General features: G+C 41.4%; 2 protein-coding genes and 2 pseudogenes across 18 annotated transcripts; 1 reads left to right on the top strand and 3 right to left on the bottom strand.

The window, feature by feature from the left end:
- Positions 1 to 23,235: 23,235 nt before the first annotated feature.
- LOC130540896 (serine/threonine-protein phosphatase 2A catalytic subunit beta isoform-like) lies at positions 23,236 to 58,936 on the bottom strand (annotated as a pseudogene).
- On the top strand, positions 23,320 to 24,252 carry LOC100978282 (vomeronasal type-1 receptor 3). The gene has a single exon (XM_055100175.2). It carries the CDS (start codon positions 23,320 to 23,322, stop codon positions 24,250 to 24,252), a length of 933 nt encoding a protein of 310 aa, XP_054956150.1.
- Positions 58,937 to 64,280: 5,344 nt separating the features above from the next.
- Positions 64,281 to 128,742, bottom strand: KRBOX5 (KRAB box domain containing 5). Of its 17 annotated transcripts, none has more exons than XM_055100168.2 (12): positions 128,570 to 128,732; positions 126,630 to 126,776; positions 125,944 to 126,155; positions 124,921 to 125,091; positions 123,774 to 123,897; positions 123,457 to 123,577; positions 123,215 to 123,359; positions 122,795 to 122,828; positions 122,473 to 122,667; positions 122,250 to 122,358; positions 75,333 to 75,467; positions 69,345 to 74,782 (listed from the first exon to the last, which is right to left on the bottom strand). In XM_055100168.2, the coding sequence occupies exons 10-12, from the start codon at positions 122,329 to 122,331 to the stop codon at positions 73,518 to 73,520; spliced, it is 1,482 nt and encodes a 493-aa protein (XP_054956143.1). In that variant the 5' UTR covers positions 122,332 to 122,358; positions 122,473 to 122,667; positions 122,795 to 122,828; positions 123,215 to 123,359; positions 123,457 to 123,577; positions 123,774 to 123,897; positions 124,921 to 125,091; positions 125,944 to 126,155; positions 126,630 to 126,776; positions 128,570 to 128,732; the 3' UTR covers positions 69,345 to 73,517. The 17 variants fall into 17 exon arrangements, with proteins under 17 accessions (XP_063454032.1, XP_063454033.1, XP_054956149.1 ...); XM_055100169.2 differs by having other exon boundaries at positions 122,509 to 122,667; XM_055100171.2 differs by lacking the exon at positions 122,473 to 122,667 and having other exon boundaries at positions 122,748 to 122,828.
- Positions 128,743 to 129,359: 617 nt separating this feature from the next.
- Positions 129,360 to 144,179, bottom strand: part of LOC100988071 (pre-mRNA-splicing factor RBM22-like) — a 19,154-nt pseudogene continuing 4,334 nt past the window's right edge.

The raw sequence follows: 144,179 nt of genomic DNA, 5'->3' as shown, positions 1-144,179 counted from the left end.
CTCCCTCTGTCACCCAGACTGGAGTGCAGTGGTGCGATCTCTGCTCACTTGCTCACTGCAACCTCTGTCTCCGGGTTCAAGCGATTCTCGTGCCTCAGCCTCCTGAGTAGCTGGGGCTACAGGTATGAGCCACCACGCCCGGCTAATTTTTGTATTTTTAGTAGAGATGGAGTTTCACCATGTTGGCCAGGCTGGTCTCGAACTCCCAACCTCAGGTGATCCACCCACCTCAGCCCCGCAAAGTGCTGGGATTACAGGCATGAACCACCACGCCCAGTTGCTCCAGGGAAACTCTTGAGTGCTAAGTCCCTGCCGCTCCCTGAGCTAGGTAATACAAGAGCCAAACCCTCAAGTAGCAACCTCAAATGTTGGGGCACTATATGCACAAACCCTTCACTGTTCAGGAAGAAGCTGGGAGTTGGACCTTCCTTTACACTTTAAGGCTTTGTGCTCAGGAGTGGGTGGTGTGTAAGTGTGTCTCCACTTTTCCTACCTGTTTCAATGTGGACATTTTCTCAGTTGCCCATTGTGCAGGTATCTCTCAACTAGTTTCTGACTTTTTCTCAGAGAGAATTTATCCATGTCTAAATGTTTATTTGGTGCATCCACGGGAGGAGGGCTAGTCAGGAGCCTCCTATTCCACCATGTTGCTGAGGTCAATTCCATCATTTTTCTTAATGTAGAGGTTTATTTTTTATTTTTTAACTTTCTCCTTAGAACTGCTTTTGGTGCATCTCCTAAGTTTTGGTATGTTGTGTTTCCATTTTCATTTGTCTCAACATATTTTTTTGGTTTCTCCTTTGACCCTTGGTTGTTTAGGAAAGTGTTGCTTAATTTTCACATTTCTAGTTTCATACCTTTGTGGTAGGAACAGATATTTATTATAATTTCAGTCTTCTTAAATTTGCTAAGACTGGTTTTGTAGCCTAATGTATGATCTATCTTAGAGAATCTTCCACGTGCACTTCAGAAAAATGTGTATTCTGCTGCTATTGGATTTGCGCATATGTTTACTGGGTCTATTTGTCTACAGTGTTGTTCAAATCTTCAGTTTCCTTATTGATTTAATATTTAGATATTCTACTCTTTGTTGAAAACAAGGTACTAAAGTCCCCTATTATTATTGCTTTGTTATTTATTTCTCTTTTCAGTTCTATTGAGATTATTGCTATATAGAAATGCTACTGATTTTTGTACATTGATTTTGTATCCTGAAGCTTTGCTGAAGTTGTTTATCAGATCTAGGAGATGAGACTATGGGGTTATCTAGGTATACTATCCTACCATCTGTGAAGAGATATTTTGACTTCCTCTGTTCCTATTTGGATGCCTTTTATTTCTTTCTCTTGCCTGATTGCTCTGGCTAGGACTTCCAGTACTGTGTTGAATAGGAGTGGTGAGTGTGAGCTTGTCTTGTTCCAGTTCTCAGAGAATGTTTCCAGCTTTTGCCTGTTCAGTATAAAGTTTGCTGTGAGTTTGTTAGATGGTTGTTAGTATTTTGAGGTATGTCCCTTTGATGCCTAGTTTGTTGAGGGTTTTATTTTTTTTTATTTTACTATTATTATACTTTAAGTTTTAGGGTACATGTGCACAATGTGCAGGTTAGTTACATATGTATACATGTGCCATGCTGGTGTGCTGCACCCATTAACTCGTCATTTAGCATTAGGTATATCTCCTAATGCTATCCCTCCCCCCTCCCCCCACCCAACAACAGTCCCCAGAGTGTGATGTTCCCCTTCCTGTGTCCATGTGTTCTCATTGTTCGATTACCACCTATGAGTGAGAATATGCGGTGTTTGGTTTCTTGTTCTTGTGATAGTTTACAGAGAATGATGATTTCCAGTTTCATCCATGTCCCTACAAAGGACATGAACTCATCATTTTTTATGGCTGCATAGTATTCCATGGTGTATATGTGCCACATTTTCTTAATCCAGTCTATCATTGTTGGACATTTGGGTTGGTTCCAAGTCTTTGCTATTGTGAAGAGAGGCACAGTAAACATACGTGTGCATGTGTCTTTATAGCAGCATGATTTATAGTCCTTTGGGTATATACCCAGTAATGGGATGGCTGGGTCAAATGGTATTTCTAGTTCTAGATCCCCGAGGAATCGCCACACTGACTTCCACAATGGTTGAACAGTGTGGAAAAGTGTTCCTATTTCTCCACATCCTCTCCAGCACCTGTTGTTTCCTGAATTTTAATGATTGCCATTCTAACTGGTGTGAGATGGTATCTCATTGTGGTTTTGATTTGCATTTCTCTGATGGCCAGTGATGGTGAGCATTTTTTCGTGTGTTTTTTGGCTGCATAAATGTCTTCTTTTGAGAAGTGTCTGTTCATGTCCTTCGCCCACTTTTTGATGGGGTTGTTTGTTTTTTTCTTGTAAATTTGTTTGAGTTCATTGTAGATTCTGGATATTAGCCCTTTGTCACATGAGTAGGTTGCGAAAATTTTCTCCCATTTTGTAGGTTGCCTGTTCACTCTGATGGTAGTTTCTTTTGCTGTGCAGAAACTCTTTAGTTTAATTAGATCCCATTTGTCAATTTTGGCTTTTGTTGCCATTGCTTTTGGTGTTTTAGACATGAAGTCCTTGCCCATGCCTATGTCCTGAATGGTATTGCCTAGATTTTCTTCTAGGGTTTTTATGGTTTTAGTTCTAACATTTAAGTCTTTAATCCATCTTGAATTAATTTTTGTATAAGCTGTAAGGAAGGGATCCTGTTTCAGCTTTCTACATATGGCTAGCCAGTTTTCCCAGCACCATTTGTTAAATAGGGAATTCCTTCGCCATTGTTTGTTTTTCTCAGGTTTGTCAAAGATCAGATAGTTGTAGATATGTGGTGTTATTTCTGAGGGCTCTGTTCTGTTCCATTGATCTATATCTCTGTTTTGGTACCAGTACCATGCTGTTTTGGTTACTGCAGCCTTGTAGTATAGTTTGAAGTCCGGTAGCGTGATGCCTCCAGCTTTGTTCTTTTGGCTTAGGATCGACTTAGTGATGCGGGCTCTTTTTTGGTTCCATATGAACTTTAAAGTAGTTTTTCCCAATTCTGTGAAGAAAGCCATTGGTAGCTTGATGGGGATGGCATTGAATCTATAAATTACCTTGGGCAGTATGGCCATTTTCACAATACTGATTCTTCCTACCCATGAGCATGGAATGTTCTTCCATTTGTTTGTATCCTCTTTTATTTCACTGAGCAGTGGTTTGTAGTTCTCCTTGAAGAGGTCCTTCACATCCCTTGTAAGTTGGATTCCTAGGTATTTTATTCTCTTTGAGGCAATTGTGAATGGGAGTTCACTCATGATTTGGCTCTCTGTTGGTCTGTTATTCGTGTATAAGAATGCTTGTGATTTTTGTACGTTGATTTTGTCTCCTGAGACTTTGCTGAAGTTGCTTATCAGCTTAAGGAGATTTTGGGCTGAGACAATGGGGTTTTCTAGATATATAATCATGTCATGTGCAAACAGGGACAATTTGACTTCCTCTTTCCCTAATTGAATACCCTTTATTTCCTTCTCCTGCCTAATTGCCCTGGCCAGAACTTCCAACACTATGTTGAATAGGAGTGGTGAGAGAGGGCATCCCTGTCTTGTGCCAGTTTTCAAAGGGAATGCTTCCAGTTTTTGTCCATTCAGTATGATATTGGCTGTGGGTTTGTCATAGATAGCTCTTATTATTTTGAGATACACCCCATCGATACCTAATTTATTGAGAGTTTTTAGCATGAAGGGTTGTTGAATTTTGTCAAAGGCCTTTTCTGCATCTATTGAGATAATCATGTGGTTTTTGTCTTTGGTTCTGTTTATATGCTGGATTACATTTATTGATTTGCATATATTGAACCAGCCTTGCATCCCAGGGATGAAGCCCACTTGATCATGGTGGATAAGCTTTTTGATGTGTTGCTGGATTTGGTTTGCCAGTATTTTATTGAGGATTTTTGCATCAATGTTCATCAAGGATATTGGTCTAAAATTCCCTTTTTTGGTTGTGTCTCTGCCCGGCTTTGGTATCAGGATGATGCTGGCCTCATAAAATGAGTTAGGGAGGATTCCCTCTTTATCTATCAATTTGAATAGTTTCAGAAGGAATGGTACCAGTTCCTCCTTGTACCTCTGGTAGAATTCGGCTGTGAATCCATCTGATCCTGGACTCTTTTTGGTTGGTAAGCTATTGATTATTGCCACAATTTCAGATCCTGTTATTGGTCTCTTCAGAGATTCAACTTCTTCCTGGCTTAGTCTTGCCAGGGTGTATGTGTCCAGGAATTTATCCATTTCTTCTAGATTTTCTAGTTTACTTGCGTAGAGGTGTTTGTAGTATTCTCTGATGGTAGTTTGTATTTCTGTGGGATCGGTGGTGATATCCCCTTTATCATTTTTTGTTGCATCTATTTGATTCTTCTCTCTTTTCTTCTTTATTAGTCTTGCTAGCAGTCTATCAATGTTGTTGATCCTTTCAAAAAACCAGCTCCTGGATTCATTAATTTTTTGAAGGGTTCTTTGTGTCTCTATTTCCTTCAGTTCTGCTCCGATTTTACTTATTTCTTGCCTTCTGCTAGCTTCTGAATGTGTTTGCTCTTGCTTTTCTAGTTCTTTTAATTATGATGTTAGGGTGTCAATTTTGAATCTTTCCTGCTTTCTCTTGTGGGCATTTAGTGCTATAAATTTCCCTCTACACACTGCTTTGAATGTGTCTAGCTAGCAGTCTATCAATCTTATTTATTCTTTCTCAACACCAATGATTTTGTTGGTCTTTTGTATGTTTTTTTTATTATTTATTTGCACTAATTATTTTTCTTCTTTTAAAAATTTGTGTATGGGTTTTCTCATTTCCATTTCATTCAGTTTAGCTCTGATTTTGTTTTTTTTTCTTCTGTTAGCTTTGGGGTTGGTTTGTTCTTGTCTTTTGAGTTCCTCTAGTTCCTCTAGGTGTGATGTTATTGTTAATTTGAGATCATTAAGCACTATAAATTTTCCTCTTGACACTGCTTTAGCTTCATCCCAGAGATTCTGGTATGTTGTATCTTTGTTTTCATTAGTTGCAAAGAATTTCTTGATTTCTGCCTTTATTTCATTGTTTACTCAGAAGTTATTCAGGAGCAGATTGGTTAATTTCCATTTAATTTTATGGTTTTGAGAGATCTTCTTGGTATTGATTTCCATGTTTATTGTGCTGTGGTCTGACAGTGTGATTGGTATGATTTTGGTTTTTTTGAATTTGTTGAAAATTGCTTATGACCAAGTGTGGTCAATTTTAGAGTATGTGCCATGTGCAGAGGAGAAGAATGTATATTCTGTTTTTGTTGGTTAGACTGTTCTTTATATGTCTGTTAGGTCTATTTGGTCAAGTGTCAAGCTCAGGTCTTGAATATCCTTGTTAGTCTTCTGCTTCAATGATCTGTCCAATAATGTCAGTGGGGTGTTAAAGTCTCCCACTATTATTGTGTGATTATTTAAGTCTCTAAGAACTTGTTTTACGAATCTGGGTGCTCCTGTGTTGGGTGGATATATATTTAGGTTAGTTAAGTCTTCTTTGTCAAATTGAACTCTTTATTATTATTAATGCCCTTCTTTGTCCTTTTCATCATTATTAAAATTAGCTTTGTCTGAAATAAGAATAGCAAGCCCTGCTCTTTTCTGTTTTCCATCTGCTTGATAGATCTTTCTCCATATTTTTACTTTGAGCCTATGAGTGACCTTGCATGTGAGATCAGTGTCTTGAAGACAGAATACAGTTGGGTTTTGTTTCTTTATCCAACTTGCCAGTATGTATCTTTTAAGTGGGAGTGTTTAGCCCATTTATGTTCAAGGCTACTGTTAATATGTATGGATTTAACTTTGTCATCCTGTTGTTGGTTGCTATGAAGACTTGATTGTATATTTGCTTTACAGTGTCAGTAGTCTATGTACTTGAGTGTGTTTTTGTGGTGGTTGTTAACAGTCTTTTATTTCCATGTTTAACATTCCCATAAGGACCTCTTGTAAGGCAGACCTGGTGGTAATGAAGTCCCTTAGCATTTGCTTGTCTGAAAAGGATTTTATTTCTCCTTTGCTTATGAAGCTTAATTTGGCTGAATATGAAATTCTTGATTGGAATTTCTCTTTTTTGAGGATGCTAAATATAGCCCCCTCATCTCTTCTGGCTCATAGGGCTTCTGCTGAAAGGTCCACTATTAGCCTGATGACGTTCACTTTGTCAGTGACCTGCCCCTTCTCTCTAGCTGCCTTTAACATTTTTCCTTTTACATTGACCTTGGAGAATCTGATGACTATGTGTTTTGTGGATGGTCCTCTTGTATAGGATCTCACAGGGGTTCTCTGCATATCCTGAATTTGCATGTTGATCTCTCTAGCAAGGTTGGGGGAAATTTTCATGGACAATATACTCAATTATGTTTTCCAAGTTTTTTGCTCTCTCTCCCCTCTTTTAGGGACACCAGTCAGCCATAGATTTAGTCTCTTTACATAATCCCATATTTTCTGGACATTTATTCATTTTTAGAAATTCTTTTTCTTTATTTTTGTCTGACTAAATTAATTTGAAGAACCAGTCTTTGAGCTCTGAGATTCTTTCCTCAGCTTGGTCCATTCTGCTATTAATATTTCCAATTGTGTTATGAACTTATTGTAGTGAGTTTTTCAGCTCTAACAGTTCAGTTTGATGCTATGGCTTTGCACATATGCTTCATTGTTTAATAGGTAGTTTAGGCTGGGCGCAGTCGCTCATGTCTGTAATCCCAGCACTTTGGGAGGCCGAGGTGGGTGGATCACCTGAGGTCAGGAGTTCAAGACCAGCCAGGCCAACTTGGTGAAACCCTGTCTCTATTAAAAATACAAAAATTAGCCGGGCGTGGTGGTGCATGCCTGTAATCCCAGCTACTCAGGAGACTGAGGCAGGAGAATCGCTTGAACTGAGGCAGAGGTTGCAGTGAGCCCAGATTGTGCCACTGCACTCCAGCCTGGGCAACAGAATGAGACTCTGTCTCAAAAAAAAAAAAAAAGGTAGTTTAAACTTGCACAATCACACTGCATTCTAACCCACAGGAAAAAGGTGCATCTTTTCTGTTAACTTCCACATACATCATTTCCTTACATCTCCTTACACTGGCCAAAGCAGCAACACAGTCACACCTGGCTGAAGAAGAGATTAGAGAATACAGTGTTTAGCTGGGTGGCAATGTGTCTAGTTGTTAAAAATTAGGGTTCTTATTAAGAAGTTATCTTTCTGTATAGCTCTTTCCTTTCCAAATACTCTTTCCTTGAAACTCTAACCACCTTCTTCTCTCCAAACTCTTGGTTCCATCTTCTCAACTCAAGGAGTTTCCTGAGCTCTGTCTGGGTTCCACCACCCTACATTCATTCCAACTTAGATCTTTCTCTGATCAGTAAGCTGGAGCAATTGGAGAGGTCACCTTGTTTGTTTCCAATCTTGAAGGATTACTTTCCTTCACTGCCTCATATCCGGTGTCACAAAAACCTTTGCTTCATTTTCTTTTTTTCCTTCCTTCTTTCCTGCCTGCCTGTCACCTCCCTGCCTCCCTCCCTCCCTCCCTTCCTTCTTTCCTTCCTTTCATGTTTTAGGTAGGAAGTGTTAATTAGGTCCTTGTTTTGTCTTGGCTGAGAGTAGGAGCTCACTTTTTCCTACTTATTTTGTATTAATATCTCTCATCTGCATGGTGCTTTGCAAAGTATTTTGGTATCCTTCACAATTTGCCAGCATGTAAGTGAAGCTGGCATATATGTGTTACTTTCTGCCTAGCATAAAAGTGACTTTGAATAGTCACATCTGTAAGTATCCCTCCTTGCCCATGGAATTTGAGCCTGGGGAAAATGAGGATTAGTTGAAGCAGAGAATGTGTATGGGCTGCCAGGGTGTTGGCCCAGGAACACAGTAAGCAATGTCCTGAGCAAGACTGTATTGTAGAAATGACCAGAGGCCAGAGTGCATGATGAGCAGATGATCTTGAATAACACTTCTGTGCAATTTTGCCTGATCAAAATTAGCAAAAGTTTGGTATAATGTTTAGCAATTAACGCATTATAGTAACAAATGTACTGATTTTAAGTTATTGGCAGTCTGATTACCTAGATGTGGTTTGATTTGTGGAACAAATATTTTCAAGGTGGCTGGGCACGGTGGCTCACGCCTGTAATCCCAGCACTTTGAGAGGCCAAGGCAGGCAGGCAGATCACCTGAGGTTGGGAGTTTGAGACCAACCTGGCCAACATGGTGAAACCCCATCTCTACTAAAATTACAAAAAATAGCCAGGCGTGGTGGTGCACACCTGTAGTTCCAGCTACTTGGGAGGCTGAGGCAGGAAAATCGCTTGATCCCAGGAGGTGGAGGTTGCAGTGAGCAGAGATCACCCCACTGCACTCCAGCCTGGGAGACAGAGTGAGACTTCATCTCAAAAAAAAAAAAATTTTTTTTCAAGGTAAGTAATCTAGGTTCCGTAAGCCTCAGTTTCATACTTTTGTATGTGTGAGGGAAGAAACTACTTGGTCTTTCTATAGCAAATGTTATGTTTTTGTGAAAGGTTTTCTGAAGGTAGATGAACCAAATTAAAGATTCTACAGATGTCAGAGGCCCAACTGTCCATAAGCATCCCCTCTCCCAACCTTGCAAGTTACTGTATTGATTGGATTTTCCATGTAAAACTTCAATTGTAACCTCCAGAGTTTGTGGACTCATGAGAATTAATTACATTTTTCACGAATATTTTGGTTTTTTACACTTTCTTCCCTCCTACAACTTAAAGTTTTTGCAGATACCATAATCCAAACAAAACAAACAGAAGCAGAAGGAGTGCCACATAATGGAATTAGGGCCCAAAATTAAAATACAAAAGACTTTAGTATATAAATTAGGCCGGCCGCAGTGGCTCATGCCTGTAATCCTAGCACTTTGGGAAGCCGAGGCGGGTAGATCACCTGAGGTCAGGAATTTGAGACCAGCTGGCTAACATGGTGAAACCCCATCTCTATTAAAAAATAATAATAATACAAAAAATTAGCTGGGTGTGTTGGTGGCCACCTGTAATCCCAGCTACTTGGGAGGCTGAAGCAGGAGAATCGCTTGAACCCAGGAGGTGGAGGTTGCAGTGAGCTGAGACTGGGCCATTGCACTCCAGCCTAGGCAACAAGAGCAAAACTCCATCTCAAAAAAAAAAAACCCAAAACAAAGACTTTAGTGTATAAATTGAGTTGACTATAATGACTGTATATTTTTTGTTGACACATTATTCTTTACAAATGTTTTGGGAGAGATGTGCTTGAATTTTCAATCTTAAGGGCACACAAGTTTTGTAGTTATAAATTCTATTGCTGCTATATTGTTTCTAATACCTTTTACAGAAGTAAAATGTCTTCATACCACTAAATAACATTTACCTTCAAGTGAAGAGGGAATGAAAGCTCATAAAACTGCAATACAAAATTTGTCTTCAGCAATAGGATTAATTTTATTTTTGTAGATGTATGAACCTATAAAATTATTGCTGGATATTTAACATATCAAAATAACAGAACAAGGAGCTTGTATTAAGTGTATCGATGGCTGGGCGTGCTGGCTCACGCCTGTTATCCCAGCATTTTGGGAGACCAAAACGGGTGGGTCACCTGAGGTCAGGAGTTCGAGACCAGCCTGACCAACATGGTGAAACCCCATCTCTACTAAAAATACAAAAATTAGGTAAGCGTGGTGGCAGAGACTTGTAATCCCAGCAACACGGGAGGCTGAGGCAGGAGAACTGCTGGAACCCCTGAGGAAGAGGCTGCAGCAGTGAGCTAAGATTGCGCCACTACACTCCAGCCTGGGCGACCGAGCGTCACTGCACTTCAGCCTGGGCATCTCAAAAAAAAAAAAAGAAAAAGAAAAAGAAAAAGAAAAAGAAATATATCGGGAAATTTGTGATTTTCCTTTTTTTTTTTTTTTAAGTTAGACAAACTGAAGAGGCAAACAATGAGAAGTAACATGACTTCTCACTGAGCTCAGTGAACATGGGATCTACTCAGGTGCTCTGACTTCTGAGCCCCCCACTCACGACTCCTAACTGTTAAGCTATTCTAACGCCAGGGTATGCTGGAATTTAATCATCAACAAAAACTGCTGAACAGTTCTAAACGAGGAAATACCATGTTAAGAAAAAAAACAATGCTCTGGTTGCAGTAAGGAATCAGATTGTAGATGAAGATAGCATCAGGGTACCAGTAGAGAGGCTGTTGTGGTACACAAGAGGAGTATAAATAATCACATGGAATTCTCTCCTGGAGCTCCCACAGCTATCAAGTTCCACTAAAGAAGTAGACAATGTAGACCAGGCCTGGTGGCTCACACCTGTAATCCTAGCACTTTGGGAGGCTGAGGCCGGCAGACCACCTGAGGTCGGGAGTTCAAGACCAGCATGGACAACATGGTGAAACCCTGTCTCTACTAAAAATACAAAAATTAGCCGGGCGTGGTGGCAGGCGCCTGTAATCCCAGCTTCTTGGGAGGCTGAGGCAGGAGAATTGAACCTGGAAAACGGAGGTTGTAGTGAGCCAAGATCGTGCCACTGCACTCCAGCCTGGGCGACAGAGCAAGACTCTGTCAAAAAAAAAAAAAAAAAGTAGAAATATGTCACTGATCGTTTAGAGATCATCGTCCTTGAATTTACCTAAGAGAAGGCAAAACCTTCAAATGTCTGTGTAGCTATCATTGGTAGGAACAATCATACTCTAGAGCCAAAACACTGAGAGTGGGGACCTGCCCTTCTAGGCTATGTTTTACTTATAGGACTCCACAGAACGAGCAGGGAGAAGTCGTATTAATTTTTTTCCCCAACAAGGTTTAAAAGTAAGTCCTGTGTGACATCATCGAGCCATGGAAATTCTGTAATTAAAATCCGAGCCTCGCCGGGTGTGATGGCTCACGCCCGTAATCCTAGCACTTTGTGGGGCAGAGGCGTGTGGATCACTTGAGATCAGGAGTTTGAGACAAGCCTGACCAACATGGTGGAACCCTGTGTCTACTAAAAATACAAAAATTAGCTAGGCATGGTGGCATTTGCCTATAATCCCAGTTTCTCCGGAGGCTGAGGCAAAAGAATCGCTTAAGCACGGGAGGCAGAGGTTGCAGTGAGCCGAGATCGCACCAGTGCACTCCAGCCTGGGTGACAGAGCGCGACTCCATCTCAAAAAAAAAAAAAAAAAAAAAAAAACAATCTGAGCCTTAAAGTCTACAAGGAGGAGGACTTTGCTTCTCAGTATCATTTTTCTTTCTTTCTTTTTTTTTTTTTTTGAGACAGAGTCTCGCCCTTTCGCCAGGCTGGAGTGCAGTGGCGTGATCTCCGCTCACTGCAACCTCAACCTCCTGGGTTCAAGGGATTCCCCTGCCTCAGCCTCCCAAGTAGCTGGGACTACAGTCGCGCGCCACCAGGCCCACCTAATTTTTGTATGTTTAGTAGAGACGGGGTTTCACCATGTTGGCCAGGATGGTCTCAATCTCCTGGCCTCGTGATCCACCTGCCTCAGCCTCCCAAAGTGCTGGGATTATAGGCGTGAGCTACCGCGCCTGGCCCTCAGTATCATTTTTCTAAAGGGAGCCAGGAGCCAGGTGCATGACTTCCTTCCCGTGGTTGCCCACGGTCCTGAGCGGTTAGTGAGCCTGGCCAGGAGTGACTCAGGTGCGCACATCCTCTTCTAAACACGGCCAGAAGTCCATTAGGGTTGAGAATTATCATGTCATTTTCCATCACAAGATTTTTATCAAATCTATTTAAGAATATTTTTGTTTGATTAAAAAAAAAAAAACCCTTTTAAGTCCAAAAACGAGGGTTTCAAAATTGTAGTTGGTAAAATACAACGACGTCACGAGTGCAGTGGTAGGGGAAGTCCCAGGATTTGAGCGCAGGAGCCACTCACAGCGCGTTCCTGGCCTGCGGTCCTGTCCTCGGGCTGTGGCCTTTCAGGGCTCCCAAGGCTGCACAAAGGCTGTCTTCCCAAGACAAGGTGGGGGCTGCGGGGCCGCTCCTGGACGGAAGCGCGGCCTCCCTAGGCCTTGTTTTCTGTTCCTAGATGTGAGTTCAATCCCACTAGAAAGGTCGGGTTCAAAAGGTTTGCCAAAGCAAAGCTGCAAACTCTTCCACTTCAGAAGCACACCCCTAAATAAGAAAAACAAAAGTCGGGGGGTATCCTTTTGAGAGCAAAGGAGCGAAGACGTGACGTTATGTGACAATTTAGGGTGGTCTGTACAATTCACCCACCTCGATGCCGCCGAGCGCCCTTTAACTCACCTGTGGGAACTCCAGCATGTCCCGGGCGGCACCCAAGGGCGCCCCCATAGCCCATTGCCCCAAAGTCCCCCAGCCAGGACGCTGTCACCAGGGCCCGCCCCTCTCGGGAGTTCCCGCTCCGCGACTCCCTGGCCGGAGCCCAGGAGCAGCCAGGCCCAGGCTGCGTCCCCTGCGCGTCCCCGCGGTGGTCCAAGGGTCCCCAAGGCCCAGGCCCCGTCCCCGGACAGCCCCGGTGCCCCAGGACCCCCGGCCGCAGCTCACCTGGGACCAGCCGCCCGTGGAGCCACCCCTCGCTCAGCCGCCCCCAAGTTCCCGCAGGAGGAACTGGCCACAGACACGTCCGGCCGGCAGCCGCCGGGCTCCTGGGACGCGCCCCGGGGCCTCGCTGGCTGGGACCCGCCCAGAACCTGCTGCTCCACCGCCGCCCCTCGGGCCCCCGGCGCGCTGCCCTCCCTCGCTGCGTGCCCCCGGCTGCGCTTCCCCGGAGGGCCGCACACCGCCAGAGCCCAGTGCAAATTAAGGAGATTCCGATTCCGGAGCCTGAGGACGCCGCTGGGGGTCATGGGAAGGTCACGCTGTTGATTCTGGTGATGGCTTCAGGAGGTATTCAACTTCATCACATTTTGCACGTTGAATATATGCGGTTATTGGTATTCCATTTTACCTCAATAAAGCTGCTTTAAAAAAATTCTGTGCATGTTGTTTGGCAGACTTTAGGAAATACAGGACTGTACATTCCTAGCCATTAGTATATTGGGTCAGAGGACAAGTCCATGTAAAATAGTTAGGTATATTTCCAAATTATCACCTTAAGTGTTTGAGCTAATTTTTTTTCTTTCTCCAGTAAGAATTTTTTTCTTTCTCATTTTTTCCATGGACTGGCTCAAGGTTATTAACTGTTTTTTAACAAAAAATGTTTAATTAATGCTAACCTAGTTGGCAAAAAAGAAAAAAAAAGATGATCTAGTTTTTTCCATTACTTTCATGGTAAATGAGGGTGAACATCTTTCCATATCTGTGGTGTGGTTTCCCACGACTGTCATTACAAATGACCGCAAACTTGGTAGCTCAAAACATCATCAATTTATTATCTTATGGTCTGGGCGCAGTGGCTCATGCCTGTAGTCCCAGCACTTTGGGAGGCCAAAGCAGGCAGATCACCTGAGGCCAGGAGTTCAAGACCAGCCTGGCCAACATGGTGAAACACCGTCTCTGCTAAAAATACAAAAATTAGCCAGGTGTGGTGGTGGGCGCCTGTAGTCCCAGCTACTAGAGAGTTGGAGGTGGGAAAGTCGCTGGAACCTTGGAGGCAGAGGTTGCAGTGAGCCAAGATCATGCCACTGCACTCCAGCCTGGGCGACAGAGCAAGACCTTGTCTCAAAATAAATAAATAAATAAATAAGCAAACAAATTTATGATCTTATGGACTTACAGGTCAGAAATCTGAAATGAGACTCACTAGGCTAAAATTAAGTTGTCCTCTAGGCTGTGTTCCCCTTGGAGTCTCTGGAAAAGAGTTCTTTCTCTTTCCTCTTGCATTCTATAGAAGAACCCACATTCTTTCACTCCTGGTCCCTTTCCAGCTTGAAAGCCAGCAATGACCACCAGGTCCAGTCTTTCTCACATCACACCAGGCCGACTCTCTCCTGCATCCTTTCACTTCTAAGGACCCTTGTGATTTTGCTGCACCCACCAGGATAGTCAAGGATAATCTCTCCATCTCACAGTCAGCTGAATAGAACCATAATTTAACCTGTAATGACATGGACAATTAACAAGCACTTTAAGTTGTGAGAACTTTTAATTAGAGGGATATTACTCACTTGGAAACTGAGGCTCACAAAGTTGCCAAACCGCATGGCCAGTGTGTAGGTATTTATTTCTTACACTTACTGTTTCTTAAAAAATAATTCATTACCAGATGGGAAAGATCAAGATTCCAATGCCCTTTCAAAGCTCATTAAGGAAAAGTTTTATGAAGGCCTCTGGTACATGCCAGGAAACTCACAGGAGATAGTGCTGCCTCAGATGCCTTAGAAGACAATGCTGCCAAGAACACGTCTAGCATTGAAGCCACACACAGTGGCTCATGCCTGTAATTCCAGCACTTTGGAAGGCAGAGACTAGAGGATCCTTTGAGCCCAGAAGTTCAAGACCAGCCTGGGCAACATAGTGAGACCCCATCTCTTAAAAAAAGAAAAGAAAAAACATCTAATTTTGTTGATTCCTCAAAACTTCCTGGCACAATTTGAACTAATCCAACTACCTGGACTATAATGAATTTCAGGGTAACATTAGTGAGACGTAGTGAAGAACTGAAGTCTTTTCTCTCAACCCAGTGTCTTGAGAATAGCAGGGGAAACTGATTCCTGTTTAGCATGCTAGATGAGTCAATGAAGGAAGGGTTGACTGTGAGATTACAAAAACACATTTTCTAAAGAATTGTAGAAAACCAGGATCACAAACTCATTCTGTAACAGAAAAATGAAGCACTACTGATTTACAGAGGAATTCACAACTGGTGATGTCTCTTAAATTAAGAAACTTAATAGGAACTCCCTCATCGAGGCACGCTCTGCTTCAGCTGAGGAATAAATTAGCCAGAGCCAGATGGAGGAAAAGAGAACTGATGTGGTAACTGTTTGGACTTCCAGGAAGGCCAAAAGCTCTCATGTTTCTTCCACCAAGAGGACTACAATGAAGAACTCAACCATCAGTGAAAGAAGAGTCTTCTCCAGAAATCTGATTGGAAATGATGACACAAATACCACCATCAGTCAAAGTGGGACCCTGACTTGCTCATGGTGGTACCAGGTTAGAATCATGGCAAAAAGCAGGTTGTAGGTTTCACATTACATAGTTTGGCCCATGGTTTCCACTGCCAATACTTTGGGAGAGAGGTAAACTGGTTAGGTGGAAATGAGTTAGGTGCTGAACTGGTTAGGTGGAACCTTGGTCTTATTTCCTGGAGATGTGACATTTTGGGGGCCTGTTCCTGCTGTGACTGGCACAGCAATCAGGACTTGCAGCCACCAGAGGGTCCCAGGGCTGAGGAGGAGACAGGGGCCTTGCGTATCTGAAGGTCAGCGTCTCGGCAGCGTGGCTACTTGCAGGAGGGAGGAGCTTGCTCTGGATCCATTCGAGAGAGACTTGTCCCTTCCCCCTCTTCTGCCCCACCCCTGGGCCACTTTCCTGTCCCCTGACTCCCACTAGACTTTGTTTTCACTAATTGGAGCTTAGCTCAGAAAATGGAGGGGGCTGAAGTTATAGGTTATGGGAGGGGAAATTTAAGTTTGGGAAGACAGAGGCTCCCTTGATTGGCACTACCAGCCACATCTGCAGCCACATGAGGGTCTCAATGCTGGGGCAGGGGGCAGTGAGACTGGCCGGGAACCTGAGTCCCCCGGGGACTCGCAGACACCTGCCCCACACAGCCTGAGTGTGCTGAGGGAGACCCAGCCGAGATCAGCTGTGCTCCTGGGTAGGTGAGAGCAGGCCCTGCAGGGGGCCCAGTCCACCCAGGAAGGATGCCCAGAGTGGCTGAGTGTGCACCTCCCTCTTCTGCCTCTCCTTTTCCGCTGCAAGCAAGACCGGGGGTCAGGAGTTACAGCTGCCAGAGTCCAGAACGGGCCCCTCCTCCCCAGCAATGTGGGTGGGGTCAGGGGCTCAGGTCAAATTCAAGGAAAATCTTCAAGCCACATGGTATAGAGCCAAAGCTAAAGAGGCCGCCCTAATAATAGACAGCAGCAGCCCCTTACAGATATGCTCAGACTCATAGGGTCTCAGAATGCAATTCTCCACAGTAGAAAGGACATCTGCCCTGACAGAAGACTGCACTCCTTTAAGCAAATACAGGTATATCCCAGTAGATAAACTGGGGTCATCTGGCCCATAATTTAAAGGTAGACCTGTATGTTCAGATTATGTTAGTGGAATAAAATTCATGACATGAACATTTTCCTTGGAAAGAAACATCCTGTAAGTGGCTCCTGGAGCCTAAAACATCCTCTGGAACTTCCTTGAGGCCATGTAGGTCATGACTGCTAAAATTATGATGAGAACCAAGTCTTATTTTCCTACAGGAAAATGGAACAAATGGAGACAAAGCCTTGGGCAGCCCCATTGCATGTTTCAGGAGGAAAAGTAACATCAGCTAGGGATTAGACTTTCAGATATTCTTTCCTTTAAACTAATTGTCTTCAAATTCTTTGTCCCATCCCCCTAAAGAATCTTTGTGTATACTCCCACACAGGTTTTGTAGACACTTATTTTTGCATCATACACTTAAATCATAGCAAAGGATTTTAATTGTGGCGGGATTCAAGCACATTAAAACACCGCACGGCCAGGCACGGTGGCTCACGCCTGTAATCCCGGCACTTTGGGAGGCTGAGGCGGGCAGATCGTGAGGTCAGGAGATTGAGATCATCCTGGCCAACATAGTGAAACCCCGTCTCTACTGTAAAAAGTAAAGTAGAGGTTCCTCTTCAAAGACTTTCCTCCCCATCTAATTAGGAATAAATAGTAACTTCTCTTAGAAGCAAAATTTATTCAAAGACTTGTGCTAACATTCTTAAATATCTGCTAGCTGTAATAAGGAAATCAATGTACTTTATGTTCTTAGCTCCCACAATTTAGCCTAAATATTTGTCTGGCATGCTTATACTGGTCCAAGCAAGCATTAGGTCATAGCCTGTTCCTCTTCCTTATTTGAAGGTGTTTTTACCTTTCTCAGCATTCCACAAGTTACCTCCTCCTTCCTTTGTTCTCCTCTACCTTTGCCTCTTTTTAAAAGTTCTAAGTTTCTAGCCAATTGGGACAAATACAGAATGTGAGGTCCCATTCCAGCCAGTGAAAACCGGACACAGCAGTAGGGTGGATGCGTCAGGTTATAAATGACTTTGTCTCCTTTGTTCAGTGTACTCTCGTGGCAAAACTGCCGGCGAGTGTACTTTTTCTGCAATAAATAAAAATGGCCTTACTAAATAAATTAAATTTATGTTCAAGTGCTATTTCTTTACGGCACTGGGGAACAAGCATTTCAAACACTACTAAAAATACAAAAATTAGCCGGGCATGGTGACGTGTTCCTGTAATCCCACCTACTTGGGAGGCTGAGGCAGAAGAATCACTTGAACCCAGGAGGCGGAGATTGCAGTGAGCTGAGATCATGCCACTGTACTCCAGCCTGGGGACAGAGCAAGACTCCGTCTCAAAAAAAAACAAAAACAAAAAACAAAACTGCATATCACTCTTTTCAATGTGTCCAACACAATATTAATGGGGTGGTGATTTGGCCCTGACCACCATACATATATAAATATATATACATACACATATATATGTGGGTGTATATATACACATATATATGTGTGTGTGTATATATACACACACACATATATACACACATATATACACACACACACACACACACACACACATATATATATATATATATTTTTTTCTGAGGCAGAGTCTCGCTCTGTCGCCCAGGCTGGAGTGCAGTGGTGTGATCTCTGCTCACTGCAAGCTGCGCCTCCCAGGTTCACACCATTCTCCTGCCTCAGCCTCTGGAGTAGCTGGGACTACAGGCGCCCACCACCACACCTGGCTAATTTTTTTGTATTTTTAGTAGAGAAGGGGTTTCACCGTGTTAGTCAGGATGGTCTTGATCTCCTGACCTCCTGATACCCCTGCCTCAGCCTCCCAAGGTGCTGGGATTATAGGCATGAGCCACCACACCCGGCCAACCACTATATATTTTTTAAAAAACCAAACAATTGCCACAATTTCAGAGCCTGTTATTGGTCTATTCAGAGATTCAACTTCTGCCTGGTTTAGTCTTGGGAGGGTGTATGTGTCCAGGAATTTATCCATTTCTTCTAGATTTTCTAGTTTATTTGCGTAGACGTGTTTGTAGTATTCTCTGATGGTAGTTTGTATTTCTGTGGGATCAGTGGTGACATCCCCTTTATCAATTTTTATTGCGTCTGTTTGATTCTTGTCTCTTTTCTTCTTTATTAGTCTTGCTAGCGGTCTAACAATTTTGTTGATCTTTTCAAAAAACCAGCTCCTGGATTCATTAATTTTTTGAAGGGTTTTTTGTGTCTCTATTTCCTTCAGTTCTGCTCTGATTTTAGTTATTTCTTGCCTTCTGCTAGCTTTTGAATGTGTTTGCTCTTGCTTTTCTAGTTCTTTTAATTGTGATGTTAGGGTGTCAATTCTGGATCTTTCCTGCTTTCTCTTGTGGGCATTCAGTGCTATAAATTTCCCTCTACACACTGCTTTGAATGTGTCCTTACCAACCAAAAAGAGTCCAGGACCAGATGGATTCACAGCCGAATTCTACCAGAGGTACAAGGAGGAACTGGTACCATTCCTTCTGAAACTATTCCAATCAATAGAAAAAGAGGGAATCCCTCCCTAACTCATTTTATGAGGCCAGCATCATCCTGATACCTAAGCCGGGCAGAGACACAACCAAAAAAGAGAATTTTAGACCAATATCCTTGATGAACATTGATGCAAAAATCCTCAATAAAACACTGGCAAACTGAATCCAGCAGCACATCAAAAAGCTTATCCACCATGATCAAGTGGGCTTCATCCCTGGGATGCAAGGCTGGTTCAATATACGCAAATCAATAAATGTAATCCAGCATATAAACAGAACCAAAGACAAAAACCACATGATTATCTCAATAGATGCAGAAAAGGCCTTTGACAAAATTCAACAACACTTCATGCTAAAAACTCTCAATAAATTAGGTACTGATGGGGCGTATCTCAAAATAATAAGAGCTATCTATGACAAACCCACAGCCAATATCATACTGAATGGACAAAAACTGGAAGCATTCCCTTTGAAAACTGGCACAAGACAGGGATGCCCTCTCTCACCACTCCTATTCAACATAGTGTTGGAAGTTCTGGCCAGGGCAATTAGGCAGGAGAAGGAAATAAAGGGTATTCAATTAGGAAAAGAGGAAGTCAAATCGTGTCCCTGTTTGCAGATGACATGATTGTATATCTAGAAAACCCCATTGTCTCAGCCCAAAATCTCCCTACTCCTGTTAACCTCAGCCTCCCGATTAGCTGGGACTATAGGCATGTGCCATTACACCTGGCTAATTTTTTATTTTTAGTAGAGATGGGGTTTCACCATGTTGGACAGGCTGGTCTTGAACTCCTGACCTCATGTGATCTGCCCACCTCAGCCTCCCAAAATGCTGGGATTATAGGCATGAGCCACCACCCCTGGCCTTTTTCTTTTTTCATTTCAAATTGTTCATGGATTTTTTTGTTTATTTTTCATAGCAATACATTTTTAAGATCTTCAGAACACAAGCACATGGTATTATATTGGGGTCAAACTCACCATATACATTTCTTTAAAGATTATTGACTTCCCAATACTGTTGAATTCTCCTACCCAAACATTTGGTGGCATTATTTTTCATTTGTATAAATCTATTTTCATGTTTTTCAGAAATCTTTCCATCAATTTCTTACTAAATTAAACACAATTTTCTGTAGAATTCTGCCAATTTTTTTTGCATTGATGAACATAGTCACATGACATTCTCATTCAATTAATGTGATTAATTTCATCAATGAATTTCTTAATATTGAATCATACTTCCCTTTATAAGATAAAGGGCAATTGATTATGCATCAATATACTGATGCAATGGTTTCTAATATTTAATATTTTCACTCTTAAATTTGCATGTTCTATTTGTCTATAGTATTCCATATGGCTAAATCTAGGCAAGGTTCGAGTATCACCTTTATAAACCCTTCCTAAAAACTATTTCAGGAAAGATTGACCACACTATAACTCTTGAGAAGTTTAAGTAGCATTGGTTTATGGATTACTTTATCGGTAGAATTTCCCTTTCAACTACATAAACTTGGTGTTTGTGTGTGTGTGAGGAAATTCCTTATTAAATGTCTTTGTTTCTTCTATGAATATAGCTCAGTTTAGAGTCTATCTCTATTGAGTTACATTTTGATAAAACACATATTCCAAACACACACACACACACACACACACACACACACACACACGTACATATGCAGTCTACATGTGTGTATCAACTTGCATTGAATTACACAGATGTCTCTATTTTCTTGGTCAATATTGAACCTCACATTCTTCCTGGCACTGTAATCTGTTGACAAATACTTCTCAAGTTACTTGTGTGATCCCATTTCTCTATTTATAATTCAATGATTGTTCATTTAAAGAATTTGGGGAGTAACAGAAAATGAGAGTTTCAGCAAAAACACATCCCAGGAGGCACAGAATCCAGCACCCACCGCGCTTCATTGTCATCCCCTTCTGTCTCAGATTCCGCATTTTCTGCTTCCTCCAAGATAGCCCCTGTCTGCCTCAAAGGATCATGGAAAAGCAGAGCCTCTCCAGGCACTGCCATCTCTCTGGAAGTGCTGCAGAGAAGTTGTCATTGTTTTTGGTAATTGTAACTGGGACAAAGGTTTTCAAAAATATTTTCAGTTCCCCAAGTGTGTACTGTCATTGCTGCCACAGGTAAAGTATAATTGCAGTGCGGTGGGGAGGTGAGGTCGCAGGGTCCCGAGCCCATATCTCAGACCTGGTCGCCTCCCTCCACACACTCCCTGGCCGTCCTGACAGTCACTGGGTTCCACAGCCCAGCAGCAGGGAGGCGCCTGGTGGGTGTGTTACATTTTGATCTGTGAGAGAGCACCTGTAAGGCTAGGAAGTTGTCAGGAGGTGGGGTAAATGCTCTGGTGTGGAAAGAGGACTCCACTGGGCCAGAAACTGACCAGTGTCAAGGCCATGTGGGGAAAGGAAATAATGGCTGGGTCATGGGCTAAGTTGTGGAGAGGGAGCAAAGTTCTAAGAGCATGAGCCAGTCCCCAGCTGCACCTCACTTAACAAAATCCTCATGCTTGTCATTGTCGGTTTTTGATGGAAGAAGACAAAAATCTGTTTTTAATTTTTTTTTTTTAAATTTGAGATGGAGTCTTGCACTGTCACCCAGGCTGGAATGCAATGGTGCAATCTCAGCTCACTGCAACCTCTGCCTCCCAAGTTCAAGCAATTCTCCTGCCTCAGACTGCTGAATAGCTGGGATTACAGGCGCTTGCCACCACGCCCGGCTAATTTTTTGTATTTCTAGTAGAGATGGGGTTTTGCCATGTTGGTCAGGATGGTCTTGAAGCCCTGATCTCAGGTGATCCACCAGCCTCGGCCTCCCAAAGTGTGGGGATTACAGGCCTGAGCCACCGTGCCTGGCCCCCAAAATCTGTTTTTGTTGATCCTTCTTGTCTAAGATCTCCTTACCTGTTAAATGGGAAGAATGCATTTTTTAAAAAAGTTTCCTAGAATAATTTGGAAACTAATCCGCTAGTTGTTCTATCAATTCCACAAGAATCAGAAAGATTTCTAGGATGAGTGGAAGCATTTCTACAATTCCTTCATGCCTGTGATAATGTATAAGATGTAGCTGATTAAATTATCTTATTCTTCTCAAAAGTATTAAACATAGGGCTTTAACCTACTCTGGACATATAAAGTACCTAATGGAGACTGTGATGTGTGGTGACAGGAAACATCTGGTCTCTGAGAATGACGAAAAGACCATATTCTTTCATGAAGTCAGGGGAGGAGCGGTCAAGGAAAGGTATCTTGATGACCTTAGGTTTTCATATTAGAACAAAAATCATGGACTTCAGTCGTTTTCTGAAGTAAATTATTTGGTAATATTTACTCTGTCTTCAAAAATGTTCTAAAGCCATTCTTAGGCTCAATACTCATCTTAGTAACACTTAATTCAGTGAATAATTTTCCCTACCTCGAGTTTTCTTTTTACATAATAGACTTATATTTTAATATATCTAACAATTCTGACATTGAAATAATTTTTTTTTTGAGAAGGAATCTTTCTCTGTCACCCACGCTGGAGTACAGTGGTGGGATCTCAGCTCACTGCAGCCTCCGCCTCCGGGGTTCAAGCGATTCTCCTGCCTCAGCCTCCCAAGTAGCTGGGACCACAGGTGCATGCACCACCACGCCCAGCTAATTTTTGTATTTTTAGTAGAGATGGAGTTTCATCATGTTGGCCAGGCTGGTCTCGAACTCCTGACCTCAAATGATTTGCCCACCTTGGCCTCCCAAAGTGCTGGGATTATAGATGAGAGCCATGGTGCCCAGCCTGAAATAATTTCATTTGATATTTTTGTATTCATAAACAAATACTAAATTTATCTGTAATTCATGACAACCTGTTTCTCCTTTGCACTGTTTTATCTCCTACTCATGTCCCTTGACCCCTTGCTTAGCAACAGTCATTTCTGTATCCTTCTTGGTTAAGATGAGAAAGAATCTTCTTTTTTAATTTCAACATGAAATCATTTAAGCATTCAATAAATATCATTTGGTCTTGTATGATTATTCTTTTAGGATTATACTAAATCAGTGCATCTATATTCTACTTGGATTTCTGAATCATTATAGGTGATATTTGCTCATGAAATAAGCACTTAGATTTAAATGAGAAATTGCCACAATCAAAAATTAAGAAAAAACTACATCCAGGTTTAAAGAAAGTGACAATATATACAACATGAAATGTGTGAAGCATTAAAAAAACATACTATGTCCAAGGGTGAGACACACAGTGATTAAACACATTGTCCAATTTTGATTCTGCCTCTTACAAAGCAGTTACTTTAGAAAATTCATTAAGCTTCCTTGTGTAAGATCTTCTTACCTGTAAAATGGAAATAGTAAAGCACTTATACCACAGAATTATTGTAAAAGTTATATGCAAAACACTAATATAGTACTCTTCTCATGGGGATGCATATGTTCTTCTTTTTAGAGCAAAACTCTTATTTAAAAAACAGGGTCTAATAAGAAAATGTCTAAGTTGGAAACAATGGTAAGTGGACAATAGTGGATTTTATTTGCAAAAGTGAAACTTTATGTTTCCACACAGGGTTCTCTCACTTTGAATGTAATTATCAGTCACTGAAAAATGACAAATGGCCTCCAAGGATTTTGCAATAGGCATGATCTTATCTCAGATCATGGTTGGATTCCTGGGGAATTTCTTTCTTCTTTACCACTATAGTTTCCTTCATTTCACCAGAGGTATGTTACAGTCCACAGATCTGATTCTCAAGCATCTGACCATAGCCAACTCCTTGGTTATACTCTCTAAAGGAATCCCGCAAACAATGGCTGCTTTTGGGTTGAAAGATTCCCTCAGTGATATTGGATGCAAATTTGTGTTTTATGTTCACAGAGTGGGCAGGGCTGTGTGCACTGGCAATGCCTGCCTCCTGAGTGTCTTCCAGGTCATCACCATCAGCCCCAGTGAATTCAGGTGGGCAGAGCTGAAGCTACATGCTCACAAATACATCAGGTCTTTTATCCTGGTCCCGTGCTGGATTCTGAACACGCTGGTAAATATTACTGTTCCTCTACATGTGACTGGCAAGTGGAACAGCATAAATAGCACAAAGACAAATGATTATGGATATTGTTCTGGAGGAAGTAGGAGCAGAATTCCACATTCATTACATATTGTCTTGTTATCATCCCTTGATGTTTTGTGTTTGGGGCTCATGACCTTGGCCAGTGGCTCCATGGTTTTTATCCTGCACAGGCTCAAGCAGCAGGTCCAGCACATTCATGGGACCAACCTCTCCCCCAGATCCTCCCCTGAGTCCAGAGTCACCCAAAGCATCCTGGTCCTGGTGAGCACCTTGTGTTACTTTACTCGCTCTCCTCCATCTTTACATATGTCTCTTTTTCCTAATCCCAGTTGGTGGCCGTTGAACGCCTCTGCACTGATCACTGCCTGTTTTCCCACGGTCAGCCCCTTTGTGCTCATGAGCCGCCATCCCAGGATACCCAGGCTGGGCTCTGCCTGCTGTGGAAGGAATCCACAGTTTCCTAAGCTGGTCAGATAGTTCTCCGATTTATGTGGATTGTCTTCTTTTTGTATAATGAATGGCCGTTTGTTGATTTCTTCCTGCAGGTTAAGGACCACAATGGGCAGTCAATTGCAGTGTATGTAAGACTCAGAATCCGTCTTTGCCCTTCAAGGATTTTTCATGTATCATAAACAACAGTTACAGATGAAATGTTTTTGCAAAGTGCTTTCATAATTTTCATTTTGTTTGTAATTTCATAATTTTCATTTTGTTAATGTTGCAATGGAGAAGTTAAGAGGCAAATTATTAATTAAAAATGGGCCTCTAATAAGTTGGAACAATGCAACTTTAAACCAATTAATAAAAAATGTCATAGAATTAACTGGGCACAGCAGTGTAAGAAAAGTTTGATGAAATAAAGAAGCTTAAGTAATGATCAATGAAGAAAGTGAGAAGAAAGTCATAGTTCATGTCCTTTTTTGTTTTGAATTAATCTTCATTTTTTCCTATTTTCAAGTTGTAAAATTTTCTTTTTGTCCTTGATAATTATACTTTAATGAGACTAGTTTTGGTTATTTTTTAAAAATTCTGTCCCTCTATGATTTTTCTGATGTGTAGATCCTGTGTTCATGCTTCTTATATTTGTTCGTTTAAAATGAAAAGTTTATTTGCTGACTACACCAAATAGGATGCAAGCACTGTCATGACAGAAATATGCAGCAGATCAACATACAACAGTAATTTAGTTTAAATGAAGGGAAATCTCTAAATGTTACGACAACGTACTCCCAAGAAGAACCCTTTCTTCAGTTAAGTTAATTATACATTTCAATAAAATAAAGGGTAATGGATTAGTGGAAGTTAGCTTGTGAATTTTTCTTAAAAATAAAACTCCAACTCTATTAATCCATGCTAGTTAAACACTGTAACTAAAATTTCCAAATAAGCACAAAAGGAGATGAAGCAATTAGTTACCTTTTCTGCTTGAACAATCCAGAGGAAAATGGTTACTATAAATACAGCAGGCAAACTGTTAGAGTGACCTATCTAGAACATAGTGTACTAAATTTCAGTCTCAAATTGTACTAAATGCTCATCATTAGTATGGCACATTTGGTCCATGATGTGGTTTAACGCCAAGACAGATCCCAATTTGTTACAGAAACACATAGATTACTGTTGCTTTTTGTTTTTAAATACATATATTTTAATAAGCCAGGTATACTTCCACATACAAAGGCAGGTTTCCCAGGAGAAATTTATAGGAAGTAGTCTGGGGTGTGCTGTGTAACATGAGGCTCGCCACAACAAGGTGCTGGGTCAAACTGAAGGAAGGAATATCTTAAAGCGTCATCTAATTCCATGATCGCAGCCTGGTTACCACAACAATAACAGTAATTGGGTGCACTGAAAATAGTAACCACATTCTGATCATGACACCAATGGTATCCCTCCATTACAAGCTGGTGGGCACGAGAAACCAGTGTGAGACCATTGGCATGGTTAAAGGTTTCAGAAATGTCTTGTCCAAATGTGTAGCCAGCACACAGGGTGAAATACCCCATCCACCACGATCATCTGGATCTGACCGTAATAGATCATACATTGCGCCCTCATGTGGAACTTCCTGTAAACGACCCAGGGCTCTTATATGATCCAGTGTGTATATGGATGGAGACAGGCCACCATGGAGGCAGAATATCTGTCCATCTACTAAAGTTGTAAGTGGAAGATAATCAAAGAGATCTGTAAAGTATTTTCAAACATTGGCATTCCCATACTTTCGCGGACATTCATCATAAAAGCCATATACTTGGGTAATTTGTTGGCTTTTGTGATTTCCTCTCAATATTGTAATGCGTTCTGGATAACGAATGCTACAAGAAGAGTCACAGTCTCCACTGAATAATATCCTCTGTCTACATAGTCACCCATTAATAAGTAGTTTGTATCTGGTGATTTTCCACCAATTCTAAAGAGTTCCATAAGATCATGTAATTGACCATGCACATCTCCACAGACAGTAACAGGGTAACGAACCTCTTGCACATCTGATCCTTTTGTTAAAATTTCCTTTGCCTTCTCGCACAATTTTTTGTGGGAGGAGAGTCGTCCATTTCAAATATTTTAAGGTAAAAATGGACGCAGTGGTCTGGGTGGAGTGAAATGAGCACAGGACTGTAGAAAGAGGTTTTCGTTAGAATTTGACTCACAGCCGAGGAATATGAGACTCATCAAGAAAACTGCCTAATTTTCGGGACCCTGTGAGGGTAGAATATGCTGTATTAGCAATAATCCCAATTAGCCTGTTCAGAAGAAATAGGCATCAGGGTGGCCTCTGGGAAGTGAATCTGGTGGAACCAGTCACTGTCCCTGGAGGAGACGACGCCAGGGACTCTGGGGAGGCTTATGCTTCCCTTTTTCTAGGGAGTTGGTGGTAATTGCTGCCTTGAAATATTCAAGGAAGCCAATTTGAAAGAATCATAAAACAAATGGGGTAATCATGTAGGTGAAGTGAAAAATTTCCACAGACATTTTCTTATTATTGTTAGGTAAAGCAGGTAAAATGTCTTGAAAATTCAAATATTTGAAAAATACAATGCATAAGTTTGGCCTAATGGACATATATCGAAACTGGGCTATGTGTTGCATTACTCAGCAATATAGAATGATTGAAATAATGCAATCACAAAGGGAGATTTAATGAATGTAAAATATTTTAATCATAGAGATTAACCTTGCCACTATTAAATATTTTTAAATAGCTTATGAAGCAATTTTAAATACTAAACCTAAAAACTGAGCAATATTCCTAATTAATATTTAGAACTTTTCAGATGAAAAGACAATAAAAATTCTTCATATTCAAGTTGTACACTGTATTTGTTCAAAAGTAGTTAGAGAAAATTCAATGGCTGCAAATTCAAATACTGCAATAGACGATGCCTGACAATATGTGTTTTTGATGTCAAACTCTGAAATTAAATTATAAAAAGAAGCTTAACCTTGGCCAGGCGAGGTGGCTCATGCCTGTAATCCCACCAGTTTTGGAGGCTGAGGTGGGCGGATTACCTGAGGTCAGGGGTTTGAGACCAGCCTGGCTAACAGGGTGCAACCCCATCTCTACTAAAAATACAAAAATTAGCCAGGCGTGGTGGTGGGCACCTGTAATCCCAGCCACTTGGGAGGCTGAGGAGAATCGCTTGAACCTGGGAAGCGGAGGTTGCAGTAAGCCTAAATTGTGCCACTGCTCTCCAGTCTGGCCAACAGAGCAAGACACTGTCTCAAAAAAATAAAAGAAGCTTAGCCTAAATAATGTGTTATCATAAAGTATAATGTAAGTAAAAAATTTAGAATAAGTATTACATGGAATAGAATAAAATAAAATTAATGATAAAATAGAGCTTACTGCAATGTTAATAAAAATGTGAAAAGATATACTTAATATTAAAAAATAAACAGTATTTAAAACATCATGGAGATTTTTAAAAAGTCTACATTCTAAGACAAACAACTTTATGCTAATAAATTAGAAAACTTAGAGGAAAAAGTGATTTCTGTCAAATAATAAGATTCATAATACATACATTATGTCAAAACTTAAAACTAAGCAAGCATAAGTCATGGATTTGCATGTATAATTAATATACAGGTATACAAAATGATTGAAAAGAGTTCATTTCAGAAATACAGGACATGCCAATGAGAGAATCAGCTCATATTATGACATATGACATGAAAAATTAAATGGGACAACAGCATTCATTGAGTAAATCACTTCATGCCTTTGTAATTTTTATAAGTAAATTAACTTAGAAAAATACTTTACCAGAGAATGTTTTAATTATTGGTGATAACAATGCATGAGGATATTGCAATAAAACATACATGGCCAATGAGCACATGAAAAGATGCTCAGAATTCTTATTCATTAGGGAAATTCAAATCAAAACCACAATGAAGTGTTAATTCACACCCACTAAGATGGCTATACTCAAGAAGACAGAGAAACAGAACTAATAGAATGAATATCTACATCTGTATATCAAGGTTTACATACTTTTTCACCCACGTGTGTGTGTGTGTGTGTGTGTGTGTACAGAATGAAGCCATTTACAGTAGTGTCTCAGTAGAAGGCCTTCCCCAGCCCCCTCCAGGTTCTGGATTAGATAACTTTTTTTTTTTTTTGAGACAGAGTTTCTTTCTTGTTGTCCAGGCTGGAGTGCAATGATGTGGTCTCGGCTCTCTGCCTCCCAGGTTTAAGCAATTCTGCTTCAGGCTCGCAAGTAGCTGGGATTACAGGCACCCACCACCAGGCCTGGCTAATTTTTTTTTGTATTTTTAGTAGAGACAGGGTTTCACCATGTTGACCAAGCTGGTCTCGAACTCCTGACCTCAGGTGACCCCCCACCTTGGCCTCCCAAAGTGCTGGGATTACAGGCGTGAGCCACCGTGCCCACCTTAGAGAACGTTTTGCTCCTGCACTCATTCCAGTCCAGCACTGGTCCTTGTTCACAGTGTGGTGCACCTGCCTTTCACCTAGGGAAATGGAATACATTACCTCATCAACACCTCTTTGTCAATCTCTTGTCTCTGCTCTGCAGACTTTTGAGCCATGATCTGAGGAGTGAATGTGATGGGTCACTTGGTATCTGACAACCCAACACCTGGGTCTGCTCAGGACAGGCCAGACCCACATGACATCACCCCACTGTGTGAACACACAAAGGGAGGTGGGGTGTGACTGTTCAGGTGGGATTAGGGTGGTGGCCAGACATTGATTGGCCTGCTCTCAGCTGCCAGTGTTACCTTTGAGTACCTCCTGAACATGGCTAGAGGTGATGATATTGAGGGCTGACCCGATGTCAGCAGCTTCAGAAAAACCTATCATTCAGGGTTTTCTGGTGCCAGAAACATAGGAAATTGGGATCAGCAGGATAACATCTAGTTCTCTTTAGTGTCTTCAGCCAAGTGAGCTGGGGAGAGACTGTTTCTAGAATGTGGGTGCCTGGTTTCCAGTGTTCCAAGTTCTGTTGGGGTCTATTGTCAAGGAAGTGTTGTCACTCTTTGGGGTTCCTTACCTGGGGCTACTCCTGAAGGGATCTTCTACTGCCCTCAGCACTCCTGGTTCTCGAACCTTCAAGTGACACCGCTGAGTGTCCTGGGTTTCTGACTTGAAGGCAGCAGATAATGGGAATTCTCAGCCTCTATAGTTACATGAGCCAATTTCTTAAAATGAATAAACATTTATTAAATATTAATATGTATAAATACATTGCATGTATTTATTTTAAGTAAATTAGAATAATTTATTAATTCAATGATTTGAGTTATTTAAACAATTTAAATTGGTTTTGTTTCTCTGGAATACCCTGTCCAAGAGGTCATGTCATAATCACCTGAATAATCTGCAGGTGCAGGAATCACTTTGTTCAACGATACTCAACCATGATGGATTGTTTAGCAGAAGACAGACTGACACATTTGACTCTGTAAATTCTGGGAAACTCTCTTCTTTATCATTATGTCTCCCTTTTCCTCACTGGGTGCAGGTTAAGGTGCACAGATTTGATTATCATGCACCTGATCATAGCCAACTCCTTGGTCATTCCCTCTAAAGAAATCTGGCAGACAATGACATCTTTGGTTTGAACACCTTCAACGATTTTTCATGTGAACTTCTATTCTTCCTTCAGAGACTGGGCAGGGGTGTTCCTCCTGGCAGCACTTGCTGCCTGAGTGTCTTCCAGGCCATCGCTATTTCCCCAGGGACTCCAGTAGGGCAGAGCTCAGAATAATAGTTCCCGAGCTCATTGGACACTTGATTCTCTCATGCTGGATCCTAAACACACTAGTAAATAATTTTCCTCTTTATGCGTCTGGCTATAACTCAATGCAGCCATCACAAGGAAAATAGATAATGGATACTGTTATGCCATGATTCGTGTCAAAATCTCACACTCCCTGTGTGCAGTGCTGTTCTGATTCCCTGATGTTTTGGATTTGGGAATTATGGCTTGGGCCAGAGGCTCCATGGTTTTCATCCTGCGCCGGCACAAGCTGCAGGTCCAACACACTCATGGGACCCACCTGCCGTCCAGGTCCTCCCCTGAGTCCAGAGTCACCTAAACCATACTGGTCCTGGGGAGCATTTATGTATGCTTTTACATCGTCTTTTCCTTTTGTCAGTTTTTGGCTCCTTTTATTCCTCTTAGGCGGTGGCTGGTGAGCATTTCTGCTCACAATGGTGTGTGTTCCCCAACTCTCAGCCTTTTTGTTTCCATCAGCTGTGACGCTGGTGTCTCCAGGCTCTGCTTTGCCTGACACAGAATACAAAATCTGCTGATTTTATCATTTATATGCATATTGTGTACTTTTGCACAATGTCCAGTTGTTTACTCATCCCCCACAGAATTATAAGCACAGTTGTGAAACTGACGTTACAAGGGATTGGTGATACATGCAGAAAAACACCTACATATGTCTAACTGTGTGGGGATAATCAGACTATGTTTGCTATTCATCAAGCAATAATATTGGAAGATTATACTTTAAGAAATGTAAAAATAATATTAATTACAATGATGTTAAACTACTTTAACTGTATTGTCTTTTTTATCTGATATATCACCATCTTCACTGATTAATTGGTTAAAATCACATATAATGTACCTTTACTTCTTCTACTTTAATTTTAATTGGTTAAAATTACATATAATGTATCTTCTAATTTTTCTACTCCTTCGAGAGATATATAACTAAAACATAAATACATATAAAGATTATGTTTATGTTTTAGTTGTATCTCTTGGAGGAATATCTGATTGAATATAGTCAAATAATATTTGACTTTGACAGGCATAATTTAGCTATTTATGTTTAATATTTTAAAGGTCATATTTGGCATTGGATATACCAACTTTCTGTATTCTTCAGAATACCCATCGTCTTTTCTGATTCTTCCTATTTTAACATCTTCTATGTTATACATATATTTTAAAAATTCATAGTTAACTCTGTTATTTGGGGGTTATATCAGTAGATCTTACTTTTTAACAGAGGTTACAACAAACTTTAAAATATTAATCATGGTATAAAGTTATTTAATACTTTCAACCTCCACTTTGACAACATTAAGGCATTAAATTACTAATCCAGCCAGGTGAGGTGGCTCACGCTTGTAATCCCAGCACTTTGGGAGCCCAAGGCAGGAGGATCGCTTGAGCTCAGGAGTTTGAGACCGGCCTGGGCAACACAGTGAGACCCAGTCTTTACAAAAAATTAAAAACTTAGCCAGGCATGGTGCCACATGCCTGAAGTCCCAGCTACTCAGGAGGAGGCCAAGGCCATGTGTTTCACTGTCTTGCCTAGGCTGGAGTCAAATGGTCACACCACTTGACTCCAGCCTAGGCGACAGAGTGAAACCCTATCTCAAACAACAACAACAACAACAACAAAAATCACTAATCCATTTATGTTCCCTCTTTGTGTTTTAATTGATGGTATGTATTTTTTTTAAAAAGTTGGAATAGTTGCACAGGCCATGAGTGCACAACTAAATGAAATTTCAACAAAGTGAACCCACCTCTGTGTGCATGCCTTAGGTTGCAAAACAGAACTTCATCAGACCCCAGCCACCTCCTTGTGCCCTTCCCAGTCACTACCCCAGGAGTAACCATGACTCTGACTCCTAACGGTATAATTTATGTGTACTTTCAACTATTTGTATCTTATATACATGGAATCATATAGCATGACTTATTTTCTATGTAGATTTTGAATTCCACATGTTTGGAAACTTATCTGCCTGATCGCATGTTATTGTGGTTCATTCATTAGAGTGGGTGATAGAATTTTTAGGTTGGTTGTGGTTTTTGCCCTCTAAAGTAATGGCATCATGTGAACATCAAGCAATGAATTTAATCATGCCTTTATAAATGTACATGAGTAGTATTCATGATGGGGCTATTAGGAATACTGGTTGTTTTTTGTCTTCCACGTTGGAAATAGCAAAATAGTGCATAGAGAGGCACGCTGAGCTTTTATTCAAGCAGAAATATGAGAGTTCACCAGAGAAGCATAGCTAACTTCAAATCCTGAGGAAGGGAAGGTGGGCAAGCAGCTTGGGTGGTGGCATTCATCTGAGAAAAGTGAGTGAATCCCTAGTATGTGAAAGGGACAGAGAGTCTCTCTCAGTGACTCACATTTTTCACTGGGGATATGTGAAACTCAGGACATGGAAAATATTTTTTTTCACTTTCAGTTTGAGGAAGAGTGTCAGAAACTTCAGGAAAAATATCATAGGAGGGAACGCTGGGGCCCTGACAATCCTCAGAAACCTCAAAGTTCCTTGTACAATCCGTTAGCATTGTAACCTTATCAAAACTTATTTATTTTTTTTTTGCTATACAGATTTACCTTTTATTGGAGCTTTATTTTGTTACAGGTTGTAAGAAATACATTGTTGTTTTAGCCTTTGTGATAGGAACATCATATTCCCAAACCCCAAGTATTAATGATGTTATCTCTACTGTAATTTTTACTGCTTTTTAACCCTCTGCTGTAGTCTGAATATTTGTGTGCCCCAATCTCCAAATTAATATGTGGAAACTTAATCCCCCCATGTAATAGTATGAGGTATGGGATCTTTGGGGAAGTGAATAAGCCAGGAGGGCACCATCCTCATGAATGGAATTAGTGCCCTTGTGAAGGAGGTTGAAGGGAGTGCCCTTGCCCCTTCTGCCATGTGAGGACACACCATCTATGAGAAACAGGGCTCTCATCAGACACCAAATTTGCTGATGCATTGATCTTGAACTTTACAGCCTCAATAGCTGTGAGGCTCTCTTAACTGTGAGGCTCAAATTTCTGTTGTTTAACTTTGGTCTGTGTCTGAATTTTTAGCTACAATGGTCTATCAGTCTTTTCATCAATCAAGATGTCTCATAGGGATGGCCAATCTTATTTTTTTTTCCTTAGAGTTTTCTTGGCTTATTTGTGTTTGCATCTGCAAGATTTTTTCCCCAATAACATGCCTACCTCTAATACCTAATGGTATCTGTATTGGAACAAAATTAAATTAATAAATTAGCTGAAGCACAACTGATGTTCATAATATTTTTTCGACCTAAAAATGTGGTGTAATTTTCCATTTGCTTATGTCCATATTTATATATTTTAGGTACTTTCTATGGCTTTTCTTATATGCTGCTGAATGACTTTTGGGTGAATAATGAAATTAAGGCAGAAATCAAGAAGTTCTTTGAAACTAGTAAGAACAAAGATGCAACATATCAGAATCTCTGGGACACAGCTAAGGTAGTGTTAAGTGGGAAATTCATAGCACTAAATAGCCACATCAAAAAGTTCAAAAGATCTCAAGTTAACAACCTAACATCACGACTGAAAGAGAGAAGCAAGAACAAATCAGCCCTAAAGCTAGCAGAAGATAAGAAATAACCAAATTCAAAGCTGAACTGAAGGAAATGAAGACATGAAAAAGCCATTTAAAAGATCAACAAATCCAGGAGTTGCTTTGCTGAAAAAATTAATAAGATAGGTCACTAGCTAGACTAATAAAGAAGAAAAGAGAGAAGATCCAAATAAACATATATTGGAAATAATGAAAGAGATGTTACCACTGACCCTACAGAAATAAAAATAAACATCAGAAATGCCTACAAATACCTCTATGCACACAAACTAGAAAACCTAAAAAAGATGGATCAATTCCTGGACGTATACACCCTCTCAAGACAGAACCAAGAAGAAATTAATTCCCTGAACAGACCAATAATGAGCTCCAAAATTAAGTCAGTAATAAATAGCCTACCGACCAAAAAAAGCCCAGGACCAGATGGATTCACAGCCAAATTCTACCAGATGTACAAAGGAGAGCTGGTACTATTCCTACTGAAACTATTCCAAAAAATTGAGGAGGGAGGCCTCCCCAACTCATTCTATGAGGCCAAAACCTGGCAGAGACACAACAAAAAAGAAACCTTTAGGATCAATATCTTTGATAAATACTGATGCAAAAATCCTCAACAAATAGTTGCAAACCAAATCCAGCAACACATCAAACAGCTAATCCACTGGAATTGCTGGAACCCAGGAGGCGGACATTGGTTCAACATACATAAATTAATAAATGTGATTCATCACATAAACATAACCAAAGACAAAAACATCATTATTATCTCAATAGATGCAGAAAAGGCTTTTGATAAAATTCAACACTGCTTCACGTTAAAAATTCTCCATAAACTAGGTATCAAAGGAACATACTTCAAAACAATTAGAGCCATCCATGAAAAACCCACAGCCAACATTATAGTTAATGGGCAAATGCTGGAAGCATTCCCTTGGAAAACAAGCAAGAAACAAAGATGCCCACTTTCACCACTTTCACCAGTGGGGAAGACATAGGCCATCTGGGCGGCCATGGCACAGGTTTGTACCATAGCACAGAGTCCCCCTGCAGCCAGGGTGAGCTCAGACAGCTGCTCCCAGGTCAGCAGAGAATAGGCCTACTGTTCCCACACCTGGGCTGTGTTGTGATAAATGGCTTCAGATGGAGTGTGCAGAGAGGTCACCAGGCTTTTCTGAAGTGGCAGTGGGTGGTCTCCTAGAGACTGAGATCTGGGCCGCTTGCTGTGCCCGGTGTGGGCCTCTGGGGGTCCCCCACAGCAGGCATCATGGGTCTCCTCATTTCACTGATGTGTACAGTGTCAGAGAGGCCTTTGATTTCTTTTCCAAAGTCAAGCAGTCCTTTTGCACTTTCGGCTCATGTCCTTGATGCTGTCCTGAAGAGGAAGCATGTGACTTACCACAACAGCTCCCATGGATGCTCATTCCCAGAATGTCCCCATGCACCTTCAGGTTAACCCCACTTGTCTTTCCTCCTCCTTCCCTGCCCCCTCTGTCTCCCTAAGGAAGGGAGGCTAAACCCCTCCTGGGACCCCAAATGCTTTCTGGATGTCAGGATCTCTAAAATCCTCTCAGCCACTGAGAAATCCCTTTCCTGCTCAATCTCTGTATAAGTAACCTGCTTCTCTGCCCTTTGGAACAAAAAAGGAAGATCCTACCTGCTCTATCTTGGCAGCTGTCCATGGAATGGATTTCTCTCTTCCTAGAGTTCCCCCATCTGAGCTGGACTCTGATTCTGTGGATAAAATGGGAGTTTGAGTGACTGCCTCCAACTGAACACCTTAGGCGCTCTAGTCCATCCTGGACACACCAGAGCTGAGGTAGCCACCAAAACTTGGTTCTTCTCTGTTCTCCAGAGTCCAAGATTTATAAGAACCTGGATGCCAAAGAGCTCCCAGTTCCCTTCCCAGAGGAGTCTGTGTTTACCCATCCACTATCTCTTCTCACCTTGGAAGAATCACATCTTACATAATTTAGCAGTGCTGCTTCTGACTTTGAGTTTAGTTTCCTTGGAATTCTCCTCATTTGAATTGGGCTCTGATCTCAGTGCAAAAGAAAGTTTAGGTGACTCATCTCTTCCTAGGCACAGAGCTGCAAAGTCTGTACTTGACCCATATTTGTGGGTCATTCTCTCAATCAAGGCTGTTCACCAGTGTCAAGTGTGAATGGGAAGCATAGAATTCCAGGGGATGATAGCCATATTTCTGAAATCTCTCTGATGACTATAAGTCATTTTCCATTTCTAATCTCAAAATGAAACCCCACCAAAGACACAGATCAGTATCCCTAATTCTACCCCTCTTGCCAACCTCCATAGGAATAGCCAAAGGCCTTACCTTGCCTTGCATGTGGCTCTTACTGGAATGAGAAGAGAGCGTCTTATCTTTTCTTCTGATGGTCTTTCCTCCTTATCCAAGCCCCTTTCTGTAAAGGAGACCTGTTGGAAAGAAGGTGGGTCAATGGGGCATTGGATGGAGGGGCAGTGGGAGTCTGGTCTTCAGTTCCCCATCCTATGGTGAAGCTCCAGTGAAAGGTGCTTGCTCTCTCTCTCACATGCCCAGAATCAGGTGCAGGTTGTTCTTGTGAACCTGCTTTTCTAAGCCCTTAAGCTGGACATGGGTCAGTCCTATTGGCTGAAGAGACTGCTCCCTCCTGCCACTCATCATGACCTCAGTAAGAAGTTTTTCCATCAGTGAATGCCCTGGGGACCTAGATACAGATAAGGGGGAGACTTGCAGAGCCCCATCATCATGTTAATAAGCAGGAATTCAAAGCTGGGGACACAGGAACAGGAATGCAAGGAACTTATGCTTATCTGATTTGTGCTCCAATACCCACCTAGAAGTATTTAAGACCCTGCCCAGATTTCAAGATGCAGAATTAGACAGACCACATATTGACATGTGTATATATATTTTGCACATGAAGAAAATTATATGTAGTGTTAAAATTGTACACACAGATGTTATAATTTCTCAAATGCTTGGAAATGACAAATATCAAATTGTAGTTCATTATATTAGATGTAGGCATATGTGATAAGATAATAATGCAGAGAAAAAATAAACACCAAATAAAATATCCTTTCCTAGCTTGAAAGTGGGGGAGATGATTAGATCAAATGCGACTGCATTGGACTGATTAGATCATATGTAAAGCTAACCCAATCAACTGAATTTTTGAGGCAGCAAAAAGTCCAGCTGAAGAGGGAAACTCTCCCTCTACCTCATTCCCCTTCAGTCACCCTGGGAGCCCCACTATGCTCTGTAGAGTCTGCTCAGCATGCATGATCTAAGCTGATCCATTCAGCTGGATTATCATCATTAACCTTGCATGCTCTGGTTCTTTCTCTTTGTGTTTCTGTTTACAATAAGTTGTGGATATGACTTTGCATTATGAATTGCAAGACACCTAATTGGCCACTTGTCTGTTTCTGTCCTGAAAAACCAGTACTGAAATCCAAAAATATATCCTCACAAGAACCTCTGAAAGCCACCTGTGATTGCTGCTGACTCACTGACCTCCCTGCTCCTCAACCCACAGAGAACATGCAAGAACTGACAGATTTTAGGACACATGGCCAGGATCAGGAGGTGCCCAGTGAAGTGCTGTGGTGGGACCCTGTTCCCAAACCCATGGGCTTAAATAAAAAGTAGACGCTGAAAGCAAGAAAGCCCCAGCAACTTCTGACTCCAGGACCCTTTACTAAGACTGACAGAAGGAACAAAGCAAAAATGAGATATCTGAAGGGTTCAAATAATCCTTGAACACTGGAATCTTTGGACATCAGGATTCCAGTGTCCCCTCATTTACTTTTTGTCCACAGCCTTCTCCTGGCATAAATAGAGAAACTTAATAAAAATACACAAAGGGCTCAGTATACTCCCAAGTTCCTCAACTCAGAAACCCATTCTATTCCTGAAGGATCATTGCAGGCAGGTGTATGGGGCTATCTTGAAACTGCATATACAGGTCAAATAGCAATAGAGTCCAAATCAAAGTACATCTTGATTATACATTAAAAAAAAAAAACCACAGAGGCTGCCTGTAGTTGGAAGTTGGATCTGAAATGAGACCAGGAGAATCCTTGGTAAAGTTTACAAGACCTTTAATGCTTCTTTCACTCCAAAACACAGGCAAGGACCATGCCCTTTTTCCCATCCCCCAGGTGCAGACGGGAAGTTGAGACACATACAGACACTAAACATGGTTTGTTCTGCAGCAAGAAGGTTTTCAGAGAGAGATGCTTTGCATAACTTACCCAGGAAACCTGAAGCATCAGCAAAACTTAAGTGTAATGAGATAATCTTATTACTCTGAGGGTATTTTCCCCCCTCGTTTCCTGCTCAGTTGTTCTTCATTTGACTTGCTTTGCTTCTATGAACATTATCTTAGAAACCCAGGATAACCAAAAAGATTCCTCACATATATGTACTTTTCTTTTTGTTTTGTTTTGTTTTTCTATTATTTATATGTCCACCACCAACATGCTAGTGTGGGCATTTCTATGCACATTTTCAAGTAGTGTCATCAGATGCATTCCAGGAGGTAGAATCCTGCATGCAAGAACATGTTTCTTTCAACTCAATATATATTTGTTAATTGTGCCTTAAAAGGCCATTTACAGTCCCTATACACTTGTAAAAAACAGTGTGTATATATGTATGTACGTATGTTCATTCACTCATTTATTTATTTAGTTAGAAACGGGTCTCACTCTCTGTTAACCATGCTAGAGGGCATGATCATAGCTCACTGTAGCCTCAAACTCCTGAGCTTAAGAGATCCTCATGCCTCAGCATCCCAAAGTGCTGAGATTACAGGCATGAGACACTATGCCTGGCTAGTATGTTTTTACTTACCATGAAAAGATTAGTAGGAAGCATTCTATTTTCCTAACTGATGGTCACACAAAACTTCTTTTTTTTTGTAATTTATTTTCCTGTGACCACCACTGAGGTTGGATGCCTCTTTATATGGGAAATGACCATTTGTATTTCTTTTACCATAAAATGTTTTCATAGGTCCTGTGCCTTTTAAAATTGAGTTTGTGTTTTACTCTTCATTGTCAGAGGTTCTTAACATATTTGGATGTCACCTGTTCCATATGATGTCAGTAGGCTGATGCCTGTCCACAATCCAAGAATAGATCTGTCCTAGATCTGTTCTCAAAAGTCATCCAGTTGTCAAGAAACCTGAGATGTGATCCTTCCACATGGCAGAGCTTCCCATCAAGACATGAACAAGGCTGCCAATTACCTCATGGCCAGGAAAAGCATGGGGGATGGATTTATTGATTGGCTCCATGTTGCATCCAAGCACTTTGGCTAGGATCCAACACTTATTGCCAAGATGACAGTCAACAGGCCCGAAGTTTCCTCTCATGATGTTCTCCAGCCTGCCATCAAAATACTTTTCCTGGCCACCTCTTCAACCTCTGACACATCATATTCCCATGTGATTCATATGCACATTAATGGTTGTGAAGTGGGGAATTTTATTCTTTTTTTTTTTTTCTGTTTTTGAGACAGAGTCTCACTCTGTCACCCAGGCTGGAGTGCAGTGGCATGATCTCAGCTCACTGCAGCCTCCACCTCCTGGGTTCCAGCGATTCTCCTGCCTCAGCCTCCCAGGTAGGTGAGCTACAGGCAGGCACCACCACACCAGGCTAACTTTTGTATTTTTAGTGGCAACAGGGTTTCATCATGTTGGCCAGGCTAGTCTCGAATTCCTGACCTCAGGTGATCTGCCTGCCTCGGCCTCTCAAAGTGCTGGGGTTACAGGCATAAGCCATCATACCCGGCTGGGAATTTTATTCTTAGAAGGAGGAAGTTTATATGGGTACATTGTTTTCTCAAAAGGATACAGTTAAGATTCTACTTTTTAATGTAAATACATTGTTTCACAAAAAAAACCCCAAATAATAATACAGTTGGGGGCGTGAGGAGTGGGTTGAAATATAGATGAAACAAAAATGGCACATGATTAGTACCTGTGGAGGCTGGGTGACAGGTTTATTACATTACTTGATATATTTTCTATATGCTTAAAATGTTATTTGTCAGCCAAAAATTTTGTATCCTGCCAGGATAAGCTTCATAAATGAAGAAGAAAGTTCTTCCCAGACAAGCAAATGCTGAGTGAATTTGTCAACACTAAATCAGCACAACAGGAAATGCTCAAAGTGGTCTTAAACATGGAAATGAAATCTCAATATTCACCATCACAAAAACACAGGTAAATATAAAACTCACTTCGTGTGTTTATACAAAACAATCACACAAAGCAGGAAGAGAAAGGAATCAAATGTCAATGCAACAGAATTTCATCAAACCACAATGACAGAAAAAGAAAAATAAAGAAACAAAGAATTTATAAAACAGCTTGAAAACAATCAATAATATGACAGGAACAAAGACTCATGTATCAATATTAACCTTAAATGTAAATGGACTAAATCCCCCACTTAAAAAATGCAGATTGGCAGAATTGATTAAAAACATTATCCAACTATATGCTGCCTATAAGAAACCCACCTGTAAAGACACATACATTGATTGCAAAGAGATGGAAAAAGATATTCCATGCAAACAAAAACCAAAAACAAGCAGACATAGATATATTTATATCAGATAAAATAGACTTTAAATCAAAAAAGGTAGTAAAAGACAAAGAAGGTCATTATATAATGATAAAGGGACCATTTGAGAGCCAGAAGATTAACAGTTGTCAGCAAGAGAATATAACAATTCTAAATATATATGCACCCAACTTTGGAGTACCCAAAACAAATACTACTAGACCTAAAGAAAGAATTTGACAGCAATACAATAATAGTAGGGATTTTAACACCTTACTCAGAGCACTAGACAGATCACCAAGACAGAAAATTAATAGAAACATTGAACTTATACTGGACTTTAGACCAAAGGAAATTCACAGACTTACAGAACATTCTATCCAACAACCATAAAATATACATCCTTTTCATCAGCACATGGAACATTTTCCAAGATAGACAACATGTTAGGCCACAAAACAAGTCCTAAAAGATTTAAAACAATCAAAATTATATCATTTTGAAACAATCCAATTATTTCAGATCAAAGTGGAATAAAGCTAGAAATCAATGTCAAGAGGAACTTTGGAAGCTACATAAATATATGAAAACTAAAGAGCATGCTCCTGACTAATCACTGGGTTGATAACAAAAATTAAGTCAGAAATTATTTTTTCTGAAATGAATGAAAAGAAAAACATAACACACCAAAACCTGTGAGATATAGCAAAAACAGTGCTAAGAGGGAAGTTTATAGCATTAAACATCTACATCAAAAAGGGAGAAAGATCACAAATTAACATCCTACCATTACAACCTCAGTGACTATTAATAGAAAAAGAATAAACCAAACCTAAAGTTAGCAGAAGAAAAGAAATAACAAAGATCAGGGCAGAACTAAAGGAAATAGAGACCAAAAAATACAAAGGACCAATGAAACAAAAAGTTGGTTCTTAAAAAGAAAATTGATAAACCACTAGCTAGACTAACCAGAAAAGACCCAAATAAACATAATAAGAAGTGAAAAAAGGAGGCATTACAACTGATACCACAGAAATGCAAGAGATCCTCAGAGACTATCATGAAAAACTGTACATGTACAAACTGAGAGGAAATTGATAAATTCCTGGAAATGCTCAACCTATCAAGATTGAACTAGAAAGAAGTACAACGCCTGAACAACAAATAATGAGTAGCAAGACTTAATTAGTAAAAACAAACGAACAAAAAGCCCCAAAACCAAAAAAACAAAACAACCTCCCAACCAAACTTCCAATAACAACAACAAAAAGCTCACGACTAGATGGCTTCACAGCAGAATTCTACCAAACACACAAAGAAGAATTAATACCAATCCTCCTGAAACTATTCCAAAAAATCAAGGAGAAGGGAATTCTCCCCAACTCATTCTACAAGGCCAGTGTCACCCTGATACCAAAATCAGACACGGACACACAAACTACAGACCAGTATACTTCAACAGATGCAAAAACCCTCAACAAAAAAACTAGAAAATTAAATCCAATAGAGCATAAAAAAGATAATGCATTATGATCAGGTGGGACTCATACCAGAGATGCAAGGATAGTTTGATATACACGAATCAATAAACGTGATACATCACATAAACAGAATTAAGGACAAAAATGATATGATTATCCCAACAGATGCAGAAAAAGCCTTTGATAAAATTCAGCATCGTTTCATTAAAAAACCCACCACAAACCAGCTATAAAAGCAACATACCTCAACATAATAAAGCCCATATACAACAAACACAAGGTCAACATCGTACTTACTGGGGAAAAGCTGAAAGCATTTCCTGTAAGAACTGGAACATGACAAAGATGCCCACTGTCGCCACTGTTATTCAACACAGTACTGGAAATCCTTGCCAGCACAATCAGGCAAGAGAAAGAAATAAAAGGCATGTAAATTGAAAAAGAGGAAGTAAAATTATTCTTATTCACTGATGATATGATCTTATATTAAGGAAACCCTAAAGACTCCACCACAAAACTCTCAGATTTGATCAATAAATTCAGTAAAATTTCAGGATATGAAATTAATGTACAGAAATCAATACTGATTCTATACACCAATAGTGATCTAGCTGAGGAACAAAACAAGAAGGCAACCCCATTTACAATTGCTTCAAAAAATAAAATATGCAGAAGTATATTTAACTGAGGAGGTAAGAGATCTCTATAAGGAGAACTACAAAACACTAGTGAAAAAAATCATAGATTCCATAAACAAAGAAAAAATAGCATATGCTCATGAATTGGAAGAATCAATATTTTCACAATGGCCATACTGGCCAAAACAACCTACAGATCTAATGCAATCCCTATCCAGTTACCAATGTCCTTTTTTTCAGAATTAGAAAAGAAGTCCTAAAATTCATATGGAACCAAAAAAAGATCCTGATATGGAACCAAAATAGCCAAAGAAGTTCTAAGCAAAAAGAACCATGCCAGAGGCTTCACATTATCCAACTTCAAATTATGCTATGAGGCTATAGTAATTAAAACAATGTAGTACTGGTATAAAAATAGACATAGGTCAATGGAACAGAAGAAAGAGCTATGAAACAAAGTCGCATCCAATCAACCATCCAAACAACCAATTTTTGACAAAGTCAGCAAACATGTCCACTGGGGAAATGACACTCTCCCTATTCAATAATGGTGCTGGGAAAATTGGATAGCCATATGCAGAAGAATAAAACTGGACCTAGACCTCTGACCATATAGAAAAATTAACTCAAGATGGATTAAAGATCTAAACATAAGACCTGAAACTATAAAAATTCTGGAAGAAAGAAAACTTAGGAAAAACTCTTCTAGACATTGGCCTAGGCAAAGAATTTATGACAAAGTCCTCAAAAGCAAACACAAGAAAAACAGAAGTAGACTCAATTAAACTAAAAAGCTTCTGTACAGCAAAAGAAATAACAGAGTAAACAGACAACCTACAGAACAGAAGAAAATATTTGCAAACTATGCATATGACAAAGGGCTGACATCCAGAATTTACAAGGAACTCAAAACAACTCAGTAAGAGGAAAACAAGTGACCCCATTAAAAAGTGGGCAAAGAACACAACAGAGAGACATTTTCCAAAACAACATATGCCAGTGGCCAATAAACACATGAAAAGATCCTAAACATCATTAATCATCAGAGAAATACAAATGAAAACCACAATGAGATACCAACTTACATGAGTCAGAATGGCTATTATCAAAACGTCTAAAAGCAACAGATGTTGGTGAGGCTACAGGGATAAGGGAACGCTTATACCCTGTTGGTGGGAATGTAAATTAGTACCTTTATGGAAAACAGTATGGAGAGTTCTTAAAGAACTAAAAATAGAACTACCATTAGCTGCAGCAATCCCACTATTAGGTATATACCCAAAGAGAGATAAATCACTATATTAAAACAAAATCTGCATTCTTATGTTTATTTACAGTGCTATTCACAATAGTCAAGATATGAAAGCAACCTAAGTGTTCATCAACAGATGAATGTATAAATAATGTGGGACATGTACACAATGGACTATTCAGCTGTAAAAAAGAATAAGATTCTGTCATTTGCAACAATATGTATGGAACCGGAAGTCATCATATTAGGCAAAATAAGCCACGTGCCGAAAGACAAACTTTGCAGGTTCTCACTTATTTGTGGCAGCTAAAAATTAAAGCAATTGAACTCATGGAGATAGAGTAGAATGGTGTTTACCAGAGGCTGAGAACGATATGCACCCCTAGCCCATAATCCACTGATGGTTACCAGTGGGTGAGAGAGTGGGAATAATTGATGCATACAAAAAAATAGAAAGAATTAAGATATAGTATTTGCTAGCACAAGAGGGTGATTGTAGTCAAAATTAATGTAATTGTACATTTAAAAATAACTACAAGAGTATAATTGAATTGTTTATAACACAAGGAAGAAATGCTTGAGGTGATGAATCCCCATTAACCCTGATGTGATTATTACACATTGTGTGTCAGTATCAAAATATTTCGTATACCTCACAGACACATAACACCTACTATGTTACCCAAAAAATTAAAAATAAAAAAATTAAAATGTGGTACACATGTACCACAAAATACTCAGCAATAAAAAATAGAAATCATGTATTTCGCAGCAACATGGATGAAACTGGAAGCCATTTTCCTTAGTGAAATAACTCAGGAAGAGAACATTCAATACTGTTTGATCTCATAAGTAGGAGCTAAACAATAGGCACTTATTGACTTATAGAGTGAAATAACAGTCCCTGGAGTCCACGAAAGGTTGGAGGGTGGAAGGAGGGTGAGGGGTGAAAAACGATTCAGCAGAAATTTCACTGTTCAGGTGATGAGTATGCTAAAAGCCCAGACATCACCACTATGCAATGTATGCATGTAAGAAACTGGCACTTGTGGCTGGGCCCGGTGGCTCATGCCTGTAATCCCAGCACTTTGGGAGGCCATGGTGGGTGGATCACCTGAGGTCAGAAGTTCGAGACCAGCCTGACCAATATGATGAAACCCCATCTCTGCTAAAAATACAAAAATTAGCCAGGCATGGTGGCATGTGCCTGTAGTCCCAGGCTGAGACAAGAGAATCGCTTGAACCCGGGAGGCGAAGGTTGCGGTAAGCTGAGATCGCACCACTGCACTCCAGCCTTGGTGACAGAGTGAGACTCCATCTCAACAAAAAAAAACAAAAAAACACAAAAAACTAAACCTCTGCTAGGGCAATATGGGAGGAAAATGTGGAATCGGAGCCTTCAAACAGAGTCCCCACTGGGGCATTGCCTAATGGAGCTGTGAGAATAGTGCCACCATCCTCAAGATCCCAGAAATGGTAGATCCATGAACAGCTTGCACCCTACACCTGGAAAAGCCACAGGCGCTCAATGACGGCTTGTGAAAGCAGCCAGGAGGGGGGCTATACCCTGCAAAGCCAAAGGGGTGGAGCTGCCCAAAGCCATGGGAACTCACCTCTTGCATTAGTGTGACCTGGATGAGAGACATGGAGTAAGAGGAGATCATTTTGGAGCTTTAAGATTTCACTGCCCTGCTGGATTTCAGACTTGCATGGGGCCTGTAGCCTCTTCATTTTGGCCAATTTCATTCACTTGAAATGGGTGTATTTACCCAATGCCCGTACCCCCGCTGTATCTAGGAAGTAACTAACTTGTTTTTGAATTTACAGGCTCATGGGTGAAAGGGACTTGCCTTGTCCCAGATGAGACTTTGGACTTGGACTTTTGCATTAATGCTGGAATTAGTTAAAACTGTGGGGAACTGCTGGGAAGGCATGATTGTGTTTTGAAATGTGAGGACATGAGATTTGGGAGAGGCCAAGGGCATAATGATATGGTTTGGCTGTGTCCCCACCCAAATCTCAGCTTGATTGTAGTTCCCATAATCCCCATGTGTTATGGGAGCGACCCAGTGGGAGGTAATTGAATCATGGGGTCGGTTACCTCCATGCTCTTCTCATGATAGAGAGTGAGTTCTCACAAGATCTGATGGTTTTGTAAGGAGCTTCCCCCCTTCATTCCGCACTTCTCTATCCTGCCATCGTGTGTAGAAGGACGTGTTTGCTTTTTCTTCCACTATGATTTTAAGTATCATGAGGCCTCCCCAGCCCTGTGGAACTGAATCAATTAAACCTCTTTCCTTTATAAATTAACCAGTCTTGGGAATTTCTTCATAGCAGCATGAGAATTGACTAATATATTTTATTTATTTATTTATTTTTTTTTTATTATACTTTAAGTTTTAGGGTACATGTGCACATTGTGCAGGTTAGTTACATATGTATACATGTGCCATGCTGGTGCGCTGCACCCACTAACTCGTCATCTAGCATTAGGTATATCTCCCAATGCTATCCCTCCCCCCTCCCCCCTCCCCACCACAGTCCCCAGAGTGTGATATTCCCCTTCCTATGTCCATGTGATCTCATTGTTCAATTCCCACCTATGAGTGAGAATATGCGGTGTTTGGTTTTTTGTTCTTGCGATAGTTTACTGAGAATGATGGTTTCCAATTTCATCCATGTCCCTACAAAGGACGTGAACTCATCATTTTTTTATGGCTGCATAGTATTCCATGGTGTATATGTGCCACATTTTCTTAATCCAGTCTATCATTGTTGGACATTTGGGTTGGTTCCAAGTCTTTGCTATTGTGAATAATGCCGCAATAAACATAGTGTTGGAAGTTCTGGCCAGGGCAATCAGGCAGGAGAAGGAAATAAAGGGTATTCAATTAGGAAAAGAGGAAGTCAAATTGTCCCTGTTTGCAGACGACATGATTGTTTATCTAGAAAACCCCATCGTCTCAGCCCAAAATCTCCTTAAGCTGATAAGCAACTTCAGCAAAGTCTCAGGATACAAAATCAATGTACAAAAATCACAAGCATTCCTATACACCAACAACAGACAAACAGAGAGCCAAATCGTGAGTGAACTCCCATTCACAATTGCTTCAAAGAGAATAAAATACCTAGGAATCCAACTTACAAGGGATGTGAAGGACCTCTTCAAGGAGAACTACAAACCACTGCTCAAGGAAATAAAAGAGGATACAAACAAATGGAAGAACATTCCATGCTCATGGGTAGGAAGAATCAATATCGTGAAAACGGCCATACTGCCCAAGGTAATTTACAGATTCAATGCCATCCCCATCAAGCTACCAATGACTTTCTTCACAGAATTGGAAAAAACTACTTTAAAGTTCATATGGAACCAAAAAAGAGCCCGCATCGCCAAGGCAATCCTAAGCCAAAAGAACAAAGCTGGAGGCATCACACTACCTGACTTCAAACTATACTACAAGGCTACAGTAACCAAAACAGCATGGTACTGGTACCAAAACAGAGATATAGATCAATGGAACAGAACAGAGCCCTCAGAAATAACGCCGCTTACCTACAACTATCTGATCTTTGACAAACCTGAGAAAAACAAGCAATGGGGAAAGGATTCCCTATTTAATAAATGGTGCTGGGAAAACTGACTAATATATTTTAATAGATACTTTCTATTGTAACTTAGAGTGTTCAGAAAATATGACATTACATTCCTATCATTAATTCAATAAAAATTTTCCGGCCTAAAGCATACCTTTGTCAGATTTTCCTTTTAAAAATGCACATCCTCTGTTTACTGGTTGAAATGCTGCTGGTTTATTTCTATGACAACTTAGTCAAATTTCTAACAAAATTATGTAACATTCTTTATATTCATTTATTAATTGTACACCAAAAGTCAACTTTTATGATTGTCTTACTGTCACCTGGTATGACTAAAAATGTGCCAATCTGTCATTTCCAATGAATCTTTCAATTATTTATTTTTAAACTTTGGGTGTTATGCCTATAAATGTGCCACAGCTTAGTACAGTGTCTAAAACACTGTATGTGGTAAGTAAGTGCTAATCACTTTGAGTCATCAAGTAATCTTTTTTCATGCCATTCCTCAATTACAATAATTTTTTTTGTTCTTATTAAAAATTATGTTTCTGTTCTATCTAAATATAGGTGAAAAAATATGAGGTAGTCTCTATGAGAACCTCTTCATCAAATCCAAAGTCAAATTTCACAAACAGCTTATATATTCAGTTACGTATTTGTCACAGACAGTAAATATGACCATTTAGGTATGATAATTGTAGTAATAATCTCCATCCTACAACAGAGAAAGCTTTGGGTCATTCACTGATGGGCATAAAGTTTCATTCTTTTTTATTATTCTCAGAAAATCCATTGGCATGGAATAAAACAAATTAGAAATAAAAATTATGATAGGCACACATTTTGAAAGTAAACTTAAAAAGTAGATGATATAAAGTCATATAAATGAAAACTAGAATACAGTCATGTGCTGCATAACAATGTTTTAGTAAACTATGTACCACATATATGACAATGGTCCCATAAGAATATAATAGAGCTGAAAAATGCCTATCAACTAGTAATATAGCCATTTTAACATTGTAGCACAATGCATTACTCACACATTTCTGGTAATGTTGGTGTATTAGTCCATTTTCATGCTGCTGATAAAGACATACCAGAGACTGGGAAATTCACAAAAGAAAGAAATTTAATGGACTCACAGTTCCACATGGCTGGGGAGGCCTCACAATCATGGTGGAAGGCAAAGAGGAGCAAGTCACATCTTACGTGGATGACAGCAGACAAACAGAGAGAACTTGTGCAGGAAAACTCCCATTTTTCAAACCATCAGACCTTATGAGACCATTCACTATCACAAAAACAGCAGGGAAAAGACCTGTCCCCATGATTCAATAATCTCCCATTGGGTCCCTCCCACAACTCCTGGGAATTATGGGAGCTACAAGATGAGATTTGGGTAGGAACACAGAGCCAAACCATATCATTCCACCCCTGGCCCCTCCCAAATCTCATGTCTTCACATTTCAAATCCAATCATGCTTTCCCAACAGTCCCCCAAAGTCTTAACTCATTTCAGCATTAACTAAAAAGTCCGAAGTCTCATCCAAGACAAGTCAAGCGCCTTCTGCCCATAAGCCTGTAAAATCAAAAGCCAATTAGTTATTTCCTAGATACAATGGGGGTAACGGCAAGTAAATACAGTCATTCAAAATGGGAGAAATTGACAAAAACAAAGGGGCTGCCAGTCCCATGCAAGTTCAAAATCTAGCAGGGCAGTCAAATTTTAAAGTTTGAAAATGATCTCTTCTGACTCCATGTCTCACATTCAGGTCATACTGACGCAAAAAGTGAGTTTCCATGGTCTTGGGAAGCTCTGCCCCTGTGGCTTTGCAGGGTAAAGCCTTCCTCCCAGCTGCTTTCACAGGCTAGTGTTGAGTGTCTGCAGCTTTTCTAGGTGAAGAGTGCAAGCTGTTAGTGGTTCTACCATTCAGGGGTCTGGAGGGCAGTGGCCCTCTTCTCACAGCTCCACTGGGTGGGCCCTAGTAGGGACTCAGTGTGGGGGCTCTGACCCCTTCAGCACTGCCGTAGCAGAGATTCTCCATGAGGGCCACACCCCTGCAGCAAACTTCTGCCTGGACATCCAGGCATTTCTATACATCCTCTGAAATCTAGGCAGAGGTTCTCAAACCTCAATTCTTGACTTCTGTGCACCTGCAGCTCAACACCAGGTGGAAGCTGCCATGGATTGGGGCTTGCAACCTCTGAAGCCATGGTCTGAGCTATACCGTGGCCCCTTTTAGTCATTCAAGTGGCTGGGACTCAGGGCACCAACTGCCTAGATTCCCCACAGTAGGGGGGCCTTGGGCCCAGCTTACAAAACCATTTTTTCTTCCTGGGCCTCCAGGCCTGTGATGGGAGGAGCTGCCGTGAATACCTCTGAAATGCTCTGGAGATATTTTCACCATTGTCTTGGGGATTAACATACACCTCCTTGTTACTTAGGAAAATTTCTGCAGCTGGCTTGAATTTCTTCTCAGAAAATGGGATTTTCTTTTCTATTGCATTTTCAGGCTGCAATTTTCCAAGCTTTTATGGTCCCCTTTCCTCATAAAACTGAATGCCTTTAAAAGCACCCAAGTCACATCTTGAATGCTTCGCTGCTTAGGAATGTCTTCCACCAGATACCCTAACTCATCTCTCTCAAATTTAAAGTTCCAGAGATCTCCACAGCAGGAGCAAAATGTCACCAGTCCCTTTGGTAAAACATAACAAGAGTCACCTTTGCTTCAGTTCCCAAAAAGTTCCTTATTTCCATGTGAGACCACCTCAGCCTGGACTTTATCGTCCACATCACTACCAGCATTTTGAGCAAAGCCATTCAATAAGTCTCTAGGAAGTTCCAAACTTTCCCACATTTTCCTGTCTTCTTCTGAGCCCTCCAAATTGTTCCAACCTCTGCCTGTTACCCAGTTCCAAAGTTGCTTTTATATTCTTGGGTGTCTTTTCAGCAGTGCCCCACTCCTGGTACCAATTTACTGTATTAGTCCATTTTCGCACTGCTGATGAAGACATACTCAAGACTTGGCAATTTACAAGAGAATGAGGTTTAATGGACTTAAATGGTTGAACTAATTTGCATTCCCACCAACAGTGTAAAAGCATTCCTATTTTTGACAGCCTTGCCAGCATCTGTTGTTCCTTGACTTTTTAATAATCGCCATTCTGACTGGCATGACATGGTATCTCATTGTGGTTTTGATTTGCATTTCTCTAATGATCAGTGATGTTGAGCTTTCTAAAATGTTTGTTGGCTGAAAAGTCATCTTTTGAGAAGTATCTGTTCATGTCTTTTGCCTACTTCTTAATGGGATTGCTCTTTTCTTCTAAATTTGTTTAACTTCCTTGTAGATCCTGGCTACTAGACCTTCTCAGATGGATAGATTGCAAAAATTTTCTCCCATTCTGTAGGTTGTCTGTTCAATCTGATGATAGTTTCTTTTTCTGTGCATAAACTCTTTAGTGTAATGAGACCCCATTTGTCAAGTTTTGCTTTTGTTGCAATTTCTTTTGATATTTTCATCAAAAAATCTTTGCCGTGCCTATGTTCTGAATGATATTGCCTAGATTTTCCTCTAGGGTTTTTATACTTTTGGGTTTATATTTAAGTCTTTAATCCATCTTGAGTTAATTTTTGTATAAAGGTGTAAGGAAGAGGTCCAGTTTCAATTTTCTGCATGTGGCTAGCCAGTTTTCCCAGCACTATTTATTAAATAGGGAATCCTATTCCCATTGCTTATTTTTGTCAGGTTTGTCAAAGAACAGATGGTCATAGATGTGGGGTCAATTTCTAACGTCTCTATTCTGTTCCACTGGTCTATACGTCTGTTTTTGTATCAGTATCATGCTGTTTTGGTTTCTGTAACCTTGTTGTATAGTTTTAAATCTGGTAACATGACTCCAGCTTTGTTCTTTTTGCTTAGGATCATCTTGGCTATACAGGCTCTTTTTTGGTTCCATGTGAATTTTATTTTATTTTATTGAGATGGAGTCTCGTTCTGTCGTCCAGGCTGGAGTGCAGTGGCACGATCTTGGCTCACTGCAACCTATGCCTGCTGGGTTCACGTGATTCTCCTGCCTCAGCCTCCTGAGTAGCTGGGATTATAGGCACACACCACCACACCCAGCTAATTTTTTGTGTATTTTTAGTAGAGACAAGGTTTCACTATGCTGGCCAGACTGGTCTTGAACTCCTGACCTCATGATCTGCTCACCTTGGCCTCCCAAAGTGCTGAGATTACAGGCATGAGCCACCCCACCTGGCCAAGGTTCCATGTGGATTTTAAAGCAGTTTTTTTTCTAATTCTGTGAAGAATGTCAATGGTAGTTTAATGGGAATAGTGTTGAATCTATAAATTACTTCAGGCAGAATGGCCTTTTTCACTATACTGATTCTTTCTATCCATGAGCATGGAAAGTTTTTCCATTTCCTTGTGTCCTCTCTGATTTCTTTGAGCAGTGGTTTGTAGTTTTCCTTGAAGAGTTCATTCACTTCCCTTGTTAGCTGTATTCCTAAGTATTTTATTCTCTTTGTAGCAATTGTGAACAGGAGTTAATTCATGATTTGGCTCTCTACTTGTCTATCGTTGGTGTATAGGAATGCTTGTAATTTTTGCACATTGATTTTGTATCCTGAGACTTTGCTGAAGTTGCTTATCAGCTTAAGAAGCTTTTGGGCTGAGATGATGGGGTTTTCTAGATATAGGATCATGTCATCAGCAAACAGAGATGGCTTGACTTCCTCCCTTTTTATTCAAATACCCTTTATTTCCTTATCTTGCCTGATTGCCCTGGCCAGAACTTCCAATACTATGTTGAATAGGAGTTGTGAGAGAGGGCATCCTTGTCTTGTGCTGGTTTTCAAGGGGAATGCTTCCAGCTTTTGCCCATTCAGTATGATCTTAGCTGTGTGTTTGTCATAAATGGCTCTTATTATTTTGAGGTATGCTTCATCAATACCTACTTTACTGAGAGTTTTTAACATGAAAAGATGCTGAATGTTATTGAAGGCCTTTTCTGCATCTATTGAGGTCATCATGTGGTTTTTGTCTTTAGTTCTGTTTATGTGATGAATTACATTTATTGATTTGCATATGTTGAACCAGCCTTGCGTCCTAGGGATGAAGCTGACTTGATCATGGTGAATAAGCTTTTTGATGTGTGGCTGAATTCGGTTTGCCATATTTTATTAAGGATTTTTGCATCAATATTCATCAGGGATATTGGCCTGAAGTTTCTTTCTTTTTTGTTTTTCCATTGTATCTCTGCCAGGTTTTGGTATCCAGATGATGCTAGCCTCATAAAATGAGTTAGATAAAAGTCCATCCTTTTCAAGCTTTTGGAATAGTTTCAGAAGAAATGGTATGAGCTCCTTTTTGTACCTCTGATAGAATTCAGCTGTAAATCCAACTGGTTCTGGGCTTTTTTTGGTTGGTAGGCTATTTATTACTGCCTCAATTTCAGAACTTGTTATTGGTCTATTCAGAAATTCAACTTCTACCAGGTTCAGTCTTGGGAAGCTGTATGTGTCCAGGAATTTATTTATCTATTTCTTCTAAATTTTCTAGTTTATTTGCATAGAAGTGTTTATAGCATTCTCTGATCGTTGTTTGTATTTCTGTGGGGTCAGTGGTAATATCCACTTTATCATTTTTTATTGTGTCTATTGGACTTTTCTCTCTTTTCTTCTTTATTAGTCTAGTTAGTGGTTTGTCTATTTTATTTATTTATTTATTTTTTCGAAAAGCCAGCTCCTGGATTCATTGATTAAATTTTTAGAGTTTTTCATGTCTCTATCTCCTTCAGATCCACTCTGATCTTGGTTATTTCTTGTCTCCTGCTAGCTTTGGGTTTGTTCGCTCATGTATCTCTAGATCTTTTTGTTGTGATGTTAAGCTGTCGATTTGAGATCTTTCTAGCTTTTTGATGTGGGCATTTAGTGCTATAAAATTTTCTATTAACACTGTTTTAGCTGCATCCCAGAGATTCTGTTACCTTGTCTCTTTTTTCTCATTAGTTTCAAAGAATTTGTTGATTTCTGCTTTAACTTCATTATTTACCCAGGAGTCATTTGGGAGCAGGTTGTTCAATTTCCATATAGGTGTGTGAGGTTCTTAATCTTGAGTTCTAATTTGGTTGTGCTGTGGTCTGAGAGACTATTTCTTGTGAGTTCAGTTATTTTGCATTTGATAAGGAGTGTTTTACTTCCAATTATGTAATTGATTTTAGAGTAAGTATCATGTGGCACTGAGAAGAATGTATATTCTATTGTTTTGGGGTGGAAAGTTCTGTAAATATCTATCAGGTCCACTTGATCCAAAGCTGAGTTCAAGTCCTGAATATTCTTGTCAATTTTCTGTCTTGATCTGTCTAATATTGACAGTGGGGTGCTAAAGTCTCCAACAATTATTGTGTGGGAGTTTACATCTCTTTGTAAGTCTCTTAAGAGCTTGTTTTATAAATCTAGGTGCTCCCGTATTGGGTGCATATATATTTCAGATTCTTAGCTCTTCTTGCTGAATTGATTCCTTTATGATTATGTAATGTCCTTCTTTGTCTTCTTTGATCTTTGTTGGTTTGAGGTCTGTTTTGTCAGAAACTAGGATTGCAACCCCTGCTTTTTTCTGCTTTCCATTTGCTTGGTAAATTTTCCCCTATCCCTTTATTTTGAGCCTATGTGTGTCTTTGCAGGTGAGATGGGTGTCTTGAATACAGCCCACTGATGGATCTTGATTGACTCTATCCAGCTTGCCATTGTGTGTCTTTTAATTGGGGCATTCAGCCCCTTTACACTTAAGGTTAATATTGTTATGTGTGTATTTGATCCTGTCAAATGATGTCAGCTGGTTACTTTGAAGACTTGTTGATATAGGTGCTTCTTAGTGCCACTGGTCTTTGTACTTCTGTGTGTTTTTGCAGTGGCTAGTAATAGTTTTTCCTTTCCATATTTAGTGCTTCCTTCAGGAGCTCTTGCAAGACAGGCCTAGTGGTGACAAATTCCCTCAGCATTTGCTTGTCAAAAAAAGATTTTATTTCTCCTTTGCTTATGAAGCTTAGTTTGGCTGGATATGAAATTCTCAGTTGAAAATTCTTTTCCTTAAGAATGTTGAATATTGGCCCCCAATCTCTTATGACCTGTGGTGTTTTTGCTGAGATGTTTGCTGTTATTCCAATGGCCTTTCCTTTGTAGGTGACCTGGCCTTTTTCTCTGGCTGCCCTTAACATTTTTTCCTTCATTTTGACCTTGGAGAATCTGATGAGTATGTGTCTTGGGATTGATCTTCTCATAAACGATCTTACTGAGGTTCTCTGGATTTCTTGAATTTGAATGTTGGCTTGTCTTGTTCAGTTGGGGAAGTTCCCCTGGATGATATCTTGAATTATATTTTGCAACTTGGTTCCATTCTCCCTGTCTCTTTCAGGTGTCCCAATTAGTCGTAGGTTTGTTCTTTTTACATGATCCCATAGTTCCTGGAGGTTTTGTTCATCCTTCTCATTCTTTCTTCTCTAACCTTATCTTATTTCAGCAAGACAGTTTCCAAGTTCTGAAATTCTTCCCTGTGCCTGGTCTATTTGGTTAGTGATACTGGTGATACTAGTGATAAATTTTGACATTCTCATGTTGTCCATCAGGTCTTTTATGTTCCTCTCTAAACTGGCTGCTCTGGTTAAGTTCCTTATGTTTTATCATCGTTCTTAGCTTGTTTGCACTGGGTTAGAACATGCTCCTTTATCTCAGCGAAGTTCACTATTACCCACCTTCTGACGCCTACTTCTGTCAATTCATCCATCTCAGCCTTCTCCCTCTTATTGGAGAGGTATTGTGATCATTTGGAGGAGAAGAGGCCCTCTGGCTTTTTGAGTTTTTAGAGCTTTTTCATTGATTCCTTCTCATCTTCATGAATTTATCTGTCTTCAAACTTTGAAGGTGCTGACATTTGGATGGGGTTTTTGTGGGGACTTTTTTGTTGATGCTATTGTTGTTGTTGCTTTCTGTTTGTTTTTCTTTTAACAGTCAGGGCCTTCTTCTATAGGGCTGCTGTGGTTTGCTGGGGGTCCACTCCAGACACTATTTGCCTGGATTCTTCCCACACATGGAGGTGTCACCTGTGGAGGCTGCAGAACAGCAAAGATAGCTGCCTGCTCCTTTCTCTGGGATCTCTGTCCCAGAGGGGCACTGATCTGATGCCAGAAGGAACTCTCCTGTATAAGCTGTCTGGCAATTTTTGTTTGGGGGTGTCTCACCCAGTCAGGAGGCATGGGACCTGGGACCCACTTAATGAAGCATTCTGGCTGCCCCTTGGCAGAGTCAGTGTGCTGCACTGAGGGGAATCCCACTCATCTGGACTGCCCGAATTCCTCAGAGCAAGCAGGAGAATATGGCTGATCCAAAGAGACTGTGGCTGCCCCTCCCCTCAGGGGTTCAGTCCCAGGGGGATCAGAGTTCTGTCCCTAAACCCCTGGCTGGAGTTCCTAAAATTCCTTTAGGGAGGCCCCTCACCCTCAGTGAGGAGGGTTGGGTCAGGGTCTGGCCTAAAGAGGCAGTCTGGCCACAATCTGCAACAGCTGCTGTGCTGCGCTGTGGGGAATTCCTTCTGGGTCCAAACTGTCCAATCTTCCTGGCACCAGCAGGGGAAAAATGGCAGCCTGGAACTCCTCCCCCCGGGAGCTCAGTCATCTTAGGCAGCAGGCAGCTGCAGTGATAATGGCCACCCCTCTCCTGAGAATTAGGTAGTCTTAGGTAGTCTCCAGCCAAGTGGCTGCTGAAAATCTGTACAGCTCTGTGCTTGGGACCCAAGGCCCTGGTGGTGTGGGCTCATGAGGGGGATCTTTTGATCTGTAGGTTGTACAGATCCATGGAAAAAGCAATGGTTTCCCAGGCAGGGTAGAAGGATCAGTCACTGCCTCCCTTGGATGGGGTTGGGCGCTCCCCTTGCCCTGTGTGGTTCCCAGGTAAGCCATCGCATCACCCTCCTTTTCCTACACAGTTGGTCATGCCAGCTGTGTAGTCAGTCCCATTGAGAGAACCTGGATACCTCAGTTGCTGGTGCAGGATTCACTTGCCGTTTTCATTCTTTTCACTGGGAACCTTCAACTGCAGCTGTTTCTAGTCGGCTATCTTGGTCCCTTCCTCCCATGGATAAATTTAACGAAAGAAATGCAAGGACTTTACACTGGAAGATTATCTTATGCTAAAATAAATCCAAGAGCAGAATAAATGAAAAAAATCCAATATTAAATGATAATATTGTAAAGAATACAATACCCCAGAAATTGACCTACAAATTAAATGGAGTCTCTTCAAATTTAAACTATAGCTTCTACAGTTTTTATAGAAATTGACAAAGTTTCTCAAATTTTCCTATATTTCCATAGTTTTTATAGAAATTGACAAGCTTTCTCAAAATCCACATATATATGCAACGTAAACCAAAGACATAAACACAATCCTTAAAAGGAATAACAAAATTCATCCAGGCATGGTGGCTCATGTCTGTAATCCCAGCACTTTGGGAGGCCGAGGTGGGTGGATCACCTGAGGTCAGGAGTTCAAGACCAGCCTGATCAACATGAAGAAACCCCATCTCTATTAGAAATATAAAATTAGCCTGGCATGACCGCCCATGCCTGTAATCCCAGCTACTCAGGAGGCTGAGGCAGGAGACTTGCTTAAACCTGCGAGGCGGAGGTTGCAGTGAGCCGAGATCACGCCATTGCACTCCAGCCTGGGCAAGAGCAGCAAAACTCCAACTCAAAAAAAAAAAAAAAAAAAGGAATAACAAAATTCTATAACTTAAACTCAATAAAACTAATTTTTATTCACTACAAAGTAAAATAATCAAGCCTGTGGTGGTAGCACAGGGATAGATTCATATAGAACAATGAAATAGACAGGAAGTTTCATTAATAAACTTGCATTTATGGTAAAGTGATTTTAACAAAGGGGCCAAGAAATTTCTGAGGAAAGAAATGTCTTTTCAACAAATGATACTGGAAAATTGGATATTGGCCTGCAAAATAATGACACTGCACTCCTAACTCAAATCACACATCAAAAAACAAAAAACAAGCCAATCAACCAACAAACAAAAGTTAAAAAGATCATACACTTAAATGTAAGTGCTGAAACTAAAAAATTCCTAGGAGGAATACTAAAGTTTTGCAACCTTGCATTAGGCAATGATATTTTAGATTTTACACCAAAGGACAATCAAAAAGGGAAAACTATACTTCACCAAATTTAAAATGTTTTAAATATAAAACATGAAAATATAAAAATGGAAGTCACTGAATCAGACAAATCACCCTAGCTGACACTTTGATACAGGATTTTTAGTCTCCATAATTGAGTAGTACATTTTTGTTTCTAAAGCCACCCAGCATGTGATAATCTGGTAATGTGGTATGGCAGCCCCAGCAAACTGATAGTCTATTAAAACACACACAGGATGTCCACTACGGTGTATCTGAGATGACCACAGAATTGAATCATGTCAATCTTCACCAGCACAGAAAGGCTGCACCACTGTGGGAAACAGCCTCCCTCATGGAATATTATGAAGACAAGTGAGGGCACAGGTTCTGACCTGGCAGGGTTATGATGATATGTTTTATAAGATTAAAAGTTATAGACAAATGTTAGAATAGCCCAAACCCCTCCCTTTCCTATATAAACCACCCAATTTAGAGTGATGGTTAAGTTGGAGGTCTGGAAGAATAGTGGAGCTGCCTGCTACATGGAATACTTGGGGCAAGTTGTGAAAACAATAAAAACAGCAACAACATGCAAAGATACTCATGGCCTATTTTAAAGTAAAAACAATGCAAAAGTGTTTTCTCTGATATTTCTAAGTATGTGAACAGGGACTTTGCACCTAGCCAAGTTGCCACTGGGGACTAGTGGAGGCCAGTTTCCTTTGGGAATGGGACTATCGGCCAGTAAATTGGCAAAAGTATAGGACAGAGCCCAGGGAAGTCTGTATATTCAGGTTTAGGCCCTGGGCCCACCCTGGTCATCTCAGGTCCTTGTCTGCGATGAACCTTTTGTGCTCACTCTCATGCTTGCCCAGCAGTGACCACGGTTGGTGATGTGGCGCAAGTATCTTTCTTCCAAGGAGATACAGTTGGACCTATCAAACAGCTCTTCACTGATCTCCTGCATGCAATTCTGCAAATAGAGTACCCAGCAAATTGACTGAGAGGTGTTAGTAGCCTGCTTGGCTGTTCCCACAAGGAGATACTCTGATTAAAGTTCTGCATTCTAGATTAGGCACAGAGGAGCATCTCCATGAACCTCCAGCCAGGGCAAAAGCCACATGACAGCTTGAGGTCTCAAAATCAAATCTGAGTAAATAAGCTTAATCCCCAACACTCACCTTCCCATCCTGCCAGCCATGACCTGGGGTATGAACGCAGTAGAGTTCCAGCACCTAACAACCTGCTCCTTCCCAGGAAGAGCCTCACCTCACCTTCTGCTCCCCACCCCTACACACATATATGGTGATGAGGAGAGGGTATGAGGTTGTCCAGATGGGATCTCAAGTGAGGATTGGTCTGGAAAGGGCTACCCTGTGGTTACTTTGGGGTACCTTTTGCCAAATGACCTGAAGCATGGAGGTTGGGGATTGAGAGCTAAGCCAAATTCTGCATCTTTAGAAAAGGCTCTCACTGAAGCAAGAGCTTTGAAAAGTTGGGATACAGCAGAACATCTTGCTCTCTTGACAGTCTCTGGCTAACTAAACTTGATAGGAGACTGTCTTCAGAAATATGAGTGCCTGGTTACCAAAGTTCTAAGTTCTGTTGGGGTCTTTCACCAAGGAAGTGAGGTCACTTCTTCAAGGTTTCATCCTTTTACTAAGACCTACCCATAGGCTCCTCTAGGATGCTGACTGCTCATCTTCCTGCTCCATGTTATTTTATTACCTGCACACAATTATGCAAACACAGACCCCTCTCCCCCAGATTCTGAGAAGACTCAGTGAAGCCAGGATGACAGGTTGAGGAGAGCTAGGTCAGAACCTCCTTTTAATAAATTTATGAGTTATGTCATCCTAGATATGTCATTGTGCTTCTTGGGGGCTCCACAGTCTCCCAACCTGCACAATAGAGATCATGCTAGTTACCCAATTCTAAGAGAACTCATCAGGAGTTACCTAATTCTAAGGGAACTCATCAGGAGCATGTGAAATAATACAATGGTCGTGAGTTGGTATCACATGTAACTAATATAAAAAGAGATGGAAGAATTACATGGGTGGAACAACTCAAACATGCCTGGGTTTTATAAGTTGCATGTTGGGAAAGTCACTTCCCCTCCTGGTCTCATTTCCCAAGATCCACCATAAGGGAACTGAAATTAAATAAAATTTTGACAATGTCATCCTGAGGCTATAGACCTTCCAACGTCTTCTCATTCTATTTAGAATCAGGTCCTTTTGTCTCACCTTGGCCTCTGTGGTAAGCAGCCTCCATGATGGTTCACGAAGATCCCCATTTCCCAGTATACACATCCTAGTGTAACCAGTAAGTGGTTAGCGACTCACCTCTTGGGAAAAGAATACAACTGAAGCTATGGAATGTCACTTCCTTACTAAAATATTGTCTTTTACCTTTTACTTTCTCTCTCTGGTGCCCTTAATTCCTTCCTTCCTTCCCCTACCCCCTGTGGTGTAGAAGATTGGTCAGGGTGGTGGGGAAAATTATAAGGAAAGATGAAAACCTTCTTGGAAGGCTGGGAGACTTTGCAAAAGCTTCTAAATAAAATTTGGCTGAAGGCAGCCAAATTCCCTTCTCTGGAGCCTGAGAGCAAAGGGTAGATAAAAAGGGAATGTAAATGAACTTATCTAGATAAATTTGTTTACTCCTGTCTCCAGAAACCAACCTTTGATAATTCTTGCACAGGATTGCTCTCTACTCTTGGGTTTGACAATGTTTATTACCCACAAATTGTGTTTGCTCCAAGCCTTTGTCATTAAATCTGTGCTAAATAAATGTGAGCATCACTGGCTTATAGGGCGATAAGCACTCTTGGCTGAGCTGCACTCTCATCAGTGGTTCTAAGGGGTATAGTCCCCCTAGTTGCGCTGTCAGGCAAAATACCTGTGTCAGCATACTTCTTTCATCCGTCGCTCAGCCAGAGTCTGAAGGACAAACTCGGCAGGTTGTGCCCCATGTGAGGAATGCTACAATGCATCATGATAGAACCCTCAAAAATGAAGGTGAAGAGACTGCGCAGTAAGTCATTGGTGCCCCCTTGGGATTTCCAAGTTCGAGGGAATTGTTTAGGCTACGGTTTCATCATGTGACAACAGTTATCAGCTCAACAGCAACAGTATATAAAAGTATTGAAACAGCTGCTTAAAGCTAGTGGAGCCTCAGTTTTGCAGGCTCAATTAAGGGACCTAATGCAACCTGTTGTTTCCCATAACCCATGGTTCCTGAAAGAAGGTATGCTAGACGTACAGCTCGGGAACAAGTGGGTAAAAGTCTTAAACAACATCATGAACAAGGGCAACGGGTCCCAGTAACATCTCTAACATTATGTGCTTTAATTAGGGCTGCTTTGGTCCTGCTCTACACAGAAGAGCCTAAAAGGTAAGGGAGGAGGAACTGTCACCTACCTTACCACCACCTCCTTCTCCCTCAGCCCTGCCATTAACAGGCAAAAATACCAAAGAGGAAACGGAGGTTTTTCCTGAGCCCCCTCCTCCAATAAATTGGAAAAAGACAAGGGATACACTACAGCTATGGGACCCTGTCTTGGGCAAGTGACATTAGAAGGGGAGCTCTTAACCTGCCCAGTAATGCAAGATCAACAGGCAATCAAGTATCTGAACCCATTTTTTTTGACGCTTATAAAGAGATAAGAAAAAGCACTAAAGAAAATGGAGCTGCTAGCCCATTTATGAAAGGATTAATTGAAGCCATAGCAGACAACTTCTGTATGAGTCCGTGGGACTGGTCAGTGCTAGCTAAAAAACCTTTAGAGCCCAGCCAATACCTCCTCTGGAAGGCAGAATATGATGAGTTATGTCAACAACAAGCCAACCAGAATCAGTTGGCCAGGCAAGACATAACAACTGCTATGCTCCAGGGTAGGGGTCCCCATGCCAATGTACAACTACATTTCGATACCCAGGCCTATGCACAAATGTCTTTGTGTGCTCTCAGGGCTTGGGACCAAATTCCTGAAAGCAGTGTTCAACAGGGACTTTCATAATTGTTCCACAAGGGCCTCAGGAGCCATTTGTTGAATTTATCAATCAGTTAACCCAGGCAATTAAGAGATAAATTAGTCATGCCCAGGCCGCTGATCTTATTGCTGCAATTGGCTTATGAAAATGCTAACGTCGACTGCCAGCAAGCAATGCAGGCAATCAGAGGAAAGGCAGCCACAGTCAGGGAACTTATACAAGCATATAAACTGGTGGGGACTGAAACACACAAAGCCAAAATATTGGCTATGGCATTAAGGCCTCCTAAAGTGAAAAGGGAGAAAAACCCAAATTGTTTTCTATGTGGAAAGCCAGGTCGTATTAAGAGGGAATGCCCCAATAATAGAGACCAAGGTAACTCAGGAAAAGAACCCCCTTTTATATGCCCCCAATGTAAAAAGGGGAAACATTGGGCAAATCAATGCAGGTCCAAATTTTAATGCCAGCAGCTTTCCTCGGTCAATGGAAAGCCCACAGTCCTCTCTCTCAGAGCAGCCACCACTGGGAGCACAGGACTGGACTTACTCTGCCCCAACGAATTAGTGCTAAAAGGAGAAGACCCTAAAAGGGTTGCAACCAAGATCTGGGGCCCACTGCCTCTGGGAACAGTGGGAGTAGTCCTAGGGCGATCAAGCCTATCCAGTAAAGGAATTAATGTGCTCACCAGGGTAATTGATAGTGATTATCAAGGTGAGATATTAGTTATGATGGAATGTAAAGGTCTGCATATTCTTCCTCCTGGATCAAAGATAGCTCAGTTACTACTCTTACCATAATGGGTCCCCAACAGCCAGGGAAAGGAAAGGGGAAAGGGAAGTTTTGGAAGCATGGGAGCCACAGGAGTATATGAGAACCAATTAATCACTGATTAGAGACCCATGATTACCTTAAAAATTGGAAATAAAAATTTTACTGGCTTATTGGACACAGGGATGGATATTTCAATCATTAGTGATCAAAACTGGCCAGAAACTTGGGCTTGGGTCACTCAGAAACAAAAAATTGTCATCATCGGGGAAGTGCACACAGCCAAGTAGAGCACACGCCCCCTAACATGTTGCAATTTGGAGGGGAGAAAGGCAGTTATACAGCCTCTAGTCATGCCCATCCCTGTTAATCTTTGGGGATAGGACCTATTATTAGCCCAATGGGGGGGTCAATCTGCAGACCCCTTTCTAATAATGGCCACTGTTATTATCCCTCCCCTACCGCTGATGTGGCTCTCTCAAGATCCAATTGGGGTAGAACAGTGGCCTTTAAAGGGAGAGAAATTACAATGAGCCCATGAATTAGTTGAGGAGCAATTAAAAGCCGGCCATACAGAACCATCAAACAGCTCTTGGAATTCACCCATTTTCGTCCTTCCCAAAAGTTCTGGCAAATGAAGACTTTTGCATGGCTTACAGGCTATCAGTGCTAATTTACAACCTATGGGGCCCCTTCAACAGGGCCTCCCTTCCCCCGTGGCGATTCCTCAAGATTGACCTATAGTCATTATTGACTTAAAAGACTGCTTTTATACTATTCTCCTGGTAGAACACGAGAGGGGAAAATTTGTGTTTACAATACCAGCTATCAATAACGAAAGGCCAGCTCACCAATTTCATTGGAAAGTACTTCCTCAAGGAATGCTGAACAGTCCTACCCTGTGTCAGTATCATGTAAATCAGGCTTTGCTCTCCAGTAGAAACAAATTTCTTAATTGCAAGGTTATTCATTTTATGGATGATATTTTACTAGCAGCCCCAACAGAGCCAGTCCTTTTAAGTTTATATGCCTCTGTCATAAAGAATACACAGTTAAGAGGTTTAATCCCTGAAAAGGCACAATTGTCTTCCCTTGGAAATATCTTGGATACATACTAACTTCCCAGTCAGTAAGATCTCAAAAGGTTAAATTAAATACTAGTGACTTACACACCCTAAATGATTATCAAAAATTACTGGGTGATATTAATTGGCTTCATCCCACCTTGGGCATAACTACTGATAAGTTACAAAACCTGTTTTCTTTATTTATTTATTTAATTTTTTATTATTATACTTTAAGTTTTAGGGTACATGTGCACATTGTGCAGGTTACATACGTATACATGTGCTATGCTGGTGTGCTGCACCCACTAACTCGTCATCTAGCATTAGGTATATCTCCCAATGCTATCCCTCCCCCCTCCCCCCACCCCACAACAGTCCCCAGAGTGTGATGTTCCCCTTCCTGTGTCCATGTGATCTCATTGTTCAATTCCCACCTATGAGTGAGAATATGCGGTGTTTGGTTTTTTGTTCTTGCAATAGTTTACTGAGAATGATGATTTCCAATTTCATCCATGTCCCTACAAAGGACATGAACCCATCCTTTTCTATGGCTGCATAGTATTCCATGGTGTATATGTGCCACATTTTCTTAATCCAGTCTATCATTGTTGGACATTTGGGTTGGTTCCAAGTCTTTGCTATTGTGAATAATGCTGCAATAAACATACGTGTGCATGTGTCTTTACAGCAGCATGATTTATAGTCCTTTGGGTATATACCCAGTAATGGGATGGCTGGGTCAAATGGTATTTCTAGTTCTAGATCCCTGAGGAATCGCCACACCGACTTCCACAATGGTTGAACTAGTTTACAGTCCCACCAACAGTGTAAAAGTGTTACTATTTCTCCACATCGTCTCCAGCACCTGTTGTTTCCTGAATTTTCAATGATTGCCATTCTAACTGGTGTGAGATGGTATCTCATTGTGGTTTTGATTTGCATTTCTCTGATGGCCAGTAATGGTGAGCATTTTTTCATGTGTTTTTTGGCTGCATAAATGTCTTCTTTTGAGAAGTGTCTGTTCATGTCCTTTGCCCACTTTTTGATGGGGTTGTTTGTTTTTTTCTTGTAAATTTGTTTGAGTTCATTGTAGATTCTGGATATTAGCCCTTTGTCAGATGAGTAGGTTGCAAAAATTTTCTCCCATTTTTTAGGTTGCCTGTTCACTCTGATGGTAGTTTCTTTTGCTGTGCAGAAGCTCTTTAGTTTAATTAGATCCCATTTGTCAATTTTGTCTTTTGTTGCCATTGCTTTTGGTATTTTAGACATGAAGTTCTTGCCTATGCCTATGTCCTTAATCATAATGCCTAGGTTTTCTTCTAGGGTTTTTATGGTTTTAGGTCTAACCTTTAAGTCTTTAATCCATCTTGAATTGATTTTTGTATAAGGTGTAAGGAAGGGATCCAGCAAAACCTGTTTTCTATCCTAAAGGGCAATACAGCCCTAGACTCTCCCAGGTATTTAACTCCTGCAGCAAAAAGGGAAATTGAGGAAATAGGCAAGCTATTTCTCAGAGGCAACTAGATTGCACAGACCCAAAACATTCAGTTAAATTGTTTGTTTTTCCTACTAAACATTCCCCAACAGGATAGCTCCAGGGCTATGCTTCCTAGAATGGATTTTTTGCTCACATACTGGGACTAAAACACTATCTCCCTATATCCAGCTAGTTAGTAAAGTCATCTATACATGCCATAGATGATGCAATCAGTTGCTTGGTTATGACCCTGATGTCATAAGAATTCCTTTGAGTAAAAAGCAATTCGAGGGAGTATTGCCCCTATCTCTAGATCTTCAGATAGCACTCTCTGATTATGCAGGTCATATAGAGCATGGCCTTCCTGCTGACAAACTACTTCAATTCTTATCTCATACTCCAGTAATTGTGCCTACAAAAGTAGTTCACTCCCCCCATAACTAACACTTTAACGCTTTTTACTGACAGCTCTGGTAAAAATGGGAAAGCGGCTATGTGGTGGAGACCATATAATTCCCTAACTCGTTCTGGATTTACTAGCACTCAGAGAGCTGAGGTTGCAGCCATAATACTGGCCCTGGAGACCTTTTCTGCTCAGCCCATGAATATTGTTACTGACTCTGCTTACTCTATTGCAGAACCTTGAAACAGCCCTCATTAAGTCTACTCTCAAGTCCACCCTGTGTGCACATTTTCTTTGACTTCAGCAATTGCTGGATCAACGTACACATCCTATTTTTATCACACATATTCGAGCCCACAGCTCACTGCCTGACCCACTGGTTTATGGCAATAATCAGTCATGACCTGCAAGTCATGATGTCACTGCTTGACCAAGCCACCAAATCACATCAATTGTTCCACCAAAGTTGGAGGAAGTTAACTAAACAATTTCAACTTACTGAAAGACTAGCTAAACATATTACCCTGCAATGCCCAGATTGCCAGCTCACAGGCATGTCCTCTCCTTCAACAGGTGTTAACCCTAGAAAACTAGAACCTAATCAGTTATGGCAAACAGATGTTACACACATCCCCGAATGTGGAAAACTAACATATGTACTTGTATCCATTGATACCAATTCTCAGCTAATTAGCGCACATGCTCTTCCTGGAGACTCCATCCAATATGTTATTAAACCTCTTCTGTTAGCTTTTGCATTTATGGGGCAGCTCACAAAAATTAAAACTGATAATGGTCTGGCTTATGCCAGCTCACAATTTCAACAATTTTCTCACACATGGAACATCCAACATTCCACAGGCATCCCGTATAACCCCCAAGGGCAGGCCACAGTAGAATGTGTCCATTCCACTCTCAAAAATATGCTCAGAAAACAAAAAAGGGGAATATGAGTAAAGACCCTGCAACACTACTAGCATAAGCTAAAGGGTAAAATTCTTTACCCATAATTTTTTAAATTTAAATGATAAATTTCAATCAGCTATAGAAAAGCTTCCTCTGTTTTAGGGTTGAGAATATGACTAAAACTTCATTGAGTCAAAAAAGCTATTATATCTAACGAAAAACAATGAAGCATACCATTTGACATTGAATTTTATCAACATGACACATTAGCCTACCTTCTCTTTTTAATATTTAGAGAGGACAGAAAAATAAATGTGAATAACATACACAAAATAATTTAGTAAATGAAGAATGGTATGAACAAATAGAAATTTGAGGAAGCAGAGTGGTTAGTATGTATTAGCCCCTACAATGTGTTAGGGATTATTCTAAGCCAATTACACGTGGACTTAATACCTGAAATGTATAATACAGAAATTCATGAAAAATGACAAACTAAGCCATTTACAATCCTGTTAAGTAAAATTAAGACCATCACAGAAATAAAATGTTTTGGTATATAGTAACTAAATGAACACAAACACGCTAAATATAGTTTCACTAATTAGGTAGAGACAAATGTGTAGCATTTTTCACCAGTAAAGAGAAGATACACATTATATTCTAGTACCAGAGGTGAAAAAAACTGAATGGCAAAGTGTAGGCCTAACAATGACATGAATTTTATGATAGCAGAAATTCAAGAGGTCACTATTTTCAAGGCAACTAAAATGACACTAGAAATTATAAATTGTAACCAACAAGTACTATCTGGCCACACACAAATTTCCCTTGTCTCTTTTAATTAGTTTATAGAACAAGTAGAAATCCAAACAGATTCTTTTGTAAATTCAGAAACATGCTAAAAAGGAAGCAGAGTGATTAAAGCCAAAAGACCTGAATTCAGGTACATAATTTTATCAATATTATTTTAATATTATAGAGAAACAGTAATTCTGGCTGTATCTAGATCAGTTCTGTTCATTGGCATGAAGTATATAGTTTCAGAAATGTGCAAAAAACAAAATTTTAAGTATCAAAAAACTACTGTTTACAAATTACTATTACCACATGGTATATTCGAGAGGAATGTTCTGAATGAAGAAATGGGATATCTCATAAGATTCTGCTGTATGCTGCACAATGTCTATTGAAATATTTTACTCATGTACACTGTGGATATTTGTGCTTTTAAGAAAAATGCTATATATTATTAAATATTTTAATATAGACAGCTAAAAAAATCCTCAAGAAGTTACAAGAACCTTTAAGTTGCTGAATGGAGTTAAAGGAAAATATAAGAACTTCACAGGAGCAGAAGTAAATCAAGATAATGATCCAGAGTAGTCAAACTAAGAAAAAAATGCTCCCTTCAGATACTGACTCATCACAAGGATGTCAAACCTATGTGTGTTTTTCATCTTGTTCCCAGGGAAAATGAAAGAAACACTGGAAATATATGACTATAGACACCCCAAATATGGTATCTCCCAAAAGTGAGAACCAAAGGAAAAACGGAGTGACATAACAAGGAAGAAATGTCTGAAGAAAAAATATGCAACAGCTTTGCACATTGGAATTATATTTAAAATGTTTAAATGAATACAATGAAAAGTAGAAAATCAATGTTTATTTTTGTAGAAAGAACAGGTAACTAAAGTTTAAAAGCCACATTTGAATGACAGCCCAATAGAATATGAATAATACAAAATTAAGTTACTAGACAATGTATAGGTTCACCACTAAATTAAACAGAGATGATAAGAGGACTAGTGAATTAGAATATTGAGCAGAATGAATATAGCCAAATACAGTAGAAATACAATTTCATAAAATCTTATTTTAAAGACTAGAATGAGGAGCAAAACATGCCTAATTGTTTCACCAAAACAATGAGTACGAATTGGCCACAGCAAATAAGGCCAGTCAGATCCAAGGATTGGATAAACAGAATCTTTCCCTCCATGGGAGTAGCTAAAAACATGCATTGCAAAGGGCATGGATACAGAGAGGAATGAATTGTTCCCATTACTGCAATCAGTATCATTGTGCTTTGTCTTGCATAACTGTTCCAAGTCAAGTAACTAGTCTATTAAGAGGCTGGGATTGGACTCAGGGTCAACTCTGCCTGACTCCAAAGCCCATGAACTCCATGGGCCCCTGAGGTTCTGGAGAGTGCCGCTTCTGCGACAGAAGTAGGATTCCTTAGACATTCTCATCCATCTATTATTCTTCACTATTGGAAATAATCTCCTTTGGACAACGCTTCTGAAGCAACTTGGAAGGTCTTCAAATAATTTGAGAAAGTAACTGAGGACTGAGTTTAGGAAATCAAGGCCCAACATTACTCATTTCTTATCATCAGAGAAACTGGAAAGCACATAAGAACACACTCCACATGTTTGCAAATTCTCACATTTGCAAATTCTTTTCATTTTAGTATTTTCAGATTTAGTATTTGAAAACAGATTAAATCAAATTACTGTGCCTGAAATAACCTCTTACTCTAAAAGCAAGTGACATAAAAAATAGATCTGTAGAGAGACACTTCTTCCTTATGCAATTTCCAAGATTCCAAATGCAGGAATGTTCACAGAGCAAATACTTGCAGCACACATGGAAATCACACACAGCTAATGCATCCCTCACCCTGAAACAGTGGGTCTCACCCCTGGCTCCACATTACAGTCACATGCAGAGGCCCTACAATTCCCAAAACCCAAACTGCAACAGACCAATAAAATCAAAATCCCTGGAGTGGGGCCCAGACATCAGTATTGTTTAAAGTTCTCCAGGTGATTACAGAGTTTAGCCAAGCCCCCAAAGTACTGCTTTCAGCCAAAATTTTTTGGTGTACTAGTTGCAAATTGTCTCTTGAATGAATGTAAAATGTTTACTCCTGAGTTGCAGCCTTTCAGTCATACCTGTATTATCTACTCACCTTTGCAGGAGCTGACCTTTGCTACTCCTTTTGTTCCTGATCAACATGCTCCACATGTACTGAGTGCATACTATGCCCAGGGTCCTGTGCTAGGTGTCCTGGCTTTCAGAGCATCACTGTGGGGAAAAGACTTTGCTGGGAAAAAGTTTCATCTCAAAAAATCAAAAGCATGCCACTTACCAAATGAAGGCAAAAATGGAAAGACCCAAGAGGTGCCCATGAGATTAGGACGTTGATACTTTAGAATATTCAAACCCATCTGCTAATGCCATGAGATTGTGTTCCACTTTACAACAAAAGAAAATGCTGCTAACATTCTGAGATAGTGAGTTAGGATTTTGGTGCAAATATGTAATATTTAATTTTTTATTGATATACAACATTACATACAGAAACATTCATGTAAAGCTTTTTGGATTATAACAGATAATTTACATAACTGAGGAATAGAACCAGCTTTACTCCTACCCAGAAAATAAATTTCTCCCTCCCTCCCTGTCCAAAGGTAAACAAGATCCTGAGGTAACATTGTAAATGAATATTGTACATTTATACAAATACTATTAAAGACATAAAAATAAAATATATAGACCTGCCCCCAGCTTCAACTACTAATCATGTACCACTTCTGCTTCATCTATACTTCAACCCTTTCCCTATCCCCACCCATTTAATCTTTTTAAGATTTTTTTGTGAAGATGTACATACATTGCAAGGCATAAACCTTAACTGTACATGTTAGACAAATAAATAGACCCATATAAACTTCACCCCTTTTCGAAGCAACACTTTCATCACCCTCAGAAAATTCACTTGTCTTTGGTCCTTTTTCTCAAGCAGAGATTATCTTGTTGATTTTTTTCACCATAGGATTATTTTGCCTGGAATAAAATACAAAATACATAAAGTACAATTTTGTGTCCAACTTTTCTCTCATTGAGCAGGTTTATGAATTTTATCCAGGATGTGTGCTTGGTTTTTCATATTCCTGAGCTGTATTTTGTTCTAAAAGCTATACAATTAGTTCATTTTCTTATTGATGGACATTTTGGTTGTTTCCTGTTTTGGGCTATTATGACTAAAAGATACATAAATATTGTGCAAATAAATATTTTATATTTAACTCCTTTTTTAGCATTTACATTACACTTCTTTGCATTTTTTAGTGGTTGCTGCAGGGAATACAATATGAATCTTTAACATATCCACCATACTTTTAGAGTTAATACTATACTGTCTTAAATATAAAACATGAAAAATTTGCTACAGAACAGTTCCATTTATCTTCTTATTCCATGTGTTATAAATTTTACAACTACAAATTATAAATCCTACAATACAGTGTTATAATTTGTTTCAAATAGTCACAGTCTAAGAAATTAAGAAAAAATTGTATTAATAAATATTAGATGGTAGATACTTAAAATATGCAAATACACTTTTCTTTTCTTTTTTTTTTTTTTTTGAGACAGAGTTCCGCTCTTGTCGCCCAGGCTGGAGTGCAATGGCATGATCTTGGCTCAAAACAACTTCTGCTTCCCAGGTTCAAGTGACTCTCCTGCTTCAGCCTTCCAAGTAGCTGGGATTATAGGTACCCACCACCATGCCCGACTAATTTTTGCATTTTTAATAGAGACGGGGTTTCACCATGTTGGCTAGGCTGGTCTTGAACTCCTGACCTCAGGTGATCCACGCGCAGAGGTCTCCCAAAGTGCTAGGATTACAGGCATGTGCCACCGAGACTGGCCCAAATACACTCTTTAGTGTTTAAGTTTTTCCTGAAATTTTTGAATTCCTCGGGGAATCTTCCCTATGGTAATTATTACTGTGATGTTCTAGTGTTGATTTATTTTGCATTATCCAACTACATTGATCTGTATTTTAAATATTGTAGATTTCATTCCTTCTTTCCTTATTTAATCTCTTTTATTCACACAGTAGAGATGAGTATTATTTTATTCTGTGGGCCATAATCCAAAGCTATCATAACTTATTGCTCATATTGTTGGAGCTTGGACCATTGGGAGGTCTTTCAGGTTGGCTCCCTTTGAAAAGTCCCCATCATTTTTATTAAGCACTTTTTTCTTTGTGGCTTTACAAGATACTCTAGCTCAACTTGTATTTTCTAACTTCAACCCTTGGGTCCTTTTAATGAATGTTGTTTAGAAACCAAGATTGTAGACCTAGATGTGTTGATACAAGATGTCACCGGTTCTTGGCCCTCAAGAGTTTGGAACATTATCTATCTCTGAATCGTCTATCTATCTATCTATCTATCTATCTATCTATCTATCTATCTAACTATCCATCCATCCATCCATCCTTCCAGATATCTTAGACATCGCTTCATCTATCTATCTATCTATCTATCTATCTATCTATCTATCTATCTACCTACCTACCTACCTACCTACCTACCTATCTATCTTTATATCTATTCATCCATCCATCCATCCAGATGCATTAGTCATGGGTTCATCCTGACATTTCCAACTTTGGGCTAGGACCATAAGATTCATGCTAGCATTCACCATTTAACTTTTGTGAACTACACTGAGAAACAGCCTCCATATATTATATAATAACATGTAAAACTGTTTCAGAATTGCTAATGCATATCCTTGTAGGAAAATAAAATATTACTCAGTAGAATACAGCATTTGTGTAGTCTTACAGCATTCAATCAAAATACTGTTTTTCAAAGTGACTTAGATGCAGACTTTTTATCCCCATCCTCCTCAGTAGGGTTATGTCTATAGGTAGATGACAGATAATTTGTTTGTTTATAGACAGAGTCTCACTCTGTTACCCAGGCTGGAGTGTGAGGCACAAACTTGGCTCACTGTAACCTTCATCTCCTCAGTTCAAGCAATTCTCCTGCCTTTGCCTCCTGAGTAACTGGGATTACAGGTGTGTGCCACCACATCCAGCTACTTTTTGTATTTTCAGTAGAGACGAGGTATCACCATGTTGGCCAGGCTGGTCTCAAACTCCTGACCTCAAATGATCCTCCTGCCTCAGCCTCCCGAAATGCTGGGATTACCGGCGTGAGCCACCACACCTGGACAGCACCATTAAATTTTACAAAAACATTCTTAAAATCCATGAGAAATTATAAGTAATAGTTTATAAGCTTTGAAATAAGAAAATTATATAATTCTTCTCACATGAATCATAGGCAAGAAAAAAGGATTTGTACGGGATAAAGTCTGAACCCAGAAGACATTAGATTTATCAGAGAAAAATTCAGTGTGCAATGAAAAGCTAATTTAGCTTTAAGAATTTGGGAGGTTTCTAGTTTGGTAATAAATCAACAGTTCTCCAGTTTCCTGTTGTGATCCATCATTTTCTTTTCCATTTGAAGACAGGTACACACACATGCATTTCTGCCTGTATAGTTCTCTTTCACCTTTTTCTTTCTATCTTAGTACATCTGTATATTCCATTTAATGCAAGTGAAAGCAAAGAAAAATCTCTAAGTGTTCAATTGGACTGAAAAAGGGCATGTGCAAAGAAAAATATTGAATAAAACTTTATAAACAATGATTCAGGATTTTAAAAGTATGGCATTTAAGTATACCCCCATATAATCTTTATTATAACTGTCATAGTACACCAGTAGCTACAAAAAGCAGGAAAGAATATAAAATAGTAACCATGAGAATATTACCAATATTATTAGAAGTTTAAGTTCTCTGGAAAATTGATATAAAGTATATTTATAATCTTTCAGATATGAGTTTTCACTTTTCTCTGATATCTGTGAAGATGTTTTTATTTTTAACACATCAAATAATATTCAAGATTACTACTTCATTGTACTATAAAGGTATGCCAGTATTTTAAATAACTGACCAGTGTTTTTCTACTTAAGGAGCAATTGATGTAATAAATAAATTCAGAATATTCCTCTTTTACTTTAGTATAGAATACTAATGCCCTAAATATGTACTATATGTTTACACATATTACTGTTTAATGATTCAAACACAAAGAGCCTCTTTTAGATTTTCTTCATGTATTTTACATTTGCCATTAAACTTCCATGAAAATAAGTTGATATTAATGATGTTCACCTACTATAGAACGACCTCTCATAGCTCTGATGCAGAAAAAATTGACTATATGTTTTTATATAAACACTAGGCATTAAGGTATAACAACTAATCTGAGAATTAAATTATGATTTGTTTTATACAAATTTCAAATGTTTTCAATACAAATAACGTGCTCACTGAATAATTACTTGTCCAAACATCAATGCTTTGGTCATTTGAAACACATAACAAAATAAGTAACTGCTTTGGCTTTAGAGTAATCCTCCATAACAAATACTCTTATTTAATTTTAAAGTGGGGATCTGTGCTTTAGTCCTTTTTTGTGTAAGTCCTGACACACTCAGATTTGAGTTCTGATTAAATACTTCCTCCCATTTATTCAATCTGTAAAGTCGGTTTCCCTATAAACTCTATGGTGATTTTTAAGTTCTAAATTTTGGATAAAACTCTTTTCACATTTACTACAACTATAGAAATTCTCTAGTATGAATACTTTTATGTCGAGTAAGGGTTGAGCATCGATTAAATAATTTGCCACATTCTTTACATTTGTAGGGTTTCTCTCCAGTATGAATCATCTGATGTCGTCTAAGGTTTGAAGACCGGTTAAAGGAGACGCCACAATCCTTACATATATATGGTTTCATTCCAGTATGAGTTATCTGATGCACAGAAAGACATGAGGAATGAGAGAAAGATTTGCTACATGCTTTACATTTGTAAAGTTTTACTCCAGTATGAATTCTCTGATGTTTAGTAAGGGATGAACTACAGTTAAAGGCTTTGCCACATTCTTTACATATGTAGGGTTTCTCTCCAGTATGAATTCTTTGATGTTGAGTAAGGCGTGAACTACAATTAAAGGCTTTGCCACATTCTTTGCATTTATAGGGTTTTTCTCCAGTATGAATTCTCTGGTGGACAATAAGACTTGAGGAACGAGAAAAAGATTTGCTACATGATTTACATTTGTAAAGTTTTTCTCCGGTATGAATTCTCTGATGTTTAGTTAGGTACGACCTACAGTTAAAGGCTTTGCTGCATTCCTTACATTTATAGGGTTTCTCTCCAGTATGAATTCTCTCATGCTGAGTAAGGGCTGAAGACACTTTAAATGATTTACCACATTCTTTACATTTGTAAGGTTTCTCTCCAGTATGAATTCTCTGATGCACAAGAAGATTTGAAGAATGAGTAAAACATTTGCTACACGCTTTACATTTGTAAAGTTTTTCTCCAGTGTGAATTCTCTGATGTCTAGTAAAATATGAACTAGAATTGAAGGCTTTGCCACATTCTTTACATTTGTATGGTTTCTCTCCAGTATGAATTATTTGATGTTGAGTAAGGTGTGAACGATGGTTAAAGGCTTTGTCACATTCTTTACATTTGTAAGGTTTCTCTTCATTATGGATTATCTTATGTTTTCTTAGACTTGACAATTTACTAAGGATTTTCTCACCATTATTACATCTGTGTGACTTTTCTCCAATATGGATTCTCTGAGGCTGAGTATGTTTTGATGACTGGATAAAAGTTTCTACACACCTATTACATTTGGCAGACTTCTCTTGAATAAAGATACTCTGATGGACATGGTTGGTGCATTCATGAAAGGCTTTCTCACATTTTTTACGTTTGCAATGTTTCTGTAGAAAATGAGTTTTCTGATGTCTTCTGGGGCTTATGCCTTGGCTTAATGTTGTATCAGATTTATTGTACTGATTTTTCTCTGCAACACAAATATACTGGTAATTATTTAGGGTAGAGTCCTGCCTAAAGGCTGTCAAAGTTTTATTATGTGTGTGATATTTTCCCAAATTATCTATTCCTTGACATTGATTAAGCAATGATGAATGAATGAAGACCTTTCTATATTGATCACAGGCAGAACGAGGTGTTATTTGTTGGTGAAACAAACTTTTAACAAAGACCCATCAAATTGATCATATTTAGAAATCACCTCCTCATTTTTAAATCTCTCCTTTTCAGAAATATTTGACTGAACATTTACTCCAGTTCTATATTTTAATTGGTTTAAATGATTATTTGAAACATGGACTAAGTCACTATTCGGATTATCCAAATTTCCTTTTAAAGAAAAGGTAAGTTTCAAAAATTGATGTCGACACTTACAGAAACACATGGTTTAGAAAAAGCAACTGACATAAATTGAGTTTTTTCATGTTTTTGACCTCCTGTAACAGTGATGTTTTTGTTATAGGTAGTTGTCTTACATTTTGTATGTCCATCATAATATCCATTGTGACCTTCACACTTACCCTCACTTTCCCACTCTTTCCTTAAGTTTAAATTCTGAGGGCCACAGCTCCCATATCCATCCAATATCGCTTTTTGGAATGATGCTTCTATAAGCTTCTTTCTTAAGAGGCCTTGAGTATCATGAGAAAAGATATCTGAAAGATACCAAAAGTTTTCAAAATTCCAATTACTAAATTCAGGTGAAAATACTTTATAAATCTAATACACAAATTATACCACATTGAGAACACCATGATAGTTGAATAAAAAACTTGAGGCCCCTTTGTTTTCTCAATTGATATATGAACTTAAATGTAATAGGGTGACTAAAGCCAGGTGAGTTTGCAGCACCTAGGTGAACACAAAGCCAAGAATGGTCACATATAGAAGGAAGAAAGTTTGTTGTATTTGTGCACCACAGCACAGTGCAGTTACACAAAAATTTTTCGCATTCTGTTTCGCTCTCAGGAAAGAAAAATAAAAGGAGTAAAACATATGTCCAAAGTTCTGGGTTATTCTGGGGCTATCTAAAGACTGGCCATTGCTTCCTTTAATATGTGGTGCTGAAGAAAATGGTGATATAGTTGAAATGATATGTCGGGTCAACTGAGAACAAACATGAATGCTTGTTACAAGAACAGAGAGACAGTAGTGCCTATGACACTCAACAAAAGGGGAGATTAAAAGCTCCTAAGAGAAAAAGAAAAAAGCAAACCTTTTTAATAGGAAAATACACACAGTAGTCCAGAGAAGAAACATCCTGACAACAGTATGAAGAATCTCCCAGAATGACTAGAGTACCTGATGGGTATCAGTTTTCACATGTACAAATTCATTCCATAATAGATGGAATAGGTAGCTGTCTCTTACTTGATCAAAGTATCAACAAAATCACAAGACATCAAAGTAACCAAAACACATGGCTCAATAAAAGGACCAAAATGAAAGTGAATCTAAAGAAGCAGAAATCTATTAACTAACATATTAATATCCAAGTGAAGCTAGAGAAGTAGAAATCTATTAACTAATTTTAAAATAATTTAAAATATCTATCTTTGTCTTATAGACAAGGTCTTGCACTGTCACCAGGCCAGAGTACAATCATAGCTCACTGGAACCTCGAATTCCTGGCCTAAAGCAGTCACCCTACCTCACTTCCCCAAGTGGCTATGACTACAAAAACACACCATCACATCTGAATAATTTTTTAAGTTCTTTGTACAACCAGGGTCTTGCTAGGTCATTTAGGCTGGTCAAAAATTCCTGGCATCAAGGAATACTATAGCCTCAGATTCTCAAAGTGCTGGGATGAAACCAGCAACTGAACCTGGCATTTTGTGACTTCTTTAAGAAATGAGAATATTAACCCAACAACCATACAAAAGGACAAGGATGTATTCCATAATGATAAAGGGTTCAATTCAACAAGAATACCTACACATGCTAAACACCTATGCACCAAACTTTGGAGCACCGAGATTCATAAAACAAGTGCTTCTAGTCCTGAGAAAAGAATTAGTCACATAATAACAGTGAGGTATTTCAACATCCCATGGACATCATTAGATCCCTGAGGCAGAAAATTCACAAAGAAATTTTAGACATCAATTCCACATAACCTAATAGGCATCTACAGAATAGACCAACTGGACCTAATAGACATCTGCAGAATATTCCACCCATCAACCACAGAACACATACATCCTTCATATGCACACAGGACATACTTGAAGATTGACCCTATACGCTCAGCCAGAAAGCAAGTCTCAATAAATTAAAAAGAAAAAAATCATACCAGTCATACTCTTGGACTAAAATAGAATAAAAACAGAAAATAATACCAAGAAGATCTCTCAAAACCACAGAAATGCATAGAAATTAAACAACTGGCTCCTCAACAACTTTTGAGTAAACAATGATATCAAGGCAGAAATTTAAAAGTTCTTTGAAATAAGTGAAAACAGAGAAAACACATACCAAAATCTTTGGGACACAGCTAAAGCCACATTAAAAGAAGCTTATAACACGAAATGCCTATTTCAAGAAGTCAGATCTCAAATTAATGATATAACATCACTTGTAAAGAAACTAGAAAAAGAAAAATAAGCTGAGCACAAATGTAGAAGAATAGAAATAACTAAAATCAGATAACTGAATTAATTGAGACCCCAAATTCCATACAAAGCATCAGCAAAACCAAAAGTTGGTTCTTTGAAAGGGTAAACGAGATTGATAGACCACTAGCTAGGTTAACAAAGAAAAACAGAAGATCCTAAGCACAATCAGAAACAACAAAGGGGACATTGCAATCGATCCCACAGGTACACAAAAGATTCTCAGAGACTTCTATGCACATAAATTAGAACATCTAGAGGAAATGGATAAATTCCTAGAAACACAAAGTTTCCAAAGATTGAATAGGGAAGAAACTGAAACCCTGAACAAACCAGTATCAAGTTCTGATACTGAATCAGTAATAAAAAATTTACCAACCAAAAAAGCCCTGGACAAGATGGATTCACAGCTGAATTATATCAGAAGTACAAGGAAGAGCTGGTATCAGTTCTACTGAAACTATTCCAAAATATAAGAAGGGACTCCTCCCCTCTCATTCTATGAGGCCAACATCACTCTGTTACCAAAATCTGGCAAAGACACAATGAACAAATAAAACTACAGGACAATATCTCTAATGAACATAGACACAAAAATCTTCAACAAAATAGTAGCAAGCCAAATCCAGCAGCATACTCAAAGTTAATTTACTACAATTAACTAGGCTTTATTCCTAGAATGCAAGGTTAGTCTAACATATAGAAATTTAAAAATGTGATTCACCATATAGAATCAAAATTTAAAAGCTAGGCGCAGTGGCTCACACCTGTAATCCCAGCACTCTGGAAGGCCGAGACCGGTGGATCACCTGAGGCCAGGAGTTCGAGACCGGCTTGGCCAACATGGCGAAACCCTGTCTCTACTAAAAATACAAAAATTAGCTGGGTGTGGTGGCACATTCCTGTAGTCACAGGTACTCTGGCGACTGAGGCATGAGAATAATTTGAACCCAGGAGGCGGAGGTTGCAGTGAGCACTCCAGCCTGGGGGATAGAGTGGGACTCCGGCTCCAAAAAAAATCACCATTTCAATATATATGAGATAAGCTTTTGATAAAACTTAACATCCCTTAATGATAAAAAAAAAAACCCCTCAACAAACTAAGCATTGAAGAAACACACCTCTAAATGAGAGCCATCTATGAGAAACCCACAGCCAACACACTGACAAAGCAAAAGCTGGAGGCATTCCCCTTAAAAACAAGAATGAGAGAAGAACACCCTCTCTCAACACTTCTATTCAACATAGTAATGGAAGTACTAGCCAGAAAGATCAGTCAAGAGAATGAAATAAAAGGCATCCAAAGAGGAAAAGAAGAAAGTAACATCATCTCTGCTCATATGATTCTACACCTGGAAAGACTGTGCCAAAACGCTCCCGAAACTGATAAGGAACTCCAGTAAAGTTTTAAGATACAAAATCAAAGTACAAAAATCAGTAGCATTTCTATACACCAATAACATGCAAGCTGAGAGCCAAATCAAGAACATAATTCCATTTACAATAGCCACACACACAAAGAAAAAACCGAATACCTAGGAATAGATCTAACCAATGAGGTTAAAGATCTCTACAAGAGGAACTATAAAACACTGTTGAAAAAAATGATAGACAACACAAACAATTGGAAAAACATTCCATGCTCAAAGAATCAACATCATTAAAATGGCCATACTGCCCAAAGCAATCTAGAGATTCCACACTATTCCTATCAAACTACCAACGTCATTTTTCACAGAATTAGAAAAAAACTATTCTAAAATTCATATGGAACTAAGTAAGAGTCCAAATAGCCAAAGCAATCCTAAACAAAAGAACAAAACCAAAGGCTTCACATTATCCAACTTCAAACTATACTATAAGCCTACAGTCACCAAAACAGCATGGTACTGGCATAAAAATACACACAGGGGCGGGGCCAATACGGCTGACTAGAAACAGTAGCGTTCGGAGGCTCCCATCGAAAAGAATAATAAGTGTGTGAATCTTTCACCAGCAACCAAGGTATCCAGATTCTCCCATCAGAACTGACTAGGAGGCTGGCATGATCCACAGAGAAAGTAATAACAGTGTGGTGTGGTTTTGAGAGCCACATAGGGGAGGAGAGCCCTGTCCTGCCAGCCAGAGGAGTCAGTGAGTGAGTGTGCTACTCAGCCAGGAAAACCATGCTTCTTCCAGGGAACTGTGCAACTCATGGATCGGAAGATCCCATTCGTGAACTCATGCCACTGAGTCTTAGCATCCCAACCCTGTGGCTGCACAGATTCTCAACAGCCTCTCAGCTGGAATCTGCTTAAGCCTACAGAGCACCTGCAGGGAGGGGCGACAAGCACCACAGCTGCATCTGCCTGCTGTCTAAGCCATTTGAGCTCCTTGGCAGAGGGGCAGCAGCCAGCACTGGGGCTCACAACTGCATAACATGCTAAGCTCCCAGGGTGAGGGAAGGGCAACATCCACCTCTATAGCTCCAGGCTGTGCTTTTCCCCTTCTGGAGTCAGGGAGGCTGCATGGCTTGGTCCCAAGATGTGTCCCTGACAACCCAACACACTGGCTGTGGCAGACTGCAGCCAGAGTGCCTCTTCAGGCCTGACCCGGGCCATCCTCTCTCACTGTGCACGGCTTCCCTGCAGGAACTCCATTAACTCCAGCCAGAGGTTCAGGGAAAGAACCCAGATCTCACTGGGCCTGAGCCCCTAGCAGGAGGGGTGACAGCAGTCTCTGTGGACCAACAGACTTAGCCTTTCCTCCTGGTAGTTCTGAGGAATCCAGGCAGCCCAGACAAGTGGGTTTTTCCCCAGCAAAGCACACTACCTCCACCAAGGGACAAAGTGCTTCATTAAATGGGTCCTATTCCATGTGCCACCCAACAGGGTGAGACCCTCAACAGGGGTTGTCAGACACCCTATACAAGGGCAATCCTACTGGCATCAGGTTGGTGCCCCCCCCGAGTTCAGAGTGGGACTTGACCACTGAAAGAAAAACAAACAGAAAGCAACAACAACAGCATCAACAACAACAAAAACTCCCACAAAAACCCCATCCAAGGGTCAGCAGCCTTAAAGATCGAAACTAGACAAACTCACAGAGATGAGAAAGAATCAACTAAAAAAAGCTGAAAACCCAAAAAGCCAGAGTGCCTCTTCTCCAAATGATTGCAAGATCTCTCCATCAAGGGCATAGAACTGGACAGAAGATGAGACGGAAGAATTGACAGAAGTAGGCCTCACAAAATGGGTAATAAAAAACTACACTGAGCTAAAGGAGCATGTTCTAACTCAATGTAAAAAAGCTAAAAACCTTGATAAAAGGTTAGAGGAGCTGCTAACTAGAATAAACAGTTTAGAGAGGAACATAAGCCAAAAGAACAAAGCTGGAGGCATCACGCTACCTGACTTCAAACTATACTACAAGGCTACGGTAACCAAAACAGCATGGTTCTGGTACCAAACAGAGATATAGACCAATGGAACAGAACAGAGCCCTCAGAAATAATGCTGCATATCTACAACTATCTGATCTTTGACAAACCTGACAAAAACTAGAAATGGGGAAAGGATTCCCTATTTAATAAATGGTGCTGGGAAAACTGGCTAGCCATATGTAGAAAGCTGAAACTGGATCCCTTCCTTACACCTTATACAAAAATTAATTCAAGATGGATTAAAGACTTAAATGTTAGACCTAAAACCATAAAAACCCTAGAAGAAAACCTAGGCAATACCATTCAGGACATAGGCATGGGCGAGGACTTCATGTCTAAAACACCAAAAGCAATGGCAACAAAAGACAAAATTGACAAATGGGATCTAATTAAACTAAAGAGCTTCTGCACAGCAAAAGAAACTACCATCAGAGGGAAGAGGCAACTTCCAGAATGGTAGAAAATTTTTGCAATCTACTCATCTGACAAAGGGCTAATATCCAGAATCTACAATGAACTCAAACAAATTTACAAGAAAAAAACAAACAACCCCATCAAAAAGTGGGCAAAGGACCTGAACAGACGCTTCTCAAAAGAAGACATTTATGCCGCCAAAAGACACATGAAAAAATGCTCATCATCACTGGCCATCAGAGAAATGCAAATCAAAACCACAATGAGATACCATCTCACACCAGTTACAATGGCGATCATTAAAAAGTCAGGAAACAACAGGTGCTGCCGAGGATGTGGAGAAATAGGAACACTTTTACACTGTTGGTGGGACTGTAAACTAGTTCAACCATTGTGGAAGTCGGTGTGGCGATTCCTCAGGGATCTAGAACTAGAAATACCATTTGATCCAGCCATCCCATTACTGGGTATATACCCAAAGGATTATAAATCATGCTTCTATAAAGACACATGGACACGTATGTTTATTGCGGCAGTATTCACAATAGCAAAGACTTGAAACCAACCCAAATGTCCAACAATGATAGACTGGATTAAGAAAATGTGGCACATATACACCATGGAATGCTATGCAGCCATAAAAAAGGATGAGTTCATGTCCTTTGTAGGGACATGGATGAAGCTGGAAACCATCATTCTCAGCAAACTATCGCAAGGACAAAAAACCAAACACCACATGTTCTCACTCATAGGTGGGAATTGCACAATGAGAACACATGGACACAGGAAGGGGAACATCACACACTGGGGCCTGTTGTGGGGTGGGGGGAGGGGGGAGGGATAGCATTAAGAGATATACCTAATGCTAAATGACGAGTTAATGGGTGCAGCACACCAGCATGGCACATGTATACATGTGTAACAAACCTGCACATTGTGCACATGTACCCTAAAACTTAAATTATAATAATAATAATAAAAAAACAGAGAAACATAAATGACCTGATGGAGCTGAGAAACACAGCATGAGAACTTCATGAAGCACACACAAGTATCAATGGTCAAACGAACCAGGCAGAAGAAAGGACATCAGCATTTGAAGACCACCTTGCTGAAATAAGGCATGCAGACAAGACTAGAGAAAAAAATAATAAAAAGGAATGAACAAAGCCTCCAAGAAATACGTGACTTCACAAAAAGACTGAACCTATGATTGATTGGAGTACCTGAAAAAGATGAGGAGAATGGAAACAAGCTGGAAAACATAATTCAGGATATTATCCAGGTGAACTTCCCTAACCTAGAAGTCAGGCCACTATGCAAATTCAGGAAATACAGAGACCACTACTAAGATACTCCATGAGAACATTAACCCCAAGACACATACTCATCAGATTCTCCAAGGTCGAAATGAAGGAAACAATGTTAAGGGCAGCCAGAAAGAAAGGCCAGGTCACCTAAAAAGGGAAATCTATCAGACTAACAGTAGGCCTCTCAGCAGAAATTCTGTAAGTCAGAAGAGACTGGGGGCCAATATTCAACATTCTTAAAGAAAAGAATTTCCAACCCAGAATTTCATATCCAGCCAAACTAAGCTACAAAAGCGAAGGAGAAATAAAACCTTTTCCAGACAAGCAAATGCTGAGGGATTTCATTACCACCATGCCTGCCTTGCAAGAGCTACTGAAAGAAGTACTAAAAATGGAAAGGAAAAACTGGTACCAGCCACTGGAAAAACATAAAAACATAAAGACTAATGACACTGTGAAGAAACCGCATCAACTAGTGCACAAAACAACGAAATAGCATCATGATGACGGGATCAAATTCACACATAACGATACTAACCTTAAATATAAATGGGCTAAATGTCTCAATTAAAAGACACAGACTTGCAAATTGGATAAAGAGTCAAGACCAATTGGTTTGCTGTCAGGACACCCATCTCACGTGCAAAGACACATATAGGCTCTAAATAAAGGGATAAAGGAAAATTTACCAAGCAAATGGAAAGAAAAAAAAAAGCAGGGGTTGCAATCCTAGTTTCTGACAAAATAGACTTTAAACCAACAAATATCAAAACAGGCAAAGAAGAGTATTACATAATGGTAAAGGGAACAACTCAACAAGAAGAGCTAACTATTCTAAATATATATGCACCCAATACAGGAACACCCATATTCATAAAACAAGTTCTTAGAGACTTACAGAGACATAGACTCCCATACAATAACAGTGGAAGACTTTAACACTCCACTGTCAATATTAGACAGATCAACAAGACAGAAAATTAACAAGGATATTCAAGACTTAAACTCAGCCCTGGATCAAGTGGACCTAATAGACATCTACAGAACTCTCCATTCCAAATCAACAGAATATACATTCTTCTCAGTGCCAGATGGCACTTATTCTAAAATCAACCACATAATTGGAAGTATAACACTCTTCAGCAAATACAAAATAACTGAAATCATAACAAACAGTCTCACAGACCACACTGCAACCAAATTAGAAATCACCATTAAGAAACTCACTCAAAACCATACAATTACATGGAAATTGAAGAACCTGCTCCTGCATGATTCCTGGGAAAATAATGAAATTAAGGCAGAAATCAAGAAGTTCTTTGACACCAATGAGAACAAAGAGACAACGTACCAGAATCTCTGGGATGCAGGTAAAGCAGTGTTAAGAGGGAAATTTATAGCACTAAATGCCCACAACAGAAAGCTAGAAAAATCTCAAATCAACACCCTAACATTACAATTAAAAGAGCTAGAGAGGCAAGAGCAAACTAATCCAAGAGTTAGCAGAAGACAAGAAATAACCAAGATCAGAGCAGACTTGAAGGAGATAGAGACATGAAAAACCCTCCAAAAAATAAATGAACCAAGGAGCTAGTTTTTTGAAAAAGCTAACAAAATAGATTGACCACTAGCTAGACTAATAAAGAAGAGAAAATAATCAAATAGACACAATAAAAAGTGATAAAGGGGATACCACCACTGACCTCACAGAAACACAAACTACCACCAGAGAATACCATAAATATCTCTACACAAGTAAACTAGAAAATCCAGAAGAAATGGATAAATTCCTGGACACATACACCCTCCCAATACTAAACCAGGAAGAAGTCGAATCCCTGAATAGACCAATAACAAGTTCTGAAATTGAGGCAATAATAGCCTACCAACCAAAAAATGCCCAGGACCAGATGGATTCACAGCCGAATTCTACCAGAAGTACAATGAGGAGCTGGTAACATTCCTTCTGAAACTATTCCAAACAATTGAAAAGGAGGGACTCCTCAATAACTCAGTTTATGAAGCCAGCATCATCCTGGTACCAAAACTGGGAAGAGAGACAACAAAAAAAGAAAACTTCAGGCTAATACCCCAATGAACATTGATGTGAAAACCCTCAATAAAATACTAGCAAACTGAATCCAGCAGCACATCAAAAAACTTATCCACCACGATCAAGTTGGCTTCATCCCTGGGATGTGAGGTTGGTTCAATATATGCAAATCAATAAACGTAATCCATCATATAAACAGAACCAAAGACAAAAACCACATGATTATCTCAATAGATACAGAAAAGGCCTTTGATAAAATTTATCATTCCTTCATGTTAAAAACTCTCAATAAACTAGGTATTGATGGAACATATCTGAAAATAATAAGAGCTATTTATGACAAACTCATAGCCAATATCATATTGAATGAGCAAAAGCTGGAAGTATTCCCTTTGAAAATCAGTACAAGACAAGAATGCCATTTCTCACCACTCCTATTCAACACAGTATTGAAAGTTCTGGCCAGGGCAATCAGGCAAGAGAAAGAAATAAAGGGTATTCAAATAGGAAGAGAGGAAGTCAATTTGTCTCTGTTTGCAGATGACATAATTTTATATTTAGAAAACCAGTCATCTCAGCCAAAAAAACTCCTTAAACTGATAAGCAACTTCAGAAAAGTCTCAGGATACAAAATCAATGTGCAAAAATCACAAGCATTCCTTTACAACAAGAATAGACAAGCAGAGAGTTAAATCATGAATAAACTCCCATTCACAATTGCTACAAACAGAATAAAATACCTAGGAATACAGCTAATAAGGGATGTGAAGGAACTCCTCAAGAAGAACTTCAAACCACTGCTCAAGAAAATAAGAGAGGACACAAGCAAATGGAAAAATATTCCATCCTCATGGATAGGAAGAATCAACATTGTGAAAATGGTCATACTGCCCAAAGTAATTTATAGATTAAATACTATCCCCATCAAACTACCATTGACATTCTTCACAGAATTAGAAAAACACTACTTTTATTTCATATGGAATCAAAGAAGACCCCATATAGCCAAGACAGTCCTAAGCAAAAAGAACAAAGCTGGAGGCATCACGCTACCTGACTTCAAATTACACTAAAAGGCCACAGTAACCAAAACAGCACGGTACTGGTACCAAAACAGATATATAGACCAATGGAACAGAATAGAGACCTCAGAAATAACACCATACATCTACAACCATCTGATTTTCAACAAACCTGACAAAAACAAGCAATGGGGAAAGGATTCCCTATTTAATAAATGGTGCTGGGAAAACTGACTAGCCATATGCAGAAAACAGAAACTAGACCCTTTTCTTGCACCTTATACAAAAACTAACTCGAGATGGACTAAAGACTTAAAGACTTAAATGTAAAACCCAAAACCATAAAAACCCTAGAAGAAAATCTTGGCAATACTATTGAGGACATAGACATGGGCAAAGACTTCATGACTAAAACACCAAAAGCAATTGCAACGAAAACCAAAATTGACAAATGGGATCTAATTAAACTAAAAGCCTGGTTACCTACAGAATGGGAAAAATGTTTACAATCCACCCATCTGACAAAGGTCTAATATCCAGAATTTATAAGAAACTTAAACAAATTTACAAGAAAAAAACAACCTCATCAAAAAGTGGGCAAAGGATATGAGCAGACACTTCTTAAAAGAAGACATTTATGCAACCAACAAACATAAGAAAAACATCTCAACATGACTGATCATCAGATAAATGCAAATCAAAACCATAATGAGACACCATCTCATGCCAGTCAGAATGGCAATCATTAAAAAGTCAAGAAACAACAGATGCTGGCCAGGCTGTGGAGAAATGGAAACGTTTTTACAATGTTAGTGGGAATGTAAATTAGTTCAGCCACTGTGGAAGACAGTGTGGTGATTCCTCAAGGATCAAGAATCAGAAACACTATTTGACCCAGCAATCCCATTACTGGGTATATACCCAAAGGAATATAAATCATTCTACTATAAAGACACATGCACACGTATGTTTGCTGCAGAACTATTTACAATAGCAAAGACAGGGAACCAACCCAAATACCCATCAATGATAGACTGGATAAAGAAACTGTGGTACATAAACACCATGGAATACTATGAAGCCATAAAAAAGAATGAGATCATGTCCTTTGCAGGGACGTGAATGAAGCTGGAAGTCATCATCCTCAGCAAACTAACACAGGGACAGAAAACCAAAACACTGCATGTTCTCGCTTATAAGTGGGAGTTGAACAATGAGAACACATGGACACAGAGAGGAGAACAACACACACCAGGGCCTGGTGGGGGCTGGGTGGGTGGGTGAGGGGAAGGAACATAGACGATGGGTCAACAGGTGCAGCAAACCACCATGGCACACATATACCTATGTAACAAACCTGCATGTTCTGCAAATGTATCCCCCATCTTTTTTTTTTTTGAGGAAATAAAGAAAAACAAAAAACTTTTTTAAAAAAAGGACACACAGACCGATGGAACAGAATAGAGCACCCAGAAATAAATAGAGGCACACACTTACAATCATCTGATGTTCCACAAAGTCAACAAAAATAAGCAATAGTGAAAGGACTCCCTATTTAATAAATGGTTCTAGGATGACTGACTAACCACATGCAAACGAATGAACATAGACTCCTACATTTCACCATATATAAAAATTAACTCAAGATGATTAAAGATTTAAATTCAGAAACTTAATAAAAATACTAGAAGAAAATCTGGCAAATACCATTCTAGACATTGACTTTGGCAAAGAATTTATGGCTAAATTCTCAAAAGCAATTGTAACAAAAACAAAAATTGACAAATGGGACCTAATTAAAGAGTTTCTGCACAGCAAAAGAAACTGTGAGAAGAATCAATAACCTACAGAACAGGAGAAGATATTCACAAACTATCTACCTGACAAAGGCCTAATTCCAGAATCCATATGAAATTTAAATTAACAAGAAAAAAAATAACCCCATTAAAAAGTGGGCAAAGGGCAAGAGCAGACACTTCTCAAAAGAAGACATACAAGCAGCCAACAAGCATACGAAAAAATGTTACACATCACTACCCATCAGAAAAATGCAAATCAAAACCACACTGAGATACTATTTACACCACTCAGAATAGTGATTACTGAAAAGTCAAAAAACAGATGCTGGCAAGTGCCAGCAGTAAAGATAATACTTATACACTGATGATGGGAATGTAATTAAATTAGCTCAGTCACTGTGAAAAACAGTTTGGAGATTTCTGAAAGAACTCAGAACTACCATTTGACCCAACAATTCTATTACTCAGTATATACCCAATGGAAAATGAATTGTTCTACCAAAAAGTCACATGCACTCATATGTTCATCACAGCACTATTCACAATAGCAAAAACATGGAATCAGCCTAGATGCCCATCAATGGTGGACTGGCTAAAGAAAATGTGGTACATATACACCGTGGAATACTATGCAGCCATAAAAAAAAATAAAATCATGTCCTTTGCAACAACATGGATGCAGCTGTTATCCTAAGTAAATTAACACACAGGAACAGAAAACCAAAGACCATGTTCTTATAAGTGGGAACTAAACATTGGGTACATATGGACATAAAGATGGGGAAAAGAGACAATGGGGACTCATGGGGGCAGTAAAGGAAGGAAGCAAGGGCTGAAAAACTATCTATTAGGCACTATGCTCATTATCTGGATGATGGGATCATTCAGACATCAAACCAGTGTAATGCAATATACCCATGTAATGAACCAACACATGTACACCTTGAATCTAAAATAAAAGTCAAAAGTATATTAAGAGAAAAAAGAAACAGAAAAAAATGGGGTCTTACTCTGTCACTCAGACTGGAGTACACTGGTACAATCATAGCTCAATGTAGCCTAGCCCCAAATTCCTGGGGTAAAGCAATCCTCCTGACACAGCCTCCTGAGTCACTGGGACTACAGGCACATGCCACAACAACTAATTAAAAAAAAAAAAATCTTAGACACAGGGTCTTGCAATACTGCCCAGGCTGGCCTCAAGTGATCCTCCTGCCTTAGCCTCCAAAGTAGCTAGGATTACATGCACACACCACTCTGCCTAGCAAAATATCTATTTTAAAGATGCTTAACCAGTTAAAGGAGAACACAGACAAATTAACAAAAGAAGACAAAAATGCATGAAGAAAATGAGGTTATGAACAGAGATTAAAACTATAAAAACACAAAGTATGGAGCTGAAAAATAACTAAATTTAAGGATTCACTAGAGGGTTCAACAGCAGACTTGATCTAGCAGAAAAATAACCCAACAAGCTTGATAACAGGTTATTTGAAAGTATATGGTCAGGACAGCAAAAAGAAAAAAACAGAGTGTCTAAGGGACTAATGGGGTACTATCAAGTAGGCCAATGCTGAGACCAGCTCGGTCATGGAGACCTAACCCAGCAGCGCTAGAGGAATTAAAGACACACACACAGAAATATAGCATGTGGAGTGGGAAATCAGGGGTCTCACAGCCTTCAGAGCTAAGAGCCCCCGAACAGAGATTTACCCACATATTTATTGACAGCAAGCCAGTGATAAGCATTGTTTCTATAGATTATAGACTAACTAAAAGTATTCCTTACAGGAAACAAAGGGATGGGCCAAAATAAAGGGATGGGCCAAAATAAAGGGATGGGCTCTGGCTAGTTATCTGTAGCAGCAGCATGTCCTTAAGGCACAGATGGCTCATGCTACTGTTTGTGGTTTAAGAATGCCTTTAAGCGGCTTTCCACCCTGGTGGGCCAGGTGTTCCTTGCCCTCATTCCGGTAAACACACAACCTTCAGCATGGGCGTTATGGCCATCACGAACATGTCACAGTGCTGCCGAGATTTTGTTTATGGTCAGTTTTGGGACCAGTTTATGGCCAGATTTGGGGGCCTGTTCCCAATAGGCCAATTTACTAATAATGGGAATTCTAAAATGCAAAGAGAGAGGAAAGAGTAGAAACTTTATTTTAAGAAATGATGGCTGAGAATTTTCCAAATTTGAGGGAGAAAATGGCCTAAAATTTAATGAAACTCTACCAACTCTAATTAGTAGCAACACAAAGAGATCCACAACAAGACACATTATAATCAGAGATTCAAAAGTTACGAACAAAGAGAATTTAGAAGCCAGAAAAAAAAAAAAACGTGACTTGGCATATGCAAGGCCCATTCCTAGGATGACCAGCAAATGTCTCAGCAAAAAATCTCACAGGTCAGAAAGTTGAAGAATGATATATTCAAAGTGCTGAATAATGACAACTACCAATCAAGAAAATGTTTTCTGCCAAAACTATCCTTTAACAATTTTGAAATAAGGAATATTCAAAATCCACAAAAGCTGAATGAATTCATATCCACTAGATCTGTTCTAAAAGAACTGCTAAATAGAGGCAGTTCTTCACATTGAAAAATAAAATGATGGTGAGTAGTAACACAAAATTATATAAAAATAGAAAGTGTTCTGGTAACAGTAATTATATACACAATAAAATATTCTGTATTATGACGACAGTGCAGAGAATACTTTTAATTCTGCTATAGATTTGAAGTCAAACACTTAAAAATAACCACAAATCTGTGCTAATGGATTCACAATATAAAGTGATATAATTTGTGATATCAATAAAATACAATGGAGAGTTCATAAAGAGGCAGGATTTTTGTATGCAATTAAGGTTAGCAGCTTGAGGTAAATTGTTGTAACTTTAAGATGTTTTACATAATATCTATGGTCACCACAAAGCAAGTACCTATAATAGATACACAGAGAGAAGTGGGAAAGGAATTAAAACGTGTCATTACAAAAATCAACAGAACACTACGGAAGATAGCAAGAAAACGGGACCAAAATAGATACAAGACCCAAAACAAAAAATTGAACAAAATGCAATGGTGAGTCATACCTTTCAGTAATTACTTTATACATAAATGAATAAATTCAAAAGACATAATTTGGCTGAATAAATTCAAGAAACAAGATCTAACTCCATGCTTTCTAGGGAAAACCAACTTTAGATCTAAGAACACATATGAGCTGAACATGAAAGAATGGAAAAAAAATAGTGTGCAAAGTAAAATACTGTCATATTAGTTAAAATACATGTTACATCAAAACATGTTACAAGAGACAAGAAAGAGCATTATATAATTATAAACGGGTTCACTGTCTAGGAAGCTATAATAAATATTAACATATATGCACCTAACATCACACCTCTCAAATATATGCAGCAACTAGCAAACTTTTACAGAATTGAAGCAATAAGTAGCCAGCAGTACAATAGTAGTAGGAGACTTCCATACTCCACTTTCAGTAATGGAAAGAATAAGAGACAAAAGATCAATAAGGAAACAGAGGACCTGAACAACACTATAGACCATTAGACCTAATAGTCATATACAGAACTAACCATTCAACAGCAGAATACACAATATCCATAACCATATATGGCACATGATCACCAATAGACAACCTGTTAAGCTGCAAAAAAAGTTTTACCAAATTTAAGCAGATGACAATCACACAAAGCATCACTTCTTACTACAACAGAATAAAACTAGAAATTAAAAACAGAAAGAAAAATGGCATGTCCATGAATATGTGGAAATTAAATAAACTCTCAAACACACTCTTGTTCAAGATTTTGAAGACAATACTGTTAAGATGTCAATACTACCTAAAGTGATCTACAGATTCAATGTACTCTCCATCAAAATATTAATGGAACTTTTTGCACAAGTATTAACATAGTCTAAAATGTCTACGGAATCTCAAGAGACCACAGATGGATAAATAATCTTCCACAGATGGATAAACAATCTTGGCAAAGAAAAACAAAGAGGCATCATACTTTCTGATTTCAAAATATACTACAAAGCTACTGTACTCAAAACAGTCTGCTACTGACATAAAGATAAATAAAAGATGAAACAGATTGGAGAGTCCAGAAATAAACACTCATGTATATAGTAAACTTATATTCAACAAGGGTTCCAAGAATTCACAATGAGAAAAGGGACAGTCTCTTCAACAAATAGGATTGGGCATATTGGATATCCACAAGGGAAAAAATAAAGTTGGACCTTACCTTGCACATTTACAAACATGAACTCAAAATGGACTGACTTATTTTTTGTAGCTACTGTAACTCACATTTTTTATTTTCTTTTTCAGATGGTTTTCTATCAGCACACAGAGATGCCACTGAAATTTCTATGTTGATTTTGTATCCTGCGACTTCACAGAACTTGTTCATTAGTTCTAAGAGGTTTTTTGTGTCATGTTTATGTTTTTATTATATACAAGGTCATATTGTCTGTAAACAAGGACGATTTCATTTTTCCATTCCAATTTGGATGCCTTTTATTTCTTTCTCTTGACTAATTGCTCTGGCTAGAACTTCTAGTACTATGTTGAATAGGAGTGGTGAAAATTGGTATCCTTATCATGTTACAGATCTCAGAGAAAAAGCTTTCATCTTTTCCCTGTTTGATATATTAACACTGTCATATTTACTGTGTTGAGATACATACCTTCTATACATAATTTGCTTAGAGTTTTCACTATAAAGAAAGTTAAATTTTGTCAAATACTTTTTCTGTGTATACAAATAACTATAAAAAATTAACATACCCAGCAATAAACTTAAATAAAAAAGTGAAAGATCTCTACACTGAAAATCATAAAACATGGATGAAAAAATGAAATACATGTGAATAGATGAAAATATATTGTGTTTATATATTGGAAGAATATTATTAAAATGGGCCAGGCGCAGTGGCTCACGCCTGTAATCCCAGCACTTTGGGAAGCTGAGACGGGTGGATCACCTGAGGTCAGGTGTTCAAGACCAGCCTGGTCAACATGGTGAAACCCCGTCTCTATCAAAAAAATACAAAAATTAGCTGGGCGTGGTGGTGGGTGCCTGTAATCCCAGCTACTTGGGAGGCTGAGGCAGGACAATCATTTGAATCCAGGAAGCGGAGGTTGCAGTAAGCCAAAATCGCGCCATTGCACTCCAACCTGGGTGACAAGAGCAAGACTCCATCTTAAAAAAAAAAAAAAAAAAAGAATATTATTAAAATGGGCATGTTACCCAAAGTGACCTATAGATTTAACGCAATTTCGATCAGAATACCAATGACATTCTTCACAAAAATAGAAAAAAAAAAAAACTAAATGTACATGGAACCACAAAATACCCTGAATAGCCAAAGCAATCCTGAGCAAAAGGAACAAAGCAGGCTCAAGGCATCACACTACCTGACTTCAAAATTTATTACAAAGCTACAGTATCCCAAACAGCATTATACTGGCATTAAAACAAACACATAGACCAATATGCCCAATGAGTCCATAAATAAATTCATGCTCCTAAAGCTGACTGATTTTCAACAAAGATGCCAAGAACACACTTTGGGGAAAAGACAATCTCTTTAATAAATGGTGCAGGAAAAATTGAATATCCATCTACAGAAGAGTAAGACTAGACCCCTAACCCTCATCATATACAAAAACCAACTCAAAATGGATTTTAGACTTAAATGTAATGCCCTAAACTATGAAACTATTAGATGAAAACAGGGCAAATACTTTACAACATCGGACTTGGAAATTCCGACTTCAAAGCAAAGGCAACCTAAGCAAAAATAGGCAAATGAGATTACATCAACCTAAAAGACTTTTGCATATGAAATGAAATAACAGAGTGAAGAGACAACCTAGACAATGGGAGAAAACATTTGCAAACTATACATATGACAAGAGGTTAATATTGAGTATATAAGAAATTTGAAATCTCAAAATAAAACAAACATACAATCCAATTTAAAAATGTGCCACAGACCTTCATAGACATTAGTGAAAAGAAGACATACAAATGGCCAAAAGGTGCATAAACAGATGCTCAACATCACTAATCATCAAGGGAGTGCAAATATAAACCACAATGAGATACCACCACACTCCAGTTAAAATGACTATAATCAAAAAGACAAAAAATATAACTAAAACAAGTATTGGTGAGGATGTGAAGAAAAACGAACACATATATACTGTTGATGGGATTGTAAAGTAGTATGGCCACTATAAAAGAGTATGGAGGTTCCTGAAAAATTAAAAATACAGCTGTCATATGATTCAGCAATTCCACTATTGGGTATATATCCAAAAGAAAGGAAATCAATGTGTCAAAAACATAGCTGCATTCCCATGTTTACTGCAGCACTCTTTATAACAGCCAAGATATGAAATCAATCCAAATGTACACCAAGAGATAAATGGATAAAGAAAATGTGGTGTAAATGCACAATGAATTACTATTCAGCCATTCAAAAAGAATAAAATCCTGTCCTTTGCAATAACATGGATGAACCATGAGATATCATGTTAAGTGAATAAGCCATATACAGAAAGATAAACCCTTCATGATCTTACTCAAATGAGTAACCTGAAAAGAAAGAAAGAAAAAAAGAAAGAAAGAGAGAGAGAAAGAAAAGAAAAGAGAAAAGAAAAGAGAAAAGAAAGGGCAGGCAGGCGGGCAGGGCACAGTGGCTCACACCTCTAATCCCAGCACTTTGCGAGGCCAAGAGGGGTGGATCATTTTAGTTCAAGAGTTCAAGACCAGTCTGGCCAATATGTTGAAACCCTGTCTCTACTAAAAATACAAAAAAATTAGCTGGGCATGGTGGTGCATGCCTGTAATCACAGCTACTCAGGAGGCTGAGGCAGGAGAATACCTTGAACCCAGGAGGCAGAGGTTGCAGTGAGCTGAGATCACGCCACTGCACTCCAGCCTGGGCAACAGAGCAAGACTCTGTCTTAAAAAAAAAAAAAAAAAAAAAAGAAAAGGAAAAAAAGCTGATATAAGCAGAGTATAACAGTGGTTACCAGAGACTGAAGGGGGAGGAATAGAAAGAGGTTGGTTAACAGGTATAAAGTTACAATTACATAGGAGAAGTAAGTTCTGGTGTTCTATTACACAGTACAGTAACAATGGTTAATAGAAGGTTATTGCATATTACAAAATAGCTATAAAAGGCCAGTCACAGTGTAACATGCCTATAATCCCTGTACTTTGGGAGGCGGAAGCAGGAGCACCACTTAAGGTCAGGAGTTCAAGGCCAGCCTGGACAATGTAGTGAGACCCTATCTCTGCAAAAATTTTTTAAAATTAGCCAGGCACGGTGGCATATGCCTGTAGTCCTAACGACTTGGGGAGCTGAGGCAGGAGGATCACTTGAGCCCAAGAGTTTGAAGCTATGGTGAACTACAATTGTGCCACTGCACTTCAGCCTGGGTAACAGAATGAGATCCTGTCTCTACAAACAATAAAAGTTAAAAAAAAAAAAAAAAAAAGCTAGAAGAGAGACTTTTGAATGTTCTCACCACTAAGAATTACCAAATACATGAGGTAATGCACTAAACATCCTGATATGATCATTATACAACACACACACATATATATAATTGTACTCCGTAAATATGTACAATTAACATTGTATCAATTTAAAAAGCAAACTAAAACTTAAACATAAAACCTATAAATATAAAACTCCTAGAAAAATACAGAAGTGGAAAGCTTGGTCATGAAAATTGGTCTTGGCAATGATTTTTTGGATATAATATCAAAGGGTGAGACAACAAAAAGCAAGAACATACACATGGTACTACATCCGTGTATCCGAAATATTCCAAACATATTCAAAACAGAACGCGGAATAGATGTTTGCACACCCATGTACCCTGCAGCATTACTCCCAAAAGACAATACCTGGAAGCAATCAAAATGTCCCTTTATGGATGAGCAGATTAAACAAATGTGGCACACATACACAACAGAACATTACTGAGCCTTAAAAATCAGAGACATTTTGACAAGTATTAATAAGGACAAACCTTGAGGACATTATGTCAGGTGAAATAAGATAGTCAAAAAGAAAGAGACACTGTTTAATTACACTTACATAAAGTATCTACAGTAGCCAAACTCATAGAAACATTAGGCAGAATGGTGCTCTTCAGGAGCTGGAGAGAAGTGTGGAAAGGACAATTTGTTGTTTAATGGGTATTCACTTTGACTTCCGTAAAATAAAAATGATCTACAAACCTGTAAAACAATATGACTATACTTAACACTAATAAACTGTACACTTAAAAATGTTTGAGATGACAATTATATGTTTTCACCATTAAAAATGTGACTACCTAAAAGAGATAGTTATAAAATGTTTCAAAAATCACCTTCAAAGAACAAAAGTGTTCCTCTCACATAATTATATAGATCCAAACAATAGATTGTGAATTTAAGATTATTTCCTTAACTACTCATCTAGACAGAATAAAGCAATCATTAACAGCTAAGAAAAAAAAATATACAAGATAAGTCATGAACAAAGTAGAGGCAATATTTATACAGATGAATAACACGTAGTATTTTATAAGCAACAGGCATATAGCTAATTCATATCTAAACATCATATTGTCTTAAAGTGTACAGAGTTGAAAATTATCATCCAATTCATAATATCAAGGTTGAAAAGCAAAAATACAATTAACTGATCTAAGGAAACCTATCTGAAAAAAAAGAAACACAATCATACGGAATCAATAACAAGAATAAGAGAAATTTTAGTGCATAAAATAATAAATACATCATAGATATTCTATTAAAAAATAATGCTTTAGATATTTACAACTATCAACTGTGTGCACCCATGAAGAACAGGCATTTTGAATCAATGCCATTCAATGAATGGCAGTAAAATGTCACAGGAAATGCATTACAATCATTAATAATTAGCTCTAATGAGAAAATTTTAATGAGTAAATATTCAAAAGACACTAGGAAGACTTCTTTATCATGTTATCAATATATTGGTGCTATTCTTACTAAAATATAATGGCTATAATAAAGTCTTTAGAAGCTAAAAAAAAAAGCTTTCTATTTCCAAATACAGGAACAACATAAATGTTGCAAACTACGGTGAGAATTACTGAAATGTAAAGTCAGTATTTGGGATTACATTATACATCATTTAAATACAGGCTAAAAAAATATATAAATCTTAACAATTCTTTTTTGCTTGCAGTAAACTTAAACTTATAATCAAACATATTAATAAATATGTGGTACCCACTAGTAATCTAATTTACATCTTATACAATGCGTACATTTCAGCATTTTATTTCAGAACTTTTGAATCTAAAAATCAGACAAATTTGATATATATTTCAGAAAGGGAAACATACAAGATTAGAAACATAAGCAAGATGACAGAATAGGAGGCCCCCATGCATATTTCTCACAACATAATGTGGCAGCCATGCCAAACACAACTGCCTTTATGGGAGCTTTGCAATCCAGGTCACAATTTCTGACACCCAGCTGGAGCCCAAGATCAAGGAGGACAATTTGAGGACAAGTCCTTAGCCGAAGGGTAGGCTTATTGATCATGGTTCTGGATACAAAACAAAAAAATTGCTATATCTGACTGTAGATTTAGCTATGGCTCACTTGGTCTTGGTCCTGCCACTCAAAAAATCTTCCAAGAATCCAGGAGGATTCATTCCCACTTGAGATTCAGGTGACAGGCCTGAAGACCGTGATCCTGTCTGTGGCCCCTGAATAAGGCAAAATCCATCTCCATCACTTCTCAGTCATGGTCTGGAAAAAGTTCTGTCCACACAGGGACCCTCAGGGAAAAACATCCATCTGTGCCCCTGGATGTAGAACTGCCAACACTGACCCAAATGGGAATCCTGAAGTGGCACTGAAACTTTGCTCCAGTTTCATGCAGCCACAGGTCAGGAGTTTTGCTCAACCTGGGACCTGCCTGAAAGCACACACATCTGTGCCCCTGGAGCTAGACTTGCTCACATTAGTCTCACTGTGAATCTTAAAGTAGCCCTGTAAGTTTGGCTCTACTTTCTGTCAGCCAGGGTCTGGGAGCAGTTCTGCTCAATGAGAAACCTGGAAGGAGACAAGCCATGGGCCCAGGGCCCATATCCTGCAGCACCCCTGTGAATCAGTTCCAGACCCTCTCAGCTGTGACCAGGGGTCAGTCATGTCCATCAGTGACTTGTTCAATGACTGGATGAAACCACTCCCAGAGACTCAGCAGGAGCCACACCTGTCCACATCTATTCTATCAGCACCCCCATTCTGCAGAAACAACTACAATTCCTTATCTTAGAACCAGCCCCAATGCTCAAGATCCTGAAGAAAGTTGTCTTCCCAGAGAAGAGATGGGATCCATGACTATCTATGCCCTGCTAGTAGGTCTGTCAACCATAAAACCCACTGCAGACCCAGTAGCAGTCATGTGACATGGCTCCAACACACTCAGGTGCAATCTTAGTCAAAATCTCATCAGCTCAGGATCTGAAAGAAGAAAGTATTTATTTCCCCAAACTGTCTATAATGACTGGAAGAGAGGTTTGCTCCTTCACATTCAGGGACATAAACATAAGCCTACACAGATTATAAAGAATCAGGCAAACTACCACCACCAAAGGAAACTAAAAAGCCATAGTAATCATCTCCAAAGAAATGGAGATCTGAAAGTTGGCTGACAAAGAATTCAAAATAATCATCTTAAAGAATTTCAACGAGATGCAACAGAACACAGATAGATAACTAAAAAGTTTTATAATACAATACTTGAACAAAATGGGAGTTTTAACAGAGAAATAGAAACCATTAAAAGGAACCAGATAGAAATCTTGGAACTAAAGTGAACAATGAAAGAACTGAAAAAATGTAACAGTTTTAACAAGAGACTCAATCATGAAAGAAGAAAAAAATCAGCAAACTTAAAGACAGGTCATTTGAAAGTAATCAATTAGAAAAAAATATGAAAGCATGAAGGAAGCATATAGCCTGTATAGTATATCATAAAGTGAACAAATATACATATTTTAGGATTTTCAGAAGAAGAAAGAAAGAAGAAAAAAGATTAAAGATATAATGTCTTAAAACTCCCCAAATCTGGAAAAGGATATGAACAAGAAGTTTCATAAAGCTCAAAATACCCATGGCAAGAAGAACCTAATGAAGATTCCCCTGGGGCATATCATAATTAAATTGTCAAAATTCAAAGACAAAGCAAGAATCATGAAAGCAGCATGAAATAAGAGATTCTTCACATACAAGGGAAACTTTATAACGTTATCAGTAGATTTTTTAGCAGAAACCTTACAAGCCAAATGGGAGTGATACCATATATTAAAAGTGCTGAAAGAAGGAAAATTAAACAAACAAACAAACAAAAAAGACAACTAAGTAGGCTATACACAACAAAGCATCTTTTAGAAATAAAAGAGAGATGAAGACATTTCAAGACCCCCCCACCAAAAAAAAAAGTTAAAGGAATTCATCACCACTAGACCTGTCTAGAAATGCTAAACGACTAAAGGGAATTACTCAAGTTGAAGTGATGAAATGCTAACTAAATATGAAAACATTAAATCTACAAACATCACTGGAAATGGTAAATAGTGAAATTCAGAATACTCGAATATTGTAATGGTGGTACATAAGTCACTTTTAATTCTAGTATAAGAACTATAAAACAAAACTATTTTTTAAAAGTATAGCTATGATAATTTGTTAATGAATACAAAATATAAAAAGTTTTAAAATGTGACATATATAGTATAAAATGTGTGAAGGGGAGGAAAAGTATAGAGTTTTTCTATGCATAAAAGTTGGATAATTATCATCTTAAACTAGGCTGTTATATGATGTTTTATGTAAGTCTTATAACCACTGGAGAAAAAAAAACTGTAGTAGATACAAGAAAAAAAGAAAGTAATCAAAGTATATAAAAACAACCAAAACAAGACAAAAAATTAACATGACCAAAGCATAAGAGGAAAAAAGAAACAAAGTATAAAATAGAAAACAAACTTATAATAGTTACCTATCAATAATTACATATAAAGAGATTAAATTATCCAATAAACAGACATTGATAAAGACTGAATGTCACTTCCAAAATTTAGGTTAAAATTTAATAGCCACTGTGATAGAATTAAGAAGTGGGACTTTTAAGAAGTGATTAGGCCATGAGAGCTCTGCCTGCATGAATGTATTAATGTCCTTATCACAGCAGTGGGTTAATTATCACAAGTGTGCATTTGTTATAAAAGGGAGCTCTCTCCCCTTCGTGCCTTTGGCCATGTTATTATGCAGCAAAAAGGTCTTCACCAGATGCCAGTGTCATGCTCTCTGCCTTCCCTGCCTCCACAATCACAGGCTAAATTAATTTGTATTCCTTATAAATCACCCATTTCATTATAAAATACCCTGTGAATATTCTGATATAGCAGCACAAAATGGATTTAAAACAGACAGTGGCTGAATGAATTTTTAAAAATCCAGTGACAGGTTGCTTACAAGAGACTCACTTTTGATTTAAGGACAAACATAAGCTAACAGTGAAAGAACTGGAAAGGATATTCCATACAAATGATAAACAAAAGAGTGCAGGCAGGGGTAGTTATACTTACATTAGACAAAACAGGCTGTCTGACAAAATCTGTCACAAGAGACAAAGGAGTTAACTATATAATAATAGAGAGGTTAATTTGTCTAGAGGATAGAGCAATTAAATAGATATATGCACCCAACACTGGAATACTTAAATATATAAAGCATACATTAACAGAACTGGAAGGAGAAATATACAGAAATACAACAAAAGAGAACATTAGTACCCTACTTAAAATGGATAGATCATTCAGGCACAAAATTAAGAAAGCAGTGCACTACTATAACACTATAGACTAAATGTACATATAACATCCCATCCAACAATATGAGAATACAGTCTTCTAAGAATACATGAAATATTCTCCAGGACAGATCACATGTTAAACCAAAAGTAAAAAGCAGTAAGTCTTTTCAAATGTATAAAGATTAAAATTATATCAAGTTTTTTTTTCTGATTGCACTGATATAAAACTGAAAATCAATAGTAGAAAGAAAACTGGAAATTCACAAATATGTAAATATTAAACAACACACTCCTGAAAAATCAATAGGATAAAGAAGAAATCAAAAGAAAAATCTAAACATATCCTGAGACAAATGAAATTGGAAACACAAGAAACCAAAACTTCTGTGATGCAACCAAAACAGTTCTAGTACAGAAGTTTATAATAATAAAGTTCTACATTAAGAAAAAAAAAGATGTTGAATAAGCAATCTAACTCAATTCCTCAAGAAACTTGAACATGAACAAAATAATCCCAATGTTAGCATAATTATGAAAATAGTAAGAATTAGAACAAAAAGAGACTAAATAAAGACTAGAAAGGCAATAGAAAAGATCAAAGAAACTGAATTGAGTTTTTCAAAGAAAACAAAATTGAGAAACTTTTGGCCAGATTAAGCAAAGGATCAAAAAGAGAGAGGACTCAAAAAATTATAAGTGGGCTGGGTGCACTTCCTCATGCTTGTAATCCCAGTGCTTTTGGAGGCCATGGCAGGTAAATCACTTGAGCCCAGGATTTGGAGGCCAGCCTGGGCAACATAATGAAACCCCTCTCTCTAAAAAACACAAAAATTAGCTGAGCATGGTGGTACACCCCTGTAGTCCCAGCTACTTGGGAGATGGGAGAATAACCTGAGCCTGGGAGGTTGAGGCTGCAGTGAGTTATGATCATGCCACTGCACTTTGGTTTGGACATCAGAGTGAGAGACCCTGTCTCAAATAAATAAATACATAAAAGAAAGAAGGATGAGTCATTACAACTGACAACACACAAAGAATAATAAGAGGCTACTATGAACAATTATATGACAACAAATTGGATAACTTAGAAGAAATAGATTCTTAGAAATGAATGACTCACCAAGATTAAATCACAAAGAAACAGAAACACTGAACAGACCAATAATAAGAAAGGAGATTGAAGCAGTTATAAAAAAATCCAATGAGAAAAAGCCCATGACCAAATGACTTCATGGGTGAATTGTATCACACAGTTAAAGATGAATTAATGTCCATCCTTCTCAAATTCTTCCAAAAAATTGAAGGGAAAAAACACTGCCCCTTAGTTTGCATGTAATGAAAAGTGGGTATATAAGTACATGACTGCAGAACTGCTCCTCTCAGCACACTGCCTACAGGGTAGCCTCGCTCCACAGGAGCAGTCATAGAGCTGCAACACTGCCAGCTCAATAAAGCTGTTTTCTTCTACCACTATCTTGCACTTGAATTCTTCCTGAGTGAAGCCGTGAACCTTCCCAGGATAAGCCCCAATCTGGGGGCTCACCTGCCCTGCAACAAGAGCAATTAGGTAAAAAAAAAGAAATAAAAGGCACTCATATCAGCAACGAAGAATTGTAATTTTCTCTGCTTGCAGATTAGGTGATTTTATATACAGAAAACCCTAAAGAGTATACAAAAAGAGTTAGAGCTAATACTCATTCAGTAAAGCTGAGGTCACATAATTACCATACAAAAATTAGTTGCATTTCTATATACTAACAATTAACGATCTGAGAAAAAAAGTTAAGCAAACAATCCAATTTATAATAGCATCAAAAGTATAAAATTCTTATGATTCCATTTAACAAAGGAGGTGAAAGATCTGCTCAGTAAAATCTGTAAGACAGTGATGAATACAATTGAAAAAGACACAAATAAATGGGAAGATATCCCTTGTTCATGGACTGGAAAAATTAATACTGATAAAATGTCCACACTACACAAAGTGATCTACAGATACAGTGTAATCCCTATTAAAATTCCAATGTCAGTTTTCAGAGAAATAGAAATAAATTCTAACATTTATTTTATTTTATTTTATTTTATATATATTTTTTGAGGCAGAGTCTCGCTGTTGCTCAGGATGGAGTGCAGTGGTGTGATTTTGGCTCACTGCAACCTCCGCTCCTGGGTTCAAGCAATTCTCTTGCCTCAGCCTCCTCAACAGCTGACATTACAGGTATGCACCACCACACCTGGCTAATTTTTGTATTTTTAGTAGAGACGGGGTTTTGCCATGTTGGCCAGGCTGGTCTTGAACTCCTGGCCTCAAGTGATCCACCTGCTTCGGTCTCCCAAAGTGCTGGGATTACAGGTGTGAGCCACTGCATCTGGCCTCCAAATTTCTATAAAACCACAAATGACCACAAATAGCCAACACAATCATAAGAAATAAGAATGAAGGTGAAGGCATCACACTTCTTCATTCCAAACTATTACAAAGCTATACTAATAGTGAGTATTATATTGACCTAAAAAGACATATAGACCAATGGGACAGAACAAGGAAACCAAAAATAACCCCATGTGTATAGAGTTAGCACTCTTTGACAAGGGCACCAAGATACACAAAGGGAAAAGGATGGTCTCTTCAATAAATGATGCTGGAAAAGGTGGATATTTATGAGCAAAAGGATGAAATTGAACATTTATACCATATACAAAAATGAACTCAAAAAGAATTAACACTTAAATGTAAAACCAGAAACTGGATAACTTTTAGAAGAAACACAGGGAACAAACTCTTTGACATCAGCCTTGGTACTAATTTTTTAGATTTCACACCAAAAAAGCACAATCAACAAAATCAAAAAACAAAAACAAAAGCAAAAACAAAAACAAGCGGGACTACATCAAACTAAAAATTGTCTGCACAGCAAAGGAAACAAAGAACAACATGAAAAGGCAACCTAAGGACTGGCCTAAGGACTGGGAGAAAATATATCTGATACGAGTTTCATATCCAAAAGATGTAAGAATCTCACACAACTCAGTTGCCAGTATAAGTAAATCTGACTTAAAAATATGCAAAGGACCTGACTAGAAATTTTTCCAGGGATTACATAAAAGTAGCAAACAGGTTTAAGAAAAGGTGCTGAATATAATTAATCATCAGGGAAATGAACATCAAACCTCAATGAGCCATCACCTCACATTTACAGAGAGATAACACAATGAGATATCAGATCATGAGATATCACCTCATACCGTTAGAATGGCTACTATCAAAGAGACAAGCGATCACAAATGTTGGTGACAGTGTGGAGAAAAGGAAACGTTGTACGCCATTGGTGGAAATGTAAATTGATCCAGCCATTATGGGAAAAAGCATAGAGGCTCCTCAAAATATTAAAAATAGAAGTACCATATGAACCTCAATTCCACTTCTAAGTATATACCTAAAAGAAATACAGTCTGGCAGGAGCAGTGGCTCACGCCTGTAATCCCAGCACTTTGGGAGGACGAGGTGTGTGGATCACTTGAGGCCAGGAATTCGAGACCAGCCTGGCCAACATGGCGAAACCCCGTCTGTACTAAAAATACGAAAAAATTAGCCAGGCAGGGTGGCACAAGCATGTAATCCCAGCTACTTGGGAGGCTGAGGCGGCAGAATAGCTTCAACCCAGGAAGCGGAGGTTGTAGTGAGCCAAGATGGCGCCACTGCACTCCAGCCTGGGCAACAAAGTGAGACTCCATCTCAAAAATAAATAAATAAATAAATAAAATCAGTATGTTAAAGAGATATCTGCACCCCTATGTTCACAGCTGATTATTCAAAATATATAGTGGAATATTATTCAGCATAATGAAGAAGGTAATTCTACCATTTCTGACAACATGGATGAATGAACCAGGTGGAACTATGGTAATTGAACAAGATAGAGAAATACAAATACTGTATAATATCAGTTATTTGTGGAATCTAAAAAAAGGTGAGCTCATAGAAGTAAAGTGTAGAACGGGTCCCAACAGCTGACAGGTGGTAAAACTGGGGAGATACTGGTCAAAGAGTACAAACTTTCATTTAAAAGATAAATTCTGGGGATCTAATGTAAAGCATTATGAATATAGTTTACAATACTCATATATACTTGAGATTTGCTAACACAGTAGATCTTTTTTTTTTTTTTCTTTTTTTTTTGAGACAGAGTCTTGCTCTCTGTCACCCAGGCTGGAGTGCAGTGGCGCGATCTCGGCTCACTGCAAGCTCCGCCTCCCAGGTTCACGCCATTCTCCTGCCTCAGACTCCAGAGTAGCTGGGACTACAGGCGCCCGCCACCACGCCCGGCTAATTTTTTTTTTTGTATTTTTTAGTAGAGACGGGGTTTCATCGTGTTAGCCAGGATGGTCTCAATCTCCTGACCTCATGATCCGCCTGCGTCGGCCTCCCAAAGTGCTGGGATTACAGGCGTGAGCCACCGCGCCCGGCCCACAGTAGATCTTTAATGTTCTCTCCACAAAAAACCTGGCAACTATGTGAGATGATTAATATGTTAATTAATTTATTTGTATTAATCAATACACAATGTATACATATGTAAAATCAAATGATCACGATGCACCTCTTAAATATATATAATTTACAAGTGTGGGAAAAAAATCCACATGAAAGAAGGAAGGAAAAGAAAAAAGAAAAGGAAAAGAAAGAAAACGAACATAAAGAACACATTCTCGTTAAGCTTCACAGTTAACCAGACAAAATTATAAAATGTTATGAATATATAAGGTAAGAGTTGAAAGTTTACTATATACTGGACAATGTTGTAAGCTTCCCATAGACATTCATTTAGTTAAGAATTCTACATAGTAAGTAATATATTAAATGATTTTAAATCTGTGGAATTTGTGCATACAGAGATTATATTTCTAATCTTAGTTTAGGCTAGGAAAGATGAAAAGTTGAAGTGAAATACAGAATCAGATTTTTTTTTATATTTAGGAAGATGTTTTGCACTCTGATGAATTACTGAGTCTCAATTTTTGTAGGATCATCTGGGAAACCACCATAGGATTAGAAATTAATATACCAGAAAATATGTGACATCTATCCACAGAATTCCTGGGACTTCTGAAAAAAAATCCTACTGTCCATCACTCTCCTCACACACTTCTGATATGAGGCAAAACCAGAACTTTAGAAGTGGTTTCACATAAAGGTAGAAACATGCACAGACTTTCCCAGAGCCCCCAAATCAATGGAAGAACAGTCAGATCACGCAGGCCCTCACAGGCCAAGGGGAGCACTTTGGCTGTCACTGTGAATTTGATGGTGGATCACAGAAGGGTAAGGAGAACAATCAGATAATTTAAGAATATGAGACAGAAGATGTCCCTCTGTGACAGCAGCAAGAGAAAGAAATAAAGCCAGGTGTCTCAAAAATCATTTCCACTGGAGAACTTCCCAATCCACACTTCAAGGTCTGGTTCTTTCTTAACCTCTGGACCTCTCGCCCATGTCATCTACTTCATTCACTCCCACCTACCTGGCTGGATGGCTACTGTCTCTGCACTCTTCACATTCCAGGGCTCTTTCCTTTGCTCCAAAAAGGTGATCAGGTCCGGCTTAGAGACAGCGAGACCTGTTTTATTAGAAAAAGTCACATGACTCTTGCTGGGAGTTCTTTAATTGCCAGCTCAGTAGGATACTCAGTAAAGAGGGAACATTATAGAGGATCCTAGAAAATTACTTCCCCAAATACTGTTTCCTGTCAGCTTCTTTAGAATATTCAGGAAGCATTTTAAACACAGGAATCCTGAGCTTCACTTCCAAGTATGACTAAATCAAAAATAAGGAGAAGGAATTAGATTTTAAAGTGTGGGCAATGATAGTTTATGTCACTGAATTTTCTAGAATCACTACTAAACTAGAGTGAAGCTTCTACATCACCTCAAGAAAGAAGGCAAATGTCAAGATCAAACATTAGGAAGTCTTTTCTACAACAAATCCACAATTTTTTTTTTCCTGGAAACAGGAATCTGAATTCATTCATATAAAGCATAAGCTCCCAAGTGACATTCTACAAAGGAAAGAAATAAAACCCTTAGTTATTAGATATTAGATATTCCAAAGGCAAGTTATCCTCACCCAGAGAGACCAGGTTTCCGTAGTTCTCTAACATCACATCCCCATATAAAAGCTTCTGATCTGAGTCCAGGTGTTCCCACTCCTCCCGAGAGAATTCTATGGCCACATCCCTGAATGTCAACAGTCCCTGAAATAAAAATAAATAGCACATTGACCATGTGGCCATGGGCAGAGTTCATCACTTGACAAACCAAGATGAAATAAGAGAGCTAAGAAAACTGACTGATTTATATGAGTGACCTGAAATATTCAATAAGATACTTTTAAACACAATAATATTTTCTATGTATTCTCTAACTCTGTGGAAAGAGAATGACACAAAATCCACAAAACCAGTGTAGATACTATGCCTATATGGAATATAAAGTATAAAACTAAGGCATCGAGGCCGGGCGCGGTAGCTCATACCTGTAATCTCAGCACTTTGGGATGCCGAGATGGGTGGATCACCTAAGTTCGAGACTAGCCTGGCCAACATGATGAAACCCCATCTCTACTAAAAATGCAAAAAATTAGCTGGGCGTGGTGGCACATGCCTGTAATCCCAGCTACTCAGGAACCTGAGGCAGGAATCACTTGAACCAGGAAGTGGAGGTTGCAGTGAGCCAAGATTGCACCACTGAACTCCAGCCTGAGCAACAAGAGCGAAATTCCATCTCAAAAAACAAAAACAAAAAAACAAAAAACAAAAAACTAACGCATCAACATAGGAGTACACATTTTTTAGTCTATATTTACACCATCCACAATCAGTTGTATATAATTCTCAGGTGGAAAAGTCATGGTGACTTAGAGGCATACTTCTGAAATTTTATTGTGTTCAGCAATAAACTGCAGAACTGGTTCAAATGCAGATTCTGATTCAGGAGATCTGGGGCTGGGGCTGGGGCTGCGTTTCCGCATTTTTAACAAGCTTACCAGTGACACCAATGCCTCAGGTCCAGAGGCCACACTTTTGAATAGCAGAGAGGTAGAACACTGAAGGAAGAATTCAGGGATGATGTGGAATTGAGAGTTTTATGAAATTTACAGGTTATAACATAATAGCAAGAATAGTAGAATCCTTTTTGAACACTTACTATTTACTAGATGTCATCCTAGCAGTTTTTCATGTATTGATAAAAACCATAAAAATCTATATGAGAAATAATACTATTCTTCCTCTTTAATAAAAATATTTTGCTGACCCTTCCCCTGTCTCAAGCCTGAAAAAAATTTTTTTGCCAAATATCTAGTATATAGTACAGCTTATTTTATTATTTATTTATTTATATTTATTTATTTTTTTATTTATTATTTTACCCCAGTATCTAACTTAGAATTCATTTTAAAGGGACATACAGGCCAATATGCAGAGATAAGTAAAAAAGAATGTTCAGAGCAGGTGTCACAACTGAGAAGATGAAAACAGGAAGGCAGCAACACAAAACTGATCAAATGATGCTTATGTCACACGCATATACGTACATAGAAATGGTAACTATACATACATGAAAAGTGACAGAACATTTCTTAATTAAGAAATATTTTAAATTGTGCTAAAACTATAAAACTCTTTATGGATGATGGCTTTTTCTGTTTTTTAACAAACTATGAAGACTAACACATTCAATGACATAAACTAAAATAAGAGCTTGTGTTTCTGAGTCTAGTTCTTTTCTCCAAGTTTTTATTTATTCTAAGTGCTGTTAGATTTTAGAATTTTAAGACAGTAGATATATTAATTATATGTTAATTGTTGTTATCTTTCTCTGAAAATACAGAGAATAAAGGAGTGTATGCTTGTGAAATCAGTAAATTAAAATGGAAACCTACAGAAGTGAGGCTTGTTTCAGAATTTCCAGTTTCAAAAACCAGTATTTACGGTCAACAAATGTGAGAGCCTTCACTCTCCAAAGCAACCCACAAGCAAAGGGAAACTAAAGAGAAATGGCAGTCTCTGGATTAAACATGATGGTTTACATGCATCACTCAGTAAATCCTCCCTCCTAGAAACCCATTAACAACAAAGAGAAAAATAACTAGTGAAGGAATCTGGCAGAGAGCACCTGAACCAGGTGAATGAAGTTAGCATCGACTGTAATGAGACGAATTGGTATCAGTGCTCACGCACTGATGGACCCATAATCGTTGTATATTAGTGGGGGGAAAAAGTAAATCATAATCTGGGTATAATAATAAACAGAATATGTGGAGGAACATACAGGTGGCCATATTTCTTAAAACTGGCCATGTGACTCTACTTAGAAGCCTGAGCTGAGAATCACTTAACTAAGCATTCCCTCTCAAGCTTCAATATGCATACACATCATTTGGTACTCTGGGGCCCGTGCTAAGTACTGTGATTCTGCAGGTTTGGAAAAGTTCCATGAATTGGCTTAAGACCCATAATCAGTAGCACACAGCTAGAGGAAGCGGGCACAAAACACAGGGTCCCTTACACCCAATACTCTAATCACAACGCAAATACTTTTCATTCACAGCAAGGACCATCAACCACTGTCCTGAAAAATCACATCCTTTGCCAGCCATTTAAAGTCTACAGAGGCTGGAGAGGACAGTAACATCTAAGTCAGCATTTGGAAAACAGCATGGATACATGCATTAAAGCAGTGTTTACTGAGCTTGTACTATGTGCTCACAGTATGCACTGTGCTGGCAACATCACATGGTGTGAGTTAAGCCATATAAACCCCTGGGATGTGGGTCCTGAGTATCCCATAATTCCCAGCAGGATTTAGATAATGGCCTAGCCTTTCTCTCTCTTCTTCTGTTTCCCTGTCACTATAAAAGCTAACTATAGACAGATGGGAGGGATACGGAAAAGAAGGGTGAAGTTTAGTTCATAAGGATTTCTCACTGTAGTCTTTACATTGACTTTGTTACTACTTGTGAAGCAACTACTGGGTCTGCAGGAATGGAAAAAGTTTGCCAGGTGGGATGTCTCTAGAAACACTGTTCTCAATGAAGAAAAAAATTCAGGCCCCCATATTGTCCTTTGCTCCCATTTAACTGCTTTTGGATTTGAGGAAATTGTGAGCACTAGCTCTGGAGAACCAGCAAGAGCAACCACTCAGAAGTCCGATCTCCAACAAACAGTTCTGTGAGGGTAGGCTCCAAGGTGGGGCCAGACCTGAACCAAGCTCAGAAGAGGGTGCATTTGGGCAGGGTTGGGGCAGAGCAAGGCTAGGGACACGGGGCAGGCCCTAGGCTTCCCATCTCTATGTTGCTGATTTAAGTCCTGTCTTTCCTAAGCCTGGCCACAAGAACTTGACTCCCAGAGTTTTTCTGATTTTTGACCACAAGAACTTGACTCCCAGAGTTTTTCTGATTTTAACTGTTTGTTTCATCCTTAAGTATTTTGTAAATCCATTAACAAGCAATTTAATCAAAACATGTAGGGCCTTCTGGGAAAATTATATTAAAAAGCAAATCAAGAGAAAATCAATAGAAATAATAATAACAACTCTTCTGTCCATGGGTGGCCCTTCAGATTGTGACATCAGAACTCACAAGGTCAAATAAGGACAGTGTCCCAAATCAAGCCCAAGTTCCCTGTATACCTCCGTGCTTGCACCGGATCACATGATGCTGAATTTGGCCATTATCCATCTGCTCTAGACTGAAAGTTCCCGGATGGTAGGGACTATGGCTGCTACAAATGTTTTTCTAATGGCCATATGAAATGGAAGCAATTGGTTTACCTATCAGTATGAGTCTCCAGAACTCCTCTTTGTTCTTCGTCCACGTATTAGAAAACTGGAGCAAATCCCATTTGGATACCAAATAAAGAGATTCCTTCTGTGAGTGGAGGAACAAATCCTGGATGATGCATTCCTTTCCTTCTGAGATGGAAAGAAATTAGACCCTGTTGTCAGCCTGACCTCAGTCTGCACAGGACATCACCAAATGTCCCAAGGACTCCAAGGTGCTGGTGAGGGAGTTCCTGGTGATCCTGTGCTGATGCCCCAGTAGTGATTTGGGCAGGAGAGACTCAGGCTGACTCTGTGGGGCCAGGATACAAAGTGGAACTGCCCCAGTGGAGCCACAGATTCTGGATCCACGTGTAGTATTACCTATACCTGATCAGCTAACTCTTGGGTACAAGAAAGGACAAGACTACCCTACTCCAGTAACACAGCTCACAGGTAGGTGTAGCTTCACTCACGGCTCTGGACAGTTGTGGCCCTGCCCTCCCTCTGCTAAGGTGCTGCTTTACACTTACAGATTCTGCCACCATGTTCTGCTTAGACCAGAAGGCCCTCACAGAACTGCAGCAGCTCACTGGACAAGATCTGGAAAACTTGAAAGACCCCACACAAAAAGTAGGGCTTTACAAGGTCTATGTCAATCTCTCATAATGCAGAAAATGTCCCCTGGATTTTCTATACATCCTCAGTCCAAAGTCTGGCCCTGTCTTGTGGATCCCAGGTGGAGACCAGCCTTTATGTGCAGACTCCAGGTGGAATCAACCTGGCTCTGCATTCTTGGGTGTTACTGTGAAGAAAACTAGAGGAGACAGCCCCTCAGGAATTCTGTTCTCACACATCCTGGAGAACCCCAGGACCTGGGTTCAACATTTGGAGCTACAGATTTAGGTGCTGGAGGGGCAGAGAAGTGGCACGCACCTTCTGCACATTCATGGGCATTTGGGCAAGAGGATGAGGGGAATGTTGAGATTCTCAGGCCTACTCAATGCATGTGTGTGCCTGGTTGGTTTCCAGCCCCCATGGTCTCTGAATCGGTTTCAGGTCTGAAGATGCCAGGGGCATGGAAAGACAGAGCTGGAATGGCTAACTGATGCCCTGTGAACTTATTTTTGTAGAAATCTGGCCAAACTCTTCTAGAAGGGATTAAAGATTCCAAACAAGCAGAAAGACCATTCTGCCTGCAGATTTTCGGGGCAACAGGCACTTTGCTGCACAACTGTGGGTTGTGACAGGAAGTCTTAGAGGGAACATCCCCTCTAGAGTGAGGCCTGGTGGGCACCTTACATTTCTCAGTGTTTGGGAAATATAATTAAAAACAGAATCACGAGAAAAACGATGCACAATGGTAGAAAAGAAAGAAAACTGTTCTATGACACAATGAGACCAGAATGTGAAGGACATTACAGGCAATCTGCTAAGAGATTGGAAAAACACTCACTCATGAAAAGTCACCATAATTAGTCCTCAATAGAAGACCTGACAGCACCATTTGTCAGATAAGAGTTCATCCTAAATTCACCTGGGAATTGGGAGGCCATCTGTGGTTTTTATTTGGCTATAGTTAAAGGAAAAATAAACTTCATGTCTTCGAGACAGGTAGGTACATTTGCAACTTGGAGCCAGGGGCCTGAAGGTAGATGCCTGCTCTCCTAAAGAAACTGTAAGATACGGCTCTATCTTCTTTGCTACCTATAGTTCAAATCAATGATTCCCAGTTCCTAGAGAAAGAATGTCCCGAATCAAAGACTGACAGCCAGGCACAGTGGCTCACGCCTGTAATCCCAGCACTTTGGGAGGCCGAGGCAGGCAGATCACCTGAAGTCAGGAGTTTGAGACCAGCCTGGACAACATGGTGAAACCCCATCTCTACTACAAATACAAAAACTAGCCCTGCGTGGTGGCAGGCACCTATAATCCCAGCTACTTGGGAGGCTAGGCAGGAGAATCGCTTGAACCCAAGAGGCAGAGGTTGCAGTGAGCCAAGAACGCACCACTGCACTCCAGCCTGGGCAACACAGCAAGACTCAAAAAAAAAAAAAAAAAAAGACTGACAAAAGACAAAAGATCTGTTTAGCTGTTACAATGATTTAGACATATTTCCAAAAGGCAGAAAAAAACTTACATACAAAAATTCTCTAAAGTAAATGATTCAAGAAAAGGAAGGAGAGAAATATGTCTTCCCTTATTTTCAAGAAGGGTTAAGTCTCATATTTTTAATTTGTATTTGTTCTCACAACTGGGAGATGTAGGGCCATAATCTTGAATTAATGGACATCTGAATTCCAGCAGGCGCTAGATTCAGGCACCTGAGGATTTGCCTTGGACACACCGCATGCACATAACAAGGGGTTTGTGGGCCAGGCATGGTGGCTCACGCCTGTAATCCCAGCACTTTGGGAGGCAGAGGCAGGTGGATCACTTGAGCCCAGGAGTTCGTGATGAGCCTGGGCAACATATTGAGACCCTCCCTGTCTCTACAAAAATTGCAAAAATTAGCCAGGTGTGGGGGGCACACGCCTCTAGTCCCAGTGATTGGGGAGGCGGAGGTGAGAGGATCACCTGAGCCCGGGGAGGTCAAGACTGCATTATCATGCCACTGCACTCCAGCCTGGGCGACACAGTGAGAGACCCTGTCAGGGTTTGTGGGGAAGTTAAAAGGCAGAAGGGAAGGTGCTACTAAGAACTCTCACATGGGGGGCAGTGCAGAACTGGTGGAAGGACTGGTTTGTGCTACAGATACTGGCCCAGGCAAAGCTATGCTCTGACTTACTCCTGTGTCCATGCAGGCAGATGAGACTATGACTGGGTGGTCCACAAGCCTAGGTTGATGGACGGACTGCGTTGCTGCTGCGGTTTCAGGGTCTGGGGGCAAGGATAAGCCAGGAGTCCTCTAGGCACCTGTATGGGAATTTTGGCAGGAAACTCTAGGAGCAAAGGTGCTATGGGCACAATTCCTGAGGGTCATGTCTTGTCCTGAAAGGGGCATGGCGACGCCAGTGCCTAGTGGGTGTGTTCAGAGTGGGTGGGAATTATGTGGTGGCAGCACAGTGGGGGCAGGGGTCTGTTCTCAGAACTTCTTCCCTTTCTGTCCTCAGTTGCTTCTCACCCTGGGAGGAGACACGGAATCACAGGACAATGTGTAGGGTGACAGTCTGTGTGCAGGGGAATACAGCCTCCCTTCCTGGAGACACCCAGAGCCTCTCTCCAGCCCAGGTCCCTGTGCTATCTTTTTTAAGGCACTAACTGTGTGGAGTTTGCTGAACACCAGCCAATTCTCCAACACCAACTGGTTGTCCAACAACTCAATTCTGACAGCACCCAGAGGCAGCACAGACCCCACAAGTTCAGAGTTCAGTGCCACAACACTGCCCCTCTACAGATGCCAGTCAAATTCCCCAGGGGCCATCTATACTTCTGAGCTACTGCCTATAAGTTAGGGCCTCCCATAATACCCTACTCAAGTTCATTAATTTTATACAAGGATTCACAGAACTCAGCAAAGACTGTAATTGCATTGACCAGTTTATTATAAAAGATACAACTCAGCCTAATGGAAGAGATGTGCAGGGCAAGAGAAAGGAGTGGGGAAAAGATGGAGTAGGTAGTTAACCCTGGGAAGCAGCTGTGATGAAAGAAATCCCCCTTCCTTTTTGTTCTTCAAGAGCAGCTTACTGCAAAGAATCTTCTTCCTGTTATGACTTAGATGATGCTCCCTGTTTTAGGTATCACAAAGCCACAAACTCTCCTATTTCCTTTTTTTTCCCCCTCATAAGCAATTAAATAAAGAGTTTTATCTTCGATGGTCAAAACAAAATATGTGTTAACCAAAGTTGCTTAAATTTCTCCCCTTCTCCAAGGTGCCTGAGGTTTGTCCCACCCACAGCCTGAGTCAACATTCAACCCCTCTTTATGCCCCTCCTACGAACAGGCTGACTTCAGGGTGAAACATTCTCTGCTCAGGGATCGGATTTAGCCCAGGAGTCGTGCCCTTCCCCTCCCACCTTGAATCATGTTTGCTCCTCCCTATGAAAGAAAGGCCTTTTCTGCTTCAACTGTGAGATCCACAAATATCTTACAGTTGGTGCTTTCCTCCTCTTGCAATACTCCTTTACAATTAAGGCACTTCTTACCTATATCCAGATGTTTTATTTGACCAAGTCAAGAAACAGCCCCAGGACACTAACAATTCCACCCTCAGAAAGAGCTTCCCAATCTCCCTTCCAGCCCAACCTCGACCACATCCGCCTGTGAATCCCCTGCTTTCCAGAACTCTGCAGCTTCTCCCAGTAACAAAGGGCTCCCTCCATGGCTGCTGTGAACCTCAGGGACACCTGAAGGGGGCGCTCCCCAGGAAGAACTAACTGGGCCTTCAATGACCTCCTTTTGCAGGCTCAAATAAGACTGAGGTCTTCTATGCCTAGTCAGGGTTATTCCACACACCCGCTTCTCAATTCGCAGGCTCTGTCTTTCAGGTCCATCGAGGTGGGGTGCCTTCTTCCCATCTCATAAGCTCTCCACAAGCATCTGGCGAGCTCTAAAACCTACCCCAGGATAGCAAACGTCAGACCTTCCTCCACTCTCCTGGCACTGCACGCCTTCTGGGGAGGGCTGCCAATCCTACCTCAACTGAAGGGACAGGAGCAGGTGCCCAGCCAGTCAGATGTTCAGTGACCTAACAGGTTTCAGGAAAATAGCAAAATCACTCAAAACAGTTTTTATAGAAAGGAAGGAAACTGTAAGGCACTTACACTTTATACTTCAACAGGTAAGGCCAAAATACCTCTTTCGAGCAAGAAACATGTCATTTAATTATTTCCATAATAGCAGATCATTTAGTATATGTGAACACTTCTAGGAGGTGCCAAGTCCTGTCTCATAACATTTGGCATTAAAGTCGGACATCCAGATAGCAGTAGAATATGGAACACAGATATCCACTGTCACAAATCCTCCACTGCAAAAGAGAGGACCTGATATTTTAATGAATGTTTGTAATTGACCAATTAATCTAGCACACTTTCTGTGGAAATGTATTCGTTTTCTACAGCCGAAGTGGAAGAGAGATTGTCCCTATTTCTTTTCCCCAGCAGCATTCCTAAGCTGAGCCCTGGGATTTTGAAATCGCTGCTCCAGAGGACCCTAAACCACAAACCACGGCGGCAGGCTTCCCATTTCACCAATCGCTGTTTACCTAAATCAACCCTTTAACGCTTTAAGGGTGACTCCCCTTAATTTGTAAGAGGAAAAAGGAGACTGGGACACCACGGGGCACAGTATCTTCCCACACACGAATCACACGCCGACCCGGGGTTTCCCCTGAGACCCTCACGTTCTCACCGCACAATCTCGGGAGACGCCGGGCTGCGGCGACCCAAAGACGGCTCCGGCCATGGCAGAGGTCGCTCTGCGGGGTCGGGAGGGGACCGGACGCGCGGGGTCCCGGCTGCCGGCCCGGCCGCCATCTTGCGGCGGAGGGGACCAAAGGCCGAGTTGCGTCCGCGGGGACTCAGGGCCCAGACCCCGGAGCTAACCTCTGGGAGGCCCGAGTGCCCTCAAAGAGGGTTCCCGCCGCTTCCGACCGCCCCTCTCCCTCTTCTGGGGACCCCCGACCTGGCACATTCACCATTTCCCAGCTTCCGGGATGTCCTGGCGTCTGAGCTACGGATCTCCCGGTGCCTGCCGGTCACAGAGTAACAGAGGTTCTGTCTATTCTCAGAACGCGAAGCCGCCTTGGCCTCCCAGATGGAAGGACTGGGAGCCCCTGGTGAAGAGACTGAGCTCTTACTGCACCCAACAAAGGCCACCGCCAAATCCCGGAAGCCGCCCCTGCTCTCCGGCTACTCCCGATTGGAAGATTTCCACTCCGACGCCACTGATTGGGTAAAGCTCCAGGCCCCGCCCTCTCATTCGTTCTGCTTTTTGAATGGGAGACAGGCTCATTGAGGTGGGGCCACCTGCTGAGGGTATTACAGCTAATTTAAGGGGTGAGCTTAGACTTAAAATGCACTAGCTTTCCCGTACCTGGTTTTGCTTGTATAAGGCATCTTATTAGCTAATTAAGTTTAAGAAGGAGGGCATTTGGGCACCTTTAAAACAACTTTTTAACCGTTCTAATAACACAGGAAAGACCCTCATCCCATCCTTAGCACCTCTCATCACACGGTACCCCACTGCTCAGGACATAACTGTGGGACTGCAGAGGAAACTGCTGGGGTTTTTGGGGAGCATGCAGGAGGCTTCAACGGCCAAGGTAACGGTGGCTTCCCTTGGGTGTCACTTAAAATCTTGGGGTCAGGGACATCTTTTATCCAGTTGGCTCAGGGAAACTAACAGACAGGAGGATTGTAATTTTTTTTTTCTTTTCTGAATTTCCAAGACATAAAGGACTATCCAAGCATCCCAAAAGGCATTCAATTATACATAAGGCTGAGGGCCTCCCTGCTCTGGAGAGGGATGGCCTGGCAGCCACCAGCTGCAGTGAGCTGAGATAGTGCCACTGCAATGAGCCTTAAACTTGCCCTCTTGTAGACAGGCCACCTCCACACACCCGCTTCTCACATCGCAGGCTCTAACCCTCCGGTCCATCAAGGTGGGCTGCCTTCTTCCCATGTCATTAGCTCTCCACAAGCATCTAGTTAGCTCTAAAACCTACCACAGGATGGCAAACGTCAGACCCTCCTCCACTCTCCCGGCACTGCACGCCTTCTGGGGAGTGCTGCCAATCCCACCTCAACTGAAGGGACAGGGGCAAGTGCCCAGTCAGATGTTCAGTGACCTAACAGGTCCAGCATGCCCAGGGCCTGACCCCACAGCCTAGCACCCCTCCCCCACCTGGCCTTCAATCCAGCCTTTCTTCTCCAATGACGGGATGTTCACCTGTGCCACAATCCCATTAGTCTAGTGACGAGGCCAGGTAAATCCCAGCTGAGTGCCTGTGACTCCACCCTCTTACTTCCCACTCAGGTGACATTACAAGCATAACCTTGAATTTGAGCTAATTTATACATATTCCTCTCCTAGTAACCTGTTTGACAACAGCCCTCACAATCCAGAGACTGGGGCAGCAGGTTCCAAAACCTCACTTTATTCCAATGTGAAATGAAGACATGATGGTTTAAAAATGAGAAAAAGTTCCTGATAAGCTGTGGGGGTGCTTCACTTGCCAGCTCATGCCCATTCCCTCTGAAACAAGGTGTCTGTTACCCATAAGCAGCTCTCTGTAAAGCCCCAGGTAGAGGTCACAGCTGGACGTGGCTCCCTCAGGCTCACAGGGTAGCAATCTCCTCCCCCAGTCCAGGCTTCCACAGCAGGCATGGACAGGTGCAGAGAGGGAGTGGCCATGGCCTGTGGGGTCCCCTGCCACCCTCAGAGCTAGTCTCTGCAGAAGGTGCTGTGTGGCAAGCAGCAGGGCTCCACAGAGAGGTGACAACCCTTCCTGTGTCTGCAACCTTTCCCCAGGATCCATGATTCAACCCTGGCTCCCTAGGCCCCTTACCCAGCACACCCTCCGTGTGTCAGGCAGCTCAGGTTAAAATGGGGAGAATGATATATTCTGACTGTAGACCCGAAGGTTCTGTCCATCTGGGGTACAGGGAGTAGGGACGCCAGTCAGAGCCTGTGGCAGCGCCTCCTCCTGGGCCTGAGGGCAGACAGGCCAGGGCTGGGCACAGGGACATCTGGGGGACCACCACTGACAAACCTGTCCCTCTCAGCCTGGAGCTACGGCCAGGCCAATCATGATTAATAAAACCACTGCAGCCTTCATCCTGCCACAAAACTAAAGTGGACCCCAACCCCCAGCCCTGCCACAAAGCTCTGCTCCCCATCTTTTTTGGCTTAAAACTTAGACATTAAGCCAGGTTGGGCCTGGGAGTTGTGGCAGTAAAACCAGCAGCCATAACGTCAACCACGCAAATGAGCTGAGGAATCCCATCTGCACATCATCCACTCAGAACTGCCTCGGAGCAATGCACAGGCTGGGACAGATCAATACTCATGGCCATGGATGCACTCCACACCCCTGCTGGAAGATGGAGAGGCTGAGGGGAATATGGGGAGCCCGAGTGGCCCCTCAGCTGGAAACTGAGGACCGTACATGCCATTCACAGGTCTTCAATTAGGCCTTTGCATCTTTAGGCTTTGTTGAATCAGTGCAAAAGCATCTTTTGGGGGGCATGCAGGCTGGGGACCCAGGAGGATGGTGGGAGTGGAACGTGGAAGAGGGGCCCCCTTCTCCTGGAGTCTGCATCGCTAACATCAGGGCCACTGACTGTCTCTCTCTCTCAATCCCTGCAAGCTCAAGGAAAAAGGATCCTTGGCAGCCACAGGGCTGGGAGCTCAGTTCCTCTGGCCCCATGGGCTCAGATTCAGTGGCCATAGGGGTCCCCAGCCCTAGCTGTTTTTTTGGTTTTGTTTTTTTGAGACAGGGTCTCACTCTATCACCCAGGCTGGAGTGCAGTGGAACAATCATGGCTCACTGCAGCCTGGACCTCTCAGGCTCAAGCTATCCTCCACCTCAGCCTGCTGAGTAGCTGGGACTACAGGTCGCGCCACCACGCCAGGCTAATTTTTGCTTTGTGTAGATGGGGTTTCGTCGTGTTTCCTAGACTGGTCTCCAACTCTTGAGCTCAAGTGATCCACCCACTTCAACCTCCCAGAATGCCCTATCCCTGTTTTTCTGGATTCCTGGAGCTAGTGACGCTGCACCACCTCTGCTTTCAGATTCTCCTAGTCTTCTGGGTGAGTAGAAGGTGGGAGAGGAGGTAGGTGTCAGACTGGGCCAGGGCCCTGGGCCCCCGCTAGCTTGGTTAAACTCCCACTTGGGACAGATCAGGTTCCGTGCCATATTCAGTGAGACGCGTGGAACAAGTACTTCCCTCCCAAAAGCATAAAGATCCCTAATTGCTGACAGTCAGGATTCCATGCACTTGACTCGGCCTAGGGCCCAGTTGCCTCTAACCCTCTCACCCAGTTCCAATCGCTGCACTCTGTGGCCTCCCTGCCACCAGATTAGGTGTAGACAATGGGTGTGGGACAGGGCTGCTGACACCCCTGGCTGACCAAACCCCTTTCCCACACTGAGGAGAGAAAAAGCAGGAGGTTAGGGGCTCCCAAAGGCAGCACTGCTTGTGACAGCACCGCTTGTGACAGCACCGCGGGAGTCCTCAGGGCCTGCTCCTAAGGCACATTTTGCACTGGAACCACAGGCAGCCTAGGAAGGAATAAAGCCACTCCTTAGGAACTGAAATGGAAGATCACCAAGATACATTGTTAAATGAAGTAAACAATAATAACCTTCATCCGTGGCATGCCACAATTCCAAAGAAAAAAAAGAGGGGGATAAAGATCACATGGAGTATTTCTGGAAGGATTCACAAGGAAGTTCTCATCACTGGCTACACTTTTCAATTTTGAGCCATGTCAGCCTATTACATATCTTAAAAAACTAAAGGCCAACTTCTAAATAGGGAGCCATGGAGGGGCCTCAGCTGAGAAGAATGAAGAGGACATCACCGATGACCTGGAGCTGCTCCAAGACGCTGGCCATACTGGGGGCTGTGAACTGAGGGGCCGTGGGGGGATGAGCTGTGAGTGAGGCTCATCCTACCCAGGCCGGGTGGGGGCCCAGCTCCACCCAGGGATATAGCTGGAGGGGCAGGATGCTGGCACTGCAGCCGACCAGTATCTCCCATTCACAATGTGCTGCTGGGCCATGGCCTGCTGGGCCGGGCACTTGAGGATCTCGGAGCTTTCCTTCTCTTGGTTCTCACCAAAACACAGGGGAGAGAGCACAGGCAGGAAAGGATTAGCTGCCCACAGCCTACAGGCGCAGCTCAACCCACTGGCCCTGCCACAGCCCACCTGGGCCTTATAGATGGTGTCAAATTCCTTCTTCTGCTACAAGCCGGACCAGAACTCAGCTTTGCTCTCACAGACCCAGGCAACAAGGTGGTGGCTGCCAGATCTCCCCAGACAGGAAGAAGACAGCCAGAGTATAGAGGTCGGGGAGAGAGGGTCCACATTCAGACCAGGACTTCCAACAGAGACAGGAATGCCACTGGCTTCTGGAAAAGAGTTACTTGTGGTGTGGGAAATTTAACATGGCCAACTCCTAAGCACTAAAAACCAGCAGCACCAACACTCAGGGACTGTGACCTTCACAACCCAGCCAGTGACTTCCAAATGCTCCTTAGGAGAACAGCACAGCTCAGCTGGGTCACTGGTTTGACTGCTTGCTGGCTTGCAACCAACACAAAGCTCCAGATTCTGCATCTGCGAGCCTGATGGCAGGTGGGTGGGGGATGGGAAAGGGGCTCTAGTGAGTGTGGCCAAAACGAGCTCTTCTTCACTGTCCAGAGCTTCTCTCTTCAACGATCCAGCCCCAGAACAACCCAGGGTGCCCGTGCCCGCAGCAGAGTGCAGCTGGCTGCAGCCTCAGCCTCACAGGGCTGCTCCTCAACTGTGCTCCACAAAGACATCCACCAGCTCCTGGCACAAGCGACAGAACCTGTGCCTGTGGGTGCAGGGGAAGCTGGCATGGGAGTACTCCTCTGGCAGCTCCTTGTGGGGCAAAGGCAGGAAGCTGAGGTCAGGGGGAGGGGGCTCAGCAGGTAGTATCTGTCATTGCCAGTGACACCCTTGCCCTCAACCGAGAAGAGCTCCGCCTCATCGTTGCAGTGGTTGAGCATGCAGTGGCACAGGGTCTTGAGCAGTTAACTCACGCTCCAGCAGATCCAGGCAACACGATGGGGGCCACACCACCATCTTACAAAGTCAGTGGAGCCATAGATGACACTCTGCTCCTGGTCCCACTCCAGGATGCCAGGGATGAGGACTGGAACCTGACCCAGTAGCGGCGGTCATCCACCTCTGCTGTGTCCAGCGTGTACAGACCCTCCATGTCCACTGCCTTGTGCGGGTGCTCACCGTTCAGGTCATTGGTGAATGCTATGGAGGCTGCCACATCCCTGGCAAAGTCCTTGTAGTGGCCACTAATGACAAAGCCCAGGCTGAAGATGATGCGGCTCCACATGAACATCTGCAGCTTGGTCTCCTCACTGGGACTGATGGCCATGACGATGCCTCCCTGACTACCATGGCGCCCCATGTGGCTGCCATTCTGAAGTTGCTGTGTACCTGGGAGGGACCAAGGCTGGGAGGGTGAGAGGCCATGCCCACAAAAGCCTCAGGCTACATCCACCTGGTCCAGCTCGCCAAGATGGGAGAGGCAACCAGGCCTGCCTTGGGAGCCAGAGACCCTTGCCTCAGTTTCCTTATATTTAGAGAAGGGCAAGAAAATCATTTCTACAAAAAACTAAACACTTATGCTTAAAGAGGCACAGAGTTTAGTGGCTACCAAGGAGTATGAGGGCTGCGGCAGGTTTGGGATCCACCAGCTATGTGCCAGGCAAACCAGGGCAGGTAACTTCAGACCCAGTTTCTTGTCTATGCAACGATGATGATGGAAAGTATTGACATTTACAAGGGGTCCAAAAGATTATAGGAAATAATGCTTATAAAGCACTTGGACTCATCCTGGTAAAGTTAGTACCCAAGAAATTTTGGCTGTTACTTCTTCCATGTTACAGAGTAAGTTTAGGAGAGATTTTTTTTTTTTAACAATTATTTTTTCCTCATTTCTCTCAGTAACCGCACTAATGACTGTTAAGTGCCAGCAAGCTGCAAGTGCTGCCAATGAGCCCCTGCCCTAGAAGGGCTACAGTTGGGCACCATGTGCTCAGGGGAGGGCCCCATGGCAGTCAGTGGAGGGTGGGAAGCTGGATGGCCCTGGCCACTCAGCCCAGGTAGCAAGGAGGGCCTTCTCCTCCCAAGGACTCAAAGTCTCAGAGGCCGGAGAAAGGTGGGGGATGGTCTCCCAGGAAGCAGAATGCTAGGCCTTGCAGGGCAAACCTGACGGGCCTTCAGGGCACCTGACAGGGCTGGGACTGCTGGCTTCCCTCACTTCTCTCCCGAGCACAAGAAAACCTTCCAGCAGGAGCCAGGTGGGCCTGAGGCTGTGAGGCTGTCACTCACTCACCAGGGGATTCAGGCACCTTGAACATGGCTTTTTCTTGAAGCAGCTGCTCAGGTTGGTTCTTGTTGGGTAGGTCCCTCATCATCTGCAGCTCCTCGTTCCAGTACTGGGGCTGCAGAGGGACCAGGGAGGGAGACATGGGCTCAGCCTGTGCACTGCAACCTGCTCTGGGAAGTCCCTTCTCCTCTCTCCCCACAGACAGCCCCAGACTCCCCAATGAACAGACCTGTGGGGAGCCTCAGGGAAGTGCACAGAACCCCACCTGGCACCCAGGAAGGAAGGGGGTTCCCACTGAGGACCAGGCCAGGTTACAGGCCCCTATGCAGGAATGTGCTCCTCACAGCCCAGCCTCGAGGTGCAGATGCCTCTCCACACTGCAGTCCACAGTGTACTCCATCACAGGGGCCATCCAGCTGCACACCTGGAATGAGGTGGCCCCCTCTCGAATGGGTGGTACTGGACCTCAAGGCAGGCAGGGGAAAGGCAGATGGGGCCACCCACCAATCTCAGGACGCTGCCACAGGCTCCTTCTTCATCGAGGCCCTCACCTGCTCTGGGTTCTCCTGGCCCTGAGATGCTGCCCTGAAAGGCGAGTCAGAAGCACATGGGCGCTGCTTCAGGGCTGCTCTAGCCAGAGCTGGCTCACAGCTCCCTAGAGGGAGACTTGGGCACTGGGGGCCCGGGGACAATTTCTTTGGGCAGAAGCACTGAGTTTGGGCTAGCCAAATCATCCCAGACCCCTGTGTGACATGAAGCGGGGCAGGAGCAGACGGGGCAAAGGCACTCCCCTTCCCCTGACGCAAGGCACAATGTTCTGTAAAAGGCAGTCAGATCTGGCAGAGCAGCTCCCCTGCGAATTGCTTAGGAAGCGGGGGCTGCTGGGCTTGGGGTTGAAGTGACAGGCTGGAGACCTACAAGGAGAGGGTGGTCCCTGAGTGGGTGCCCCTGGTAGGCTGGCAGGGACTCACCGGTTATGGTAAAATCCCTGTGTGGATGTGGTAATGCTACCTCGCTGGTCCTCGGCTGTGATCACAAACAGGTACACAAGGTCCTGTGCATCTTGCAGTTCCCAGGGGACAGGTACCAGCCGCTCACGGCGAGCACTTTCAGGGGCTGCAGGAATGGCCAAGCATGAATGGGCCAGGCCTCCTGGTGTGTGGCCCTCCACCCACCCGGGGACCCTCTTCCTTGCTCCTCCCTGGAGTCCCACCTTTTAGTCACTGTTCTGGGGCTGCAGGGGACACAGTGGCTGTTCCAGGGTCCCTAGCAGGATGTACTTGGGTGGTGTGCAGTCGGTGGGGTCCATCTCCAAGTCTTTCTGCTCCTGCCGTCTGTGGGACCCAAGGCTGGTGGTCAGCACACGGGCACCCAGGGCCAGCTGCCTCTAACTGTGGCCCTGGTCTGGGTTCCTCAGGCCCAGGTCCCTCCAGGTGGAAAGGCCTGGCCTTAAGCCCCCTTCGTCAGCCTCTGGCCTTGTTCCCTGCCCCTCTGCCCCCTGCCCAATCTCTGGCCCCAATGCCTCCACACCTCTCAGGCCACTGTCAGTGAAGACGCTCAGGAAGGACAAGGAGCTGCATCACCTGGGTCCAGGCTCCTGAGCAGTCTCAAATGTGGCACTCATCACCGTGGGCCTTGTGCATTGTGCAGGGCTCTGTCAGGAACAGGAGAGAGGAGGGTGTTACCAGGGCCCTGCACCCTGGAACAACCCACCCAGCTTAGAAAATAGTTGGCAAGGAAACTTCATGGATAATTTTAATTTTCAACTTTAGGCTTCCATTTTCAAATTCCACTATGGACACATAGGCTAGAGTTTGGTTTCAATACACACGTGTGCACACGCGCATCTACACACACACACAAACACACACACAACACACCCTGGCTTGCTAAGGGCAAGAATCCTTGATTGCAAAGAACCTCCTGCCAGTTGCTTCTGAAGCACACATAGGCCTTGGGGAGCCCACAAAAGGCCTCCTGCTTTTTGTGCGCTAGTGTCTCGGGTGAGCAGGGCCTTCAGCGCTGCGGGGCCTCTGCAAGGCTGCAGAGCAGGGTGAGGCCACCCTGCTCTCCTGGGGCAGCCTTCATGCAGGGGTGGCCTGACAACTTTCTAGGGCTGCCAAATTTAACGCCCCCATTGAGTTTCATGGGATTTTAATGGTCATTGTTTTGGAGGAAGGGAGAAATTGTGATGAACTGTGGGCCCCCTTGAGCTACAGACCTTTTCCACAATTGCTCTCAGTAAGTAGTCAGGCCCTGGGAACCTGAGTGCTTCGCCCAGAGAACTTGAGTCTACGGAAGCTTTTATTTGACAACCAAGCCAGGCTCACTACACCAGCTGATGGTGCTGCTTGGAGCCGACTTCCCCACTCAAGGACTGTGAAACTTTAGTTTCTTTAGGAAACTAAGCACTCATCTTTTCATAATTTAATAGGGCGGATTCCAAGCCCTAGCTTCGTACTGCCTGACTTTCTTTTCAGAATTTCAACTGTTTTTTCACCCCTGGGCCATGAAGTTAGAGAGTGCAGGTATGATACCCTGAAAAGCAGACTTGTGCTCCAATCCCACCTCCATATGCTCGTCTGCAAAATAGAGACACCAGCTGGGGCAGTGCAGTGTTGCCTGGCCCTGCTTACAGGGGCCCTCCCTGGGCAGGCTGCCCAACTTCCGGACCAACCTTCCACCACGTGGAGCAGCAAGCCCGCCTGCAGCCCTGCCATGCTGCGCAGCTCTGAGACGTGGTCCAGTGTGCTGCCACCCAGGTGCAGTGAGAAGTGATGTGGTGACATGGGTATTCATGGTCCATGAACAGCTGGTGGATCTCCAGCACCATCTCCTGCGGGAACACCTGCCAGGGAGAAGGCCCGGACCAGCCCGGTCAGAGGCCACATGGTAGGGAGCAAGGACATACCCCTTCCCCAGCCCAAAACACCTGGGTCCTGAGAATAAGTGTCTCAAATACTCAGTTTCCCACTTTTGGGCTTTTACATTCCAGGCCCTGTCCATATACAGCATGCCCATCGGCACCTGTGTGCCTAAGTGCAGGACAGAGCCTGGCCCCACTGACTCTTCCTGCAGCCTAAGAGCAACCCCCGAGCCAAGGAGAGGGAGATGGAAGAAAGGGGGGAGGGGGAACGGCAGGCTTGCTCTTGCCCTTGCCTAGTGCCAAGGGCTGAGTGCCCCAGGGCAAATGGCCTTTTCCTTCCTGAAGGGGTGCTCCAGGGCCCAAGCCTGTGAGTAGAGAGGACATGAGAGGGCCTTGCCGGGCTCCCCACCAAGTTACCAGCTTGCAAGTCCTCCGGGTTGGCTCTGTCCTTGGAGAACACCCAATACCACCCTCCAGGCCCCGGTGACAGATGGTAAGGTCATGGCCCATAGAGAGATGACTTGCCTGAGGGCACAGAGCCAAGAGGCTGGGGCATCCTGGGACCTGACACTACCCACCCACTCCCACTCCTCTCCCTGAACAGGGCTGGTAGGCCCAGCTGGTAGCTGTCCTCTAGCAATAAGGCAGTAACTGAACCCGGACTCCATTCCCAGGTCCACCACATTAGCAGAGTGACCCCGGGCAGGGCCCAGGGCCCTCCATTTCCTGCCTATAGCACAGGGCCAGAAAGAGCCAGGGCAAGGCTGAGTTTTCCAGCATCATCTTCCCCAGCAGGCTCAAGCCCTGGTCCCCAGATCCCCTCCTCCATCATACCTACAGGGAGAAGGGTTCGATCTCGGGGCCAGGATCTCCACAGAAAAGTCCAAATCCTGAATGGTGACTTCTATTTGGTGGTGTCATCTCCTGGCTTGGCCTCATCCAGCCCATGTTCCCGGGATGGCTCAGCCTCCTCCTTCCTCCTTCAGGCTCCTTCTTCTTCAGGGTCTCCAGGCAGTTCCCATTCAAGAACATGAGTGATGGTGGCTCTGGGGGTGACAAGAAAGGCACTGAGTTGGTTGGGCCTTGCTGGTGAGGGAGGGCTGTCCACCTCACCCCACTTGGATGGACACAAGTCATATGGAACGGTGTCCGCGTGCTCTCCCGAGCTTTGACTCCACAGTCCCAGCTCACCCTCGGCACACCTGCAAGCCGCACCTTCTCCCTTTCACATCCTGTGCCTCCCTCCTCAACTGCTCCTTAGCCCACCACAGTCTGGCTTCCACCTGAGCTCGCTGTCCAAACCACTCTCCCCACATCACCAAGGCCACCCTCAGGGCCAAGCCCCAGGGGCTTCTCCAGTCCAGGTACATCTGTCCACTCAGCAGCACCCAGGCCACCGCTCATTTCCTTTCCTCCTCCCTGACCAATGCCACACCCTCGTCCCTCCCTCTCCAGCTCCATCCTCTTCCTCCAGTCCTGAGCTGGGAGTGTTGGGCCCCCCAGCCTCTCCTCATTCTCACCTCACCCTCTCCCATGGCTTCAAAGATGGTCCCATTTCCCAGCTCTCATAGCCAATCCTGGCCTCGATCAGGCCTTTCAGACCAAGGAGGCAGCTGGTCCTGGGCATCAACATGTGGCTCTCCCTTCAGTATCATGGAAGACCCATCCTGCAGGGATGAAATTCATCTTCCTCCACAAACTGGTCTCAGCGTGTGAAGGCCCCCCACCACTTATCTGGTCACCCAACCTCAATTTCCCATCTCCTATTTCAAGAATGCCCCTTGGAACCCTTCTAAGAAGCACACTGCTCACAAAACCAAGCTGCTTTTTTTTTTTGAGATGGAGTCTTGCTCTGTTGCCTAGGCTGGAGTGTAGTGGTGTGATCTTGGCTCACTGAAACCTCCGCCTCCTGGGTTCAAGAGAGTCTCCTGTCTCAGCCTCCCAAGTAGGTGGGACAGGCATGTGCCACCACGCCCAGCTAATTTTTGTATTTTTAGTAGAGACCGGGCCATGTTGGCCAGGCTGGTCCTAAGCTCAGGTGATCCGCCTGCCTCAGCCTCCCAAAGTGCTGGGATCACAGGCGTGAGCCACCACACCCAGCCAAAATCAAGCTTCTTAAGCCGGTGTTCTCAGGCACCAGCCTAAAGGCAACCCCAGCTCCTGCCGGCTCCTGCACTTAGGTCTACATTCCCCAAACCACAGAGGACTGAGAATACCTGAAACCTGCCCTCCCACCTCTCTGCTTTTCCATGCTGCCCCTGACATCTGTCTGTCGGGCAAACACTGACTCATCCTTCAAGGCCTAGGTGAAAGTGTCTACAGGTAGACTATTGCTGCCTACCTGCCACCCATCCTCCTACCCAGAGATCAGTGAATGAAGGATGTGGAGCCCCAGAAGGAGGGAACTATGTCTTCTGATCTGTCCACAGCCTTGACTTCCAAAGTTTAGACGTGGATGGAGTAGAATAAAGGCAAACTTCTTTTTTTTTTGCAATTTGGCCTTGGCCCTAATGGTCAGGCTGCATCTGCTTGAAATCTACAATAGAGAGCAAATAGTTGATAACGTTGTGAATTGCAGAGGGGAAGCTGGCAGTTGAGAATCAGGAGAAGGAAGTGAAAATTTAGAATTTTACTGAAAGCCTTAGAAGAATTAGGTTGGGGGAACAGGGTGGTGGATTTGAGACCCTCCTTGCCATAGATTTAGAAAATGCAGGGAAAATCAGTCCCCCTGTGGGGTGTTAAAATAATTAAATGGGAGGCAATTTGACTGAAGTGGCTGTAGTGCCCTGGGTTTCTACCCAAGAAAACCAAAACGTAACTCATGCATTTCTTAGAAATAACTTAAAGGAAAAGAAAACACTCTTAACCAACCACAAACCACCAATTAACCTTTGATTACATAATCAGGGAATTTCCGCCTGGACAGTTCAAATAAGGGGACTACGTAATTGTAGCCAATCAATTACTGAATTGGCTTTGCTTCCTCATGCATCTTATTAAACCCTTTCCTTCAAGCCCCTCCGGTGGACCCCAAACCACAATCCATGGTTGTGGCTTCCTGATTCACGGGTCGTTATTTGCTCAAATAAAATCTTTAACGTTTTAACCAAACCTCAGTTTAATTTTTAACAAAAGAAAGAAAGGACTACGGACCCCACGGACCACAGCTCCTCCCACGCCCGAACCCCGAGCCGGGGTTCTCCCCTAAGGCCCCTCCCGTCATCACCGCACAACGCGGGGAGACACGGGGCTGCGGGCGCGAAACTGCCCAGAGAGGGCTCAGGGCAGGGCCAAGGTCGTCGCGCAGGGACGGGACGAGGCGCCCGGGGTCCCAGCTGCCGGCCAAGCCGCACCGTGCGACCGAGGAGACTCCGGGCCCCGACCCCGGAGCCGCCAGGGGGAGGCCCGGTTCCCAGCCGACCCCTGCCGCGTCTCGGGAAGCTCAGCCCCGCAGACTCACCATCTCGCGGCTTCAGGAGCGTCCCGGTATCCTCTCTAGGGACCGTCCAGTACCTGCAGGTCACAGGGCAAAGGAGGCTGCGGAATGAAGGAGAAAGAGCAGGGTACACAGATCAAGCAGGGAAGAGCACCTGGGAGAGGAAAAGGCCAGCCCAGAACACAGGAAGTGCGCCCCCTTTTTCGGCTGCGCGCCTGATTGGACAGGCTCGACAACGGCGCCGCTGAATGGATAGGGCTCCAGGTCCCGCCCCCTTACCCCCGAGTGACAGGAGATGCGATCACAGGTGTGGCTGAATGAGGCCTGAATGAATGATTGTCTGCAGCCCTTTTCAGGCAGGGCTGACTCCCTGGGCTGGGACCTGGGGCTGCTCCGGACATTGGTATTTAACTTTGCTCATAAGATTATATCAATTTATGAGTAATATAGGTAATATGTAAAATTGAAAATTATATAATAACGATTCTTTTAAAATTTCAGATTTCATAACCTTCATGGCCTCTGGTCCCTTGTGGAGGCAGCATGAGATTTGCAAATGGAGGGAGTCCTCTAAGCCAGAAATGTCCAATAGGAATAAAATTGAGCCGCATGTGTCATTTACAGTAGCCTAGTGGCATCATGAAAGGAAAACAGGTAAAATTGACGGTAATACCTTAACCCGATATATCCAAAATATTATCACTCAAATATGTGAGCAATATGAAATTATTAATGAAGACCACCAGAGAATGCTTCTTAAGTTTGGGGTACTAAATCTTGTAAAGTCACTCTGTATTTAAACTTCTAGCACATCTCAGTTCCAACCAGCTCTATCCAAAGAGCTCAGCAGCCCCACGTGGGCAGTGGCTTCCTCATTGAAGAGCAGATCTGAGGGCACTTGCGCGTCTAACCTCAGGGAAGTCGAGGGCCTGGACCCCCTTTCCTGCCAGACGAGAGCGAACACCCTTATCCTGCCCATCTCTTTCCTCACGCCCAAGGGTGGGAGAGGCAGTGCCCAGTGAGAGAGCCAGGGCTGCAGGCAGGAGGTGTCCACAGGTCGACCACTGCTGCCCACCTGCTTCTGGGCAGGGCTCCCTCAGCCTTCCAAAGGTCAGACAGTGAATGAAGAGTGTCAGGCTTCAGGAGGAAACCCCTGACTTCAGATCTGTCTACAGCCTTGACCTCCAAAGTTTGGATGTGGAGGGAATAAAAGCAAATTTTTATTTTGCAATTTGCCCTTGGCCCTGATGGTTAGGCTATGGCGGGCTGTTTCCTCCTATGATGTGGGGACTGTGTGAGTTTAAGCACCAAGCATGTCAACATGCATTTCTGTATAATTTATCCCTATCCAACAAGAGGCCCCACTTTAAATAAAGGGAAAAGCAAATCAATACCTTATACAGTGCCTTCTGTTTGCTGGGTAACAACAAGTAGTGACCAACCTGTCATTTGAATCCTGGCAACCTGACTGCAGGTGTATGTATCAGTTAGCTATTGCTGCATTAAAAACCACCCTAAACCTTATTAGCTCATGATTGGGATGGTCAGTCATTTAGGCTGGACTCAACTGGGCCATTCTTCTGGTCTCAGCTGGGCTCCTTCAGGCGTGTGTGGTCAGCTGCTGGTTGACTAAGTGGCTCTGCTTCTGGGTGTCAGCTGGGGCACCTTGGTTTTCCTCCCCAGTGGGATCTCATCCTCCAGCAGGCTAACATGTGCTTGTTCTCATGGAGATGGCAGGGTTCTAAAAGAAAAAGCAGAAGCATTCAAGGCCTTATGTCCCTAGACCCCAAACTGTCACATTGCCATATTGATAGCTTTCTATTGCCCAGAGCAAATAAGGCCAGCCCAGATCCAAGCGTCAGGAAACAGATTCTGCCTCTATGTTGGAGCAGCTGTAAAAGCATATTCCAAAGGGCATGGACACCAGAGCCATTTTGCAATCAGTATCATTCTGCCTTTTCCTACAGCAAGGTTTATATAACTGTTCCAAGTCAAGGAACATGTCCAAAGCACTACACCTACTAAGTGGCTGGACTGGGACTCTGGATCAACTTTGCCTGACTCCAAAGCCCATGTACCTCCATAGACCTCACAACTCAAGCAGCTTCCCTGGGCCTTTGAGATCCTGAAGACTGACTCTTCTGCAATAGAATAAAGGTTCTTTTGAGATGCTCATCCTTCTAGTAGGATTCTTCACAATTAGGAGTAATCCCTACCAGAGAATGCTTCTGAAATGTCTTGGAAACATTTAGATTAACTTGGGAAAATGGCTGATGGCTGAGTTTAAAAAATCAAGGCATAACTTTTTCATTTCTTACCATAGGAGATATCTGAAAACACATACAATGCACGAACATGTGTGCAAATTATTTTCATCCCCATGCGTTATTTGTAGGCTGATTATGATTTTTAACACAGACTAAATTAAACTACTGTTCCTGAAACAACCTTTTACTCTGAAAGCAAGAGACACAAAGGTAGATCTGCCGAGAAGACATTTCCTCCTGCCTCAATTTAGCCAAACAGCTGAGTACGTCTTAAAGTCAGCCTTCAATTTCTAACAAGTCAAGCTGTTTGCCAAGACCTCAATCAGATCATAAGAGTGCTTCAGCTACTTCATCATCCTAAAAGGTTGACCAGACAGATCGAAGCTCTGGGGGTGGAGTGGTGAGAGAACCCGCACTAGCAGGTGGGCAGTCATAGGTCCATAGATGAGAGTCATTCATTAGGTGGGGTGTTTTGGGGTCCTGACATTTATGACACAATTAATGTCTATATTACTAAATGTAAATTTTAAAACATTACAAATAATAAATCTACATATAAACTGAATATGTCAGCAATTACAATTATTGTTATTCATCATTATTCTAAGTGTGATCATTATTATTACCACAATTAGAAATAGTGGTTGTGATTGTTGTTGCTGCTGCTGCTGCTGTTGCTGCAGGGATGGTGATAAAAACACCGGGTAAGGCTCTGCTGCCTCCTCCACTTGTGGCATCGGGAGCTGCTGGCTCACTAGTTTGGTGCACACTCTGGACCTCTTTGATGAAGCTGCAGCTGAAGAGCCTTCAGGCTCTGCTATGGCAGAGAAAGAGCCTGAGTCAAGGCCGAGAGCAGAATCCTGTGAATTTGAAAGTGGCAGGTAGGATGGTCCCGGGGTGCAGTTGATGGTGAAGAGGCGCACACCACTTAGTGAATGAGTAGAAGCCTTTGGTGAAAGGCAGAGTTTGTCCATGACACAGATCAGATTCCACTTTGACTGGGGCCAATCAGTGAAACAGACACATCTGCAGAACTGGAAACAGAGGACAAAGATTCAGTTGATGTGTTCCAGAAGCAGACTGCAGTGTCTACTGAGAACACACTCACGGCTTTACCCCAGAACTCTGTTCCTACAGACATTCTCATGTGGAAAACTGCAATATGGTTCCACCATGTCTGATTGGTCCAGTATCCCTTTCTCTATTCTTCACTTTCTTCTTCCTTATTCCTTTACTGTACATAAATTATCAAGTGTAGCTGCACAAGCATATTGATGATTTTGTTTGCTTGCTTGTTTGATTGTACCGAATGGCCACCAGTTTGTGTTGAGTGATTGCCAATGGACACAAGGCGAGGGAAAACACTGATTCTGGAAAAAGATTCCCTTTCTCCACCAGGGGATGCTCACTTACCTCTTATCTCTATGTTCCAGGACTTTAACAACATAACAAACATAATGATCCTTAACGCTTGTTGCAGGGAGAAGAAAAAACCATAATAATCTTTGCATACATTGTTCGATTGGAGAATTTTGTTTTTGAAATATTCCATTGTGAAACTAAGGACAATTTCATAACTTTCTTAAATGTAGCTGTTACACATAGGGCAAATCTGTCCTCGCACAGGACTAAGTGGCACTTACAACAACAGAATGAATCCCATATATGTTCCTCTTCAAATCTGGCCTCTGGTTGTTTAAACATACATCTCGTGTAAAATATATATATTTAAAAATGTGTATAAATAGAAACATGAAGTTCCTCTAGCCACCAAGTAGGTTGGTTGGACTCAGAATGAGGTAGAAGGAGTTTCCATCTGCAGTACATTTGAAGTCCTCCTAGGAACCAGGGAACTGTCCACACCCTCTGAAGCTAGTCCCCTCCTCTTCTGCCTGGGGCAGGGTGCCCTGTGAGATTCCCATGTCCTGGCCCAGGAGGTATATGGAGGGTGGGAGGTTGTCGGTCTCACACCCAGGCAGACATCCCTAGCCCAGGACTCTCTGGAAGGTATTACCAGAGTCCCCATAAGCTGCCAGGGTGACACCCTTCCAGAAAAGTTATACAGGTGAATTGTGCTTGGGGCCCAGTCCATGGGTGATACCAAGCCACTTTGCACCCTAGATAGAGGGCAACACATCTAATGCAACTGCAAACTATAGTAAAGCTTTGTGTGTTCGTGTGTGTGTGTGTGTGCGCGCGTGCATGTGTGTGTGTGTGACAGAGTCTCACTCTGCTGCCCAGGCTGGAGCGCAGTGGTGTGACCTCAGCTCACTGCAACCTCCACCTCCCAGGTTTAAGCGATTTTCCTGCCTCAACCTCCCGAGTAGCTGGGATTACAGGCACCCACCATGATGTCCAGCTAATTTTTGTATTTTTAGTAGAGATGGGATTTCACCATGTTGGCCAGGCTGGTCTTGAACTCCTGACCTCAGGTGATCCACCCACCTCGGCCTCCCAAAGTGCTGGGATTACGGGCCTGAGCCACCGCGCCCAGCCCAAACTACATTAAAGCTCTATCTGCTGACAAAATCTGAGAGCCAGGAAATGGGACGTCCTCTTTATGCTTCAAAGGAAATGAGAACAGGCTAGAAGTGGTTTGTGCATGTGTTCGTGACTGCCATTGTCAGGGTGAGTTGAGAAGTGCATGAGCTCAGAAAAGGACTGTGCCGCATGACAAGCTGGAGTGGGTGTGACAGGGGAAGACTATAAACAAAATGTGTACAGTAAAATGGAAGTTCCACTCAGTAAAGAAAACAGAATGAAAAAAGAAACCTGAAAACTCACTTTATTTTAAGAAGAAAAAAATCTATAATCAAACCCTAATTATGCTGTGGATGGCATATCTCTGCTTTCATGCAATGATCGGATGAAACCTGCAAGCTTGTCCAACCCACAGCCCATGGACCACATGGGACCCAGGATGGCTTTCAATGTGGCCCAATACAAATTCATAAACTTCCTTAAAACATTATGAGATTTTTTTTGCAACTTTTATTTTTAGCTCACTAGGTATTATCAGTATTAGTATATTTTATGTGTGGCCCAAGACAATTCTTCTTCCAACATGGCCCAGGGAAGCCAAAACATTAGATATCCCTGTACTACAGGGTTCTAGAAAAATAAGTGATATGATTTGGCTCTGTGTCCCTACCCAAGTCTCATCTCGAATTTTAATCCCCACTTGTCAAGGGAAGGACCTGGTGGGAGGTGATTGGATCATGGGGGCATTTTCCCCCATGCTGGTCTCACGATAGTGAGTGAGTTCTCAGCAGAGTTGATAGTTTTAAAGTGTGGTGCTTCCTGTCTCTCTCTCTCCTGCTGCCTTGTGAAAAAGGTGCTTGCTTCTCCTTCACCTTCCACCATGATTGTAAGTTTCCTGAGGCCTCCCCAGGAAACAGTTAATTGAACTGTGAGTCAATTAAACCTCTTTTATTTATAAATTATCCAGTCTCAGGTAGTATCTTTATAGCCATGTGGAAATGGACTAATAAAAAAATACATAGTGTGTACTCTTGCCACACTTATGAAACTCAATTTCCATGAATTACCATGAGAAAAAAACAAATTAACCAGATTGAATCAGGGATGGAACTGATCACTACTGGGATGAAATACACTCAAATAGATTAAAATGTTGCTTGCAGTGTGTGTGTGTGTGTATGTGTGCATGCTTGTGTGTGTGTTGGTGTGTATTTGTGGTGTGCGTGTGTGTAGTGTGTGCATGCATGTGTGTGTAGTGTGTATATAGTGTGTGTGTTGTTTGTGTGGTGCAGGTGATGTGTATACTCTGGTGTGTGTGGTGTTTGTGGTGTGTCTGCATGTGTGGTGTGTGTGTAGTGTAGGGTTGTGTGCTGTGTGTGTACGTGTGCTGTGTGTGGTGTGCATGCATGTGCATGTGGTGTGTGTAGTGTGTTTGTTGTGTATGTGTGTAGTGTGTGTGGTGTGCATGTGTACTGTGGTGTATGTGGTATGCATGTTTTGTGCGTGCATGTGTGTGCTGTGTGCATGTGTGTGTAGTGTAAGTATGTAATATATGTGTAGTATATGTATGTCGTGTGTGGTATACGTGTGTGTGGTGTGTGTGTATGTGGGGCGTGTGTGTGTTTTGTGTGTGTGTGTGTGACAGAGTCTAGCCCTGTCACCCAGGTTGGAGTGCAATGGCACGATACTGGCTCACTGCAACCTCTGGCTCCCGGGCTCAAACGATTCTCCTGCCTCAGCCTCCCGAGTAGCTGGGATTATAGGCATCCACCACCACACCCAGCTAATTTTTTATTTTTAATAGAGACGGGGTTTTACCATGTTGGCCAGGCTGGTCTTGAACTCCTGACCTCGTGATCCACCCTCCTCGGCCTCCCAAAGTGCTGGGATTACAGGCGTGAGGTGTGTGGTGTTTTTCAGTGTGTAGTGTCTGTGCGTCTGTGTGCACATACGTGTGTGGTGTGTGTGTATGTGTGTGTGGTGTGTGTGTGGGTGTGTATGTGTGTGTGGCATACGTGTGTTTGTGCATGCATGTGTGGTGTGTGTGTATGTGGTGTGTGTGTATGTTTGTGTGCATATGTGTGTGATCTGTGGTGCGTTTGTGTGCATATGTGTGTGGTGTGTGTGGGGTGTGTGTGGTGTGTGGTTTGTGTGTGGGGTGTGTGTGGGGGTGTGCGTGTGTGTGTGTGTGGTGTGTATGGTGTTTGTGTATGTGTAATGTGTGTATATGGTGTTTGTGTACGTGTAAGGTGTGTGCATGTGTGTGCTGTGGTGTGTTTGCCCCTGAGTACCAGAAACGCTTCCTGCTTGAACTAAAGAAAATGCTCTGAGTTTTTTAAAAAAGTACCACCCTATGGAACCCAGAATCCTCCCACCTAGTAGGTGGCTCTTCAACCTCAGGTTTCAGTGTCAGCTCCTTTGAGAGCAGCCACCCAGCAGACCAAGTGCAGTGGGTGGGGAACATGGTGGGGGAAGCCAGGGATTTTCTAGAGGGCGAGGCCCTAATTTGGGAGAATTCTGTGAAAGAGTACATTCCCACCCACAGCCAGGAGCTAAGTCCTCATTTGGGCTCCAGAGGCAAAGTGATAGCTTCTCACCCCCCTGTTTTCTCCCCCACTCTGAAGGTGATCACCAGGTGGCGGCTGAAGATCAAAGATAAATATCACTAGACAGAACAGGCTGTCTTTTCTTTTTTTTTAAATCATACTTTAAGTTTTAGGGTACATGTGCACAATGTACAGGTTTGTTACATATGTATACATGCGCCATGCTGGTTTGCTGCACCCATTAACTCGTCTTTTAGCTTTAGGTATATCTCCTAATGCTATCCGTCCCCCTCCCCCCACCCCACAACAGGCCCTGGTGTGTGATGTTCCCCTTCTTGTGTCCATGTGTTCTCATTGTTCGATTCCCATCTATGAGTGAGAATATGCGGTGTTTGGTTTTTTATCCTTGTGATAGTTTGCTGAGAATGATGGTTTCCAGCTTCATCCATGTCCCTACAAAGGACATGAACTCATCCTTTTTTATGGCTGCATAGTATTCCATGGTGTATATGTGCCACATTTTCTTAATCCAGTCTATCATTGTTGGACATTTGGGTTGGTTCCAAGTCTTTGCTATTGTGAATAGTGCCCCAATAAACATACGTGGGCATGTGTCTTTATAGCAGCATGATTTATAATCCTTTGGGTATAAACCCAGTAATGGGATGGCTGGGTCAAATGGTATTCTAGTTCTAGATCCCTGAGGAATCGCCACACCGACTTCCACAATGGTTGAACTAGTTTACAGTCCCACCAACAGTGTAAAAGTGTTCCTATTTCTCCACATCCTCTCCAGCACGTGTTGTTTCCTGACTTTTTAATGATTGCCATTCTAACTGGTGTGAGATGGTATCTCATTGTGGTTTTGATTTGCATTTCTCTGACGGCCAGTGATGATGAGCATTTTTTCATGTGTCTTTTGGCGGCATAAATGTCTTCTTTTGAGAAGTGTCTGTTCATGTCCTTCGCCCACTTTTCGATGGGGTTTTTTTTTTTTCTTGTAAATTTGTTTGAGTTCATTGTAGATTCTGGATATTAGCCCTTTGTCAGATGAGTAGGTTGCAAAAATTTTCTCCCATTCTGTAGGTTGCCTGCTCACTCTGATGGTAGTTTCTTTTGCTGTGCAGAAGCTCTTTAGTTTAATTAGATCCCATTTGTCAATTTTGGCTTTTGTTGCCATTGCTTTTGGTGTTTTAGACATGAAGTCCTCACCCATGCCTATGTCCTGAATGGTATTGCCTAGGTTTTCTTCTAGGGTTTTTATGGTTTTAGGTCTAACATTTAAGTTTTTAATCCTTCTTGAATTAATTTTTGTATAAGGTGTAAGGAAGGGATCCAGTTTCAACTATCTACATATGGTTAGCCAGTTTTCCCAGCACCATTTATTAAATAGGGAATCCTTTCCCCATTGCTTGTTTTTGTCAGGTTTGTCAAAGATCAGATAGTTGTAGATATGCGGCATTATTTCTGAGGGCTCTGTTCTGTTCCATTGGTCTATATCTCTGTTTTGGTACCAGTACCATGCTGTTTTGGTTACTGTAGGCTTGTAGTAAGTATAGTTTGAAGTCAGGTAGCTTGATGCCTCCAGCTTTGTTCTTTTGGCTTAGGATTGACTTGGCAATGCGAGCTCTTTTTTGGTTCCAAATGAACTTTACAGTAGTTTTTTCCAATTCTGTGAAGAAAGTCATTGGTAGCTTGATGGGGATGGCATTGAATCTACAAATTACCTTGGGCACTATGGCCATTTTCACGACATTGATTCTTCCTACCCATGAGCATGGAATGTTCTTCCATTTGTTTGTATCCTTTTTTATTTCATTGAGCAGTGGTTTGTAGTTCTCCTTGAAGAGGTCCTTCACATCCGTTGTAAGTTGGATTCCTAGGTATTTCATTCCCTTTGAAGCAATTGTGAATGGGAGTTCACTCATGATTTGGCTCTCTGTCTGTTATTGGTGTATAAGAATGCTTGTGATTTTTGCTCATTGATTTCGTATCCCGAGACTTTGCTGAAGTTGCCTATCTGCTTAAGGAGATTTTGGGCTGAGATGATGGGGTTTTCTAGATATACAATCATGTCGTCTGCAAACAGGCACAATTTGACTTCCTCTTTTCCTAATTGAATGCCCTTTATTTCCCTCTTCTGCCTGATTGCCCTGGCCACTATGTTGAATAGGAGTGGTGAGAGAGGGCATCCCTGTCTTGTGCCAGTTTTCAAAGGGAATGCTTCCAGTTTTTGCCCCTTCAGTATGATATTGGCTGTGGGTTTGTCACAGACAGCTCCTATTATTTGGAGATATGTCCCATCAGTACCTAATTTATTGAGAATTTTTAGCATGAAGGGTTGTGGAATTTTGTCAAAGGCCTTTTCTGCACCTGTTGAGATAATCATGTGGTTTTTGTCTTTGGTTCTGTTTATATGCTGGATTACATTTATTGATTTGGATATGTTGAACCAGACTTGCATCCCAGGGATAAAGCCCACTTGATCATGGTGGATAAGCTTCTTGATGTGCTGCTGGATTCGGTTTGCCAGTATTTTATTGAGGATTTTTGCATCGATGTTCATCAGGGATATTGGTCTAAAATTCTCTTTTTTTGTTGTGTCTCTGCCATGCTTTGGTATCAGGATGATGCTGGCCTCATAAAATGAGTTAGGGAGGATTCCCTCTTTTTCTATTGATTGGAATAGTTTCAGAAAGAGTGGTACCAGCTCCTCCTTGTACCTCTGGTAGAATTCGGCTGTGAATCCATCTGGTCCTGGACTTTTTTGGTTGGTAAGCTATTAATTATAGCCTCGATTTCAGAGCCTGTTATTGGTCTATTCAGAGATTCAACTTCTTCCTGGTTTAGTCTTGGGACGGTGTAGGTGTCAAGGAATTTATCCATTTCTTCTAGATTTTCTAGTTTACTTGCGTAGAGGTGTTTATAGTATTCTCTGATGGTAGTTTGTGTTTCTGTGGGATCGGTGGTGATATCCCCTTTATCATTTTTTATTGTGTCTATTTGATTCTTCTCTCTTTTCTTCTTTATTAGTTTTGCTAGCGGTCTCTCAATTTTGTTGATCCTTTCAAAAAATCAGCTCCTGGATTCATTAATTTTTTGAAGGGTTTTTTGTGTCTCTATTTCCTTCAGTTCTGCTCTGATTTTACTTATTTCTTGCCTTCTGCTAGCTTTTGCATGTGTTTGCTCTTGCTTCCCTAGTTCTTTTAATTGTGATGTTAGGGTGTCAATTTTAGATCTTTCCTGCTTTCTCTTGTGGGCATTTAGTGCTATAAATTTCCCTCTACACATTGCTTTAAATCTGTCCCAGAGATTCTGGTATGTTGTGTCTTTGTTCTCGTTGGTTTCAAAGAACATCTTTATTTCTGCCTTAATTTCGTTATGTACCCAGTAGTCATTCAGGAGCATGTTGTTCAGTTTCCATGTAGTTGAGCGGTTTTGAGTGAGTTTCTTAATCCTGAGTTCTAGTTTGATTGCACTGTGGTCTGAGAGACAGTTTGTTATCATTTCTGATCTTTTACGTTTGCTGAGGAGTGCTTTACTTCCAACTATGTGGTCAATTTTGGAATAGGTGTGGTATGGTGCTGAAAAGAATGTACATTCTGTTGATTTGGGGTGGAGAGTTCTGTAGATGTCTATTAGGTCTGCTTGGTGCAGAGCTGAGTTCCATTCCTGGATATCCTTGTTAATTTTCTGTCTCATTGATCTGTCTAATGTTGACAGTGGGGTGTTAAAGTCTCCCATTATTATTGTGTGGGAGTCTAAGTCTCTTTGTAGGTCTCTAAGGACTTGCTTTATGAATCTGGGTGCTCCTGTATTGGGTGCATATATGTTTAGGATAGTAAGCTCTTCTTGTTGAATTGATCCCTTTACCATTATGTAATGGCCTTCTTTGTCTCTTTGGATCTTTGTTGGTTTAAAGTCTGTTTTATCCGAGACTAGGATTGCAACACCTGCCTTTTTTTGTTTTCCATTTGCTTGATAGGTCTTCCTCCATCCCTTTATTTTGAGCCTATGTGTGTCTCTGCACGTGAGATGGGTTTCCTGAATACAGCACACTGATGGGTCTTGACTCCTTATCCGATTTGCCAGTCTGTGTCTTTTAATTGGAGCATTTAGCCCATTTACATTGAAGGTTAATATTGTTATGTGTGAATTTGATCCTGTCATTATGATGTTAGCTGGTTATTGCTCGTTAGTTGATGCAGTTTCTTCCTAGCCTCCATGGTCTTTACAATTTGGCATGTTTTTGCAGTGGCTACTACCGGTTGTTCCTTTCCATGTTTAGTGCTTCCTTCAGGAGCTCTTTTAGGGCAGGCCTGGTGGTGACAAAATCTCTCAGCATTTGCTTGTCTGTAAAGGATTTTATTTCTCCTTCACTTAAGAAGCTTAGTTTGGCTGGATATGAAATTCTGGGTTGAAAATTCTTTTCTTTAAGAATGTTGAATATTGGCCCCCACTCTCCTCTGGCTTGTAGAGTTTCTGCTGAGAGATCAGCTCTTAGTCTGATAGGCTTCCCTTTGTGGGTAACCTGACCTTTCTCTCTGGCTGCCTTTAACATTTTTTCGTTGATTTCAGCTTTGGTGAATCTGACTATTATGTGTCTTGGAGTTGCTCTTCTTGAGGAGTATCTTTGTGGCGTTCTCTGTATTTCCTGAATTTGAATGTTGGCCTGCCTTGCTAGATTGGGGAAGTTCTCCTGGATAATATCCTGCAGAGTGTTTTCCAACTTGGTTCCATTCTCCCCATCACTTTCAGGTACACCAATCAGACGTAGATTTGGTCTTTTCACATAGTCCCATATTTCTTGGAGGCTTTGTTCATTTCTTTTTATTCTTTTTTCTCTAAACTTCTCTTCTCGCTTCATTTCATTCATTTGATCTTCCATCGCTGATACCCTTTCTTCCAGTTGATCGAATTGGCTACTGAGGCTTGTGCATTCGTCACGTAGTTCTCATGCCATGGTTTTCAGCTCCATCAGGTCCTTTGAGGACTTCTCTGCATTGGTTATTCTAGTCAGCCATTCGTCTAATTTTTTTCAAGGTTTTTAACTTCTTTGCCATGGGTTCAAACGTCCTCCTTTAGCTCAGGTTTGATCGTCTGAAGCCTTCTTCTCTCATCAAAGTCATTCTCCGTCCAGCTTTGTTCCATTGCTGGTGAGGAGCTGCATTCCTTTGGAAGAAGAGAGGCCCCCTGATTTTTAGAGTTTCCAGTTTTTCTGCTCTGTTTTTTCCCCATCTTTGTGGTTTTATCTACCTTTGGTCTTTGACGATGGTGACGTACAGATGGGTTTTTGGTGTGGATGTCCTGTTTGTTAGTTTTCCTTCTAACAGTCAGGACCCTCAGCTGCAGGTCTGTTGGAGTTTCCTGGAGGTCCACTCGAGACCCTGTTTGCCTGGGTATCAGCAGCGGAGGCTGCAGAACAGCGGATATTGGTGAACAGCAAATGTTGCTGCCTATTCGTTCCTCTGGAAGTTTTGTCTCAGAGGAGTATCCGGCCTTGTGAGGTGTCAGTCTGCCCCTACTGGGGGGTGCCTCCCAGTTAGGCTACTAGGGGGTCAGGGACCCACTTGAGGAGGCAGTCTGTCCATTCTCAGATCCAAGCTGCCTGCTGGGAGAACCGCTACTCTCTTCAAAGCTGTCAGACATGGGCATGTAAGTCTGCAGAGGTTTCTGCTGCCTTTTGTTTGGCTATGCCCTGCCCCCAGAGGTGGAGTCTACAGAGACAAGAAGGCCTCCTTGAGCTGCGGTGGGCTCCACCCAGATCAAGCTTCCCAGCTGTTTTCTTTACCTACTCAAGCCTCGGCAATGGCGGATGCCCCTCCCCCAGCCTCACTGCCGCCTTGCAGTTTGATCTCAGACTGCTGTGCTAGCAATAAGTGAGGCTCCATGGGCATAGGACCCTCCAAGCCAGGCGCGAGATATAATCTCCTGGTGTGCCGTTTGCTAAGACTGTTGGAAAAAGTGCAGTATCAGGGTGGGAGTGACCCGATTTTCCAGGTGCCATCTGTCACCCCTTTCTTTGACTAGGAAAGGGAATTCCCTGACCCCTTGCGCTTCCCGGGTGAGGCGATGCCTCGCCCTGCTTCGGCGCACACTCAGTGCAGTGCACCCACTGTCTGACACTCCCCAGTGAGATGAACCCAGTACCTCAGTTGGAAATGCAGAAATCACCCATCTTCTGTGTCACTCACGCTGGGAGCTGTAGACTGGAGCTGTTCCTATTCGGCCATCTTGGCTCCACCCTTTTCTTTTCAATTAAAAAAATATTATTATATATTTATGAGATACAATGTGATGTTTGATATATGTATACAGTATGGAAAGATTCAATCGAGCCAATTAACATAGCCATCCACTCACCAATTTAGCATCTTTTTTGTTGTGAGAATATTAAAAATTAAATATTGTGATTTAAATGTACAATTCATTATTAACTGTGTTCACCATGCAGTACAATAGAACACACTTATTCCCCCAGTCTAAATAAAAGTTTGTATCCTTCCGTAAACATCTTCTTTTTCCGTATTCTTCCCGTCCCCCTGACCCAGCCTCTGGTTGCCACCTTTCTAGTCTCTTTTCTCTGTTTCTGTGAGATCAACCTTTTTGATTCCACGTATAGGTGAGATCATATAGTATTTGTCTTTCTATGCCTGGTTTACTTCACATAGCAGAATATCTTCTGGTTAAATCCAAGATATCACAGATGACATAATTTCCCTCTTTTTTATGGAAAAATAGTTCTCCAATATATATATACACCACATTTTCTTTTCTATTCTTTCTTTCTTTTTTCTTTTGCTTTTTTTTTTTTTGAGACAGGGTCTTGCTCTGTTGCCCAGGCTGGAGTGCAATGGCATGATTTCAGCTCACTGCAACCTCCTCCTCCTGGGTTCAGGTGATTCTTCTGACTCAACCTCCTGGGTAGCTGGGATTACAGGTCCCCACCACCATGCCCAGCCAATTTTTGTATTTTTAGTAGAGACGGGCATGTTGGCCAGGCTGGTCCTGAACTCCTGACTTCAAGCCATCTGCCCGCTTTGTCTTCCCAAAGTATGGGATTACAGGCGTGAGCCACCATGCTCAGCCCACAGTTTCTTCATTCATCCATTGATGGACACTTGGGTTGCTTCCATATCTTGATTATTGTCAGTAATGCCAAAATAACCATGAGGGTAAATATCTCTCTTCAATATACTAATTTAAATTCTTTTTGATATATACCACAAAAGTGGAATTGCTAGATCATAGGATACCTTTTTTTTTTGATGGAGTCTCACTCTGTCACCAGACTAGAGTGCTGTGGCGCATTCTCGACTCAGTGCAACCTCCGCCTCCCAGGTTCAAGGGATTCTTCTGCCTCCGTCTCCCAAGTAGCTGGGATTACAGGCATGCGCCACCATGCCTGGCTAATTTTTGTATTTTTAGTAGAGATGGGGTTTCACTATGTTGGCCAGGATGGTCTCGATCTCCTGACCTCGTGACCTGCCCACCTCAGCCTCCCAAAGTGCTGGGATGACACGCGTGAGCCACTGCGCCTGGCCAGGATACTTTTATTTCTAGTTTTTTGAAGAACGTCCATACCGTTTTCAGAATGGCTGTACTACTTTACATTCCCACCAATAGGGTACAAGGGTTTTCTTTTCTCCACATCTTTGCCAACACTTGAAATCATTAGTCTTTTTGATAAGAACCGTTCTAACAGGCCTGAGGTGATATCATTAACATTGCTTTCCTTTTTTCTCAATTAAGTGGTCAGAATTTTGTATTTAGTGTCTTTAAATGGCCTCACACCTATAATCCCAGCATTTTGGGAGGCTGAGGCAGGCGGATCACCTGAGGTCAGGAGTTCGAGACCAGCCTCACCAACATGGTGAAACCAAGTCTCTACTAAAAATACAAAATTAGTTGGGCGTGATGGCGCTCACCTGTAATCCCAGCTACTCGGGAGGCTGAGGCAGGAGAATTACTTGAACCTGGGAAGTGGAGGTTGCAGTGAGCCAAGATCACACCACTGCACTCCAGTCTGGGCAGCAAGAGCGAAATTCTGTCTCAAAAAAAAAAATGGCCTCAAACTCCCACTGAAAATGATTTCTCATGGCATTAGCATAATTTCAGACTACTCATCAGAATGATGAAGTCCCATGTGAAATGACCTGGAGTGGGGAGGGCAGGGAGGAAGCTGCAGCCAGAACAGACAAAGGAGAAGGGCTAGGATGCCTGTGGAGCTAGTGGTGAAACTTGTGAACCCCAAGTACCTGAGATGGGTCTCAGTCAATTTACAAAGTTAATTTTGCCAGGGTTAAGGATGCATGCCTGTGACACAGCTTCAGGAGGTCC

Source organism: Pan paniscus, chromosome 18 (genome assembly GCF_029289425.2).
Source record: "Pan paniscus chromosome 18, NHGRI_mPanPan1-v2.0_pri, whole genome shotgun sequence".
NCBI lineage: Eukaryota > Metazoa > Chordata > Mammalia > Primates > Hominidae > Pan > Pan paniscus.
The sequence above is the reverse complement of the archived record's forward strand: the minus strand, read 5'-3'. Positions and strand labels throughout refer to the sequence as shown.

Excerpts from the sequence above, each read along its gene's own strand:
- LOC100978282 (XM_055100175.2), top strand. The coding sequence starts at position 23,320 with ATGGCCTCCAAGGATTTTGCAATAGGCATGATCTTATCTCAGATCATG.
- KRBOX5 (XM_063597962.1), bottom strand. Across the intron at positions 75,468-105,900 it reads GACAGTAGCCATCCAGCCAG|ATATCTTTTCTCATGATACT; the intron begins GTAGGTGGGAGT and ends GGTATCTTTCAG. Across the intron at positions 74,783-75,332 it reads GAAAGAGTGGGAAAGTGAGG|AGAAAAATCAGTACAATAAA; the intron begins GTAAGTGTGAAG and ends TTTGTGTTGCAG.